The sequence below is a fragment of the Antedon mediterranea genome, chromosome 4 (assembly GCF_964355755.1).
Source record: "Antedon mediterranea chromosome 4, ecAntMedi1.1, whole genome shotgun sequence".
Lineage (NCBI taxonomy): Eukaryota > Metazoa > Echinodermata > Crinoidea > Comatulida > Antedonidae > Antedon > Antedon mediterranea.
The window spans coordinates 17,404,223-17,548,401 of NC_092673.1; the positions used below are offsets into that span (position 1 = coordinate 17,404,223).

A 144,179-nucleotide genomic window follows, 5' to 3' on the forward strand; every position below is an offset into this window, starting at 1 on the left:
TAACAACACAATTTGTTGTGGATAAATCTAAAAGCTGTAGAAATCACTGTATTATAGTACAGGGATTTTAACAACACAATTTGTTGTGAATAAATCCAAAAGCTGTAGGAATCACTGTATTTATAGTACAGGGATTTTAACAACACAATTTGTTGTGAATAAATCCAAAAGCTGTAGGAATCACTGTATTTATAGTACAGGGATTTTAACAACACAATTTGTTGTGGATAAATCTAAAAGCTGTAGGAATCACTGTATTTATAGTACAGGGATTTTAACAACACAATTTGTTGTGGATAAATCTAAAAGCTGTAGGAATCATTGTATTTATAGAACAGGGATTTTAACAACACAATTTGTTGTGGATAAATCTAAAAGCTGTAGGAATCACTGTATTTATAGTACAGGGATTTTAACAACACAATTGTTGTGGATAAATCTAAAAGCTGTAGAAATCACTGTATTATAGTACAGGGATTTTAACAACACAATTTGTTGTGGATAAATCTAAAAGCTGTAGGAATCCCTGTATTTATAGTACAGGGATTTTAACAACACAATTTGTTGTGGATAAATCCAAAAGCTGTAGAAATCACTGTATTTATAGTACAGGGATTTTAACAACACAATTTGTTGTGGATAAATCTAAAAGCTGTAGGAATCCCTGTATTTATAGTACAGGGATTTTAACAACACAATTTGTTGTGGATAAATCTAAAAGCTGTAGGAATCCCTGTATTTGTAGTACAGGGATTTTAACAACACAATTTGTTGTGAATAAATCCAAAAGCTGTAGGAATCACTGTATTTATAGTACAGGGATTTTAACAACACAATTTGTTGTGGATAAATCTAAAAGCTGTAGGAATCACTGTATTTATAGTACAGGGATTTTAACAACACAATTTGTTGTGGATAAATCTAAAAGCTGTAGGAATCACTGTATTTATAGTACAGGGATTTTAACAACACAATTTGTTGTGGATAAATCTAAAAGCTGTAGGAATCACTGTATTTATAGTACAGGAATTTTTACAAAAAATGACCAAATTGATAATGATGTTATTATATTAGTGATGTGCAATTGTCAGTCTGTGTTAACTGTCACCCTTTTTAATTCATATTTTGCAATATCAATGTTGTCATCCTTCATGCTGCTTTTTGGTTTGGCCTACTGATTAATAGACCTACTGTAAATATATAATAAGTCAATTAACATTACTATTTTGTTCTCTCTTGGTTAAAGTTTGGCCTACTGTACTTAATAGGCCTATAATAAATATAATAAGTCAATTAACATTACTATTTTGTTCTCTCTTGGTTAAAGTTTGGCCAACTGTACTTAATAGGCCTAACAATAAATATAATAAGTCAATTCACATTAATATTTTGTTCTCTCTTAGTTAAAGTTTGGCTTACTGTACTTAATAGGCCTAACAATAAATATAATAAGTCAATTCACATTAATATTTTGTTCTCTCTTGGTTAAAGTTTGGCCAACTGTACTTAATAGGCCTATAATAAATATAATAAGTCAATTCACATTAATATTTTGTTCTCTCTTAGTTAAAGTTTGGCCTACTGTACTAAATAGGCCTATAATAAATATAATAAGTCAATTCACATTAATATTTTGTTCTCTCTTAGTTAAAGTTTGGCCAACTGTACTTAATAGGCCTATAATAAATATAATAAGTCAATTCACATTAATATTTTGTTCTCTCTTGGTTAAAGTTTGGCCAACTGTACTTAATAGGCCTATAATAAATATAATAAGTCAATTCACATTACTATTTTGTTCTCTCTTGGTTAAAGTTTGGCCTACTGTACTAAATAGGCCTATAATAAATATAATAAGTCAATTCACATTAATATTTTGTTCTCTCTTGGTTAAAGTTTGGCCTACTGTACTAAATAGGCCTATAATAAATATAATAAGTCAATTCACATTACTATTTTGTTCTCTCTTGGTTAAAGTTTGGCCTACTGTACTAAATAGGCCTATAATAAATATAATAAGTCAATTCACATTAATATTTTGTTCTCTCTTGGTTAAAGTTTGGCCAACTGTACTTAATAGGCCTATAATAAATATAATAAGTCAATTCACATTACTATTTTGTTCTCTCTTGGTTAAAGTTTGGCCAACTGTACTTAATAGGCCTATAATAAATATAATAAGTCAATTCACATTAATATTTTGTTCTCTCTTGGTTAAAGTTTGGCCAACTGTACTTAATAGGCCTATAATAAATATAATAAGTCAATTCACATTACTATTTTGTTCTCTCTTGGTTAAAGTTTGGCCTACTGTACTAAATAGGCCTATAATAAATATAATAAGTCAATTCACATTAATATTTTGTTCTCTCTTAGTTAAAGTTTGGCCTACTGTACTAAATAGGCCTATAATAAATATAATAAGTCAATTCACATTAATATTTTGTTCTCTCTTAGTTAAAGTTTGGCCAACTGTACTTAATAGGCCTAACAATAAATATAATAAGTCAATTCACATTAATATTTTGTTCTCTCTTGGTTAAAGTTTGGCCAACTGTACTTAATAGGCCTAACAATAAATATAATAAGTCAATTCACATTACTATTTTGTTCTCTCTTGGTTAAAGTGTGGCCTACTGTACTTAATAGGCCTATAATAAATATAATAAGTCAATTCACATTACTATTTTGTTCTCTCTTGGTTAAAGTTTGGCCTACTGTACTAAATAGGCCTATAATAAATATAATAAGTCAATTCACATTAATATTTTGTTCTCTCTTATTTAAAGTGTGGCCTACTGTACTTAATAGGCCTAACAATAAATATAATAAGTCAATTCACATTAATATTTTGTTCTCTCTTAATTAAAGTGCGGCCTACTGTACTAGGCCTAACAATAAATAGAATAAGTCAATTAACATTAATATTTTGTTCTTTCTTTTCTAAGTTTGTAAAATTACAAAAACAAAACATGACAAACACATATGTGTTTGTTCTGTTTTTTTGTTGTAATTTTGAACATATTTACATTAATTATAAATAACTAACATGTGCATATTATGCAAATGAGACCAGGTAAACGGAAGTACAGAACGGTGTTTAAATATAATGAATTGAATAAATTGTACATTTTTTTGTACAGAACTGAATTATGTTTTTTATATGAATGAATTTTCTAATACCTATTTGTTGAAAATGAAATGTTTTATATTTTGATATTTTTCACTTTTAATTCAATTTTGTAAATTAAAACTCAATTAAGTATTTATGCTGCTGTGTTTTAATGTTTATATTCATATTTTTATAATAAATACTAATGAATGAAAAGCTTTTTTTTGTTTGTAAGGATTGTGTGTTTGTTTGGAAGGGGGAGATTTTAACATCGAGGTGATCATTATACTGTATCAAAATGTACGTGCTTTGCTATTCATCGTATATTATACAAAATATCCATTCCACCAATCCAGAGAGTAATAAAGTTCTTCGATAATTACACATATAATGTTACGTAGAAAAATAGTGGTTGCGCCCTCTATAAAAAATAAAAGTTTATTCACCCACCAACAAACCACTCACAACATGTCGAAGAATGTCAAACACAAGAAGTAAGTTTTTGTTTCATAATATTATCATATACCATATCATATACGGTATACGGTATATACTGTATCCTAGGCCTGCCTACTTAGTACTATATTATATCAGCCTAGATAGGCCTAGCTAGGCTAGTTCTAAGTAGCTGGGGCAGGCCCTACCTCTAGCTATCAAAAAAGGCTTTTTAGTGGGCCTAGGCCTAGGCTAGAGTAGAAAGCTGAGGGAGTCTCCACAACATGTCGTTAAAGAACATATCAACTGCATTGTGATTGGTCCTAAGACGAACATAACACATGGATGGATGAAGATGTTTTAAAGGGGGATTCTGGGTTTAAAATTGCTTTTAAATATCGTTTTTTATTAAATAAAAAGTATTATAACTAGGGCCTAGGCCTAGGCCCCCGGGGGGTCACTCTTAAATATTTCCATACGGAGGGAGGTGCCGCATTTACGGGTATATTTTCGAGGGCCTGGTAGCACAAATATTGGGAGTTGGTAGCACAAGTGTGGGAAATGACAGGGTGAAATTAGTAGTTTAAGTCCCTGGTCGCCCACCCGTGTCAAAATTTCACGATTTATCGCCAAATTTTGCAGGAATTTTAGCTTACTGGATGCTATAAGCCCGGCTATATAAGCCCATCGAGGAGCCCATCGCTAAATACCTTTTAATAGAGTTTTCCCCGAGAGTTTTTGCATCATCAGTATAACACGAAACATAGCTGGCCTAGGACAAAATCATTCAACTGTGACCACTCTTGATCATCGGTGGTGTGCACTACCGCAAACGCGTCAAAATTTGCCATGAACGGTGGAGGTCTCTTTGGCCATGCGCAGATCATGCTGGGAACCAGTACAAATATTGCGCCATCTTTGGCGTGGCCTTGATTTTGGTAAATGGTAGTTTAAGTCCGTAGTATTTTTCAGTAAAACAGGTAGCGCAAGTGCCTCATGTCTTGAAGTGGCTGCGGCACCCCCTTGTTTGGTTTATATACAAGTGACCCCCCTCCCCCCCCCCCCCGGGGCCTAGGCCTATACTTACTTACTACAGTATATACAAACTAAACTAAACACTACAGTATATACATACATACAACCAGAATTAAAACATGTTAAACTACAATACAACTAAACTAAATACTACAGTACAATCAAAATCAAAACATATTAAAAACTACAGTACAATCGGAATTAAAACATCTTAAATACTACAAACAATACAATTAATTAAATTTAAAATATGTTAAACTACAAAACAACTAAACTAAATATCACAATCGGACGAGCATAATTGAAGATTTATTGACATAATTATATGTTTTTTGTTTGTTTTACTGATCACCTGATACATTTACATTAAATGTTAAGTGTAAATAAATGAAACGAATGTAGATACAGAAACAAAATCATAATGGTAACAGATTCATTGACGTAATTATATGTTTATTTGTTTTACCATAGAGATACTATAATATCTCTATGGTTTTACTGATTACCTGATACATTTACATTTAATGTTAAATGTAAATAAATGAAACGAATATAGATACCGTAGTTAAACAAAATGGTAACAGATTCATTGACGTAATTATGTGTTTAATTGTTTTTTACTGATTACCGGATACAGTTAATGTTAAATGTAAATCTTTTTATAATGGTATAGTCCATACAAGTCGAGGTGGCCGAAAACGGCACCTGATCCTATTGTTTTAATGGCAGGGCTTTCTTAAGAAGGGCCTAGACCTAGACTTTTTTATTTAGCCAAGCTAGGCCTAGCCTACACAGACAGCCAATACGGCGCTAGGCCTACGCCCATAATACTAGTAACTAGGCCTAGCCTACTAGTTAGGTCTAGTAATAGTAATAAGACGATCAGAGAAACTTAAACCAATAGACGATTTTCGTGCTACGGAAGCCATCTTGCAGAATTAAGATAATAAATGTTTGCTGATGTCTTTAATATGACTGTATAGCCCCCTGGACCAGACCAGATTAAATGTGAGATAACAAATTACCTACAGTCTTTAATATGACTGTCTATAGCCCCCTGGACCAGTCCAGATCAAATGTGAGATAACAAATTAGGCCTATTATAAGAGATCTGTGGAGCCCAAAAGTCTTTAGTATGACTTTGAAGCCCCCAAAACGTTTTTTTCTTAGCTTTCACTCAATCACCATACTACTGTTATTGAGATTAAATAGTAAAGTTCATTAATAATGGATACAAAAGAAACATATTGTGGTTTTGGTTTACAAGTTGAAATAATTAATTAGGCCAGACAAAATATATTGTTAAGTTACCACTCTTCCCTGATCTTTTTAGCCTCTTCTCTTTTTCTTTTCTGAGTGACAACAAAATAACTAACAATTACGATAAATCATTACATTTTATTTTACCAACAGGAACAATTTTATTGCATTAAATAGTTTCTTAAAGTTGAAAATATAGTGATTCATTTGTTCGTGTTTGAAGGAATTAGTATCACTTTATTTCAAGATGGTAGCATAAAACAATGTTGATGACCTATTAAAGCATAGTACTTTAGTAAAAGAAAAAAAAACGTCCTTGATGCTTAACAAAGTATTATATTTTTTGACCTTATAAACAGGTATTCTAAAATGTGAAACCTCAATAATATATAGAGTATGATTTAAACACTAGCATTCGTTTCCTTTCTTTTTGAATAATTGAAGTTGTAAATGTTTTAACTTCCTGTTTTTGCAGTTAAATATTTTGCAAGATTGTTTGAGGAAGTCAGTATTGTATTTGGTGAATATTCATTTATTTATGGTCAAACACAGTAAAATATTGTACATGGTTTGAAATTAATTTTGTTAAAAAAAAAATAAAAAAATCAGTTAAAAAGGTTAAAATTTGGTAAATACAGATAAAGCACTCATAAATTCAGATAAAATACATCATTTAAAATACAAAATACAAGTAAGATTGGTGTGTGTAAGGGAATAGCATAAAATGACTACTGTTTCCATGTTTCATTGAATTGCCTCATTGCAGTAGGGAGAAACAAGTTTCTCATCCTGTTGGTTTTCCATCTTGGGTACACTAAACGCCTTGACAATTGCTAAAAAATCACTCACCTGAACCGCATGAGCGCGCAGTAAGCTCTCTATTTGTTAGAGAAAGAAGATAGGGTTTTTAGTCAAAATAACGATTTAGATTTATCTGCCAATTGTGATATCGATGTTTCACAAATAAGTAGTATATTATGCTATTGAAATTAGTAAATTTTAGGTCATAATTTATTATTTCAAGCCCAGCTAGGCCTTCCTCTAGTAAGCCAGCCTTCAATTTGGCGAAAACATGCAGCCTGTCCTCCACCAGGCTACGAACGAGATAGGCTAGTTTGTCTACCCTATATAGGCCTAATATCGTCAAATGGTCATGATTAGAATGTCAAATGTCCACAAAATAATACTATTTATTTAGTATTCTTTCAAATAAATACAACTTGTAATGCAAACTTATGAACTAGAAAAAAAATGTTGTATTTTGTTTGTAATTAGTCTCTGATTTTCTACATATTTAAATAACTGTACAGGAAGTAATATATAAAACATTACATTATTGCTTCAGGTGCTGAAGGGTTAAGGGGGTGATTTATTATTTATTATTTTATTAGCTGCCTTCACTATCCAATCAATGTATATGTCATCTACTATAGTGTAATTAATTGTATAAACAGCCCCTTTAATTTAATGATATATTCAGCTTTCATCATCTATGCCATTTTCATCTATTCTATTTTCATCATCTATTCATCATTGATAGAAATTTCATTGATGCAATTTTCATCATAACCAATAACTTGCGTAAGCGAAGTTTCATAGATTCTGGTATCACCAAAATGTGTTCCGCTTGATGTTAATTAAAGTTTTCAGTTATGACATCGAAGAGAGCTTAGTTGTACAATCTTCATGGTAAATTCAAGCTAATTTACTACTGATGTTTATACTATGTACTGTATGCTGGTTTTGCATAAAATTGCATATAAGCAAGCTGCATCACTTTAATCGTCCCTAGATAATTATACTAATTTATCTAAATAAATGATATTAAAGCTTGTTAATATTTTATTTATTATACCATAGTAAAAATTATTTTCACAGCATAGGTTTATCGTATTACTGTATGTTGACCAGGTTTATAAGATGTTCTATCCACAAATTTTAGAGAATGGCAGGCACTAAATCAACAGAAAAAAAAATAACATTGATAAAAAAAAAAGATTCTTGACAATCACAACAGGTTCAATGCAGATCACTTAACCTTAAAGAAGGCAAGACTGATTGAGGAAGTAATGTAATTCACAGAATAAGGAAATAGGGTGTTGGCCCTTTGTATAACAATAAGCATCTTATAATAGGCAGCTTTATGATCGGACTGTGCAATTTTGAATGTAATGTTGTTTTATCATGTATGTTTCTTTAGATTCAGTGTGTAAATGTGAGTTGTAATAGTATACTTATTTATTTCATTTTATAATTACTGTATTTTTACTTGTTGTAATTGTACAATGATCGTTTAGTATCAAACAGTATTTATACAAATAATTAATGTTTTATATTCTAATGGTACAAACAATGGCATCTAGTGTTAATATGTCAACAAATGACCAAACAATCCTAGGCCTATGCTAAAGCACCTATAGGCCTAGCTAGTAATAGCAATTGGCCTAGCAAGGTAGAAAGGCAGCAATTCTATTACGAAATTTCGACAAGCAACTGAAACTTATCTACTAATTCTAAAAACTAACTAAACAAGATTTCATGTCTTGTAGAGATTAAAAATTAAGAGATTAATTAATCAAAATCATAAAAACAATCTAAAGCTATAAATTGAATTGCTTTTTTTGTCTAATTTAATACATGTATCTCAAACCTGCCAACTTTTTCAGTGGCCAATGCGTGAGAATTAAATTGTATATAGCGCCCTCTATGTTATAATAACTTGAAAAACGCCCTGAGCTGTATGTTAAATTTTTCGCCGAATTGAGTTTGGCTTTCCTGTACTACTGTACCTCAACCATAAAATACAAATAAACATAGGCTTTAATAGGCCGGTCAGTCTAATTACCGAAAACAACCGAAAACAACCAAAACAACTGAAAACAGCCATAAACAACCAAAAACAACCGAAAACAAACCGAAAACAAAATAAAATAATCTAAATACCGAAAACAAACCGAAAACAAAATAAAATAATCTAAATACCGAAAACAAATTTGTATATACATTTTTAATGTCGCCCTCTACTGAGTTAAGACCATGACAGAGAGAAGGTTGAGACCGCGTGCGCAAAAGCCAAGGAAGACCCTACGAAATGGTAGTGTGCACAAAATACAACTAAAAATCGTACAATCAATCAATGATAACATCGCATTTACTTTACATACAGAATCTATGAAAATATTTTAATTTTAGTCATTTCGATTTTTGATCCAGAAACCAACGCATTTACTCCTCACAATAATTGTGAATACGTTAATCCATAGTATAGAAAGTAAATTGACTATGGTTAATCATGATCAATTTAATTATAGATTATCAAAGATAATAATACAAAAATGATATTTTAAGAATATTGATAATATTAGAGACTTAATAAAGTATACTTAAAAAATAAAACAAGCTCACGATAAAGGATTCAATAAAATCTATTCAGTAAAATTACTGTAGTCGAGTAAATAACGTTTTTATCCTTAATCACTTCAGTATAGTGACGAAAAAGCAAAGTTAGGTAAAATCATGCTTTGTTTTTGAAAATCTAAAGACTAAAAACGAAATGTGTTTATAGATTTTGGAAGTAAATATAGTCTATGGTGTATATCATTGAATTTGTACGATTTTTTTAAGTTGTATTTTGTGCACACTACCATTTCGTAGGATCTTCCTTGGCTTTTGCGCGTGTGGTTTTCTCTCTGTACGGTCTTAGCTTTAGAAACACTCATCAATAGAGAGCGACATTAAAAAAAATATTAATTTTTTATTTTGTTTTTGGTTTGTTTTCGATTGTTTTCGGTTGTTTTCGGTTGTTTTCGGTTATTTTCGGTTGTTTTCGGTAATTAGACTGACCCGCTTAGGCTATTTATGCTCAAATTAAATGAAATGTAGTCTTGGACTATTTTCCCTTCAAAATAGGCAAGTTAATTTCAAAATAATGTTTTTCTGAATATTTTTTTTTTGATGCGTAAGAAATAGCTACATATGCGTGAGGCATAACAAAATTGGACCTCATGTGTGAGACTCATGCATTATGCATAAGAGTTGGCAGGTGTACAGTATACCATTTTCATCATCAATGCCATTTTCATCATCTGCAATTTTCACCATCAATACAATTTTTACCATCAATATAATTTTCAGCATCGATACAATTTTCACCGTCAATACATTTTTCACCATCAATACAATTTTCGCCATCAGTACAATTTTCACCATCAATACAATTTTCACCATCAATTTAATTTTCAGCATCGATACAATTTTCACCATCAATACAATTTTCACAATCAATACAATTTTTACCATCAATATAATTTTCACCATCAATACAATTTTCAATACAATTTTCACCATCAAAACAATTTTCACCATCAATACAATTTTCACCATCAGTACAATTTTCACCATCAGTACAATTTTCACCATCAGTACAATTTTCAGCATCAATACAATTTTCACCATCAATACAATTTTCACCATCAATACAATTTTCACCATCAGTACAATTTTCACCATCAGTACAATTTTCACCATCAGTACAATTTTCACCATCAGTACAATTTTCACCATCAATACGATTTTCACCATCAGTACGATTTTCACCATCAGTACGATTTTCACCATCAGTACAATTTTCACCATCAATACAATTTTCACCATCAATACAATTTTCACCATCAATACAATTTTCACCATCAATACAATTTTCACCATCAATACAATTTTCACCATCAATACAATTTTCACCATCAATACAATTTTCATTATCTGTGCCATTTTATTGATGCAATTTTCATCATGATGATGATTAGGTTTAAAAAAGGTGGTAAAAAACGTTTTTTTGGAACCAGAGGCTTCCATTGGTACACCAAAGAGACGTAAAAAAATGAATTCATAAAAAATGCAATATATAATATGTTATGTACCCAATATATCGTTTATTATTGTTCTGAAAAAATACTAAATAATAATGATATACATTCCAAAAATTTATAAATTAACATATTTCTCAAATTTAACTAAAAATATTGGAATCTAATATCAAATAACCAGGCCGTTTATATTGTTAAGTTGGAATAAATTCCAGTTGATAAAGTAATTGTTAACAATAACTAAATATGAATATCAATCAATATGTTATTACAAAATAGACAAAAAAATCATTATAAGAATGAACATTTAAAAATAAATCACTTTGGGAATTGACAATTTAATAATTATCATTGTCAAATTGACCTTATAATATACTAGCAATTTTACCCGCCCGAGGTTTCAAACTTAGTTTAAAGCCTTCTCAGTACATAACACCCGACTCCAGTATCTCCCTATACTCACCAACCCCCACCCCTCTTCAATAACACCCCACACTCTTTTTTTTAAAAAATAAATTCTTCCCCCAACAAATTCAATTCAACTTTAGCTTCAAAATTAGAGGGGTATACATAGCTATGATATGCCTATGGTTTAAGTACGTTGTAAACTGTGAATGAATAGGTGTCATATTGGCTGATAATTAAAATATCTAATTTTGGTATTGTGTCTCCCCCCCCCCCCCCGCCTTCTTTCTTTTTTAGCCATCCCAGCCACAATTAACTAACCTTAACTCTAGCCCAGGACAGTTCAAATGTAGTAACTTCATTACGCCAGTATTTTGGCTCCCCCTCCTCCCTCCTCCCCTCCTCCTTCCCAACACACCCCAGATACTGGGTGATGTGTTTAGACGGTTCCAGTACTAATAATGTTAGCCATCACTCCAACCCATAATCCCTCAGTGGCAGTTTTCAAATGTAGTTTAAAACGTTCCCAGTATAGTTTCAGTCATGGTGATAGGCCTACATCCTCACCCCAAACTCCCAGCCCCTTCCCAGTGATAATTAAAATACTTTAACAATTTCCTACCACAATTCTGGTCAATTTTATAGCCTACCACCCCTACCCTAAGCAAAATCTCAACTATCCCCTGAACCCCAACTCTCACACCCTATCTCCCCACCCACCTCTCCCACTAAATCCCCGGACTTTTTGAAATGTAGTTTAAAACCTTCCCGGTACAATTGCGATCATTTTGATACCCCATATGTATGGTTACATGCAGAAACAGAAATTTTTATAATGAACAAACATCGAAAGTATTTTCACATTTAATTTTTCCTTTTCTCTTCATGTCAAGCAATTTCTGTTATTTTCTTCATCACGTCTGTCTAATGAGTGAGTTCTCTCCTTTCAATTAGTTTAGTATGTAAACTTCAGATATTTGGGTAGTCTACAGGTAGGTTCTAGAATGTGTTTTGACATAATTTTAGTAAAAAGATAAATATATTGCCACATATGGTGTTTCATACATATGCTAATTTATCGATTATCGAAAAAAAAAATTGAAACGCTATCCGGTGGACTAACATAAAAAAGAGAATATTAACTACAGACTTGGGGCAAGTCGTCTAATATTTGGGCAACTAATCTTTGTTATATGGATGATTTTACCAGTGTACAGAAACAATTTATATTGCATTAAATATTTTTTCTTTAGTTTAAAATGTATGTCAGTATAGCGATTCATTTGTTCATGTTTGAAAGAGTTGGTGTCAGTTTATTTCAAAATGGTAGCATAAATCAATGTCGATGACCTATTACAATATAGTACACTCTCCCTCCCCTGAAATTGACACTTAACAAGTATATAACTTTACTTATTCAATTTAATTTTACAATCAATTGTGTCAATAATTAATGCATTTTAAGTTAAAGGCCAAAACTTGAATAGGGAAAGCTGATTTGTTTTGGTCTTTTTTGTCATAATTGTTAATGAAGTTTTTATTTTATATTTTTATATTATGAGAGTGACAAATAAAGTATTTACACAAATATATATATTTTGGCCTTATGTGTACAATATAAATATAAAAAAAGATATTCTAAGTTTAAACACTCTAGTCGCTAGCATTACAACGAATATACAATTTATTTTTAATGAATTGTAAGGCAATTTAAAAAAAAATGTCCTAAATACTGTAGGGTAGTTTTTGCAGTTTAATAAGCATGACAGATTTGCTCCTGTATACTGAAATCCATTAAAGTGCTAGTGCCACACTTTCGACAAATACGACATTTACTATTATCAGTATCAAGAATAATATATGTAGATACTGTGTTAAATTGAGTTTCAATAATAAATTGTTATATATATGAAAAAAAAAGCAATATGTGTGTCGTTATTTGGTCACGAAATGTTACCTTTCGACATTTGTATGTGACGTCACAGCCAGAACACCGACGATCGCGAGGAGGAACTAACCTGCATCTTGCGCCTTATAACACACCCCGCGGCGATCACAACAAGCTTACTGAATATTTGTTATGGATTCCGAAAGCGATTTAGAAAGTGTTTCATCAGATAGACCTAGTAGTAGTAGTTCATCATCAAGTGATGAGGAAAATGGTACTGGCCTTATAATACCATATAATTTCGAACCACGTTTTGAGGAACATGAATTACAAGACATTGATGAAGAAGCCCAAGGTGAAGATGTTGACATGATGGCTGCACGCCTGGATAATTTAGAATGGTAGGTGTTCCCCTTGTGGTTGTTGTAGTGAAGCGTCTGCTTGATTGGGCTAGGCCTAATTAATCAATCGAAGCTAGAGCTACCTCAGTGTTTCTAAATTCTAAATATACAATCGGTTTTTTTTTTTCAAATTTTGTGAGATGCCATACGTTAATATAAAGTCCCCATCGTAATTTGTTTGATGATTATTAGATGGGTCGGATTTGGGACGGTGGTTTAATAATAGGCTACTCCTTGGGCTTGGGTTTGGTTATAATAATAGATGGACTAGGCCTAAAGTATTAATATTAATATTCTGGTCATAGTTCAAATGGGCATTTGAATTTCACTTGCTTGAGTGACTGCTGATATGATCAACTAATTATAATCATAATAATTAGTTTTATAATGACTAAATACATGTTTTCATCTTGTTCAGGTGTTCCTGTGAACATTGCCAAATCATGGGCTCAGGGGAAGAGTGCATCTGCTGCAAGGAGTGCGAAAACACAAGTGCTAAACTTGAAGACAATGTCAATCTGTTCAACAATGATGCTCCATTCTCCTGCATCACAAATCATCCAGGTTTCAAGTCTGTTGCTCTTGACCCTTGGGTGCTGGAAGTAGCATGGCTTTCGTATAAGCAACACTATGATAAGAAAGTTATCTATAACGGACCAAAAAACAAAAAGTACCGTCACATATCGTACAGACAGTATGCCCGATGGATACATGGATATGTCGGAAAAAATATCCGTATAGTGCTTCCGTCTTGTGTTGTCTCTTGCATAAGAGCACATTTCCCACCACCTGGAGATGACCCGGTGTTTACAGGATTTAAATTACCTGACCTAAATTAAAACAGCCATAGCAGCATTTTAATTTTCTTATACTATTTAGTATTAGTTTAGTAATTTTTGGAAATTAAATAAAGTAATAATTTATACAATTTGTAACTCATTTTGATTTTATTGCTTCTCTCATTCATATACATCTCCAATACATTGTTATTGGGGAAAAAATGAAATAGTCTGAAAATACAGTACATTGTGAATATTTCAACAATTTTATTATGTCTACAATAATATGCTGTGTTCAATTCATTTATATGATTAATAAACATGGTGTCAAGTTATTACTGGTTTTTAAACCGGCTTGTATGTTGGGCAACTGCAGCACTTTTTTCAGGTCTTTCAAATGCTGCGCACAATGATGGTGGTATGGTCTCTGTAAATGCATCTAGATTTGGTTCCATAACAATCTCAAGAAGACTCTTGAATAACTCATCAACATAATTATATGTACATTCTGTTAAAAGTTTTTTAACAATGTAACCCCCTTTCTTGTACTTAGGAAATGATATTACGTATTGCTTTTCTCCAGCCTTATTTACCATTTGTTCTCTGGTACTGTTCTCATTATAGTGAAGAGCAGCTATGAAAAGTCGACTCTTCATTCCACTATATGAAAAGTGGAACATTTTAGGAGCGAAATGATTAATAAGGCTATGGTACCCTTCCACTGATGACGTTTGCCCATGAGGTGAAGAATTGCGAATGTCCTTCACCAACATTTTGGTTTCAACAAATTTTTGTAAGGCATCACAAGCTTCAGTATCAGCAGTCAACCACTTTGTTAACCGTTGGTCTGAAGGAGACATTACCGGATGGGCACATTCCGTATATGGTTCAGGATGTCCAGTATGAAGATTTTGTACATGTCTTACCACAGACTTCCACTTTGCTTCAATGATATCTTTTTCATCAATGTTGGTGGACATTACACACCAGTAATAATGGTTAGAAATAGATTTTTGCCAATTACCTAAAAGGTTACACGATTTTTTTGTTGATATGGCCTTGATCTTTTTCTTAATACTTTTTGCAATGTGCCAGCAGTCAAAATAATGCTTAATGTCTGGAAAATTATCCCTTAAATATTTTTGTAGTTGTCTATGTCTATCGGAAACAATTGTACTTATATTTACTTTGAAATCTTTAAAGACATCCAATGTTTTTTGTAGACCCTTAAGTTCCATATGATAAGATGATTTAACATCACTACTCTGAACTAATTCAACATTCAAAATCTTATTTTCGGTCAAGTCAACTGATGTGTATGAACCATATTTTGCACTGTGGCCCATACTGTCACAGCGTCCATCTACTCCAATAGCAGCGTCCATCTACTCCAATAGAAATATCCTTGCCCTGTAATTCAGCAAAGTGCTTATCCCTTTTAGAAAACCAATTATTCCTTACAACTCTGTGTAAGAAATTTTGTTGGTGACGGAAAAAAGTACGTTTACTAATGGCGCTCACATTTATACTTTTTAGCGCTCTTAAAAATTGTGTGGGTGTTGAGCCAGAAAAAAGAATAGCCCCACTTAGTAGAATGTTACCCATTGGGGTACCTCTAGCTTCTGGCTGACTTTTCCACTCGCGGTTAGTGTGGCAACATAAGCATCTTATGTTTGCAATAAGCATGCTTCCCTTGTTACGACAACATACTTGAACTTTACTGGAAAAACAGGAAAGGCATATAGAAAGTAGCATCAGTAGGTGATTGTGAAAAACAATGTATTTTGGCTGTCTATGTGCATCCCCATTAAATCCTTTCATCTCATCATCTTCCATCTCTGTATCCTCACCATCTGAAACCGATACATCCTCTTCCGGTCGATAATCTGAATCGCTATCATCTTCTGTCGACTCATCAAAATCTTCATCATCTTCATCAGACGATTGTTCTTTGTATGTTGGTTTGGCTTTTTTGGGTGCCACGACTTTAGCTTTGCTCATTTTTCTTCGCCGAACACGTTTTCTTTGCTTTCGTGTCTGTGTGCCTCTGGACACCATAAGAGGCTTATCGCATACACTTGCGAGCTCCTGTTCATCCTCTTCCTCATCCTCTGTTCCAGTAATAAGCTCCCTGATCACTCCCGCCTTTTCTCTTTTAACAAATGCTGACCTGTTGGAATGAATATTAATACTATTAATAATAAATATCAGACAAACCTAAACATTTTTTCTTTTATTTATTGAATCTATTACACTAACCTCTGTGCTGTACACTCTTTGGCCACCTGACCACCATCGTCGGATGTCTCCCTCACAACATGTATTGTTGGTACCGCTGTTTTGGCATTCAGTAAAAAAGCCTAAAAGTAGTGAGGAAACCGTTGTCTAATTAATATTAAGGGCAAAATAACGTAAGCAATATAATTATAATATAGTTGTTAGTTCCCACTTACACCGACAGGACATTCTCCTACTGAGCATAACAGTGTAGGCATTGACTAACCTCCATCGTGTTTGTACAGCATTCAGTAGTACTAATTAGGCCTGGCTAGGCTAGCCCTTATCCCATTATTATTAATGTAATAAGCCAAATACATAACAACTAGGTTAGGCCTAGTTGAGTTATCTGTGTGGTGTAGGCAAAACTGTTATTACTATTACTTATTAATTACGTTAAGTTTATTTAAAGATAAACCAACATAAAGTAAATACTATACATATATATCAGGCGGAGCAACTGTACTGTATGTATGTACAGTAGTTTTAATGTTACTGCAAATTATGTGCCGGCCCGCCTAGAAGCTAGGCTTGGCCCAGCGGGCCCAGCAGGCCTAACAATAGCGACGGCGAACGTATTTTATGCAGTTTTTGTTGAAGGTAAAATATTAAAAGTAAATTCATCTAATTAACAAATACTTACTTTGTAGCTAGACCAGCTTTGAATTGACCCATGTTTGTAAATGAATCGTCTGAAAAATGCTTAAAACAGAGCACTGATCGAGCTGTGGGTTTCCACTTATCGCGTTTTGTACGTACAAATCTTGTCCATTGCCTGGCGATGAAACTGTCCTTTGGCCACCGAAACAATAAGTTATTTTCATGATCACAATTCGCAGCAACACAGCGAGAAGGCATATTGATTTATTATAATAGATAAATAAAAAAGTAGCTGACAATAATAATAGTTGAAAATAACAATTAGTACCAGTAGAAAGCAGTATACAGTATATATTATTAGTAGTAAACCAGCGTCTCATGCATGCACGTGTGTTGTTTTAAAAGGCGGAAGTAGAATGTCTTCTGCCTGTGACGTCACGCTTATAAAGTACGAGGGCATATTAACGTTCCTAATTAAGAGGTGATTACGGCCATACCGTTAAAAGTAGGTCAATGCAAATTTCGGTCAAGATTTATAGACATTAAGTCTACCCAAAAAATCATTAACATCTTAATTTAAAGTCTGTGGCACTAGCACTTTAAAGATATATCGTCACCTGGAAAATATATATATATTTTTCTTGAATATGCAATTTTAATGTCATAATAGTTATTCACTTTGACCAAAAATTGGAGCGAAAATAAAATTGTTTACCTGAAAATAATGCAAAAAATAGTCAAATTATCAGACAATGGGTTGAAACTGCAGAATTCCCTATTCAAAGTTTGATTTTATTAATCTTCATTTTTCATGTTTTTGGGGGACAATATATCCAGTACCCTGTGGACCCCTGTTGAATAAATTTGAACCTGGTGAACTTAAGAACAACAATAATTAATGTTTAAATTTAAGCAACAACAAAATAAAGCTTATTGACTGATGATTGACAGTTTGGATTTATTTGTCATTGTCATGATAATAAAACAATTTATAATAAAAAAGTAAACAAAATGTTTTTATTGTTCATGTGGATTGTTATTTTTTGTTTAATTTTGCATAAAGCATGCACACTACTCACAGATAGTGTATCTTAGTTTCATTATGCAAATTACGATTTTGTAGGTTAGATATTCATAATTAGGTGATACATTTGATATAAGGGCACTCTCCATACTAATGGGGAATTTAGGTGTAAGTTTCATTTTGATTGGTTCAGAAATGGTAATGGTAACATGCATAGTGAACAGGCTTGTTGTGGTTTTTGTTTATTATATATAATTTAAATTTATATAAATTAATTAATAATTAAGTTAATATAAATATCAGGATAAGGATAAAACTGGTCAACAATTGTGGACAAATATTTCACTGTAACCTATCACCATCCTCAGTATTCTATTTCCTATGGTGACATCCAGAAGAAGATTAGTTGAAATCGGAATTAGAATGCTGTGAGGGTATCACTGAAATATTCATTAAAAAAATATCATGTTGTTTACAACTAACACATAAGAATAATCATTTGTGAATTTAAATACTTGGTAATATCATGAAGGAAATTACAGGAAAAAGATTACATTATTTTTTCCTCCATGATAGTACACAGTGTGTCTTGCTTTTGTGACGTGTGTACACTCTTTTATTGACTCAACCAACTTGACTGTTAACATGTTCTTTACAAAAGGTTCTTTGTTAATATAAGTATGCAAGACCATGGATTAAAGAATAGAAGGATATGCATCGACGTGAGATCAAGGGTTCCTTGACTCTCGCCGACAGACTGCGGACCGCCCACAATGTTACAGTTTAATTAACCGCATGGTAACAACGAAACGGTCGCGTGCCTAATACTGTGTATTGTTTACTGCACATGTGCAACGACATTTAACCTTGTTGTTGACTGCGCTTCTTTCGCACGTTCTCTGTTGCCCTGTATGTATTCATACATATTTGAACAGTATAATCAGTGCCGTAACGGCTATGTGCGCTCACTGGCTAAATCGAAGCTTGGGGCCCATGAGCAGTGCCCAGAGGAACAGGCATAAAATATGTCGAAAATGCTAAAAACGTCCGAGGCCTCAATCTTTGAAACTTGGAGGGCCACTTAGGTTTCCTAAACAAGTGGCTTCAGGCCTCTGCCTCATGCCACTGAGTATAATGTTTATTGAAAACAGTTATTAAATTACATTGTATGTTATTGTGAAGACCCTAGTGTAGGCCTACTTCATCAATATACCAGATAAAAACAATACTATATTGTTATTGGCTTAGAATTGTAGATGCTATAATTGTATTAGTATAGGTTTCTGCCGCGATTGATCTACGCTAATGTTTTTATGACATTAAAGTAGCATTTTATGACCTGTAGTAGCCCTACATCTGAGACAATAACTATTTATTTGTTGGTATTGTACTACCTTACTTTATGATCCATTTATTAATAGACTAAAACGCACTGCTTCCCCAGGGCTGTTAGTCAGGGTATTTGTGTGGGGTATTGTACTACCTTACTTTATGATCCATTTATTAATAGACTAAAATGCACTGCTTCCCCAGGGCTGTTAGTCAGGGTATTTGTGTGGGGTATTGTACTACCTTACTTTATGATCCATTTATTAATAGCCTAAATGCACTGCTTCCCCAGGGCTGTTAGTCAGGGTATTTGTGTGGGGTATTGTACTACCTTACTTTATGATCCATTTATTAATAGACTAAAATGTACTGCTTCCCCAGGGCTGTTAGTCAGGGTATTTGTGTGTGGTATTGTACTACCTTACTTTATGATCCATTTATTAATAGACTAAAATGTACTGCTTCCCCAGGGCTGTTAGTTAGGGTATTTGTGTGGGGTATTGTTAACCTTACTTTATGATCCATTTATTAATAGACTAAAATGCACTGCTTCCCCAGGGCTGTTAGTCAGGGTATTTGTGTGGGGTATTGTACTACCTTACTTTATGATCCATTTATTAATAGACTAAAATGCACTGCTTCCCCAGGGCTGTTAGTCAGGGTATTTGTGTGGGGTATTGTACTACCTTACTTTATGATCCATTTATTAATAGACTAAAATGCACTGCTTCCCCAGGGCTGTTAGTCAGGGTATTTGTGTGGGGTATTGTACTACCTTACTTTATGATCCATTTATTAATAGACTAAAATGCACTGCTTCCCCAGGGCTGTTAGTCAGGGTATTTGTGTGGGGTATTGTAATACCTTACTTTATGATCCATTTATTAATAGACTAAAACGCACTGCTTCCCCAGGGCTGTTAGTTAGGGTATTTGTGTGGGGTATTGTACTACCTTACTTTATGATCCATTTATTAATAGACTAAAATGCACTGCTTCCCCAGGGCTGTTAGTCAGGGTACTTGTGTGGGGTATGCAGATAGTTTAGTTTAGTTCTGTAGTTATAATGCTTTATATTTCACATGACAGAAGATTGTAAAAATCTGTTGAATCAGTAAGTTTGTCTAACCTGCATAACATAATGCCACACTCATTTTGGTAGAAATACACCAGGAGTAGATCCAGGATTTAGAGGGGACGGCTAATAATAGACTGGGGAAAGAAGCCTAGGCCCCTTGGTTCTAATCAAAATTTTAAAATGTCCTCTTTCGCCATGCTTTTATAAAGTCTCCCACCATTTAATTTTTATGATTTCGGACCTCCACATACTAAAATGGCAGTGCGAAATAACACTTTTGGTTTTTAATAGTAAATTAACAATAAATGATATCATTATTGAATAAAGAATTGTTTATCTCATAATAAATATATTTAATTCAAAATAACGTTCTGTTCTTATTATCCATTTTTTTATCCATAATTGTTATTTTAAAATATTTTGTATAAAACTGGTAGATTGCTCACAATAAAATACAAACAGTAGTTTTTGTTTCATTATGCAAAGTATGATTTTTTTTTAATTAATAATTTATAATTAGGTGATACATTTTAATATAGCTTCTAAGTGCATTCTCCATACCAATTTATGATAAAAAAATAAATAAAATTAATGTGATGTGAAGTAGGATTGGCCTTCCCATGGATATCTTTTTCCCTTCTTGATATACCTTACCAATAATTAACCAGTATATAGGCCAATAAATAATATTATAAATACTATTATCACAACATAAAATGGCATAGTAGGCCTCTATTAACCAAACAGAGTCTCCTAATTACCCTTAGTATAAATTGTTTTTTATAACAATTCCTGGTAATCAAAATACACATACTATTCTGAAGCACAAAATATTATTAAGAAATATATCCACAACACTTTATTATTTTATTTAATCAGCAAAGCATCCATTATGAATTAAAAAAATACATAGTTAAGTGATGTTTTGTTCCAAAATCAATAAATCTTATAATGTACTAGCCCAAGCAAGTACATCTGTACAATTTGCACCTCAATAATTCACCGTCAAATATGCAATTACATTTTTAAAAACATAAGAAAACGTTTAAAGTATTTGTTGCTCCTAATCTATACTATGTGTTAATGGAGATAATTTTGACACAATTTGATCTATATACAGTATCATGCGACTTTAACCCAATGTTGTAACTCTTTACATATGGCTCTGGCTCCGCCCATAATTCGTTCGTTTACATTGGTTGAATAGGAATTATGATATCTTTCTAATATACTATCTTTGTTTATATGAAGTTTGCAAACTGTAGATAGGTAAACAAGACTTATATTTTCTATTATAGGCTAGCACGCAAGACTGATTTAAGGAAGTCATGTGATGCACAGAAGCAGTAACAATTATAAACCCCTTATAGTCAAGTAGCGTGTTTATGTAGAAATTTTCAGTCGAACTGATTTACCAGTGGATTGAGGATTGTTTCCAGGGTAGGGTACCAACAATTCTGTTTTTCAGATTCAGTTGTAGTGTGAGTTTTTATATTATTTTAACAGAATATTTAATTTTGACTTACAGAATTGTGCTTTATTTTATGACAATTACAGGATTAGCAATACTTTGTTTGGAAACGTTGGTTTATGGCAACCAGTTGCATCCATTGAAGTGTTTCTCAACTATTTTATTTTTACAGCAAAAATTGCAATACAATAAAATAACAGATTTTAATTCGAAATTCAGAGGCTTTAAAAGATAATCTTGGTGCACACACTACAAGGGTGATAACTATCTTTTGCTCAAATTCTGCCTATGTTATCACTTACCTTTCAGGCCTTTCGTTTAATAGCACATGAATTGTTCAATAAACTTGAGTTAAAAGGTAATTTCAAACCTACTAAGGTCTGTTACAAAGGTCACAGAAGTTAGGCTGCTGAATATCTTTGAACAAAACATGTCTGACGTGAAAATAAAAAAAAGTATATTAGTCTGATAGTACAGTGATACGCCCGTATTCTTTAAACCAGACTTTAGTCGTAGTTCGAACTTCGACTTCAAAAAGTGCTAGTTCGAGCTACGGGCTCAAGCCCCCCTTGCCAGAGAGACTAGCTTTCCCACCAAATTTTTGTCGGGGAATATAATATACTGCACATTGTTCACGTACACTTCGTAGCTTCAGCACCTAGAAAACCGCGACGTTCAATTGACCGTGAGTACGTCAGAGGGCTATTGTGCACTTTATGCATTCATTATCGCCAGCGATCTAACTACTAAACAAAAGAATGCACTTGTCTGGCCTTTGTACAAATCGTTCGCGTTACTTTGTGTACTGTGTATCGACATACGCTACAGCAAAAACAAGTTATGTTAATTATTCGTATGTTCACCAATTTTTTAATTTACAATTAATCCTCTGTACCGTGGGGCACCTAAAATAAATATTTCATACATTACTAAACAAAAAACATGCTATTTTCGCTTAGCCAACAACATCTTATTATAGTTTAGTTATTAAGTTTTCAATGTCCTGTATGTCATGAACTTCTCACCATACTCAAAGTCCAGATGGTAAGCTTACATACACTTGCGAGGTATACTGATTAGGCCTTACGGTGAAGATGAAAACATTTTTTCTTGTTCCTCATTAAGCATAATAAGTGAACTCTCTTGATTCATATACATAAAAATAAATTAATCACGTATTAAAAAGTTCCACGAAAATTTTCCTGACATTTTAAAGAAATCTTGATTTTAAAAGTATAAAAGAATATATTTTCGCAGTTGCCATTTTGTATCACATGACATCAGTTAAACCAATCATACGCGACGTTTAGGCAGCAGACGTCAAAATCAGCACGATGTAAACACGAAATGGCGTCCGACGAGGAAGGATCTTCTCGCTCAGACAAAGTAAAGTTGAAATGTTTTTTCCAAATTTACAAGCATTCAAATGAAATTATCAGTCCAATTACTGAGATTCGATGGAATAAAGTGTTGCTCTGTTCAAAGAGTTGGATAAAATTAGATGGAGACGGCAAGGAAATCGCCATACATTTGACGGAGCTTGGTATGTCTGATGAAGGTAAATCGTTTGACGATGTCGTACGCGAGCATCCAGGCTTAGGTTTTCATGCTACCTGTTACAGGCGATATACTGATACATCTCGACTAAAAAAGGTAATATTTGGTTTATTATTATCAGAATACTCTAAGAGTTAATAATATAGTTAAATGATACAGTATATAGGGTGCTACTGCACTTACTTATAGATCTATATTGTGCCCTTAGTTTCTGTGCTTGGTTGTTGATTGGGCTTTCTACTAGTACCAGTACTACTACGTAGGCCTAGGCCCTAGGCCTAGGCCATATTATATTATACAGTATATATTATTCAGTAGGCTACAAAATTAATTTTAGTTAAATACCAATATAGGCTCTATATAAGACAAAATAAAATGCTGTATAAATTAATTATACGTTGAAATTGATGTTTAGGCTGAAACAAGAGTTGCCAAAAAGAGATCCCAAGCAGGAGACAGTGAGAGCCCAGATGAGCCACCAGTTAAGAGGGCCAAGCATTTTTTGAGAAGTAGTTCAGCCACAGCAATGGTTCAAAAAGCCACAATTTTGCCAAAGAAATGTATCATTTGTAAATTGCAAGACAAATTAGTGACGATCCAAGGCAAAAGAGGTCATGATAAATTAAGAAAGGCTTTAACAGATGATGCAGGTAATTATTTGAAGAAAAAAAATTCACTTGTTATTGTTGTTTCTCCTATCCTTGAAATTTGTAAACATATGGTTAATTAATCAATCTGCTTTCTAATCCCCATCCTATAATGAGTTTTGCAGGCTCAACTGATGTAATCCAATTAGAAAACCTTCCTACTGTACAGCATAATGAGGTGTTCCAGGACATTTCTTCCATGTGAACCTTTGCTATATAGTGTAATCATGGAGCTATACATTTTATATCTCCATGCTGTAGTTATGCATAACAAAATATCATTTCAATCATTTAGGAATTACACACTATTACTTTTGTTGATTTGATTTATGACAGGAATGTTGCGAAAAGCTGCAGAAATGAGAGAGGACGAAAGTATTTTAAAAGACATTCGAGGCAAAAGCTGTGCTTGTATTGAAGTGCGATATCATGACCAATGTTACAAAAACTACACCAAAATAGTTGTTAATTCACGTAAACGACATGATTCTGGAAAGTGAGTAAAACGTAACTTTCTAAAACTCTGTTGGTTTTTTAAATTTACATTTTAAATTTTTTTTTTATTTGCTTCAGTCTAAATGTTGAATTTTTAAACACCAAAATCTATAAAATATTAAAATATATTTTAATAATACAGTATATATTATTATTTACAGGGAATTGGAAAGTGTTTTTTTAACATATAAGCAAAGCTATAAGGTATTTTGCAGAGATGTAATTGATAAACGGTTACAGTATGGACAGGAGATACTAAGACTCGCAAAACTCCAAAAGCTTTTCATGAAATCAATTGAAAAAACAGAAAAAGTTTACTTGTCAACTATAAGGTAGGCTGTCAATCCCTTCTTAAAAACGATGAAATAATTTTGTAATATTTTTGAGATCCAGTTACTGTAATAATTTCTTCATTTTATCTGTGTTACAATTAATTATAATCAATTAATGTGTTATTTATAGATCAGACGTGTTGAAGAAGAAGCTCAGGATGGATTATCCTAACCTAATTTTTCATTCACCCACAAGAAGGTTAGTTGCTTAGTGTGTTTATATTAAATGATTATTTCACCAGGGATAATTAAAAAAAAAAAAATCTTTTTGTGGATTGGTCAAACTAAATATTTTATTTATTTTTTCTTAATTAGAAATGAATCAGTTCTGGTGTACTTTAGCAATGTATCCCCAGGATTTGTGGCTGATCCATTTTTGTCATCAGGAAAAAGTACAACGGAGACAGATGAATCATCAAAGTATGACATAGATATTCCAACTACTTCTACAACACACGAAATCTCCACTGATGGTGACAATAGAGACAAACTAAGGACTCTATATTTTGCAGGTACGGTTAAAATACAATAACTTGTATATATTGGTTTATTTTTAAATAACAACAATAAATGTTATTGCATAATTAAGGAAATGCTGTGGATCAAAGAGGTGAAAGCTGTATGCACTCAAAAAACAAAACTGTTATGATAGTAAGTGGTGTCGATCATAAATGCTGTACACAATACAGTATATGCTTTATATAAATTTATTATTACTATGTTTCATTCACCCAATGCTATAAAATGTACTTGCAGGTACGATAGTAAATAATGCCATCAAATCAAACAAAGGTATGCAGAGTGAATGGCCTCCAAGAGCAGCGGACATTAATGATGTTGACATATCTGAAATTGTGCCATATGAGTTGTTTAATCTAATCGCAAAGTGTGTTGGTGCTGCAGAAGATACTATACAAACCTCATTTTCAGATGTTACTGAAGAAACTCGAACGAAAATTTTATCGATATGCCAGGACATCCTGTACCTTGCTTGGAAAGGAAGAAGGCAGACTCCAAAGTCACTTGCTCTAGGATTAACTGTTCGAGTGTGAATGAGATGAGTGTGAAAACAGGACAAGAGAAGAAGAAGAAGAAAAAGAAGACACACCAGACTATGGCATTGAAGATGATGAATTAGACTATGGTGAATTAGACTATGAGGAAGATGAATATGAAATGTAGTTTATACGGTTTTGAATGCAACAAAATCATCATAAAAAGTAACTGTAATGTAATAGGCCTACACTATAACCAATGTGAAACACTAACCATGGTTATGCAAACAGAAACTGTGAGCATGTGAATAAAAAAAAAGATTTAAAAAAAATGAAAACAAAATGGAAACCATGAGAATATAAATAAATAATATAACCATGAGAATATAATAATAAAAACTGTAACCATGAGAATATAAATAAATAATGTAACCACGAGAATATAATAATAAAAACTGTAACCATGAGAATATAAATAAATAATTTAACCATGAGAATATAATAATAAAAACTGTAACCATGAGAATATAAAGAAAAATAGTAACTATGAGAATATAAAGAAATTGTGTAACCATTAAAAGAAATTGTGTAACCATGAGAATATAAAGAAAAATATTAACCATGAGAATAAATACAATTACATTGAAACAAAACAAATATTTGATATTTGTATTTTATTTAATAATTTAAATTTACTATTGCATTGGTGTTTATTACTAGGAATATGTGTTCTATATGTTTCACAGTTAAATCATATCAGTCACTCTGTACATCCTACGGTATAAACTTCGCATAATATTGCTGCTGTATTTCTACTGCTATTAATAGCCTACCTGTCGGGAGAAACCATTATACGAACAGTTGAAGCCATTTGTAATTATAAATGTTTTAATGTCGGGGGATAATTATTAACTCTAAATTTTAATTTTAGAGTTAATATAAATTTGTATTCACCAAATTTATTTAAAAAAATAAAGAATAAATCTATTTTGATAATAAATAACTTGCCTATATATTTCTTATAAACCGTGATAATAATAGTACAGTCTAGTTATAGTGCGCCACCAGTTGTTTCAGCCTCGCTATTTCGTAAGAAATCGTTGGCATATTTACCAATTTTAACGGTAATTTTCTACCAAACGCCAGGTATTTTTTTGTGGAACTTTTACTTTTTGTACTATTAGTATTTATTTAGAACAGTATATGTGGTAAAAAAGTATTATGCTTGATGAGGAACGGGATTGCTTTTCCAGGCATCATTTCAGCTTCGCCGTAAGGCCTAGATTTTCGCGACTGAAAATGGTCTACGCTTGCGGACACACACCACCCACCCACCCCAATTAACCACTTTTTTAAGCCTCTAGGCCCGATGTTTTCAAATTATAAGATGCAATTTTTGAAGACCTGCAGGTCTAGTTTTCAAAATTTTCTTAGGTACTTATAAATTTCATTTCATATTTAATTTCATTTCATATTTCGAAGCACAATAAGTGCATTTTCCAGGACCTATAATCAGCTCTAATTTTCAAAAATGTCTTAGCTCAGTTCCTGCCTGTGGGTACGTTTTACGTTTGTGTATATTTTCTATGCTACAATATACTCGATAAATATAGGCATATTTTGAACTTTAAAGGTCACTTCATTTTTAAAATTGAAATGGATTGCCACAGTCATCATTGCGCATCGGTTTTTTGCACGCAGTATTTTATTTATGCATTATGAAAAATGGAAAAAGTGGCTACCCTAAATCTGATTAAAATTGCCTCAAATGACGCTAGAACGCGTTACTTCCGGGGGCTTTGCCCTCTAGACCCCCTGGCGGCCCCCTTGCACCCAGCCTAGAGAGAGATTAACAACATTTTTGACCAAATAACTGATATGTTTTTCTGATACTCACAATTGCCTAGAGGGATGTTTTTGCTGTTTTTTGGGGGTTTAAAGTAAAGTGGGCCAAACTGAATGGCAGCCATTTGTTGTGTATTAATTAAAGAAAAGTCATAATTGCCGTTTGGGAAAATGAATCCACAAAACAATGTTTCCAGTTGTTGATCTGTCAATCAATTATTATGAACAAAATAATTTTTTAAATATTTAAAGATGAGACCATGGCCAGTTTAATATCAACTTGGTGATAAACTTAGATTTTACAATCGCACAATGTACACAATATGCTTTATTTGTTTAATAACAAGTATAACAGTTTAAAAATCTAAAGTATAATATGTTGTAATGCTAGCACAGGAGTCATCTTCATTCAGTAACACCAGCATACAGGTCATCTACATGCAGTAACACCAGCATACAGATCATCTTCATTCAGTAACACCAGCATACAGGTCATCTACATGCAGTAACACCAGCATACAGATCATCTTCATTCAGTAACACCAGCATACAGGTCATCTTCATTCAGTAACGCCAACATACAGGTCATCTTCATTCAGTAACACCAGCATACAGGTCATCTTCATTCATTAACACCAGCATACAGGTCATCTACATTCAGTAACACCAGCATACAGGTCATCTTCATTCAGTAACACCAGCATACAGGTCATCTTCATTCAGTAACACCAGCATACAGGTCATCTTCATTCATTAACACCGGCATACAGGTCATCTTCATTCAGTAACACCGGCATACAGGTCATCTTCATTCAGTAACACCAGCATACAGATCATCTTCATTCAGTAATGCCAGCATACAGGTCATCTTCATTCAGTAATGCCAGCATACAGATCATCTTCATTCAGTAACGCCAGCATACAGGTCATCTTCATTCATTAACACCGGCATACAGGTCATCTTCATTCAGTAACACCGGCATACAGGTCATCTTCATTCAGTAACACCAGCATACAGATCATCTTCATTCAGTAAACACCAGCATACAGATCATCTTCATTCAGTAATGCCAGCATACAGGTTATCTTCATTCAGTAACACCAGCATACAGGTCATCTTCATTCAGTAACACCAGCATACAGATCATCTTCATTCAGTAACACCAGCATACAGGTCATCTTCATTCAGTAACACCAGCATACAGATCATCTTCATTCAGTAATGCCAGCATACAGGTGCAATTGAATTGTCATAGCTTTTTTAATGCAAAGGTTTCTGTCTGATGAAATTATGTTTTACCTTTCATATTTTCAGAACAGAATGTGTAGGCTTACTTTTACACTAGAAGCTATCAGTATTAATAATTGTTAAATGAAGACACTGTATTTTTGAAATGGAAAGGTACGTTTGTTTTTTATTTCAAATCCAACAAAAATAACCAGCTCCAATATGTAAATGTTAAAAACAAATTAAAATGTTTGAATAGTTAGCAATACTTTAAAACTTTCTTAAAAGATTATGAAATTATAAATATTACAAATAAAGGGCTCATTCTCATCAAATATAATGATGATATTGATTATTTCCATCAATCATCATTTTCATAAAATAGTGTAATAAATCATTATTTCTTACATTTTAACAGGAACAAATTAGAAAAAGCTTTGTTGTACAGGGGTGATTTGCAAACAATTAAACAAATTTGTAAGACGCAACCAGATCTTGTGAAATCTATCAATGAGGTATAATATTATCAAAGAAGAAATTTAATTAAAGTTTAAAATTATAGAGATTGTAATTTTCTTTATTATTTATTATAACATTTTTTTATATAATGAATTACAATTATTTTTCAATATCACACTAATGATGTTGGTAAGACCTGCATGCACTGATTAACCACATTAGGCTAAAAATAATAATATAAATACACACTGATGATGGGGATAACCTGCATGTACTGATTAACCACATTAGGCTAAAAATAATAATATAAATACACACTGATGATGGAGGTATAACCTGCATGTACTGATTAACCACATTAGGCTAAAAATAATAATATAAATACACACTGATGATGTTGGTATAACCTGCATGTACTGATTAACCACATTAGGCTATAAATAATAATATAAATACACACTGATGATAGGGGTATAACCTGCATGCACTGATTAACCACATTAGGCTAAAAATAATAATATAAATACACACTGATGATGGAGGTATAACCTGCATGTACTGATTAACCACTTTAGGCTAAAAATAATAATATAAATACACACTGATGATGGGGGTATAACCTGCATGTACTGATTAACAACATTAGGCTAAAAATAATAATATAGATACACACTGATGATGGGGGTATAACCTGCATGTACTGATTAACAACATTAGGCTAAAAATAATAATATAAACACACACTGATGATGGGGGTATAACCTGCATGTACTGATTAACAACATTAGGCTAAAAATAATAATATAAATACACACTGATGATGGAGGTATAACCTGCATATACTGATTAACCACATTAGGCTAAAAATAATAATATAAATACACACTGATGATGGAGGTATAACCTGCATGCACTGATTAACAACATTAGGCTAAAAATAATAATATAAATACACACTGATGATGGGGGTATAACCTGCATGCACTGATTAACCACATTAGGCAAAAATAATAATATAAATACACACTGATGGGTATGGCAAGCCTCAGCTGTCTGGAGTATTCAAAATATTATATTATTATATCAGAGGTCCCAAATTGGGAAAGTCCATTCGCAGGAGATTTTGTCGTGAACCACATTCAATTCGTCGGGGCGTCGAAAGTCAACGCGCAGGGAATCGAAAATCAACACGCGTGTCGTTTACGTCTCTTAATTAATTAACTAAATATGTTACATATACAGTATATACAATATTTACACATAAGTTTGCTTAATTTTTACATAGGTTTATCCATCAGTATTTTTACATTCTTATTTTTTTTATGGACACATCCTCAGTACAAAGAATTAAAAAAATATATACTGTATTTTAACTAAAATTCAGTATATAAAATAATTTAACTTAATTACATAGGCACAGGCCTAGCCTAGGGCTTCTACTAGGCCCTAGCTAGCTACCATTTTAACCCCCCCCCCCCAAAAAAAAAATAATAATAAGAAATAACTATTCCGAATCCGTCTTATGCTACATTACGCGAGTTAACATATTATTTCAGATGAAAAACATTGAGTTTTATATTGTTTTATCCATACGTAATTACACTGGCATTAAAGATATAACATTAAAATGTAGGCCGTTTATGAGCTATTTCGCCGATTTCTTATCGCTGGGAAATTCCCCACCATCGACATCGATCGAGGAGTAGGCCTAGGCTAGAATAGAGGCCTAGCGTGCATGCCGGAACGGGTGGATTATTGCTATATAAATAACAAGTTTGAACAAAAGAGCTTACAACAATCTTAGGTAAATTTTTATTAAACGTAGGCCTACTTGCTTGGCGAATCCATATGCTCGTATTATCGGATCGTACAGTAAAACCAAATAAAACACCGCCTCAACAACCTCGTGCGATGTGCGATCTGTTGTTCTTTGCAGCGGATCAACATTGGTAGAGTCCATTAATTATGAGGGTGTTTAAAAATGTAATAACTATTAAAAACGTGTCTCAATCACTGTGTAATCAAAGCGTTTATTTAGTTAAAACTTGGATCCTCCCAAAATTGATAATCGCGTATTCCGGTGACCACGTGATTGATTCACGGTTGGTTGCACGCTCTTTTTTTTCTACGTCCGGCGTGTAGTAACCGTGCATGTTTATATTATTGTTACGGTTTAACAAAGGCAGTGCATACAAATAAAAATACAATAATAGACCACAGAGACTGCATGAATAGACATTGTTTCAACATCCTGCCTCACTTTTGTCTAGTTATTTATTGATTATTGTTGACCTGGGCTGAGCCTGGGTGTAACCGTAAATCAATTTGGCCAAAAATATGGGGAAATTTGAAAATGCGGTAAAAAAAATCAAAATGCGGTAGAAAACGTTGAGATAGCGGTAGCGCGGTAGATGGGTTCTAAAAGCGGTAGACTACCGCGAGTAGCGGTAGACTTGGGACCCCTGTTTTCACGCTACATCACAAGAGAGGACTCAATCAGATATAAAGCAAGCAGCAATTTTAGGACTATAGTTTATAGGTCCCAGCTGCTGGACCCAAAAAACATCTGGGAAAAGTGTCTATGAGGGTTCACGGTTGAACGATTTTGGATTCTTGCCCTTTGATTGGTTGACTTCAATGCAAATGGTTTAACCTAAATTTGTTATCGTATCTAGTTTAACTTAATTATGATATTAGTTTCATTGGGTGTTAAAAATCAGTACCAAAAGTATGTACCAACTTTCTCTACCATTGAGTAAATATTCTAGAAGTTGCACTTAATTTACTGAAATTTCTCATTACGCAAATTTATATATAAATTCATTAAACTGCTTATTGGCCTCATATTTTTAATATCTGAACATTTGTTTGTACAATTTTATGAAAGTATTTTTTCTCATTACGCAAATTTATATATTAATTAAGTAATAGGCTAACAAATCTCTAGATCTGATCCATGGTAAGATAATCTATTAAACCCAATTTCACATAATGTCTGTTGTCGGTATTATACACCAGCAAATTTGCAAAAGAAGGTAATGTACAGGGATTTGCTAGTGTAATAGGCTAACATTATATAGATATGCTGTGGTAAACCATTCTATTTTGTTCTACTCATTTATTAATAATGATAATTATGATTATTTATCACAATATTTAGTAGCAATTGTTGTTGTTTGTATTGAAAAAAAAAACAAACAATTTTACATAATGTCTGTTGTCAGTATTTATAAACTTTATTATGATTCCTTTCCAGAATGGTGACACTCCATTACATTCATATCTGGGGAGCGGATATAGATCTACCTTAGAAATAGTGACTTGTCTCATTCAGCATGGGACACCAGTAGCATTGCAAAATAAGGTAATGTACAGGGATTTGCTAGTGTAATAGGCTAACATTATATAGATATGCTGTGGTAAACCATTCTATTTTGTTCTACTCATTTATTAATAATGATAATTATGATTATTTACCACAATATTTAGCAGCAATTGTTGTTGTTTGTATTGACAAAAAACAAACAATTTCACATAATGTCTGTTGTCAGTATTTATAAACTTTATTATGATTCCTTTCCAGGATGGTGACACTCCATTACATTCATATCTGTGGAGTAGTATGTATCCACCTACCTTAGAAATAGTGACGTGTCTCATTCAGCATGGGGCACCAGCAACATTGCAAAATAAGGTAATGTACAGGGATTTGCTAGTGTAATAGGCTAACATTATATAGATATGCTGTGGTAAACCATTCTATTTTGTTCTACTCATTTATTAATAATGATAATTATGATTATTTACCACAATATTTAGCAGCAATTGTTGTTGTTTGTATTGAAAAAAAAAACAAACAATTTCACATAATGTCTGTTGTCAGTATTTATAAACTTCATTGTGATTCCTTTCCAGTCTGGTGACACTCCATTACATTCATATCTGAGGAGTGGATGTACTGCACCTACCTTAGAAATAGTGACGTGTCTCATTCAGCATGGGGCACCAGTAGCATTGCAAAATGAGGTAATGTACAGGGATTTGCTAGTGTAGTAGGCTAACATTCTATAGCAGGCCTCGAATTTTACCGCGGCCAGTGCCGTCGGTGCCCTCCCAGTTGGCCTCAATGCCCTCGAAAATTAATAGCACCCACGGCCACTACTGGCCTGCCCTTTTTTTGCGTTGGCCGTGAGTGCCCTTCCCGAGTTTTACCACAATAAAAACCACTAAAGTAGATAGAAAATAATGTCAAGAATATCGGACGAGGCGCAAAACTATCGCCTGTCTTCGTTGCAAGGGGATTTCCCTAAACGCATTTAGAGAAAACATCGAACATATTTATATAACCAAAACAATATCGTCCCGGCCGCCGTGCGTGGTAAATAATGGTATAGATAGTACATTAAAATACAGGGGTGTACACTTTTAATAATAAAGCTAAAAACGTTCCTCGATCGGAGGTCACTGAAAGTATTAAAGTCGCACCACCCCCGCCTCAATAATCGAGCTAGCCGCCTTCGTTGAAAAAAAAATTACACGCACTCCTTGTCCTAGCCAGCCTATCCTCCCGCCGCCGATCCGATCAACAAACACACGCGATTCAATACATTGGGAAAACAATTCCATTTGACGCACACGCACCCTCTGATAAGAAATTTCACACGACGTCGTCGTACGTGTGAGAGTACGAAGGATCGGTCGTTGGAAAAACAATTCCTTTTGACGTACACGCACCCGCTGATATGAAAATACCATGTGCGTTCCTGCATGGTGTAGTCCATTCCATTATACGTGTAAAATTAGGGGTGTCAACTTTTAGTACTAAAGTTAAACCGGTACCTCAACCCGAAGATCGTTGGAAGTATATTGTATTTATATTTTATCGCACCCACCTCAATAATCCAGCCGACAGATCATCGAAAAATCTTGTTTAACGACGTCGTACACTAAATTAACAAACGCGTTTTTACCGAACTCAAGGAAATGGTATAGTCCACAATACACGTGCAGAAGGCTAAACGAGAGAGAGGGGTTGGCGTCCGTCCGTCCGTGTTTTGAATTCTTATGAATATGGATTATACTAACAAAAAAGCTTCAGAAATCGAAACTCGGAAAATAACAATAATTTATATTCTACAACATAATGTCATTGGCTTGATTTTTACCGTGGTTAACACTCTGTGTATGAATAGTTGTAGTTAAGGCCTACAAACAAATTGTTTTTGTAACCTGTGTTCTCCGTCCGCTACGCCTTTAGTGCTGCTAAGTGCTTGCTGTTGTTAGGGTCTTTACCCGTTGGGCCTGGCTTCACATGCCTTTTTTTGATCGCATTGTTTGAAACTAAACGAAACAACTGTGAACGCTAAACATCGTACCTTAATAATTATTATTTATATGGATCGTAAATACACGTAATATTTATATGAAATACAAAAAGATGTAGACAGTCCTCTCCTACTACTACTACGCAATCTGATGAATAGGGGAAATACCCCCAAAAATGTTTGCGGGTAGAATTTTTTTTTTTGAAAAAAATTCCACCCGGGCGCTCAACCGGAAACAAGCTATTTTTAAATTTTGGCCTATTTATTAAAATATTTTTTAATTTTGGCCTTGGTGCCCCTTCGATTTAAAACAAATGGCCTTGGTGCCCTCCCATTTGGCCTTGGTGCCCCTCAAATCAATGAAAACCGGAGGCCAAATGGCCTTGCCCCTAAAATCCCCAAATTCGAGGCCTGCTATAGATATGCTGTGGTAAACCATTCTATTTTGTTCTACTCATTTATTAATAATGATAATTATGATTATTTACCACAATATTTAGCAGCAATTGTTGTTGTTTGTATTGACAAAAAACAAACAATTTCACATAATGTCTGTTGTCAGTATTTATAAACTTTATTGTGATTCCTTTCCAGAATGGTAACACTCCATTACATTCATATCTGGAGAGAAAATATCCACATACCTTAGCAATAGTGACTTGTCTCATTCAGCATGGGGCACCAGCAACATTGCAAAATAAGGTAATGTACAGGGATTTGCTAGTGTAATAGGCTAACATTCTATAGATATGATGTGGTAAACCATTCTATTTTGTTCTACTCATTTATTAATAATGATAATTATGATTATTTACCACAATATTTAGTAGCAATTGTTGTTGTTTGTATTGACAAAAAACAAACAATTTCACATAATGTCTGTTGTCAGTATTTATAAACTTCATTATGATTCCTTTCCAGTATGGTGAAACTCTATTACATATATATCTGTGGGCTGGATATACTGCACCTACCTTAGAAATAGTGACGTGTCTCATTCAGCATGGGACACCATTAGCATTGCAAAATGAGGTAATGTACAGGGATTTGCTAGTGTAATAGGCAACATTCTATAGATATGCTGTGGTAAACCATTCTATTTTGTTCTACTCATTTATTAATAATGATAATTATGATTATTTACCACAATATTTAGTAGCAATTGTTGTTGTTTGTATTGTAAAAAAACAAACAATTTCACATAATGTCTGTTGTCAGTATTTATAAACTTCATTATGATTCCTTTCCAGTCTGGTGACACTCTATTACATTTATATCTGGGGAGTGGATATAGACCTACCTTAGAAATAGTGACTTGTCTCATTCAGCATGGGACACCATTAGCATTGCAAAATAAGGTATTGTACAGGGATTTGCTAGTGTAATAGGCTAACATTGTATAGATATGCCGTGGTAAACCATTCTATTTTGTTCTACTCATTTATTAATAATGATAATTATGATTATTTACCACAATATTTAGCAGCAATTGTTGTTGTTTGTATTGACAAAAAAACAAACAATTTCACATAATGTCTGTTGTCAGTATTTATAAACTTCATTATGATTCCTTTCCAGGATGGTGACACTCCATTACATTCATATCTGAGTAGTGTATATGCACCTACCTTAGAAATAGTGACGTGTCTCATTCAGCATGAGGCACCATTAGCATTGCAAAATAAGGTAATGTACAGGGATTTGCTAGTGTAATAGGCTAACATTGTATAGATATGATGTGGTAAACCATTCTATTTTGTTCTACTCATTTATTAATAATGATAATTATGATTATTTACCACAATATTTAGCAGCAATTGTTGTTGTTTGTATTGACAAAAAACAAACAATTTTACATAATGTCTGTTGTCAGTATTTATAAACTCCATTTTGATTCCTTTCCAGAATGGTGACACTCTATTACATTCATATCTGAGGAGTGGATACCCTACCTTAGAAATAGTGACGTGTCTCATTCAGCATGGGACACCAGTAGCATTGCAAAGTAAGGTAATGTACAGGGATTTGCTAGTGTAATAGGCTAACATTCTATTCTATTTTGTTCTGGTTTACCACATTATTTAGCAGTAATTTTTACTGTATTGTCTCATATTATGGCATATCTGCAGCATTGCAAAATAGGGTAATGTAGGCTTACAAAGAATTGTCAGGACAATTTCACATTTTATTGTTATCAGTATTTATAAACTTCAACTTCAGTATCAATTAGCCTCCATATTAATCAATAGTATTACTACCTCAAAGAGTAGTATTATTTAATCAGACTTACAGATATAGAATTCTCAAGTGTTTGATTTTTTTCACATTTTTCTCTTTTTACACATAGCACATTCTAACAAGTTTGTTTTGATTTAGATATTCATTTATAAGTCAACTATAATTGTAATGTGTTGTTGTTGTTTTAATATTTCATTTGTATCTGGATAGTATCCAAATATTATTTTCTTTGAAAGTTTATAGTAAAACTATTTGTTGTTTTATATTATGGCTCAAACATTTTAACACATCTACCTACTGTTCCAAAGTAAACTTTTATTCAATTTATCTCTCTCTCTCTCTCTCTCCTCCATCTTTCAATGTTGAAGGCGGTAGACTATAAACAGCAGCACTCAAGTTTTGGTTTGGATACAGGAGTTATAGGTGGCGCACTGTACAAGTTGATGTCATTTATTAGCAAATAGTAATTTCTATTCACGTCCTAATTTACAACCAATGTTAAAAAATAGTAAATCTATGTGTTATCACATGATGCTCTTTCATCCAATCTCTAGATGGTAAATGTTTGAGCCATGACATAATACTGTATGTATGTGATGCATAATTAAAGTGTGTTATATTGTATATCAATAATTTCTCAAAACTACTAATAACTAAACCCATTTTTTTAATAGGATGGAAATACACCTGTCTCTCTTTTAGAAAGTAACAGGTGGATAAAGGAGCATAGTAAAACTGAAATTTTAAACTTCTTAGAAGGTAAGTGAAGTTTTAATTATTGAAATTTTAGGATCAACTAGTTTCATTGCAAACGATAACAATTTGACTTCTTGTTCCAAGTGAAGAAGAATGTCCAGATAAAGAAAATTAACATTTATGATATATCATTCACAGGTTTATTATAGATTAAATAATTCAGTGGGATAGTAGTATACATGGAAGTTGTGATATGTTGCAAGATGTAAATTATTTTGCTATTAATACGATAAAAATAACACAAAAACGCAAACTTTAAAATTCCTTTGAAATAAAAATATTAAATAAATCATTTTTCAAATCAAATCAATCTCTTTATTCAATACATCAAAACAGTACACATAACAAAAATAAAGAGATTTTAATGATGATGATGATGATTTTAAGATGAAAGGGACCTTCAATAAACCTCAAGGGGCTTTTGATAGGAGGCTTTACTTTAAACTAGTTACAATAATCGGATGGGGGATATGCATTGTTAAGGAATATTTGAACTTTATTAATTGCACATAAATGTAAAATGTAGATTTTTTTTTTTTAATGTAATCTATTTTATATATAATGTACAATTGGTATTCGCATTCAAGGCAAACAATTTACGATAGGAGAAGATAAATATTGAATATAAAATCTAATTTTCTTGTTAAATCCCAGTTTTTGTTTCCACAATGGATGAATTTCCTTCACACATTTTAAATAATAATTCGTCTTCTTCGAGGAGCTGAATCACCGGATTTTCAGCGTACCAGGTTACTACCGTAAATGATGGCGCTTAATTAAAAGTTCTTAGTAGATATAGCTCTATAAATATTAGCCTTAAAAGTTATCCCCTTAATAGATATAGCTCTATTACCTATTAAGCACCTACTAATAAGTAGATTTTAGGTAGAATTTAGATAGTTCCTAATAGGTTTTACCTCATTAGCATAATTCAAAACCCCCACTAATAGTGTTAGATAGTTTTTTCACTATTTTCAATCTGTGAGTAACACAGTTGTATGCATCTATCTATTGTCTACTATAATAGCAATACCAAGGGCTACCAGCAACCTATTAATAGACATAAACAAACTGATAATAGCCAGTAACTGTTAATAAACTATCTATTTTATACAATAGATAGATATGGACTACCAGATAGCTATTAGAAATCTATGAGTATCATATCTATCTATCTACTGTCTACTTATTATAGCTATACAAGACTACCAATGACCTATCAATAGACTATAAAGAAACTGATAATAGCCAGTTAGATATTAATCAACTATCTATTTTATAGCTGGGAAGTAGTCGTTCCATCGTTGACTCATTCAGTTAAAATCATTAGTAGTCGAGATAAAAAGGTCTACTAAAAAACTACTGAAAATAGAGCTATTTCTACTTAAGTCTACTTAAATTCTACTAATTTTTTTACTATGGGTAAAACCAATAGACAAATTCAAACTCCTCCTTCCCACATTCGCATTCGAGGAAAACAATTTACGATAGGAGGAGATAAATATTGAATATAAAAATAAAACATTTTCTTGTTAATTCCATTTTTTGTTTCCACAATGAATGAATTTTCTTCACACAATTTTAAGCCAGGTTAAGAATACTATTTTTCTGTATGTAAAATTAAGCATCATACATGTGTTATTCTAAACACCAAGTCCCACAAAGCATAACCAAGATCTACCAAGTGTATAAAGAACAGTGCCTTTATTGTAGGCCTTTAAAAATGCAATTCCAGGTCTATATTGGCAAAATTCAGCCCAAACCATGGTGGGCTCAAGTTCAAGTTATCTTTATTGTGTTTTCACACAGGAATAAAAACAAAATTGGTTACTGGTCATAAAACAGAATATAAATAAAAACATTTAAAAAGTTCAAGGCATATTAAAAACTTACGATAGGTGGTCAATAATTCCTACTGCCAAATTCTGAATCATACCAGTTATTCATTTCAGGATTACTTTATTTTCACTTTACACAGTGAAACCATCCTAATCAACCGTATGGTGCTAGAAATGATTTAGATTCAGGATCTCTGTCAAAAAATGTTGCATAACGCCTCTATGTTTGGATGAGTTTGAGTTCACACAATTTTTAGGACATAATTAATAACTGTAGTTGTTAACTGTATACATTTTAGTTTAAAAAAATACATTATTATTATAGTATATCCAGAATGAATGAGGTTTACCATTTTCATGTATAGTCGATTGCTTGTACACAGTCACCCACAAGCTTTTATATAACCTTATACCATTGAAAAATTTTAAAGATACCATATGACAATTCAAGAGTTTTGCCAAGCTGTGACTTTTAATATAGTGTTTTTTTATGAAAATATGTAATATGTAATATTTTTGTTTGGGTATTTTTTTAGATTTACCAAGTACTGTTGATGAGCAATTTCAAACACAATTTCAGAAACCGACAAGTGACGAACAGAAAACAAAACTTCTTAAGCCAGAGAGTGGTGAGTTTAAGAATCATAAGAGCTGCTGTATGTTGTATGATTGTATCTATATATAATTTAACACAATTGTGATTAAAATGGGATTTCAGTAAGGAGAGAATTAGACGCTAATGTTATTTAAAAAAAGCATTATTTCTGAGCGGTACTGTAAAAAGGCGAAAAGTGTGCAACTAATAACAAATGGAGAGATTTTATTTATCATAAATAAAACAAACAGTTGATTGTTTCCATCCAAAATACTGTAATAATGGAATGGAGCTAGTTTGCAGATTTATGTGGCATGCTTGATTGATGATTTTTTTTTTTTTTACTTTATTTACTCCAGATGTTTTAAAAATCTATTAAAATCTTGATTCAATTTTCAGATATTCCATGTGATATTGCTGCTCGTGAATTAGAGTATCAGGAAGCGTACAAGGAAGCTTTGAAAGGAGGATCTGTCGCAGTCAATCTTGGAATGCTTAAGGTGATTGGACAGGGAGGAGTTGGTAAAACATGCCTCATAAATGCATGTCTTGGAAAGATGTAAGTAGTTGGACAGTAAAATTGACATTACAAAATACATGTAGGTACTGCCTAATTATAACAATAATAGATAATAGAATTAAATTTTAACATTGTTTTGTAATTTTAAATGAAAGATCATTTTAATTGTTGACTAAATAACTGATTTAAAATGTGTATTTTATAAATAAAGACTATTGAAATAGTAACTACTGGTATCTATAATTAAAAAGAGAAAATTGAATTTTACGGCACTAAAAATGAATGACATTCATTTTTGGTTTCAAATTATTATATTATTATTATTATATTTATCTCAGATTTGAGGAAGAACATAAAGTTACAGATGGAATAGCAGTGATAAGAACAGCAAGCAAAACATGGAAAGAGGCTGAAGCTGATAGTGGTAAATTTGAATACAAATTAGCATATTACTCTTCCCATCATCATAGTCAATGTAACAATATTTATCTTTGATCTCATTATCATAGACACAAACAGGCCCACAATGAAACTGAGATGTAGAATGGAATTCAATAAATGCATATAACTGTAGTATGATGTCAACAGTCATATTTTCACATACATACAGCAATTACTCCATGATCCTTTAACACGCAACCTATTGTTTGTTGATGTACTGTAATTTTACATTAATTAATCCATCAGTTAAAGTATTGTCACCTATCAATGTATCTGCTGTAATAATATGTGCAAATGTCTTTTTTCTCTACAGGTAATCCTTTAAAACAGTATACAAAAATGGTCAATGACAAATTGAGAGAAAAGAAAACTGTAAACGTTTGTCAATAATAGCGTAATAAAAACATAATATAAATAAAGTAGCACCTACAGGACTATTTCAAACCAGTCACTTAGGCTTTCTTTCTAAATGAATCAATGAGGCATTATGAGCAGCTATTTCATTTTTTTTTCTTTCAAAATAATTTGGGTTTTTTTTTAGAGTAAATAATATTAGTTTTCTCTTATATTAAATTGTAAACAATACTGTATTTAACTTGAATAAACATTTATTTCTTTTTATATCCATTGTTTTTACGTAATGTGTAGATTGACATGAAACCACCTACAGATGATAATGATTACAAAAATTATGGTATGTAAATTTCCATTAAATTCTAATTATTTTTACATTTTTGTAGTAAAAGCACTAATAAATAAGTTGCAATTATCAGTTTGCAATTTCTGTCATATTAAAGATCTATTGTCCCCAAAAACATGAAAAATAAAGATTATTAAAATCAGACTTTGAATAGATTATTTTGTAGTTAATCACTTCTGTAGAAAAAAAAGGAAACAATTAAGGTTTTCACTTATAAAATAACAAAATAAATGGTTAAATTCAACCAAATACCCATTGACTGGCAGTCAATTTGACTTTTTTTTTCAATCCAATTTTTTTTATAGTGGATAACTATTAGGTGACATTAAAATGGCATATTAAAAAAAAAATTGTAACCATTATTTTTTCATGAGGACAATACATCTTTAAATTCATAGTTATATAAAGTTAGATTTTCCAATTTAATGTAACTAAAGAAGTATAAAATTATGTTATCAGATTCATAACTTAGAGGCAACCTATCTGTGTAACAATTATGGTGACCGTAATTTGGAGAAAACAAAGCGTCCTACTCCTAGACATAGTCTACAGACGCTGTACACGCAGGCTTGGTGGGCATGTTGTCTAGTTAGGAAAGTTAAAAAAACACCTAATTAAAAACTTAGAAGAGGCTTACAAAGATGCTTATTTTTTTTATGAATCTAGAAGAATCAAAGTGAATTCACAGTCCTGGTGACCGTCCCGGGGCGAAAGCTCATTATGATGATAATGAAGACAACTATACTCATAGCAACTTTTTAACTGACTGAATACTATGTTGACTTAAAATTTTAAAATAATGATGCTTGTTACGCCGTTTGTGGAATGACCAAAACACTTGTTTTCGCTACAGGTACTGATACAGCTACTCAAGCTATTCCATTTGATACAGATCAACAATTAGATAAGGATGTAATCAAGGAAGTTAAGGAAAATAAGGAGGAGACTTTGGAAGAAACATTCAACATATGGGACCATGGGGGACAATTAATCTACCATGGTCTACATCGGGTAAGTAGGTTTCTGTATAGACTAACATAATTGTATGGCCAAGGTATAGTTTGATTTTTTCTTTTTTTTTTCGCAAACATCTTTCCATGGTACTGCATAGTAATATATATAACAATTTAATAGTAGATTCTTGTCACTTGATTGGAGGATTGTGGGTCACATGATATTCAATAGACATATACTATTAAACATTAAAGTCAGATTACATATTCTTATGTTACACAGTGAGCAACCGAAACATGGGATGCAAGAATAGACTGCGTGTTAAAAAATCAATCTGTATTGTCACGCCATCTATAATTGTTTGCCTTCTGCCTTCTTGAATAGTTTAGGCCTTGGCCTAGCCTCTTGTTGATGTTTATGTATAATACATCTACTTTTAACAAGAGGCTAGGCCATTGAAAAGGCAGAACTCTAATTTTAGAGAGGGAGTAAAACAATTGGCAACATACAGCACACACTACTGGTTAATGAAACGTGATCAGTCAACAACAGCCTCTTGAAGAGTGTGTGGTTAAATGTTCACTGTGTAAAATATGCGGAAAACAAAATTGCAGTACTGGCACACATACCTGTATAATGACATTGCACTCTTGATGACATCATTAGGGGAGTAATATAACATTTATTTATATCATGTGACCCATAATCCTCCAATCAAATAAAAAGAATCTACTTTTGGGTGTTATAATATACAAATAATGAATGTTTATGAGTGCAATGTATTGGAAAATAATTTCATGTGATAACACTAGAACATTTCATCTTTCACTAATGATTTTTTTGTTTCATTGCATGAATATAAAATATTCATTATTCGTATATTATCCATGACTAATGTTAATTTTAAACATTTTCAGTAACTTTTCGCCACATTAATTATCAAAGAATTTGTATATGAAAGTCTTTATTATATATCAAGGTCCACATACAATTTAAAATAATATTTGTTATGTTGTCAGAAGGCCTTAAAGAATATTAATCAGTCAATATCTGAATATTTTTGCAGATGTTCATGACACTACAAGCACTATACATTGTTGTATTTGATCTCAGTAAACCATTGGATGATCTTGCTACTTTCATTGATTCTACTGAAGTAAGTGTTTCTAGATGCAATAAGGCATTGAGATTGAACAAATCTTCTAATTTATAAGAACATGCATTTTATGCATTAAAAACAGTTCCAAATAAGATGTAGTAATGAATGCTTTCAAAAACTAACCATTTCAAGTTTCACTGTGATTAAGTGTTTTCATAATTTTTTTTATACAGGAAACATCTAGACATCATTGGACCAATCTCCAGTTCATATTATCTTACATCCTGTCAGTTTATTCTCATAGTCGTATTGTGGAAGAAGATGAGGAGAATGAAGTTGACAAACCAACTATCTTTATTGTGGGTACACACAAGGGTAAGCTTGGTAAGACTGAAAAACAGCAAAATGATGAGGTTAATACTTCTTTTGTTTCTATATTTTATAAATAGCCACAACCAAAGATACATTGCAGTTGTAAATATTTTTAAATATGTATTACTTAAAATAAATTACAAAATTGACACATTCTTATTATGATATAGGTGTAAACTGTTATTAAAATTATTTACAAACAGGCAGAAAAGGCGTTTAAAATTATTCAAGATGTGCTTAAAACAAAACCATATGGAAATCATGTCTACCACAAATATTTTGCCATTGAAAACAGCCAACCAACAACAGATAAGAGCTTTAGTGATCTCAAACAAGTTATTGATGAACTTATGAAAGCTTTAGAAAAGCCTTTTCCTTTAAAGTGGATGCGTTTTCGATGTGATCTACATGATCTAAGAGGAAAAAAACAGCCCTCTTTTTCTTTGTGTCCTTTAGAAGAGGTAAATGTTATTTGTTTTGTTTTTGTTCTTTTTTTCAGAAAAGAACATTTTGGGAAATATTAAGTCGCAATATATCTATCAAGTATCTAAAAAAAAAAAATTAATGTTTCCAAATATAAGTACCCTTTAATTAAAAAATGTCTATAGATAATTAGATTACTATATCCAAAACCATATTTTCATCTCAGATATTTGCTGCCATTGTTTTATTTATAAATTGTGTGTTTGAAAATAATAAGGTAATTAGCCATTGAAATTCAATATTTAAAACTATTTTTTCATGTATTACCCACATGTTACAAAAACTGAATATGATTTCATATTTTTTTTTTTATTCTGAATAATACTAATTTAATATTATTTCTTTTAGATCAAAATTCTGAAAAGTAAGAATGGTATTGTTGAAAAAGAAAAATACAAATCAGTCCTGCTTAACTTCTTGTACGATCTTGGTGAAATTGTTTACATGCCTGACAACAAATTACTAAGGGATAAAGTCGTGCTAGATCCGTTGAGGCTGGTTGAAATTGTCACCAAATTTGTAACTGTGGTTCCCCCAAAATATCCCGTAAGTAGACTCATGTAATGTCTTGCATTGTAAAAACGTGTTGCCGTAGTATAATTACTCCTGTTCTGTGTAATTTATTATTCCTTAGCAAAGAGTTTGCCTTTAGTAATATTTGATAGAGATGCTTAACATTTTCTATAGATAAAAAAAAGTCATTTGTAATTAATTATTTCACTTTTAATATTCTGCTTTCAATCTATTACAATTGAAGCACTATAAAAGTGAATAGCAAACTAACTTGGAGTAATTTCACAGTTTAACCCTTTCACTGCGTGTATTATCGGGTATAAACATGTCGTTGAACTCCATATAACCATCATTACCGAGTACACTATATTTTTGATAAACTTAAATATATTTGCAATGTTTTAAAACTATTTTCCTGCACTACATGCAACCTCTATATTTTTTAATATCGTCGTATCGTACCATTTTCTTACTCCAAACGGTAGACCAACCTTTTACCCACCTCAAAAATATTTACAAAATTATCTCATTTAGTAGGTTTTTGCAATTTATTAAAAATCACCTGTCTCTCAATGTTATGCACAGTGAAAGGGTTAAACCACAATACTGTATTATACCAACACATGGTTCATCTATATTCTAAATGCTTACTGTATCTATTGCCGTCATCCTCACAACTGTTATAAACACAAAATACGATGCATGGTTGATAGTTGGTGTTTTTTAGTCCGCTAAATTTAGAAGATCTTTTGATAAGCTTGACAAAGGCATACTGGAAGAAGACTTGTTGCGAAAATTATGGAAAGATAGTAAAGTTGATGACGGAAAGAATTTTGAGTTCCTTGTAGCACTTATGATTCAATTAGGTTTCATTTGTGAGAGAAAGACAACAAACAGCCAGGATGTCGCAAGTACATCTACAGTAGGTTTTGTTTCTTTAATCTTTCATTTTATACATGTAAGATGTGGGATAAAAAGTATTATTTTAATAGTTTGGATTTTTAATGTTCAAAGTTTGAATAAACTTTCTAATGAAAATGTCTACATGACAGAGTATCTTTAGTTTGCTTAAAATAATTTAAATGGCATTGTTACAAATTAACAATTTCAGAAATCAGTTGGAAAACGATCCTTTTTTGTGCCACTGCGACTTGCTATCAAGACAAGTCAAGTAAGACAAGTACCTGATGGTTCACGATCTATCAGCAGGCCAATCTATTACGACTTTGAGGGATATCTGCCAGACGTGTTGTTTCCGTATTTAATTATTGAATTCCTTAACAAATTTCAAAAGGAAGGAGTTGACCCAATACTTGCATGTAGTTATGCAGAACTTTACCTCAACGAATATCATCATGTGATTTTGTCTCTTGACAAATTTATTACTAAGAATGATGAGCGAAAGTTCTTGTTAAAGGTAATATATAATCTCAAATGTTCAATAAATATCACTAAATTATGAAAGTTAAATATTGTTGCTTAGTCTTTCCCTGATCTGTCATGTCAGAATCCACTTTAAATGCATATAAAACTAAAACTAAATTCTGATAACAAAACATTACATCTATTTTTACTTTCTAGATGGCTATTAAAAGAACAGATTCTTTTGATGAAACGAGTAAAGAGGAACCTTCAGCTGAAGCATGTAAATTGGTATGTTATGTTACCAGTTATGTTATCTATCTATTTGGTAGTTTATGAAAATACACGTAGAAAGTTTTCTCCTCAATTTTTTGTCAGGTTTGCTTGATGTCTGAAAATGTCTGCATATTTACAATGTATACTGATTTTACAAATCAATTACAAATTATTTTCCAACATTGCAATGTATAGTTTTATAATGAATGTTTATGAGATGAATGGTAAGAATATTTCATGAGTTGAAAAATTGTCTGCACTATTTTTAACGAAGCAGAGAGCCGAGTTGAAAATAGAGCAGTCAATGAACAACATATTCTCTCCATTCAACGAAAACAAAACATTCATTATTTATTTTATAACACACCTATTTTTTATTATATTTATTTATATTTGTTGATATGATATGTCTTAAATTCAATTAATTATGTTACCAGTTATATTATATATCTGTTTGGACCTAGTTTATGAAAATACACATAGAACACTTGATGAGAAATTTACACATGTTTCTTTAAACTATGCTATAAAGTTCTCATCATATTTCTTTGTGAGCTACTGCACCATTGATGCTTTCATATTTGCTGGTGTGTGTCTTAAATTGTTATCAATCGACATTAAATTTATATCTTTAGGTTTTGTCAACAGTTGAGAAGTCATTTGAACAATCTAAAGATGGCGGTAGAAGTGGGATTCCATTCAAGAGATGCATTCCTTGTCAGTGTAGTGATCAATTAGACAAGAAGCATTTTCAAATTCTTAAAGATTTCCAATGCAGGAAGTTAACGTGCACAGAAACTGGCAAGGCTATCACGATGGATGTCACATGTTATAAGCGGCTGTTTGGAGGTAAGAGTAATTAAATTTATTTATTTTTATTAAGTACATTTTCATTAATACACTACTTTCTTCATGAATGACTCTCACTCATCCCTACGGGTGCAGGTCAAGTCGGCCCTAAACCGTCTCGGCCAAAGTCAAGTCGGCCCCACGTTAAGTCGGCCCCAAGTCAACTCGGCCTCACGTCAACTCGGCCAAAAACTAATCGGTCAACTCGGCCACAATAAAGTATGGAACGCAAAAAGTGCTTAATATTATTATGATTCTTATACTATCCACGCTTTAAAAAAAATGAAGAAATAAAAAAAATATAATATAATTAAATAATATCATATAAAAAAATGAACTCATTGCCGATATGAATATAAGTACCCGCGTGTTACAAAAACACGTGCAGGTACCGCCCCGGTACCGCATTTTAGTAAATCGAAGACGGAGGCCTACGTTCCACCATTTGACCATAGAAAAAATGATCGTACATCGTTTTTGTCCATGATTTGCGTTAAAAAAAAAGGGGAATCCCCCGGTCAGTGAAAACACGTAGGTATCGAAAAAGCTGCCAAAGGCGCAGGGAGGCGCAGCTACGAATTGTTTTCAATTGTGTAATTTGAAATTTTATTAAACGCAAATAAAGGAAAGTTGGTGAAATCATTACTATTTTTTTTGCTAAATATATTATTGTCTAAATATTAATATTCATTAAAAGTCAGAATTATTTATAGTTAAAAAATTGTGAAGAAATATTATTTTATCAATCCCCTTCATTTGCACTTTTTGCGTTCCATACTTTAACGGGGCCGAGTTGACCGATTATTTTTTGGCTGAGTTGACGTGAGGCCGAGTTGACTTGAGGCCGAGTTGACTTGAGGCCGAGTTGACTTGAGGCCGAGTTGACTTGAGGCCGAGTTGACTTGAGGCCGAGTTGACTTGGGGCCGACTTGACTTGGGGCCGACTTGACTTGGGGCCGACTTGACTTTGGCCGAGACGGTTTAGGGCCGACTTGGATCGAAATCATCCCTACAGCACAGGAAACTGAAAAACAAAAGGCTATTTCTGTTCTATAAACAATTTGTGACCTATTTGTGCAAAAATTGACATGTTTAAATAATTATAGAATAGAGAAAGAGGATACTTTACCGTATTTGAAAATAGACATATTTGATAATATACTTCCAGTAGTAGTACAACATAATCATTGTTGATAATATATACATTGTTACAACATAATCATTGCTGTGATATCTTCATTCCTCTCAGTAGTAGTACTAGCAGAATCATTATTGATAATCTATACTTTGTTACAACATGCTGCTATTAGCTGTGATATCTTCATTCCTCTTACCAGTAGTAGTACTATCTGAATCATTATTGATAATCTATACATTGTTACAACATGCTGCTATTAGCTGTGATATCTTCATTCTTCTTACCAGTAGTAGTACTATCAGAATCATTATTGATAATCTATACATTGTTACAACATGCTGCTATTAGCTGTGATATCTTCATTCCTCTTACCAGTAGTAGTACTATCAGAACCATTATTGATAATCTATACATTGTTACAACATGCTGCTATTAGCTGTGATATCTTCATTCCTCTTACCAGTAGTAGTACTATCAGAATCATTATTGATAATCTATACATTGTTACAACATGCTGCTATTAGCTATGATATCTTCATTCCTCTTACCAGTAGTAGTACTATCAGAATCATTATTGATAATCTATACATTGTTACAACATGCTGCTATTAGCTGTGATATATTGTTTCGGTATCTTTTATTCATCAAGTATATATGCACAAATTTGATACTGCAACAAAAAATGTGACATGACAACAAAAAATTAGAATTGTTCGTAATTCAATAAAGTTAATCTTATTTTGAATTTACATATCCCAACAAACATAATACAAAACATAAAGATAGTCAAGTATCAACTTCCTGGGAAAATTGAGATCTATGTTACTATGTTGGATGTATTATGTTCGTAACAGTTGTACTGCTGGGGCTTCCTTATCTCATTCTCATTCTTTCTTGGAGATCCAAGAAACATTTATTATATATGGCCTTTGGCCCAAATAATATACAATGTAATACAATATTAAATAAATATCAGTTGAGTGCGTTTAAAAATTCTGTTCTACGTTTAAATGAAAAAAATAAATATTTTCCAAGTTTAACAATAATATCAGTATTTGTAGTAGACATAAGATAAATATATTTTAATTTAGTTGGGTTGTTTGTATAAAAGGAAAACATATATTTAGTTCTAATATCTGAATAAAATGGACAAACTAAAGTGAAATGATATTCATCTTCAATTGATTGTAAAGCACATAATTTGCAATCTTTCATTTCTATTTATACAATTCCATCTTCCTTTTTCAATTTCTAATTCTAAAATTCCTAGTCGTATCTTAGTCATAATTTGTCTATGTTTGTAATTTGTTACTTTTGTTAGATATTCTTCAATTCCAAACTTATATTTAACGTGCTTGTAATATTGGAGCTTAGAGTGTAGCCTAGTATCTTCGTAGAATTTCTGTCGTTCAATGTCTGTAAGCCTTTGTTTAAAATTTGAAATAAAAGTATATATATTATTAACCTGTTGTGAGTACCATAATATGTTACCAAATCCATTTATGCATAGTATTTGTTTTACGTCATTGGCCCAACATTGCTCATTTCTTTGAGCTTTTCTATATTGAAAATCATAACATTGTTTAATAAATTTGTCATTATCCATTTGGATTACTCTAAGCCAATAACGAATTATATTAATGATAATTTGAATTTGGATAGTGAATCTTCCACATTCTCCTCTCACTGCAACACTTGGTGCAGAATTACCTATTCCTAGAATGTATTTACAGAATCTTAGATGAACTTTCTCTAATACTGATATATCATTTAAACCCCATATTTCGCTACCATAAAGTAAGATTGGCATAATCTTAACATCAAATATATGGTTCCATATATTAACTTGGAGGTTACCAAAACGTCTATGGGTCAATCCTTTTAATGCGAACAAAGCCTTATTAGCTTGTTGACAATTGTATTCTTTGGCTTTATTCCAATTACCATTTGAGTTGAAAACAACTCCTAAATATTTAAAGGATTTGACAATGTCAACTGTATTTCCATTGTAATTCCATTTTTCAAATTTGTTAAGATTACCACCATTCTTAAACACCATAATATTACTCTTGTTAACATTGACAGTATCATTAATAAAAACATTAAATAAAAAGGACGAGAGTGGCGAACCCTGTTGTATACCTATTAGACATTTGAAAGAATTACTAATGTTGCCGTCGACCTTAACATGTGCTGATAACTTATTGTACATTGAATTAATAACGTTTAACATTTTTCCTTTTACTCCTGAATTTTTTAGTTTTATGTGAAGATATTGATGTCCTACGGAGTCAAAGGCTCGTTTAAAATCAATGAAAGCAACATATACTTTCCCACGTTTTTTTCCTAGGTATTTATTAATGATTGTGTTAAGAATAAATACATTATCCGATGTTCTGAACCCCTTTCTAAAACCGGCTTGTTCCTGATGTAGAATGTTATTATCTTCTGCCCAAAATTGTAATCTTTTATTGATAATATGTAGGAAAATTTTAGCAAAAACGGGAATAAGTGATATTCCTCTATAATTCTCTGGTTGTTCTTTGTCACCTTTTTTAAATATTGGGACAATAAGGCTGGTTGCCCATTGCTGTGGAAACTGTCCTGTATTATAAATTATATTATATAATTTTGTTATTAGATTGATTACATTTTGAGGTGAGTGTATAAAAAGTTCTGGTAATAATCCATCGATTCCAGGTGATTTACCTGTTTTTTGGGATTTAATGGCATGAATTACCTCATCTACTGTAATGTCATTATTTAGGTTAGGTTCGTTTTCATTTACAGCAGGTTCATCATTAATGATACTTTCTACATTTTGATTATCAACGACCAGCGATGACAGACTAGCGCTCTGCACATGTGGTGTGGGTCAATCTTCCAAATGACGTTCGTAACAGAAATTCACTTTGCTTGGTAGATTAAAACAACAGTATTGCAACAATTTAAAAACGTGCAGTATTATAGCAGATTAAAAATACAAGATAAAAAGTTAAAAATACTGTTAAAAATGTAAAACTATTAAAAATTGCATGCACTAGCTGTGATATCTTCATTCCTTGGATGAAATTGAAACTACTTATTTATGCTATACAGGCCCGTATGCAGCATTTATAATGGGGGGGGGGGGGCTGCGAGCGAAGCGAGCAACAATGGCTGGGAGCCAGGGGGCCGCCAAGGGACCCCGGTCAGGGTCCAGGGGCCGAAGGCTGCGGCAAAATCTGCGTTATTTGACGTTCTAAAGATTGATTTAAGACTCTTTGTTGTGGCTTGGGCTATTTCAACGATGGACACCAGAACTTAACGCTTTCATGATGTTTAAAGGCCAACTCAGACAGCGTCAGACGCTGTCTGAGTTGGCCTTCCTTCTCTTGTTTAGGCGCCGTATTTGATAGTGTCTGTATTTCCAGACACGTCTTTACCACCGCCGGTTAAGTTGTCTGTATTTCGAGCAAACACTTTACCGCGTACCGCGTACATGAAGCGCTAAGCTATTGCTTGTCGTCACATGATCGACTGCGCATGTTTTACATCGAGTTTGTAGTCAGTTCAGATTCCGTAATTTAATTACCGGTATTTTTTCATTTTATATTAACATATTTTTGTTTGTATACCATTGATAATGTAAATTTTGTATATAATGATATTGTCTTTAGTTAAACAAGACAAGAAAAAATACCAACCGAGGAAATAGTGGACCTTTTGGGACTTGGGTGGGGGTGCGTTTGCACCCAACGCACCCCCCCCTGGATACGGACCTGCTATATAAATTTGCAAAGAATAGTTATTTTAGGTGCCGTCCGTCATGTTTGTATAAGAATCTCAAATACAAAGAGCATCTACTACTATATCAATATATGCAGTGGAAGGAACAGTGATGCTACACCAAATGAATAATTATCAATTCAAAAGTCAGATAAAACCATTTGTACTTAAAAGTATTACTAGAACAAACTACAGTAGAACAGCACTCCGAGAGTGCATACCTCCGCCTACTGTAAAATTTTCCTACATAAGATTTCACCAAAAACAAAAATGTTTGTGTCTTAATGCTGCTGTGTGTGATTTCACTACAACCATGTGTATGCGAATTTGGTGTAAAGGTTATGTAACAATTAAGCTTTTCAACTAACAATTGTTTCAGTTGACTAACAATAGAACAGCAACACCAATAATAAACAGATGAATTTGAAAAGAAATAGGTTTTTAAAACTAATCATATCAAAAACCTGTACATTAAATCAAATTGTGTTTTAAAATTACAAATCAAAAATTATAACTCTTGCCTCTTGTGCAAAAATGAAGTTTTTTGGACAAGTCGTTCTCAAGAAAATGCAATTTCTGTTTACTTGTTTACTTTAAGACTGCTCGCCGGCTTTTGACACTAGCAGGTCTGAAAATAATTCTAAAAAGTCGTCCAGAATTAAGATCCTGGTCCAGATTGTCTCCAAAATTTAATGGAGTAGTCCTTGACCACATATCTATCTGTATTTTCATTTTTGTAAACATCTTGCAATAACTGTAACAGACAGACAGACAAACAGACAGACACACAAGATCAACTACATATAGACCAGCAGCCCAGAGACATTTGTGTGTAGGGTGCCACCTCAAGTGAGTCAAAGAAAATGTGAGTCTGTCGGTTACCCCCTGCTGCGTATAGAATTGGGGGACCACAAAAGGTGCTTAAAAAATGGTACCAGATAGACGAGAGAGATACCACCTAATTTCACCACCATGCGATGCCCATTGACATCCTCATACCAAATTCACAAACGACATTTTATCCGCTGCAATAGGCCCTCCAGATATGGAGGACCTAAAACACGGAGATAGCATAGATGAGTGAGATAACACTCACAAATAATGCCAAATGAACAAGTTGAGTAGTGTTATACAATACCAAATGGGTAACGACAGACTAATTGTCCGCTGCACCGCAAGTACCAGACACATTAAAATTTAACTAGAGACCCTCCCTTCCCCCCAAATAGGCTATCTTATATATTGTAGATACCACCAGCAACCAATTTGATTTCATTTAGCGCATTGTAAGGAATACCAAATGACCTATTACAGACCACTTATACACTTGGTCCTGACAGACCCCGCTAAAGTTTGACTAAAGTTCCTGGAGCAGATTCCTTAATAATAGAATTAATGTGCCTTTTTACATCCTCACAGCTAAAAAACTACAAATCATTAAATATTTTAAGTCTCAACTGATTGGATTTATCATTGACAACTGCCTCAGCGCCTCTTCTATGACAGGGGATGCAGAGGTGTTAGAGCAAAATTAGACTCATAGAAGTCAGTTAATTATAGAATAGATATTATATCACTGGGATTAGAATTCCTTTTACCCTTAGCATTATTTTTTTTATATTTTTTATTTCAACAATATTTTACGAGGGTGGTCCATCCAGCCGAAGCTGATCATTAGGGACCCTCACATAATTGCATTCCAGAATTTTCTGGGATTTTTTTCTGTATATAACCTATTCGAAGTGGTGAATTTTTTGTTAGCAACATTATTAACAGACGATCTACAAACGAGTGTAGTGTTTTTTGGCAAGTTTATAACATAAAATTATCTGGCCGGACCTAGGCCTCCCACAGTCTTTCCATATACCAAACCAAAAACATTGTCTGGCATTTGTGCAGTTGCTATTCCACCAGTTTACTGCCTTCCTTGACCTAGTACTATTTTTAGTGGTACTGGTATCTCAAGAATCATGAATACCAGCAGAAATTTGTTTGCATAAGTTGTCAATAGAGGACTTTTTTTTTAATACTTCAAATCCGTAAAGGTCTCATAAGGAATTTGGCCTGTCCTCTTGTTAAAGCAACGGTTGCAAATATATGCAGCCTGTTTCATATCTCAAAAAAGGTTCTCCAATATCTTTCAGCAGTGCCGTTCTGGTGCAAAGAATAGGGCCTTGATGTTGTTGCCATCTTGGTCCCAAAGTGTAACAGTATCCCCATGCTTTAGCGCAACACTCTGTTGACGCATAAACAATCAGCAAGTTACATGTAGTTGTGCTTTGGGTCGAAATTTGGATCATAATTGGATAGGTCATCCTGCATGATGATATGGAAAGTGGCACCGCAATGAATCATGATAGGTTTTAATACTGTTTTATAAACTGAATCATATGCTGTGAACGTGAATGAATGTTCGGCTTGGCTGCTTAGTTTAGCATCAGTGGCCATTTTTATTCGCTTTACACTCTTTGTCATCATGGGTGGCACTATGATAATAATTACGCCATTTGAACAGTTGTGTGTTTTGCTCAGACATGCATTCGCTTTATGTTCACTGTCTCCGCAGGAAAAGTATATTATTTATTAAGTTTGGTTTTGCTCTTGTCAGCATCATAATGTTATCAGACAATACATTTTCCTTACTAAATCTTTTTGTTGCGGTTCTTCAATTCTTCTTCGATTTAGTGTGAATGTCATTTACTCCTGTACTATTCGGTGAGGTTGAATATTTTAAAGCATGAACTTATTCCATACATATGAGCCTACTATGAATTCATTCACAATCATGATGAACTTTATTCATAAAATGATTTTTTTTAAATAAAATATAAAAACCACTTTATAAGACCACGGATTACATTTTCGATTCATCAAAGGAACAAGTATACCAGTAAATCTTATTACAAAACATCTTGGATAAATCTGGATGCTCATAAATAAATTTCTAAATTTGAAAATAGTGTATGTTACAGTTTGCAACAACAACATATCTATTTTCTTTGGATTCCTATACAATACAAGTACAGTAATGATATTTCCTTATACATATTTTTACATTTAGTCCAACAGTTTTGAACATCTTTACAACGTAAAGATATTTTCATACTCATCTTCAATATTACATCTTTCAAAATGGTAATTTTCCATATATGATGATGCCTTCCATGCAATCCCTGTTAGATGATCTGAGTGTTTGGTGTTCATCCAATAATATGATACCCAAACCCTCCAAATGCCATATCTTGGTTGTCAATTTTCTTAAGGACAAGTCGGATGATATTATATCGCCTTCTTTTAGTCTGAGTGGTTCCATTTTACAAGTAGTTGATCACATGACGCTTCTTGGTGTAATCATTCAAAATGACCTGAAATGGGAACTTAACACTAATAATATTGTGTCTAGAGCTTCTAGACGTTTATTTTCCTTGTGCATTTTGAAGAAAGCAGGAATCTTAATTAATGATCTGTTGACTGTTTATATGGCGTATATAAGACCTATTTTAGAATATGCTGCCCCTGTTTGGCATGGCGCTATCACTAAGGACATGTCCAAGTCTATTGAAAAGGTACAAAAGAGAGCATTGCGTATCATGCTAGGTAACAACTATTTGTGCTATGATCATGCATTGTCTGTTACTGGTTTACCTACTCTTGTAGAGAGAAGAAACAAACTTGTGTTGTCTTTCGGGGAAGGCTTATTAAAATCCGAGCTGTTTAGAGAAATACTTCCCCCTCTTCATAAGCCAGCTCGGTCTCTCAGAGTCAACCGCTTTCTAGAAGTACCTCATTGTAAAACCAGCAGACTTAGGTCGTCTCCAGTTCCCACCATGGTGGATATAATTAATAGGCACCACTAGCTCTTTTTTAGATATGTAATAAGTGAATGTTTTAAGGTTTTTTATTCATGTATGTTTTTAATTGTATGGTACGATATCTAATTTTATTAAGATGTTTCTATTTTTATAGCAATTTTAACTAATTTTTAGTCATTTGTAATACATTTCATTTCAGTCCTTGACTGTCGTTTTGTAATATATTTTTATATACCGAATAAATAAAAAAAATAAATACATTTTTTCGTATACAAGAAATTAAATAATGCAGGGAGTTAAAAATAAAATTATATTAGCTAATTTCCAAATTTCATTCCAACTCAATTCATACATATCTTTTCCATTTTTCTTAATTTTTTGATATACATAATTGTTTTCATGATCAGTTCTCAATTAAAATGTTAGACATCAGTACAAATACATTTTGTTATATATCAGAATATCATAGACATTGGTTGTGGTTGAAAATTTTAGATAGGCCGTGAAAACGTAGTAGCCTACAACAACTCTTACTGTAGGCCTAACTAGTTAGTCATAGCCTTTCTAATTTTATTGCAATAATGTCTTGCCTAGAGCATAGTGCATGAGATATTCTACCCAGGCCTTCACCTATTCTTTACTACTCTGAACTTGTGTGTGCATAGCTAGATCAAATGAAACACAATTATGGAAAAGTCCATTAATTATGGTGATTATTTCGTTTTAATTACACTTGATACTGTGGTTTATTAAATCACATCCCTACGTCAACAGTCACATATTTCTGTAATCATATAGGCAATAGTTTAAATACATCAAGAAATTGGTACGACTTAATTTGGACATGACTATCTTCCAACTCCACTCCCTGAGCCTCAAGTTTATCCATCCCGTAATTGGCGAGTTGCTTGCTGTTAGATTCGTATGAAATAAGACCAAACAAAAAAATCATTTATTTTACTTTTTGTTCACTCTCACAAATGTGTTCCTTTAAATATTATTTTGTTATCAGTCGAAAAGGATATTCCATTTGCTATTGCTTTTTATAAGAAAGCGTACAATGAAGCCTCAAAGTGATTTAGTATATATTTAGTATACGTCGTATACAAACGTATATAGTATATGAATGTATATGAATGTATTTTTTCGACCACTAACATGCATAGCGCCATTGATTTTGTACCTCTGTCTTTGAATTGAAGCTTTATAAATTTTTGATATACTGTAATAATAATAATAATAACATAGGTTGGTTTTTTGCAAAGGGTTACCTTGGACAACATACTGTACCAGTATATATCTGTCTATATATAAAGATGTGTCATCACTATCTTGTTTATATTGAAATGGATTCTATGAATAGTATTGGTACAGTATTATAATTTATTGTATATCTTAAATCCTGTTGAACCAAACTTTTAGAACATAATATTGTAATGTTAAATTTAACTGAGGCTAAATAACTATAAAAACAGTACTATGGTCAGATTTAGACTTCCAAGGAGTGAGTGGCTTATATTGATTAATTATCTCCTGTACAGTACCATGTTGGCTGTAAAGTCTTGTGGTGTAAGTGGTCAATTTCACTTTTTCAGACGTGCAATGTGATACAGAGACTACTGCATTTTTCAGTATTCTTAAATAAAGTCTAGCCTAAAATCTGATTAGCAAACACTAGACTTTGTTGTTTTCTTAATCTAGCCATTATCATCAGTCGGATTTTTAAAATTAACAATTCAGTCAGACAGTTATCATTTATTAAAATAATATATTATATCAAATTTTAAAAAAATGGCCACTGAGCATTACTTTTGTAGCCTACTGTTTGTATGGTTATGTTCTGTTTTTTTTAAAGGTGAAATAAATTATATGATTTCTTATCAACTATGTCCTATTATTTTATTTACAGGCAGGACAGATTTCCAAAGTTTTAAAGTTGGTCTCAGTAGATGCTTTGATGATATTATGATGGAAATATACCATTGGCTAAAATTCCTACTATTTGGTCACTTGGGTTTTATTACATATCAAGATTTCAATTACTTGCTCATTGCACTTAAAGACAAAGGTTTTATCTCACCAACCAATGTTTATTTGCTGCTAGAGATTGCACAGCTATCAGAAATCAAAGCTGCTGAAGTACTTGTAATACTGTATATGAAAGACAATGTTCAGGACAGGCCTGATACAAGTTTGTCATCTTACAGAAAGCAACTGTTTAAGGCCCTGAGACTGAGAGAAGAAGACCAAAATACATTACGTGATGTTATTGATTTGTACGAGTTGACAAGTGATGACTTCACCAATATCTGGGATGCAGTTCTTTATCTGGAGATTAAGAAAGAATTAGCAGATGATTCCGTCAAAATACAAAAGTTTGCAAATTGTCTAAGCACAAGAGCAAGAAACACACTACTTGGTATGTTATAGAACTATCCTGAAGTTAATTGTTGATGTTATGTTTATTTTAACAAAAAAAGTTATGTAATGGTAATTTAATTTCAATAAAATAATAACACTAATTTAATTTAAAGTTCAGAATATATTAACTGATTATTTGATTATTTATAGGCAACAGTGAGAAGGACAAGAATGAGACTGCATCTTCAAGTCAACAATTGTTACCAACAGAAGGTAATTTTTCATAAAGTAAATTAGAGAATAGTAGGGATAAAAAAAGATTATGAAAATGTGATTTATGATTTCTTTATTATTTATTTATTTTGATCACTATATTTCAAGAGGGTGTCCCAGCCTGCGTGATTTTATGGGGCCCTCAACAAGACAAAAGGACAAAAACAAAGAATCATAAAAAATTATGATATCAACAAGATGATAATGACAAAGAAGTTGATAATGAGAATGATATTCTAACATTTAGTAATTCACATCATATTTTAATACAAAGAATATATTGTTGATTTTTAAGATAAAAATGAAATAAATTTAAATGGGGGAATAACCTGTGACTTGCAGCCTACTGGGCTGAATTTGGTGTGGGCGGCACATACTTCAACTTCTTCCCTAAGGTTCCCTTCGTGTCGAGTGCTGCTACCAAACGAGACCTGTTCGTCTGTCCACAACAATATTTCTGACCTTGGGCCCACAACTTAGGGCATGTATGTATCTCCATAACTAATGGTCGTAGACACTTGAATTTGGTTTTTTAAACCAATTCAAGTGTTTACGACCATTAGTTACAGAGAATAATTTAAAAATTATTCGAAATATACACGTTGTTATATTTTACACATTTTGACAAATGTTACAAAAGGTCAAGGGTTATATAAACAAACACAAATTGTATCTCAGCAACCACTGGGTTGGTTTTAACAGTGACCATGAAGGAGTTTTTTAAAATTACGTATCTTAAGTTTAAAGATAATATTTAATAATATAATAAGGCTGTATTTATGATTATTCTAAGATCATTAATGTTGTGCCCAAGGCAGGCAAATTAAATGGCAACCTAAAAAACTGTGGATAACCAAAGAATTTATAGGTCTAATATGGAAAAACGCAGATTGTACAAAGCAGATCTCTTATTCTGAACAATTAAAGTGACCTATCTTTCTAATTTTTATCAGGGGGACAATAAATCTTATGTACATGTATGTTTAATAAAGGAACTAACATAGCTTTCAACACTGCCAATGTGTATTATTAAATTCTATCCATACTATCAGGCTTATCTGGTATTTAACTGATTGACAAATTTATTGTTAGATACTGATTATTTGCTCTTGTTCAACCATGTAGCATGTGTGGTCTTCTGGTTTGTTTTGGTAAAAAAAAAGTGGAAATATTTTGTGTCAGGTCAGGTCAATATAACAAATTTTTCTACAGTACCATAACACTACTGTATATTTACAATGATAAATAGTACAAATACTAATTAAAATTAATTAAGTTGGATGGTGAGAATATTTCAGGAGTTGAAAAATTGAATAAAGCAGTTTTTCAACAAATACAAAACATTCATTATTTGTTTTATGATACACCTACTTTTATTTAATTTATCTATCGTAAATCATTGATGAATGCTTGGTCGGGAAGCTAGGCCATTAGAGAAGGCAGTGCTCCAACTTTAAATTCGGAGTACAGTTATAGACGGCACGCACAACAAGTTGATTCTCCAAATTTTTACAAAAAGCTGAGTGTTCATACTGTAATTATCACCATTAGATATATCCCTTTTCCATGAGATAGGGCTAATTTCAAATGACACGTAATGCCTAATTAAATGAATCAAATTGCATGAATACAATCAGGTATATACAATAAATTGGTTTATTTAGTTCTTGTTACATTAGAAAAAATTCTGATAAATTTGTTTTTATAATTACTCGCGAAATGGCGCCTTCGACAGCCTTCCGCAGCCTTCCGCAACCATCGGGATATGTTTGTGTTGTGGGGATAGCTACTCCAGTATTTTATCTGCAATGTTGAATATTCCAATGTATTGGTGGTGAAAAAGAAATATGAAAACAAGTACGAACCTTTTGTTGTAGTTTATTGTACAAATATGAAAACATATACAGTATCTTATAATGTGGCCTAGTAAAATACTGCAATCGAATATGACATATAGGCCTAGGCCTACATAATCCTGGCGCCACCCTTGTACTTACGGCTGCTGCTGATAACAGTACGTATAATCCTTTTGGCGTTAATGTAGTTTCGTACCCAACGCTTAAAATTGCTCAAAATTGTTTCAATTATACTTCATCCAACCTACTCACGGTTGTCTACTTTTTTTAGAAATCCATTTTCAGCTTAGCTTAATGAAAATCATCGCTACGCTACAATAGCGGCCGGATAACATGTAGAGTAGCGTGGGCTTGTTCACCTAGTTGTATTGTGTGTGTTGTTAATTAAAACCACTTTAAAATCGAAATCCAAAAATTTTTATTTACTACTACTGTACATGTAATACATATAACAGTGATATTGATTAGGGCGTCATCCGTTCACCCACTAATGAGTTTTACAATAACAACACAATTTTCCCTTACTCAAATTATAATATATATAACTACTGTTACTCATGATGCTTAATTCTTATTGAGCTTTATTGTTTATTTCAGATCTACACCAACCAAAAAATCTCAGGTAAGTAAAAACTAGGTATTAGTATGCTTTGGAGTAGCCCAAATGACATTTGCTTTTCCTGAGTGAGTGATGCCTTTCATACTATATATAAAGTATGGTTAATTCTGACATAGGCGAGCACAATGGAAAAACTTCGGGACAAATCTCCGACTTTGATACCTACCTTATCTATCTCAGATGTACCGCGAAACGAAGATTTGGTAACATTAGTTTCCAATATTCCGTATTTCTATCTTAGGACGATATTATAAAGCGTTTTGAAACAAAATTTCTGATTTCATCGGTAGATTTTCAACTGTGAACGGTAGAAGTAATTTCCGGGTTCACTGTGAGTCCACAGGTTCACCTTGCAACTTCCTGGTTTCAACTAAGTTGGCCGTTGGTGGTGATAGCCATCTTAAGTTTTTGTTTATTTTCGGACGGTGCGTGTGAAGGTGCAGTAGCAAAATAAAAATTATACTGCAAATTAATAAAGATCAAATTAAATATACGGCATAAAGCATCCGAGTATATTGTGGGGAATAGTATATAAAATTACATAGGGTGAACTGATGATAAGACCTTTTGTTTGAAATCAAGTGAAACCCCGATAACCAAGTTATTGAGTAAGCTGGCAGGAATACAAGCCATCTAAAACGTCCTCCTTCTTAGGCCGAAACGGCCCACTTTTTCGCAGAAGTTAGTTTCAAAAGATGTTTAAACTAAATAATGTATTATAATTATAGCAATTAGAATGGTATTTATTTGAATAAACGCTGAACACCTTCCCAATAAAACATCACTTAGAATAATTATTGCATTTTGTATTATATTTGTAACACAATTATACTATTACTATCTGTTATCTAAAATTTACCAAGCATTTGTTATTCTTTTTTACCACTTTTCATATCTATTAGAGGATTTTATTTGATTATAAATGTTACCATATTATTAAAACTAAAAAAATAAACGTATGCCTTGAATAAGCACCTCCCTCAAATGAACTCCGCCTCCCACCTCCGCCCTACAAGGGCCCTCCAAACAATAAACACTATACTTTAAAATGTTATTAATCATCTAAAGCCCTTTTCACATAGAATTGCGGCAATATCCCAGTAAGCAAGCCGGTATTATTGCCGGTCTAGACCCATTCACACAAAAGGTAATTTTACCGTTTTCTGTGTGAAAGGCCACAGTGAAAAGGTGCAATATTTAAAGATTACTGTCGTCATAAAATAGAGGTCGCACTTTTTTCGAAAAAAAAAATGGCGGGCACCGCCAATGAAACACGCCATGCGCGCACATGTTTGCTGATGTTGTTTTGTGTGTCCATCTTTAATTTTATTGGTTTTTATTTACGATGCATAAAACCTATATTTTTGCCTAACACAACTCCGTGTTAATAACTGCCCGATTCTACAGAAACAAAATCTATTAGGCCTACAAATATTAATTTAATTTAAATTATCAGAAGCTGTTATGAGCTAGCACCAGGCGCGCGCACCGGAGGATGTTCCTGCTAGAACTATGCTAACTAGGGCCTAGGCTTATGTACGTTACAGCAAGTTAAATAACCTTTGGACCAACATCTGTTATATTTTTATTATTATTGGCTGTATTCTTCCATGTATTATTTACACACTAACCTAAACAAATATATATATTGATAAAATCTAATAATTTGGCCTAAAATAATTGTCACAGTCTTCTCATAATAAATGAAAATGTCCCGAATTTATCCTTGCTTCGCTGCGTAAGCAGGCGTTATATCGTGGACTCTTTCACACAAATCAGGCTTACGACCGTGACGGTAATAATATTTATTTATTTATTTATTTATTTGGAATTACACCTTTAGATCGGTGGCACACTTAGCACAAAGGTGCATCCTTCACAATATAAAATATAACAATTAACAGAAAAGTAAAAAAAGGCAAAAGCAACTATCAACCCCTATCCTACCCCCCCCCCCCCCCCAATTTACATCGATACATACAGTAGATCATTACTTTACACAATGAATACAAAACAAGATATAGTAAAAGTGTATAAAATAAAATAAAATCAGCTGATAAACACAGCTTATTACGAAAAACCCCCAACCCACTTTTATTTCAATTTACTTAATGTAGCAATGTAGATAACATAGTTATTGAGTCATGGAATTCAGTGAATCATTTCGAAATTGCCATGCTTGTTTTAGGTATCTTTTACAAAAACTATCCAAAATATTTTCACACTCTTCATCAATTAAATTATCTGAGTATCCCAAAATATATTTAAGTTTGTCATTTTCAGGAGAAGTATAAAAAGTATCAAACATATCTTTGCTGCCATTTCTATACATATCCACATATAAATGAAATAATTCCTGATTACGTATATTATTTAAAGCTGGACAATTAAGGATGAAATGATGGATGTCTTCGTCCGAATTTGTACCGCACAATTTACATTTTTTATTATTATCAATATTCCAATTTGCAGTTCTATCATTCAAAGGTAGAGTATTTGAACGAGCTTTAAATTTTAATGCAGCACCTTCAAAATTATTTTTATCAATTAAGTAATTTTCAAGTCCAGGTTTTGATTTTAATGTTTCATAGATGTGGAGACTTGATTTATTTTGTAATTCAATTCTCCATTCATCTATCATTATATAGTTAAGTTTTCTTAAGATTTCAGAAATTGGAAAGTAGACTTCTTTATAATTTGAGAGAGTGGTGAAAATATTTTTGGATTCACAATTACACTTCAAGAGAATATCGTTTATACAAGATAGAAACTTATACCTTAAGTCTTTAAATTCACAATTAAGTTGTAGCATTCCAATAAACATAATTTTTGGCCATCGATAGTTTTCCATCTTTATAATTCTATGGAAGTATTTCATACGAAGAGCGTTATGAATCTTGTTAATTGGAGACCAACCAAGCTCTCCATATAAGGCGGCACAAGGAGTATTTCGAGGTGCTTTTAAGATATAACGTGCCATTTGGAGCTGGAGACGCTCTAGTTTATCTATATCTATTCTACTTAAAGAGCACCATACTGAACAACCATAGTTGATAGATGGGAGAACTATCGATCTCCACAGAGTATCCCCATAATATACTCTGTTAAAGTTATCAAAGCTACTGATAATTGATTTAACGTACGCTATTAATCTTTGACCTTTTTTTATAACATTCTCAATTTGTATATGGTCATTTAATTTACGAGAAATATGTACACCGAGATATTTATATGATTCAGTTTCAGATATAAAGCCATTACCTAATTTCCATTGTCTTACTTTATCAACACGTTTACCAGTTATCAGTATATTTGACTTTTCAAAATTAAAGCATAATTTCCATTCCTTAGCAAAATTTCCTGCAAGGTCTAACATTCTTTTCATTTCCAGTTCATTGTTAGCTAATAATACAATATCATCAGCCCAAAAAAGGCTACCCATCCATGTATCATTTATTCTAATACCTATATCCTTGGATCTTAACATTTTGGTAAACTCATTTATGTAGATGCTAAATAAAACAGGTGATAAAACGCACCCTTGCTTTACTCCTTGATCAATATCAAAAATATCTGTATCAATTATACCAGAGGAGACTTTACCTTTAACATTAGCATAAAGCTTATCAATCATCCTCCATACCTTTCCTCTTATTCCTGTATTCCAAATTGATTTCATTAAGCCGTCTCTCCATACACTATCAAATGCTTTTCGGAAGTCCAAGAAGGCCATGTATGTATGCTTACCCTGTTGTAAGCGACAAGTTGCTATACTCTTTAAAACAAAGATATGATCTTCGCATCTATACGAAGGTCGAAAGCCTCCCTGGACTTCCGAAAGAATAGCATTGTCTTCAAGATAGAGAGAGATATTTTTGGCAACTATCCTATTAAAAATTTTGGATATACAAGAGGTTAACGATATCCCTCGATAATTATTGAGATCATTGCGATCCCCTTTTTTGTAAATAGGAACAATTACACTAATATTCCACTCGCTTGGTATTTGTTCTAGTTTTAAAATTTGTAAAAATAGGTCTAATATAGATCTGATTAATTTGTCGCCACCATTCTTAATTAATTCATTTGTTATATTATCTAGACCTGGTGACTTATTATTCTTTGCCATTAGTATAGCCTCTTTTACAATATCATAATCTATCTTAACATCATACAAACAATTTTCGTCAACATCTTTATCATATGTACAATTTGTTTTTGTTTGATTTCTAATATTATTAACAAAACGACTTGTAAGGTAAGTACCGCAATCATTAAGATTCATATTGGCTTTGCCAAGATTTTCCCAGTAATCTTTTACAACCTCATTCATTTTCCCTTTTTCAACAATGTTTTCACCAGAGTCTCTTGATTTAATACATTGAATATTTTTACTGTTATTTGTATTGCCTTTTAGCACTTTCCAAAAGTCTTTACAAGATTTACCACCTTTGTTTGCAATTTCAATAGATTTCCTAACACGTTTTTCTGTGATTTTCTGAGCAACAAGTTGCTTAACATGTTTCTGTGCCTCTTTATAATGTTCCCACAGTGTAACGCCATTATCATAATTCATAGTATTATTTGTGTTATTATTATCAGTACAGTTCCTATTAGTAATTTTATTATTTTTAACCCATGTTCTGTGTTCTCGCGACGCAATTTTCCTTTTTTTGATGGCATCGTCTATCTCTTTGTCAAACCACGGTTTGTTTTTATTATTTACACGTCTAATTCCGATACCTTCAGTGGCTGCCTCGATAATTTTTTCCTTCCACAAATCCCATGTAGTATCGATATTCTTTTCGTTACTAACATTCCAGTCATTAAATTTTTCTTCAACTTTTTGTTGATAAAAGGAATAATCTTGGTTATGTTTAATATCCCAAATTGGTTTATTTTGATTACTTGTCTGTTGATTACTTATGTTAAGATTATTTAGTGTTAACCATAACACACAATGGTCACTCCCAAAACTAAATTGTCTATGCTCATCAATAATTAGTTTATTTACATAATTTATTAAGGATTTTGAGCATAACATGTAGTCTATCGTGCTTTGTTGATTATTTCTTTGCCATGTTATTTTACCTTCACAAAAAATAGTACTATTAAGGTTAGTTAAATTAGCGTTTTTAGTAAATTGTATTAGCCTTTCTCCATTTGAGTTTATTACGGGGTCTCCGTTATATATGGAGTCACCAATCCGTGCGTTAAAATCACCTAGAAGTAGAATAAGAGGATTCATTTCCTTCTCTTCAATTCTAATTATTTCAGAGAGCAGTTGGGCGTATAGATCGTCAGTCAAATCATTGTTTACTCCCTGGACCGGGAAATATGCAACACAAATATATAATGGTACCTTATCTACGCTAACTTTTACCCATAATCTTTCAAAATCATCATCTATACAGTTTAAAACATTTTCAGATGTAACCACTATTTTGTCTGATAGGAATAACCCAATACCACCCCCCTTCTTCCCGTTACGTTCTTTCCCAACCCAGTTATAACCTTTAATAGAGATTGCGTTGCTCTCTTTTAAGTGTGTTTCAGCAATACCAAGTATATCAATACTCTTACTATATATAAACTTTTCAATTTCATAAATCCTATGTTTGCTTAAGCAGTTAATATTATTAAAACATATATTTAGGCTATTTTTACCTACAGGTATATTTTTCTTTTTCTTTCTACCTCCTCTTCGGTGTTTTGTTTGTCGCTTTGGAGCTCGAGGATGTATATCGATGTTTAGTTCATTGTTAAGTTCATCAGGTAGGATGCTATAAATGTTCGGTGTTTCGATATTAATATCTACATTGCTGGCGTTGTCCTATGTTGAACGATAATATTACTCCAATTTTACTAGGTCCAGAGGTGGTCTAACGGAAGCCGACATTAGGGGTTTTTACCCTTTCACACATAAGCCGACGTTCGCGAATTACCGCAATATTACCGTCTTACAGCTTTGTGAGAAAGGGGCTTAAGACACTGTGAAACAGAGTAGGTTTAGTTTTACGAATATCAAGCATTTCAATAATGGTAACCAACAGAAAACGTCCAAGCCAGAACGTCCTTCTAAAACCTTTTTACCAAATCATTATCATTCCGAGAATCATCCTCTAAACTTAACTTTGAGAGCACATCTGTATCACATACAGGGTAGTAGTAGGTTTAACATTTATAAATAACAAGGAGTGCTATTTTTTAGAATATGCTCTCATATATATATTTACTGAGAAAGTTGATTAACCATCGTTTCACCTCAATGGTTGCACTAAATACAGATTAAAAGTAACCTTTAGTATCATATGTGTTTTTATTTAATCCTGACTAAAAGGCCCAATTCAGTTTGCTATATACCATAAAAAGTCGTAAGATCCCATGACAAATATAGCATCTTAGCTCATAAACATTGTGCTCCTGCTGAATTATATTAGTATACTATTAATGCACTGTAGTTTTAGTTTTAATTTTTTTTACATTTTTATTTCCAGCCTCAAAGAACGCATACAGACATTTTTCAAAGGTAGTGTAATCATATATTATATTATATTTAAGGGTTAATTGCAATTTCTAAAGCAAAATATTTTTTTCAAATATTAATTATGTTTTTGTGGTCCTACAAAATATTATTTTATTTCATCAAAACCAACAGCAATGAATGTTGCCACTTAATATAACATAATACAAATATTTTAATGTTAGTTTTTATTTATATATCAGTAAACACCAATTATAAATATAAAGATAAACCCCAAATAAAAAATTTAATAATCTTTAAGAGCCATTGTCTGTAAGAATCAAAGAAATATCAAAAAGAGTGGCAGACTCAAAAAAATGGATTTCTTTCAAATTTTGCACATGGCTATATATGTGTTGAAAGAAATCAAATATGAAGTATTTTTTATTTCACACGTATATTTCCATGGCAACGGCCAAATTTGTGTTTTTGACAAATTTTGTCCGTTTTTAAGGTTTTTTAAAATGGATATTGGTACTACTTTGATGAACGATATTTTTGTGTTGTTCATTTAATTATAAAAAATAATTAGTGTATGCATAATAACAATGCATTGTGTACCTGTTTCAAATTTTTTTATTTTTTTTTATTTCATACCTTGGGAGATACCATTTATTTAAAAAGGGGTGTTTTTCACTTTTTTTAAATTGTTCAATGCAACTAAACTTTACTTCACCATAACGCCCAAAGTGGTGTATTTTTTTAGCTGATTTATTACAAATAGGTAGTTCTAATGTTTAATAATTGATTTCTAAAATAAAATACTGGGGTAAATTTAAAATCTACAAGCAGTGTTGCGAGAAACATAGGCATTTTTATAAAAAAAAAAAACATGGTATATTAGTAAAAACATTTTATTTTCTTTGATTATTTGATTTGAAACTCATTGGTCAGAAAAATTCTTAATGTTTTATATAGTTCTAGTTGTGTTGTGAGAAAAAAAAATTAATTTTTAACTATAGATTCTGTAATTCCCAGTTTTAATGTCATTTTATAGGTTATATCCTCTGGAAATTTGAATAAATTATCAGATCGTTGTGAATTTTAATCTTTGCAACAGATTACTCCACTCTTATTTTGAAGCTCCTCTTTCATTTGTTTACTTCTTTTATTTGCTAACCTAAGCAGATCCCACATGCCCATCCACCACCACTTTCGACTACCCCCCCCCCCCCCACCCCGACCAACTATAACCACAAAAAGATAAACTGCAACACTTTGGTCGATCATCCACTATAGAGTGTCAAATGCATGCATTCAAGCACCACCCACACTGCCGCTACTATCGCCCCAATGAATAGACGGATTCAAACTCCTCCATCCCATCCCCTCCCCTATTCTCCAAGCCCCCACCCACCCCAAGTTAAAAATTGCAATGCAAAAGATAGGACATAAAGTTAAGTTTTTAGACCCTCGCCTTCAACCCCCTAACTATTTAAAAGTCCTGGATCCACCACTTTCCCCTCCCCAAAATAGAACCAATCAAAAGTCAAGGTATGTTAATGCTACATAACAAATATTGAAGCCCTGATTTGAAATTTCATTTCATTTAAGGTCAGCATGTAAAATATCACACTTTATTATTAAATATTGGTTTTAAATTCTATATTTTTTTTTACTATGATGGTTGGATTCAGTTATAATTATTAATTAATAATTATCTGATAATTATTTAATTTCCCTTAGTTATGCATAGCAACAGTTACTATGGTAACTAAAAATGAGATATTCTTTAGATTTTGCATATTTATCTCATACAAATTTAAATTTGTAGATAATTAGCAGGCATGCCTTATTTGCATTTTCAAATTACCGTTTCACAAGGTCATATTCGTAAGCACTTTCTTCTGTGATTATTTTTATTCATGAAAATCCCATATTTTATTTACAGCGGCCACCTCCCTTGACGGACGCACTTTGAAAAGCCTGTTTGTTCTTCCTATCTAATTAGTGCATTTGGTGCTTACCGTAAGCAACTGCGGGCACCTTTTTATACTAAAAATGAGATTTTTTGTAAGCGGCCAATCGAAAAATGCGATACTTATTGCATGGACCTATGAATTAGAGGTGCATGTTTATTGTATTTCTTTATATATTAGCTTTATTTTGAAGAGGTTTTAAAAACATTACTGTGAAGAGATGAGAAAACTACACAGATTTTGACCGACCATTTTTCATATAATAACAGTTTTTAAAATTTGTCTGAAAATGCTAAAAAATACTAAACCACCTGATTATAAATAATAATAGGCCTACAATTAGCTGGAAAATTGAGAGTTTTGTTTCGTTAAGAATATCGTATATTGCCATAAGTGATTTTGACCCTTTATCGGCAGAACCTCCCGTAAGGGGTCACCGCCCGTAAGTGGCCACTTTTCCAGGTCCCGAGGGTGGCCACTTACGGGAGGTTCAACTGTATTTAAAAAAACAATTATCCTTAGTTATACATAGAAACAGGTTCTAAGATAACATAAATAATACATTTTGACATAACTTGACCCAACAAATGACCCTTTCACAAGGTCAGACATTTTCTGGGATTCAGTAGATAAGTAAATTTGGGAAAAGGTAGTAAAGCTATGTAATCAATTGTTTGTAGTCATGAAACCCCATATTAAAAATATTGTACTTAGTTACGTATAGAAACAGTTGCTACAATACACTATAGGTAAAATGTTGATGTCATTTGACCTCAATATGTAAACAATTTTTTTTTTCATGAAACTCCATATTTAATTTTTTTTTTAAATATCATTTGTTACGTAAACAGGTTTAAGATAACACTATAAAGGTCATTTTTTTACCTTTATTCAGATTCGTCAAGACTTTCTTTCTGAGATTATTAGGATTCAGTATTTAAAGTAAAATGTTGACCTCAAAATGAATGAATTTACAAGGTCAAGTTTGTCATTAATGGAATGCAGTAGAAGTAAAATTGAGAAAAATTACAAATGCAATCAATTCTTTGTATTTATAAAAACGCCATTTTTTACGTTTAAAAAAAAATTACTTTCCTTAGTTACACATAGAAATGGTTGCTAAGGGAACACTATGGGTAAAATAAGAAAATTGTTGAGAATTGTTATGAACTATCTTGTAAATTTTGATCAAACATTAATAGTTGTAGTAAAGTGGGGACCTGTCCTGTTTTGCATTCTGACCCCTTTTGACCTCAAATGACCTATTTACAAGGTCAGATTTTTTGGGAGGTCTTTCTGTATCTCTTTACACAAAATAGATTTAAAAATTTATAAAAACCATTGACGCAATTATTTCCAAGTTTAACATTATTTTCCATCAACTACATATTTCAATGCAAAATACTGTTTTTCTGGCAATTAATTGAAATAAACCTGGCAACACATTCTCCTATTTTATCTAAAATATTCGTATGACTCTAGTAGCATTATGACAAGCCACATATACATTTTATTATTGGATTAGCCATATTTAAATTGTGTTTCATGTGTTTTGTTTGTTGATATTTTGTTATATTTTTTGTATTTTTCGTATTTTCCTGGCAACACAAAACCTATGTACGAAATTTACCCCAGTGTTTTTTTCGTGATTATTGTTGACAAACCTATTGACTATCAAATTAAAAAACCTCATTGATTTAAAAACACCACTTTGGAAGTTATAGGTACGTTTATGAGGTATACTTTTATAAAAAAAATATTTCTTAAAAACACCCCTTTTTAAAATAATGGTATCAACCAAACTCCATTTTGTAATTTATTTTTTTTCTACATTAAATGGAACTCAATACATGTTGTTTACACTGCTATAAACAAAAACTGTATACTGTAAGTATTTTTGGTTAAAATAAGTATACAAGTTTGTACTTTTTCACTATAGAAAATCTGTGAAAAATGGCAAAAACATCAAAATTTGGATAATTGACCGTTGTCATGGCAACGGAGGCTAAAAATTGAAATGAATGTTGTAGATATGCTTTTTATTGAAATGTCTATTCATGGTAAAAATTTGAGAGAAATCCATTTTTTTACATCTGCCACCAAATCTTTGATTTTTACAGACAATGGCTCTTAAATCTCGATAAAAAGGAATGAGCGGAGAATTTTAATATTAAAAATGCTTTATTTTTCTTTTAATTTCAGAGAACACTTGGTTAATAATTTGTTGTATTTTAGGCTTAGTCTTGATAATCTTGATGGGTAAATATGACGTAATCCTAAAAATGTGTGGTATCTTTGGATTGGCCATAGCTCTATGCAAATTTATCTATGAACTATGGAAGAAAAAAAAGTCTTCACTACCAAAAAATGAACCAACAAATGTCTAAGCTGCAGAGAGTGGTGTTGTTCCAATCAATTGCAAAAAAAAAGACAAAAAATAATGCTTTATTTAAAAACAGTGTTACACTTGAATCATGCAAAGGTGTCTTTCGCTGAGGTCATACAATGTCATAGATAAATAAACCAAGTATTGTACAGACAAATTTATTTCATCTGTTACATTACTGTTTATTTTAATAGATCTGGCATTAGACTACAACCACCAAAAGCCAATCTATGTAGAACTGGGAAGTCCTTTATTGTAAATAGCATTCATCTATATATAAATTATGGTTCATTCTGACAAAGGCGAGCACAATGCAAAAACTTCGGTATAAATCTCCGCCTTGGATACCTACCTTATCCATCTCAGATGTACCCCGAAACGTAGATTTGATAACATTAGTTTTTAGTACTACGCTATTGTTCCATATTTCTATCTTAGGAAGATATTATAAAGAGTTTTTTAACAAAATTTATGATTTCAACAGTAGATTTTCTACTCAATTTCAATTCTTCGCAGTCCAAGTAATTTCCGGGTTCACGATGAGTTCACCTTGCAACAACCTGGTTTCAACTATTTTCTCTCTTTTATACACAAGGGAGCAGTTAAAATAATAGATTTGACCCTAAAGGTGACTGGAAACAGGCACTTTCCATCAATCAATACAGTGTTCCTTTGTAAGTCGGGAAAAAAAAAACCGATAGTAGCCTAGGACTGGAGCTTTGTTTATTTTAGGAATGGACCGCGCGTGTGAAGGTACAGTAATTTAAAAATAAAAATTATACTGCAAATTAATAAAGATCAAATTAAATATATGCCATAAAGAATCGGAATATATTGTGGGGAATAGTACTATGAAATTACATAGGGAGATTTGATGATAAGATAAGACATTTTGTTTAAAATCGAGTGAAATCCCGATAGCCGAGTTTTATTGAGTAAGCTGGCAGAAATAACTGTAGGCTATCTGTGTCCCGTTAGGACCGAGATGTCTGCCCATGTTGCAAGCCGTAATGTCTTCTTTCTTTGGCCGAAACGGCCCACTCTGTCACGGAAGTTAGTTTCAAAAGATGTTTAAATTAAATAATGTATTAATTATTAGGATGGTATTTATTTGAATAAACCGCCTCTCCAATAAAACGTCACTTTGAATAATAATCCCTCCTCCCAACCCAACTATCTAATAAACATCCATCCACATTTATAATAACACAATTATACTATTTGTAGTAGAATTCATCGCACTGTTATCTACAATTTACCAAGCATTTGTTATTCTTTTTTACCACTTTTCATATCTACAGTATTAGAGGATTTCATTTGATTATAAATGTTACCATATAATTAAAACTAAAAAATTTAACATATCCCTCGAATAAGCACCTCCCTCGAATGAACTCAGCCTCCCCACCTCCGCCCTATAAGGGCCCTCCAAACAATAAACACTATACTTTAAAATGTTATTAATCATCTAAGACACTGTGAAACAGAGTAGTTTAGTTTTACGAATGTCAAGCATTTTCAATAATGGTAACCGACAGAAAACGTACAAGGAGAACATTATCATTCCGAGAACCATAGTCTACACTTCCTAGAGGGGGAGCGAGTGAAGCGAGTACAATTTTAACATTTGACGATAACTCTTTACTGTAATTTTTGTTTTGAATTTTTAATCGTTTTAACAGTATTTTACATGGCATATGGCAGTTTTGCAATCTGCATTTTTAATAGTTGTTTTTAACAGTATTTTAACATAGGCCTATAAATTGTATTTTAACATTGCCTTTTGCATTGTGATGTATTTTTCTTTGTTGTTTTATTTTAAAATAAGGATACTGGAATATTTAGAAGTTATTTACAAGCAATCATTGGGATTTGTTTATTTTAATTACTTTCATTTTACATAAAGCATAGAGATATTATAACTATATATATCGTACACTATAATAAATGATAAAGACGCTAGTGAATTACCAAATGAACATTTTATTGCACTACAGGCTGTTTCATGAGTATGAACTCAATCTTCAGGTGCTTGGCTCTGAATGAATATATCTCTATGCATAAAGTGATAAAGCTGTGAGTTTTTGTCAGAGAATTTTAGAGATTCTCTGCTATTTTGTATACATTTGTACATTACAGTGATGAAATATTATAATATAAAATGTGAATAAGATGATTTTTTTTTGTATAAAGAAAATTGTAACAATAAATAATTTATATTTTGATTCATTTTATCAGTCATTGTGTTTTGTGTGTATAGCAATATAAAGGATTATTTGTGTGTGTTACATTGTCTGCTACATTGATTTGTAACTGTAAAATACAGTCAACTCTCCCAACCCAAAACATTCATGAAAACGCTTAACAAGACCATTTTAAAGACCAGAATTCCTTTCTTGCTTTTATAAAATGTTTTAAAGAAATCATACTTTTTAGCTTTGATCAAGTGTGTTTGGCTTCTATAAGGAGAGCTCTATATCTTAATTGATATAATAGGTGTTACATTTGTCTTATTTTCAGCCTTGAAGCTGCTTTTTGTTTTATCTACCATAGAACAAAAATATAAAAGAAATTAATTCAATTTTTCTTTTCTAATAAAATGCGTAAAAAGAATTAAAAAAATCAAATATAAAACTGGATATTATTCTTTATACAAATTTGTAAGGAAGGATTTAATTGGAAGAGGAAGAAGAGAAATGTAGTCCTAATACAACTTATAGCAATATAATATTTTTATCCATTTTACCATGGAGAAATATGATATTAATTATTTACCCGGAGTTTTTATGTTACCGCGATGTGGCCAATCGGGCCAATTACAGTAAATCATGGTAAATGTATTACTTTATTTTTTTTTTAAAGCTCTTGCGTTTTATATAAACATTGATTGCGCCCTCAATAAAGTTTAATTTCAACAACATACCACACCAAAGAATATATATAACAAGAATGAGTATTCCGCGATTTTTGCATGAGAAATTTGTAACAGAGAGCTCCAGAGAGTGATGCCCGCCCTCATAAGGGCGGATGTATACATACTAAATAAGACTTGATTTAATAGATATTGTACATGTCACATTAAATAGAATTATGATAATCTATTTCGCAATTGTAAACTATTTTATAATACATATTTATTAACAAACTAGTGTACATTCACTTTTACAGACAGTTATTTACTAACATGCTAAATTAGTTCACAAAAAAGGCCTAACACAGCAACACCAAAATCAACGAATCGTTACTCAGCACGGCCTATTCTTTACCATTGCCGCGCACTACTCTACGCCCGGTAAATTAAGTATTGTTTTAATGATATAAATTAGTATAAAATACATGTTATTTATAGGATAAAATGTTAAATGTCATTAACATTTATTTGTTTTACCAGAAACAAGTTAAATATAGGAATATTATTAAACTATCCGTGAACACCAACACGCCCGGTCACGCTATCGTAGCGCCCGGTTGATAAAGCGAACTGTTTATACGGCAGTTTTTACTAAATAAATTGCATAAAACGAACAATTAAATATCCAAATAGCATTTAACATGATGTTGGCATGTAGTTGATAATATTTTTATCATGAAAATACTACCGGTGGTCCAGCCTTTGATTAGTGAAACCGTCACAAACAGTTGTATACATCCCAGATACATCCTCACTTATGGCGGCGCCCTACCACATGGACAATATTACTGTTACAGGGAAAATCGCGGATTACTCATTCTTGTTATATATATTCTTTGACCACACACACCATAAACAAACTTTGACAACATGTATCTGAATAAAAAAAAGTAAGTATTTATCTTATTATGGACTTAAAAGCCAACGGAATTCTTTAGAATGGCAGATAATATTCATTGACAGGCATCATTAAACCTATCTTACTCATATTATGTTGGACTAGGCCTAGCCTAGATGATGTATCAATCTTATCTAGGCTAGGCCTAGGCTAGCCCTAGTTAGGGCCAGCCTGCCTGGGCGCGATTTTTTTTTTCGTACATAAGTTGGGGACCCCATAATGAAACGTCACAAAATAAACATGAATAATTCATCAGTTAAATTTTCTTGTTCCGTGTGCACCCAAGCGTATAGCAACAAGAAGTGATTACACAAGTGCGGTACGATTCTAGGCCTATCTCCGCTGATTTCATAATAGAATAGCGGAGTTTTGTGTGGATTGTCGAAATAATCAGCCTTTAGTTTATGGTGTTTTTAATATAGTTTATTACTAAAGAATTACGTGTTAAAATTATAGTTTCTATTGATACTATTAGGCCTAATTACTAGTCTCTAAACCCCTGTATATTCTAGTAGTAGCTGTGTGGGTGTGTGTGACAATTGTGTCTTTGGGCTATGTCCAATTAGCTGTCGATTAGCCTCGACACATTTTGCATAGTGGACGTGTGTGTGAAGAAGAGTGTGCGCGAAGGCAATCACGTGAATTGACCTAGAATCCTAGGCCTATTATTGTAGAAAGAATCGTATCGCAGTTGTTGTTCCGTGTGCACCCAAGCGTTCTTGGACATAGCCCAAAGAAAGCTTAGACCCACAAGAATAAAGAATGTGTATAATTTGTGTACTGTATTTTTTTAATTCTGCTATCAATTATCAAACAATATGCAATGTACTCAAAGGAACTTTAAAAATGCGCGTATATGAACACATGAGATGGGAAGATTTGACCCACGAGAATAAAAAATGTATTTTTGTGTAATGTGTATTGTTTAATTTTGCTGACTTATTACTCGGATTGTGTCATACCAAAGATAGTGTAACTATCTTTGGTCATACCTAACACACACACACGTCACACACATCCACACAGCTACTACTAGAATAGACATGGGTTTAGAGACTAATAATTAGGCCTAATAGTATTAATAGAAACTATAATTTTAACACGTAATTCTTTGGTAATAAATTATATTAAAAACACCATAAACTAAAGGCCGATTATTTCGACAATCCACACAAAACGCCGCTATTCTTCAACAGCGGAGATAGGCCTAGAATCGTACCGCACTTGTGTAATCACTTCTTGTTGCTATACGCTTGGGTGCACACGGAACAAGAAAATTTAACTGATGAATTATTCATGTTTATTTTGTGACGTTTCATGAGGGGGTCCCCAACTTATGTACGAAAAAAAAAATCGCTGCCTGGGCTAGGCCTAGTCCCTATCTCTATAGTACTACAGTAGGCCTATTAGGCTACTCTAGGAGGAGAGGGCATAGCATGTAGAAGTTAGATATGGCTAGGCCTAGTAAGACTACAGATTAGTGGAGACCTAAGGTGTGCTATGGTCTATTATTAGGCTAGAAGGCCTGCTTTACAGGAAGACCAAGCCGGCACTGATCCACAACTGCATTTGAATTTAACAGCGTTGCCAGCGATAAAATTTAAATTATGCCGTATCCTGTCTCAAATAATGCCAGATTGGGAAAAATAATGCCAGATCCCCAAAATGTGGCCCTAAACAGCGCCACCAACGGTTGTATGTCTAATAAACGTTTGTAAAACCCCAACTGACACAAAATAGGGCCTAAAATTGTATCCCATGTCATACAAAATTTATATTTTTAGTTTTGTGAGTAATAACTAATAATTCTAAATATCTGGGGTGCGAAAATGGTAATTGCAAATGACACCAACACCAACCAAAATTTGGAAAAATACAGCTACTCGATGGCCAGAAATGGCACTTAATTTAAAATATGAAATAAAAATATATTTATTAGTGTCTCCATGATCTTAGCCCACCATAGTTCGAAAATGGCAATTATAATTTAAAATAGGAAATCAAAATATATATTAATTGTGTCTCCAGGACCTCAGCCCCAACCATGGTGGGGCTGAGGTAAGAAAATTTGAAAAATATAGAGCTGCTCAATGGCCGGAAATGGCACTTAGGCCTAATTTCAAATATAAAATAAAAATATATTTATTAGTACCTCCAGGATCTTAGCCCATGATAGTTTTGAAAGTGGCAATTATAATTTAAAATAGGAAATAAAAATATATATTAAGTGTTTCCAGGACCTCAGCCCCACCATGGTTGGGGCTGAGGTAAAACAAATTGGAAAAATAGAGCTGCTAGATGGCCGGAAATTGCACTTAATTTTAAATAACAATGTATAAGAGTCCCAAGGACCTCGCCCCATCATGGTCACTGAGAGGTGAAGAAAATTTGGAAATATAGGGTTGCTACGACGATGCAAATAGAACATAATTTGAAATAGGGAAAACAAATTCTCTAGAAGAAATTCTTTTTAAAATTAGTTACGTAATTTCAGCGTAAAAAAACTGTCGGTTTCAAATGTACGTACGGCAGGACTATAAAACATTGTCGTTTACAGAAACAAATAAATAGACACAATGATTTATGTAGTCAACCAAAATTAGCACCTAGAAACTTGTCACAAAATGAGTCGAAATTTGTTATTTAAAAAACCCAATTTTGTTAAATTATTCTTTATATTTCTTTATTATCCAATCATTAACGAAATATTTTTTTATAGGCCTATAAATAATATACCACTAACAGGCCTCGAATTTTACCGCGGCCACCGCGGCCAGTGCCGTCGGTGCCCTCCCAGTTGGCCTCAATGCCCTCGAAAATGAATAGCACCCACGGCCACTACTGGCCTGCCCTTTTTTTTGCGTTGGCCGCGAGTGCCCTTCCCGAGTTTTACCACAATAAAAACCACTGAATTAGATAGAAAATAATGTCAAGAAGATTTGTTTACACGACTCGGACGAGACGCAAAACTATCGCCTGTCTTCGTTGCAAGGGGATTTCCCTAAACGCATTTATTAATACACAAACAGTAAACAAAACATCGAACATTGCAATAGGGTAACCAAAACAATATCATCCCGGCCGCCGTGCGTGGTAAATCATGGTATAGATAGTACATTAAAATACAGGGGTGTAAACTTTTAATAATCAAGCTAAAAACGTTCCTCGATCGGAGGTTACTGAAAGTATTAAAGTCGCACAATAATCGAGCTAGCCGCCTTCGATGAAAAAAATATTACACGCACTCCTAGCTAGCCTAGCCTATCCTCCCGCCGCCGCCGATCCGGTCGATCGAACACACGCAATTCAATGCATTGGGAAAACAATTCTATTTGACGCACACGACGCACCCTCTGATAAGAAATTTCACACACAACCGGCCGCGATTTTTTTTTTCGTACATAAGTTGGGGACCCCATCATGAAACGTCACAAAATAAACATGAATAATTCATCAGTTAAATTTTCTTGTTCCGTGTGCACCCAAGCGTATAGCAACAAGAAGTGATTACACAAGTGCGGTACGATTCTAGGCCTATCTCCGCTGATTTCATAATAGAATAGCGGAGTTTTGTGTGGATTGTCGAAATAATCAGCCTTTAGTTTATGGTGTTTTTAATATAGTTTATTACTAAAGAATTACGTGTTAAAATTATAGTTTCTATTGATACTATTAGGCCTAATTACTAGTCTCTAAACCCCTGTATATTCTAGTAGTAGCTGTGTGGGTGTGTGTGACTTGTGTCTTTGGGCTATGTCCAATTAGCTGTCGATTAGCCTCGACACATTTTGCATAGTGGACGTGTGTGTGAAGAAGAGTGTGCGCGAAGGCAATCACGTGAATTGACCTAGAATCCTAGGCCTATTATTGTAGAAAGAATCGTATCGCAGTTGTTGTTCCGTGTGCACCCAAGCGTTCTTGGACATAGCCCAAAGAAAGCTTAGACCCACAAGAATAAAGAATGTGTATAATTTGTGTACTGTATTTTTTTAATTCTGCTATCAATTATCAAACAATATGCAATGTACTCAAAGGAACTTTAAAAATGCGCGTATATGAACACATGAGATGGGAAGATTTGACCCACGAGAATAAAAAATGTATTTTTGTGTAATGTGTATTGTTTAATTTTGCTGACTTATTACTCGGATTGTGTCATACCAAAGATAGTGTAACTATCTTTGGTCATACCTAACACACACACACGTCACACACATCCACACAGCTACTACTAGAATAGACATGGGTTTAGAGACTAATAATTAGGCCTAATAGTATTAATAGAAACTATAATTTTAACACGTAATTCTTTGGTAATAAATTATATTAAAAACACCATAAACTAAAGGCCGATTATTTCGACAATCCACACAAAACGCCGCTATTCTTCAACAGCGGAGATAGGCCTAGAATCGTACCGCACTTGTGTAATCACTTCTTGTTGCTATACGCTTGGGTGCACACGGAACAAGAAAATTTAACTGATGAATTATTCATGTTTATTTTGTGACGTTTCATGAGGGGGTCCCCAACTTATGTACGAAAAAAAAAATCGCCAACCGGCCACCGGCGGGCCGCGCGAAGGATCGGCGGATCGTTGGAAAAACAATTCCTTTTGACGTACACGCACCCTCTGAGAAGAAAATACCATGTGCGTTCATGCATGGTGTAGTCCATTATACGTGTAAAATTAGGGGTGTTTACCTTTAGCACCAAAGTTAAACCTGCACCTCAACCCGAAGATCGTTTGAAGTATATCATATTTATATTTTATCGCACCCACCTCAATAATCCAGCAGACAGATCATCGAAAAATCTTGTTTAACAACGTCGTACACTAAATTACCAAACGCGTTTTTACCGAATTCAAGGAAATGGTATAGTCCAGAATACACGTGCCGAAGGCTAAACAGAGAGAGAAAGGGGTCGGTGTCCGTCCGTGTTTTGAATTCTTATAAATATGGGTTATACTAACAAAAAAGCTTCAGAAATCGAAACTCGGAAATAACTATAATTTATATTCTACTACATAATGTAATTGGCTTGATTTTTATCGTGGTTAACACTCTGTGTATGAATAGTTGTAGGTAAGGCCTACAAACAAATTGTTTTTGTATCATGTTTTCTCCGTCGGCTGCTAGCTAAGTAAGGCTGAGTAGCTTGCTGTTGTAAGGGTTTTTATACCTGTTCCGGGCCTTACTTGGTTGGCTTCACATGCCTTTTTATCGCATTATTTGAAACTAAATGAAACATTCAACACAGGACGGTAAACTATAAACGCTGAACATCGTACCTATTTATTATTTATATGGATCGTAAATACACGTAATATTTATATGAAATACAAAAAGATGATGTATTGTAGACAGTCTACTACTACTCCGCGATCTGATGAATAGGGGGAAATCCCAAAACATTTTGCGGGTAGAATTTTTTTTTTTTGGAAAAAAATTCCACCCTCAACCGGAAACAGGCTATTTTTAAATTTTGGCCTAGTTATTAAAATATTTTTAAATTTTGGCCTTGGTGCCCCTTTGATTTAAAACAAATGGCCTTGGTGCCCTCCCATTTGGCCTTGGTGCCCCTAAAATCAATGAAAACCGGAGGCCAAATGGCCTTGCCCCTAAAATCCCCAAATTCGAGGCCTGCACTAAATAGAGTAAAACATTTCCGATTTAATACTTTATTAAAACTGTCACTGTCTCATGGTCGATTGAAATGGTAAAGTACATTTAAAGACCACTAATACGTTTATATTTTTGTAATTATTAATTAATACAAACGTTGAGAAACAATTGACAGTAATAAAGTATTATATTATTATGTGTTTATAATCTAAAAGTAGGGACTACCCACATTCACAGTGATAAAGTTTATTAGTATATTTGTTTATATTATATCTAACAGTACCAACACACTTTTGATTCAAATGGCGATCAAAAGTGGTTAATACCTATTTGCAGTATTGTATAGCATTACAATACTATTTCTGTTTATTCTCCAAGGGTCTATAAATTTACCTACTTGTGTTAAACCATGGAGGTATGCAATAATTTGGAATGTTCCATTCATTGAAAATCAATACATTTCTATAAACGTATATTAAATCTATCAAAATAGTATTTTTTAAAGAAAATCGGCCTGTCTTCAACATTATGATGCTGTACTCTAGCTGTTCAACCGGTTTTCAGCTATTAAAAACAATTATCATAGGAGGAGATAGGAAAATGCGAAGCCTCCTCGCATTTTTGTGGCGGGTATTTTTCAAGATGGACATCCATTAGACAGTGTATACCACGATCGGAAAACACCCTATTTGGGGCAAATCGTTGAACCTAAATTCGTTTTAATCGTCAATAACTACTTTTTTTTTTTTCTCTTTTGTGGCGCAAACACCACTTTTATTCACATTCATATTATCTCATATTACATAAAATCGTATTATTTAACTTGTAAATGTCGTTACAGTTCATAAGTAACATTTTTACATATATGAATTCTGTATTACTCCTTTTTTCATTAATTTTCGTATATTTTGTTATACACTTGACAGGATCATCATTGTCATCTATCCCGTTTTAAAATAGGTCACACATTTTCATTTGTTTGTTTTCATTTTACAACCCGGATTATACAATATATTTATATACATGATAAAAAAAACAATAATAACTCAGTACCACCAGTAACCCGTATCACTGTAATTCTTTTTCGGTTAATCGTATCAAATTAGAAATTATATTATCATAATCTTATTTCTTAAAGCTACCCATTTTTCTATACTTGTTTCTTTATTGTTATATGTTTCACATTCAATGTTATATAACATATTGCTTTTAAATGAATTCCATAAAGATTTACCCACTGGCTTATTTAGTGCAGATAACATTTTTATTCTATAAATAGTAAATGCTGCAAAAGTGTAAATATAATCTATTAGCTTATCTCCCGTTCCTAGTATTAATTGTTTAAATGATATATTATTGTGATTTAAACTTACAAAGATACTAAGCATTTTCCTCCAATATTTCTGAATAAATCTACAACTAAAAAACAAATGATTTTCATTTTCAATTTCTCCACATTTGTCACACGTTTGTGTTCCTTAACTTTCCACTGATACAGCCGTTTGTTGGTAGGCAGTATTCTATGTAACATCTTATAATTGAATTGTGCTAGTTTCTTATCTTTCATTTTACATACTTTCCGTAACCAAGAAGTTTTCCAATCAATGTTGTTATCATTGAAGTACTCTTCCCATTTTAGTTGTGACATTGGAATAATGAAATATTCTTTCACAAACCATGAGTATATTAGTTTGGTAGTATTAATCTCATACTTGGTCCCAACTAATTCATCATTATCATCACAATTGAAAATATCTACCTCCTTAATAATACGTTTCCATTGAATTGGTATTGCCTTAATAATGCACAAATACTCATTTAACCAGTTTGTTTTACATTGTAGTTTCACCAGTATTTCGTTTGATGTTAAAAAAGTGTTCTTATTAACAATGTCTTTAATACTGATAATGCCACTGTCAATCCAATGCTTGTAGAAAAGCGATTTTTTTTTAGTTTAACGTAGTGGTTTCCCCACAGTTGCTCATTCATTATATCGTTATAAGTTTCAGGGTTTTTTTTAGAGATTCTGTTATAATTTATGTAGGCTTTTATCATATTTTTGTAAAACAGTGGAATTTTATCAGAATTAACATCAATAATGTTATAACATGACATATTAAGTAAAACATTAACATCACATATTTTTTTAATATAATACATTGGAATATTTTTCCATTTAGCACCATCATCATTCATAATTCTTTTTAACCAGCCACACATGAGTGCGTTAACATGAAGAGTAAAATCAGGCATTTTAATGCCTCCCATCTCAACATCACCAATTAGAGTTTTTCTTTTTATCTTTTCCCTTTTATTGTTCCAAATAAAATTATATATTAGATTTGTAACTTGTGTATATACATATTTTGGAACATCAGTGATATTTGCAGCATATGTTAATTTAGATAGTGCAAGAATTTTCAGGATTATTATTCTACCAAAAATTGAGAGATTTCTAGCATTCCATTGTTTTAAAGTCTTTTCTAGCTCTATTAATTTAACATCCCAGTTTTTTCTGGTACATTCTTCTGTATTATATCCTACATATATGCCTAAAATTTTGATCGGGTGTTTTACCCAATTTAATTCTAAAGGTCTATCTATTCTGTTCTTCCATTTACCAATCCAAAAAGCATTGGTTTTTTTTTTATTTAGAGTCATTCCAGATACTTCACAAAAACGTTCAATTACACTGACTGCTGACTTAATACTTTTGTCATTACCAACATACAAAACAGTATCATCGGCTAATTGGCTTATTCTAGCTTCTATGTTATTTTCATTATTTGGAAGTTTAATACCCTTATAGTCATCTTTGTTTCTTATTCTAGATGCCATTACTTCAACCACTAAAATGAATAACAGAGCAGATAGAGGACAACCTTGTCTAATACCTCTTTCCATTTTAAAATTGTTTGAAACCCAACCATTGTTAACTGTGACACATTCAACGTTATTGTATAATACTTTTACCCAGTTACAAAAGAACATTCCAAAGTTAAACTTTTCTAGAACATTGAACATAAAATCTCTACTAATAGAGTCAAAAGCCTTCTTAAAATCTACGGTAATTATTGCCCCTTCGATATCATTACACTCTGTATAATAAAGCAGGTCTTCTATTAACCGAATGTTTTCACCAGCGAAACGGCCTTTTATATAACCTTTTTGGTCTGAACTTACTATTGATTTAATAACCATTTTAAGTCTGTTACTTAATACATGTGCAAGAATTTTGTAATCGGTGTTTAAGAGGGTAATGGGACGCCAATTATTCAAATTTTCTCTTTCTCCATCCTTGAACAAAAGGGTGATTACACCTCGTTTTTGCGAAAAGGATAATTCTTGAGAATTATAACTTTCATTTAACGCATCGCAAATTAAATGTTTAATATTATTCCAAAAGAACACATAAAATTCAACACTTAGACCATCCGATCCAGGTGTTTTATTTTTTCCCATCATTGAAATGGCCTTTTTACATTCATCAATAGTGACGTAACCTTCACAATTTTCTTTTTCTATTTCTGAAAGCTTGTTTATAGTAGAATTACAAAGGTATTTATTAATTTTTCCAGGGTTTATAACATTTTTTGCGTATAAACCTTCGAAATGTTGTATTTGTTCCTTTAAAATGGATATGAAAGGATTTTAAAATTTCACAAAAAGGACTTTGTATGAATCCTTTTAATGTTAATAAACAGCACACAAAAAATTAGATTCAAATACCTAGTAGAAATTGAGAAACAAACAAATTAAATTTTGGTATAAAACGTCCGCAAAATGGCCGACCAACTGGCACGCCATCTTAATTTTTATGAACGTTCTATACGCACGTACGAGATCGTCAAATTTAGAGTTTGAAACACCCGGGGTTGTAGCCACGGCAGCAGTCGTTTTGTGATTGGTTAATGAATTTTAATACAGTCCAATCACCGCCTTGTCTCGTTCGCGGACTGTGTGGTGTAAACAAAATAAACAAACCCATGCTACACGAGACTCGCGTGTTGCAAGCTCCCTGTTGCTGCAGTCGTAGAAAATATCGATATTTCACAAATCAATAAAAAGTTATGTCTGCAAAGATTGTACGTGAAAAGAAGAAAGTGTGTATTTGTACTTCTCACACTAAACCACTCACGCAGACTACAAATTAGGCTAGGTCTAGTAGACTATAGTTTCTTCTAAATTCGCTAGTAGTAGGCTAGGCCTACACATGGAGTTACTCCATGGCCTACAGTACAAGAGAGTAGCAGTCGCCGGTCCACCGACGAACCTCCAGGAAGTGGACAAGGCGCGGGCGTAGACGTATGTAAAAGGCGACGTAAATAAAAAAGGTAAGCTTGTGTTGAACTTGTTTTTGGCTCTGACTTTTGTTATTGACTAATATAGTAATATAATAATACTAATAATTAAAGTAGAGGAGGTGAGGCCGAGAGGATTATTATAGTTTAGTTAGTAACTGTAGTGTAATTAAATAATATTAATAACCTCTTTCTGTTTGTTACCAAGTCATAAAATATAATACTATAGGGCCTAGAGGTAGGATTGAATAAAAATAATAGTACATTTTCGTCCATTTATTGGTCTTATCTTTGCAGATTTATGGAATCAACAGTACATGAGATGGCTTTGAAGAACTGTAATAGTACTAGTAATAAAATTGTAAACATCAAATTATATGGCAGAAATAGTGTGTGGAATGAATTTTATTGAACAAATGTATCATAATGAGTTTGGAACAAGCAGGATTTTTCAAACAGGACATAAATTACTTTTGAGACCTGAGTGATACATTTTAATTCTATCAACACCAGCCAGCTCCATCATATTCAAGAGATGGATTCTTTCATAAATGTCCATTGTACATAGTATTTGGCTAAATAAATAAAAAAAGAAGTACAGTAGTGGTTTATTTGTTTATATACCCAGACCCATTTAATGGTTAAAAACAAACACTATATGATGCACTGCTACTAGTGTACTGTCTGGTAGTACATTACCATAGTTACAGTATGACTGTAACCCTAGCACTCGCGTCTAAAGAATTCTATTATGCATATTTTACTATTCTTCATAAATATTTAGTTCTGTAATTTTAATTGTCTGCGCTCATTCTATACTTGGTGTCTTAGTATACTGCATAAATGTATCGTGCAAGCATGATCCAAGTAGCATCTATTATAAAGTACTCTGGGTATCTTTCTATTCACCTGAAAAAAGGAAAATGAATAAGCACATGTTTATCTGCCCTCAAAACAAAATAATAATTTAGTATAATGTATTATGTAGGTTTGATCAACAGTTTAAAATAGCAATGCTCAGTATCTGTTACCTTAATATTATAATTTTACTCTAACATTTGCGCTTCCATTCCAATCAATAAATACATTTGCTTATCCCGTCCATCAATTATCATAATTGCACTCCAATTATAGACCTGTAGGTAGGTAAAAATACAAATGAATTGTTTATTTACTGTATACTGTACTGTATATTGTACTGTATATGATACAAGCTGAAATACCCCTAACTAGGCCTGGCCTGTTATAACCTTTATTACTACATTAGAGAAAATCCAACTCTATTCATTTTATTGGGAATCATAATACAGTATTTAGTATTCAGTGTTGCCTAGCCTACTAGCTAGTAGGGCGGCATGTAATAACAAAAAAATATTTTAATAATACGTTAGTCAGGACACTACAGCACACAACAATATTATTAATAAACGTACTTATAAATAATGTGTATATACATAATACAGTAACACAATTGTGCCTACCATTAACACCCTCAACGATACATCAAGGAGCATACGCTCTCAGCTCACCTCTGGCCGGGCGACTAAACACCGTATCCAGCAGTCATCACTACTAAAAAGGCCTAGCCTAGGCCTAGCTAGCTCCAGGCCATGGCATTGTCAAACACCATTTACTCGTCCAACCGTTTCTTCAAAACGATGTTAACACCCGTGTTAACAAGACGATGTGGACGAATTTCCATCAATTTCAGTTAATTACAACGAAATAATAATAAAATGAATGTTTCAATAATACGTGTATAATAAATAGCGAAATAAACATCGCTCGCGAGAGGAGGAGGGTCGAGAGAGAGGCCAAGGTGGTCGACTCTGTGATTCTCACGCATGCGCAAAATAACTCCGTGTACCCAGCAAGATAGGCATTTGGCTATGAATTTCGTAAAAGATGGCCTTGAAAAACGAAATTAAAATCCGTTAAAAAAAAAACTTGGTTGATAATATGAATTAATTTTATTCGATTAGGCTAACATACTTATCCAAGAATAAAAATATCAAAGCAATAAGTAATTACTACCATGCTTTTGCATCAATCAATGATTTACTGCTAAATTCCTATCTCTGTAATACAAAAATAACTTTTAGTGACGTCACAAAAAGTTTTTCACAGGTTTCTCAGGGGCGTTTTGAGGGCGTTGTCGTCCTCCAAAACATTAAGTATGACTATGGCAAGCTTAAAACTGATTGATCTACACGTTGAGCCAATAAAATGATATTGCTAGGAACCCTTTCATATCCATTTTAAGATATCAATTGGGCTCGTTGCTAAGCTCCCATCTTTAGTAATTAAACTTTTTATGTGTTTCTTTTTACTTTTGGATCTTTCTAACCCAAGAAAGTATTTTGTATTCCGCTCGCCTTCCTCTATCCATTTTACTCTGGACCTAATTTGCGCGCCTTTTGCTTCTACATTATAAATGTTTTCAAGCTCTATTTTTTTGTTTTCAATTTTATTTTCAATGGTTATATCACAATTTTGAGTATTCATAATTGTTTCATTTAAGTTTTTTATTTGTTTTTGTAATTTTTCTTTCTTTTTATTCTGGTTTTTATTTTTTTGTTTTCCGTATGCAATTGAAAATTCTTTTATTTTTGTTTTTACAAGCTCCCATAACAAACTTGCACTTACAGGTTCTCTATTATTTTTTAGTATTGAAACATCAATTATTTTAATTACTAATTTTGTAAATGTTTCATCTTTCAGAAAGCTATTGTTGAACATCCATAAACCAGGACCGCGTATTTTTTCATGCAAATCTATTTTAATTGATACCGCCTGGTGATCTGTGAGAATGGCTGGACGAATGTCACAGGCTAAAACATCTCCATTTGAAAAGAGATCTTCTGATATTAACCAGTAATCCAGCCTACGGAAAATGTTGTTAAATCTCTTACGCCACGTAAATTGTCGCTTATTCATGTTTTTGGATCTCCAAATATCATTTAAATTTAAATTTTTCATTAGGTTTTTAATCGTAAAAACAGAGTTATCTGTCAATAACTACTTATCTAACTTAATTTAATTAGTAAACAGGGTTACATTAGGTGGTTAAAATCAGTACCGAAAGTACGAACCAACTTTATATACCATCGAGTAAAAATTCTAGAAGTAAGGCGCAGTTTACCGAATTTTGCCCTTACGCTGGGGATCCAATAACCTGCATGGTCTCTGAAATAGAGCAACATAATTGGCCAATAGCTAGCCTCTTCGGATTTGTTGTGCTGCCTATATCGCAGACACGGTAGTTTTTGAGCAGCCTTCCTATCCGAAGAGTCGATTAAGTCCGAAACGAAAGGATGGAAGAACTATTGTACGGAAAACCCGAACAGATCTGTTTTGTATGATATGATATTGTGTAAGGTGATATGTATTAACAAAATATTTTATTTTTGTTCTGTGGTATATTATTTTTTTGGTTGTTCAAAAAACACAAAATTATGCCAGATTATGCTAAAAACGGCTAAATAATGCCGCGGCATTATGCCAGATGCCGTGGGCCTCCAAATAATGCCAAAAAGCATAATAATGCCAGAAATGGCAACTATGATTTGAAATCGGTTGCGTTTCTAATCAGTTGCATATGGCATGCCAAATGTGCCTTATGTATATTTTCTTTTGCTTATTCCTCCAAGGTCATACCGTATGCAAACCAAAGGCTTCCATTGGTACACTAAGAGACGTAAAAAAATGAATTCATAAAAAATGCAATATATATGTTATGTACCCACTATATCTTTTATTATTGTTCTGAAAAAATGATAAATAATAATGATATACATTTCCATAAATTTATAAATGAACATATTTCACATTTTCTGTAGGAAATTTAACTGAAAATATTGGAATCTAATAACCAGGCCATTTACTTGGGTGTTTATATTGTTAAGTTGTAATAAATTGCAGTTGATAAAGTAATTATTAACAATAACTAGATATCAATATGTTATTACAAAATAGACAAAATATCATTACAAAAATGTACTTAAGATTTAAAAATAAATCACTTTGGGAATTGACAATTTAATAATTATCATCGTCAAATTGACCTATTAATATTTTTTCACATTTTAATTTTTCCTTTTCTCTTCATGTCAAGCAATTTCTGTTTTTTTCTTCATCACGTCTGTTTAATAGTGAGGTCTCTCCTTTCAATTAGTTTAGTATGTCAACTTAGTCTAGGTTCTAGAATGTGTTTTGACATATTAACAATAAATAAATATATTGCCACATATGGCGTTTCATACGTATAATGTTAATTGATAGATCATCGAAAAAAAACACAGTAGTCTCCAAACAAAAATTGAAACGCTATCTGGTGGACTGACATAAAAAAGAGAATATAAACTACAGACTTGGAGCATGGATTAAAGAATAGAAGAATATACATCAGTTTGAGATCAAGGGTTCCATGACTCTAGCCGACAGAGCGCGGACCGCCCACAATGTTACATTGACTATAGTTGCATTTCTGCCGTACTTTGAGAAAAGGCATTATCTACAAAAAGGTACTTTTTTGTTTATTTATAAAAAACATACAAATAATATTCTATTTCTAAATGTATAGTCTTGAGAAGAACATCAAACAAAAATATGCCATGTATGGTCAATTCAGATGTTAAGTTATGCTCTTAAAAATCTCAATTTCGAAAAAAATGTAGATAATACCTTTTCTCAAAGTACGGCAGATTTGTTGAGAACATTTATTGAATTGAAAAGTAGAGAGTTATTGCTAACATTTCCTTTCAAAACCATGATAAATGCATCCAGCCTTTTATTTCTCACCCTGTTATTGTGAGGTTCAAGGGAATTGTTCATTGCAAGCTTTCTTGTTTTGTATTCATCATAAATGTTTGTGTTTCAACAATTTGTATGCATTTCCTTTGTGGTTTAAACCAGGGCAGTTTTTGTATTGTAATTTTCAGGTCAATGATTTGTACCATATAATAGTACAAATTCTGTTTAACTGAGACATTTGAAAGTCAATGTAAAACCTGCGATTGTTATGCATCATTTACATTTGATATTATTGTAGTCAATACGGTAAAATACAGTTTGGAAGGCATATGTAAATTATCAAAATATAAAAAATCAATGACATCATCATCAATGACAGTTAATAATTTTCTGATCATCTTATAGGCAAGTAGAGTGTTTACGACTTGTGAGTTGTATTACTGTGAGGGTGGTGTGAAATTAAAAATATTTTGTTTGAACTTCCTACATTGTGAACTATGTGCTGGTGTAAACATTTTATGGAATAATGATTTTGTTATAAATAGTCTGAAATGTCAATCAACCAAAATTCTGAGCTTTAAAGAGGTACATGTCTGAATTAAATGTCCACTGCCCACAATAGTGGAAAATAACCTTAGTAAATAATATTTTGACAAATACATTTGGTTAAAGAATTCTGCCATTTACAAATCAACTAACATGTTTAATAATTGTTCCTCTTTGGTTATATATGTTACCCAAAAATATGGAAATTAATCTAATGCAATTTATTCTTTACAGATGACAGCGTAAATAAAGTGAAATGGCAGATTCACAAGGTAATGTTCAGATGATTATAAAATTCAAATCAAAATCAATCTAATTCCATTCATAAAATGAATGATATAGAATTCTATTAATGTCGGTTTTATAGTCTTAGTACTAATGAGTATTATAAAATAGTTGACGATTTAATTGTACAATTCAAGTATATTATATACCTGTATATCAATAGGAATGTATTGTTAATTCAAATATATTTGATGATAATTGATAAATAATTTTGTAAATGAAGGAGTAAAAAAATACAAAATTGACTACCAAAGAAATGTCATTCTTAGGTCAATGAATATTAATGATAGCATAATCTTGAAGATCATTGCCATCATTTAGCCTAATTTGGTACATTTTTTATTATTTTAATTAATAAAAGAAAATAAAACAAATCTATTTAAATCAGTGCATATAACCTATAATTCGTCATAGTGACGAACTAAATCTGGTTTTATTTGAGTTACTGAAATGTATACTTTGAAATCTTATTTAATCAGTTGAAAAGGATCCATCTGCTATTACTGCTCATGGTACAGAGGTTAAGAAAGCATACGTTAAGGCATTGGCTGAGGGATCTGTCAAAGTCAACCTTGGAACGCTTAAAGTGATTGGGCAGGAAGGAGTTGGTAAAACTTCCCTTATCAATGCCTTACTTGGAAAGAAGTAAGTACTAGTTAAGTACAGGGAAATGAACATAAGAAGTATGTGAGTCAACTATTAAAGAATACAAACTAGCCATTTTCTTTCATTTATTTCACAGGAGAAGATCTTGAATTTTGTTAATGGAAGAGAGTTAATAACTTCTTTGGCACATATAATATTGATAGTCTGTCTAAAAAAAATAGATATCCAAAAGTTCATAATTTCATCCTAAGGGAAGTGCACTCCTCTAGCCCAACCCCCTCCCACTTGCTTCAGAGCTGTTTCAATAAACCACTTATTAATTATTATCACTTTTTAAGTGTCACAATTTGAATACTGATATAAATGATATTAATTAAATGTCTACAAAAATAGATATCAAAAAGTTCACATTACGTGTACAGCCCCATTAGAGAATGTGTTCATTTTTACCAACAAGCACGAATGTGCAATACTCGGGGTACAGCGAAAGAAGCTGTAATGACGTCATAAGACCAGATATAACGTCACATACACATCAAAAACCGCGCTACCAAATACGGCTATACGATACCATCTTCGAGACGTCATATGGCTGCATCCGGTATGAAATTAAAAAATCCGGCTCTCTATAGCTTTGAGGACATGTCCCTGTAGTATATTCATGCTAAATCCGAGCTCAATACTACAACGAATAGGCCTAAGGGAGGAGTAGTACTTTATAAATTGCACTTTTTGCTCAATAGTGTCCGGATGGAAGAAGAAGAGGAAAAGATGAGAGAGTCCTAGACTCAGGTACCCCGACTAATAAAACGATATATACTCTATATCATTTTACGTATACAGTATATTTCACCATAAAGTTAAAGAAAAATAGGTTTCGCCAGGGCTCGAACCGGGACCTTCTGCGTGTTAAGCAGACTTGACAACCACTACACTACGAATCCTCTTACATTAAAAATGTGGGTTACAGAAAGTTTTTTAATCCATTTAAATTACAAATAAATGGTAATAAGCACAAAGCAAAATAAACATGTGTAAAAGTGATAATTACCGATTACACAAAATAAGTATTTTAAAAAATAATAAAAATAAGATATACTCTGTATAATTATCATATTGCGTATACAGTACTTTTCACCGTAAAGTTTAAAAAAAAAGGTTTAGCCCGGGCTCGAACCAGGTACCTTCTGCGTGTTAAGCAAACGTGATAACCACTACGCCAAGAATCCGCATATAACTACATAACGCTGTGGTGTGTGTCACACATTGTGGCTTCTTAATTAAACAAATTAATTAACAAAAAAGCACGAATGTGCAATACTCGGGGTACAGAGAAAGAAGCTGTATACAGACGTATACAGTTAAAGTTAAAGAAAAATAGGTTTCGCCAGGGCTCTAACCGGGACCTTCTGCGTGTTAAGCAGACTTGACAATCACTACACTACGAAACCCACTTACACTAAAAATGTGGGTTACAGAAAGTTTTTTAATCCATTTAAATTACAAATAAATATGGTAATAAGCACAAAGAAAAATAAACATGTGTAAAAGTGATAATTACCGATTACACAAAATAAGTATTTAAAAAAATAATAAAAATAAGATATACTGTGTATAATTATCATATTGCGTATACAGTACTTTTCACCATAAAGTTTAAAAAAAAAAGGTTTCGTCCGGGCTCGAACCAGGTACCTTCTGGGTGTTAAGCAAACGTGATAACCACTACGCCAAGAAGCCGCATATAACCATATAACTACATAACGCTGTGGTGTGTGTCACACATTGTGGCTTCTTAATTAAACAAATTAATTAACAAAAAATTAAAAATCCGGCTCTATAGCTTTGAGGACATGTCCCTGTAGTATATTCATGCCAAATCCCAGCTCAATACTACAACTAATAATGGAGGAGTAGTACTTTAAAAATCGCACTTTTTACTCAATAGTGTCCAGATGGTGGAGGAGAAAATGAGTAAGTCCTAGGCCCTGTTCAGACCCATGGCGTTAGACCGTTTTAGCGTACAACGTTACTATCAAGGTCACGTTACAAACCGCAGAGAAAAAAACGAGGTGTTCAGACCCATAGCGTACGATTATCGTTACAACGGAAGTACGTCATCCAGGTTGTTTCTAGTTGCATTCATGTACTCTTACCCACGTGTTTTCATCATTATTTCCACTGTATATAGGCCTAGATCTCAGCCCTAAATTATGACAAAATTTGCCGTAAATAAAACATACCTCAGCATTTATTTAAGAAAAATATAGTAAAGCCAAATTTCTGTTTCTATTGTTTTTATTTTGTGGTAAAAAACATTTTCCCCAGGCTCTTGTGTTACGAAAATAAAGCAGTAAAGTAATGATGAAGAAAAAAATGATTGTGATTACTAGTCTATCCAGTCCAGCGTTGCCAGCGATAAAATTTAAATTATGCCGTATCCTGTCTCAAATAATGCCAGATTGGGAAAAATAATGCCAGATCCCCAAAATGTGGTCCTAAACAGCGCCACCAACGGTTGTATGTCTAATAAACGTTTGTAAAACCCCAACTGACACAAAATAGGGCCTAAATTGTATCCCTATGTCGTTCAAAAATTGTATTTTTAGTTTTGTGAGTAATAACTAATAATTCTAAAAATATCTGGGGTGCGAAAATGGTAATTGCAAATGACACAAACACCAACCCACGAACCCTTCTCCCCCCATCCCCCCCCCCAAAAAAAACCTGTTACAGCCATGGAAATTTAGAATTTTTGAGCTGAATATGAGAGCTGCTCGATATTTGCACTTAATTTCAAATATGAAAGGATCTTAGCCCACGTCACCATAATTAGAAAATGGCAATTATAATTTAAAATAGGAAATTAAAATATATATTAAGTGTCTCCAGGACCTCAGCTCCACCATGGCTGGTGCTGAGGTAAGAACATTTGGAAAAATAGAGCTGCTCAATGGGCGGAGATGGCACTTAATTTCAAATATGAAATAAAAATATATTTATTAGTACCTCCAGGATCTTAGCCCATCATAGTTTTGGAAATGGCAATTATAATTTAAAATAGAAAATAAAAATATATATTAAGTGTCTCCATGAGGCTGAGGTAAAAAAAAATGGAAAAATAGAGCTGCTCGATGGGCGGAAATGGCACTTAATTTTAAATAAAAATTACCTCGCCCTCATGGTCACTACTGGGGCTGAGAGGTGAAGAACATTTGAAAAAATAGGGTTGCTACGACGATGCAAATGGATGGAACATAATTTGAAATATGGAAAACAAATTCTCCTAGAAGAAATTCTTTTTAAAATTAGAGCTTCTAATTAGTTACTGGAAATTGCCATTTCAAGGGTTGGGGTAGGGGTGCGGCCACTTATAATTATGAACTGAAACAACAAAACCCCTTTCATAATGTTTTCGTTCAATTGTCTCTATATCTGGGGATCCAATAACCTGCATGGTCTCTGAAATAGAGCAACATAATTGGCCAATAGCTAGCCTCTTCGGATTTGTTGTGCTGCCTATATCGCACACACGGTAGTTTTCGAGCAGCCTTCCTATCCGAAGAATCTATTTAAGTCCGAAACAAAAGGATGGAAGAACTATTGTACGGAAAACCCGAACAGATCTGTTTTGTACGATATGATATTGTGTAAGGTGATAATATGTATTAAATTGCAAGATTAACAAAATATTTTATTTTTGTTCTGTGGTATATTATTTTTTTGGTTGTTCAAAAAACACAAAATTATGCCAGATTATGCTAAAAACGGCTAAATAATGCCGCGGCATTATGCCAGATGCCGTGGGCCTCTAAATAATGCCAAAAAGCATAATAATGCCAGAAATGGCAACTATGATCCAGTCCAGTCAAAGATATATATTCTTTGGTCCAGTCGGTTGAAAATAACCCTTAACTTGCTAATAAAAGGACACAGCTCCCCCTTGTTTGTTTACTGATTTTTTTAGGAGTTAGGGGGTTTTCAGCATTAAACTTGTCCAGTCTAGTCTGCCTTGTATGAATGAGTGACTTGATATCCCACGCTAGTTTTTAGCTTGAATGAAATGCGTGAATGGCTCTAGGCCTAGCTAGGCCTAAAAGCGGATGGGATCGTAGTCACTATGTTTAAATACAAGGTGCATGTATTTATGTCATTTGTTAGAAAATATAATGGTAATCAGTTGATAATAGTTTGTAGCCTTTGTAACAGTTGTATTTGTAGTGTAGTTAGGCCTTATTTATTCTGGCCTTTTTGTTATTGAAATCCATCTCACACATTGACGATACAAGATGTCAGCCTAGGTCAAACCTTGTTTCGCGTCATAACAGGAAACGTTGTGATTGGATACAACGTTGACTTACAGTAGCGTCGTACGCTAAAACGGTACTATCAACCGTTTTCCACTACAACGCTACAACCGTTGTACGCTAATCCCCAACTGTTCAGACACACATTCTTTTAGCGTCGTACGCTAAAACGGTCTAACGCCATGGGTCTGAACAGGGCCCTAGACTCGGGTACCCCGAGTAAAAACTTCGGGTAAATGTCACTTAACCTCCTACTGTGACATGTGTTTATTTAAGTCCAACTTTGATAGGCAGGTCATTAAACTATTTGATCATTGCTGAATTCTGCTAGTTTTTGCCTGACCATTGACCTTGCATACTGAAGAATGTACCTTGTCCTAATCAATCAATTACAAGAGAGCTAATAAAATCACATAGTAGGCCTGTTAAGTGACCCAATCCTTCAAATTGTGATAACATTCTGAAACTTTGCACAGTTATTCATTAGGGTGTCAAAAATATGAAATGGAAGGGTTGCACAAAATTTGGTCAGGGGAAAGCCGCCATTTTGGATTTCAAAATGGCGGACCCAAATTGTTCACTTTTTAGGTATATCTCTGCTAAATAGGCACCTAGAGTTCTGAATTTAGGTGCAAATTATATGGTAATGGGGTCACCAAACATATTGGTATAACTAACATTTTAATTGCATGGCGGCCATTTTGGATTTCAAAATGGCGGACTTCAAATTTTCACTTTTTAGGTATATCTCTGCTAAAGAGGCACCTAGAGTTCTAATTTTAGGTGCAAATTATATGGTAGTGGGGTCACCAAACATACTGGTATAACTAACATTTTGATTCCATGGCAGCCATGTTGGATTTCAAAATGGCGGATTTCAAATTTTCATTTTTCAGGCATATCACTGCTAAAAAGGCACCTAGAGTTCTGATTTTAGGTGCAAATTATATGTTAATGGGGTCACCAAACATATTGGTATAACTAACATTTTGATTGCATGGCGGCCATTTTGGATTTCAAAATGGCGGACTTCAAATTTTCACTTTTCAGGTATCTCTGCTAAAAAGGTACACAGAGTTCTGATTTTAGGTGCCAATTATATGGTAATGGGTCACCAAACATATTGGTATTTAACTGACATTTTTATTGCATGGTGGCCATTTTGAATTTCAAAATGGCGAACTCAAAATGTTTCAGTACGGTACCTACAGTTATAATTTTAGGTACAAAGTATAATATAGTATTGAGGTCAACAAACATATTAGTATAACGTCTTTGATTGCATGGCGGCCATTTTGAATGTAGCTCAACCCGTACTGGCTTTACACTATTTGTTTATGTTCATAATTACATGCATTTAACACGGACACTTATTGTAGGTCACATTTTCCCTGGCAACCACACAGCTCTGTACATCGTAAATCACTCTTTCTGCATTTACAGCATCCAAGATCACAGTCGGTGTGTCCACAGCGAATTAAAACCTTTGTGACATCTGAAAGTTTCGGCAATGACCTCCAAGCTGGACTAAATGTGTTGCCGTCCTTCCTCTATCCCCAGTTCGCTGGGTCCTGTTTAACCCTGAATGCATCTAGACAGTCGTACCACTTCCTGGCTTCCGTTTCACATGTTCTCTTAATGCCGCAGATGTTGGGGGATATTTTCAATCGTCTTTCTCTTGTTGTAAAAAGATATCGTCTTGCATCATTAAATGTTCTGCAGTAGACATAGTTACAACAAACTGTTCTAGATAATCTGTGTCTGTTTCACTAACATGCCCTACAGACAATGACATCCTCTCAAAAACTGGAGTCATACATGGCATCTTTTTCAAGGTCTCGTTAAATGTAGCTTTACCTTTTCCTTAAACAGATGAAGTTCTATCACAACCGCTAATGGTATGAAAGAACAAGTAAGCGGCTGATGCTTGTGATCCAAGAGAAGAAGCAATCTCCTGTATTGGGATGTACTTCAAGTGCTTCCCCACTCCAAACTCGATCCGAAGCTCGTGGATGCCAGGTATTCTGTGGAAAGCTGACAACAACATCACTGTGTACAGTCTTGACAATGCGTGGAAAATTTCAGCGGCAAGTTTAACATGAACAAACATACGTTCATCTGCCTCTTCTATGTTACATGGCATCAGCGATTGTATATTTACTGGTTTGTTACAGCTCGGTCTCCCAAAGACCCTACAAACATTCCGTGATTTGTGCCAATGTTCTCTACTAATTCAGTTACAATAAATAAAAACAACTCTGATTTGTTGTCATCAAATCTAAAAAATGTGGTCCAATTGTTGGGCAAGCTCCCGCTGGCTTTAACGACCCTCCTTACACCAGAGACGCGGTTTGAACGCGTACCAGACTTTAAACTGTCGTTAAAGTATCTATCGAAAAACAAATCTAGTCGTGTCACTGATCGAAGTTGATGGTTGTATGACACTTGATATATACTCAATGAATGTCTTCGAATCATTGGGCCTGAGCATATTGATTATTGCTGGTCCATCTAACACCTTGGCAGCAACTAATGGTGCTTCATTTTGTCGTACAACCATAATATAGACCATCAACTTCGATCAGTGACGTGACCAGATTTGGTTTTTCGATAGATACTTTAACGACGGTTTAAAGTCTAGTACGCGTTCAAACCGCGGCTCTGGTGTAAGGAGGGGCGTCAAAGCCAGTGGGAGCATGCCCAACAATTGGACCACATATTCGAGATATGATGACAACAAATCAGAGTTGTTTCATTAATTGTAACTGAAGTAGTAGAGAACATTGACACAAATCACGGAATGTTTGTAGGGTCTCTGAGAGACAGAGCTGTAACAAACCAGTCTGTAAATATAAAACCGCTGATGCCATGTAACATAGAAGAGGCAGATGAACGTATGTTTGTTCATGTTAAACATGCCGCTAAAATGTGTCCGCGCATTCTTGTCACGACTGTAGACAGTGATGTTGTTGTTATTTCATTGTCAACTTTCCACAGAATACCTGGCATCCATGAGCTTTGGATCAAGTTTGGAGTGGGGAAGCACTTGAAGTATATCTCAATACACAAGATTACTTCTCTTGGATCACAAGCATCAACCGCTTACTTGTTCTTTCATTCCTTTAGCAGTTGTGATACAACTTCATCTGTTCAAGGAAAGGAATTTGAGACGATGTCATTGTGTGTAGGGGATGTTAGTGACACAGATTATCTAGAACAGTTTGTTGTAACTATGTAGAAAGAAGGTAAATGATGCAAGACGATATCTTTTTACTACAGACTATTGAAAATATCCCCCCCAACATCTGCGGCATTAAGAGAACATGTGAAACGGTCTTTTCTACAAGCCAGAAAGTGATACAACTGTCTAGATGCATTCAGAGTTGAACAGGACCCAGCAAACTGGGGATGGAGGAAGGACGGCAACAAATTTAGTCCAGTTTGGCGTTCATTGCCGGAACTTTCAGATGTCACAAATCGCTGTGACACACCGACTGTGATCTTGGACGCTGTAATTGCAGAAAGAGTGATTTATGATGTACAGAGCTGTGTGGTTTGAGCTACATTCAAAATGGCCGCCATGCAATCAAAGACGTTATACCAATATGTTTGTTGACCTAAATACCATATTATACTTTGTACCTAAAATTATAACTGTAGGTACCGTACTGAAACATTTTGAGCTTGCCATTTTGAAATTCAAAATGGCCGCCATGCAATCAAAATGTTAGTTAAATAGCAATATATTTGGTGACCCATTACCATATAATTTGCACCTAAAATCAGAGCACTGTGTACCTTTTTAGCAGAGATATACCTGAAAAGTGATTGGGGTCCACCATTTTGAAATCCAACATGGCCGCCATGCAATCAAAATGTTAGTTATACCAATATGTTTGGTGACCCCATTACCATAATTATAATTTGCACCTAAAATCAGAATTCTAGGTGCCTTTTTAGCAGAGATATACCTGAAAAGTGAAAATTTGAAGTCCGCCATTTTGAAATCCAACATGGCCGCCATGCAATCAAATGTTAATTATACCAATATGTTTGGTGACCCCACTACCATATATTTTGCATGTAAAATCAGAACTCTAGGTGCCTCTTTAGCAGAGATATACCTGACAAGTGAAAATTTGAGGTCCGCCATTTTGAAATCCAAAATGGCGGCTTTCCCCTGACCAAATTTTGTGCAACCCTTCCATTTCATATTTTTGACACCCTAATGAATAACTGTGCAAAGTTTCAAAATGTTATCACAATTTGAAGGATTTGCCTAAAATATGCTCCTTAACATGCCTACTAACAGGGGTATAATAGGATTCAGGTAATTAATCACCTGCTAAGTTGATTTATCTGATAAGGATTTTGACCAAAAAGTTCTAATGGGGATGTACACCTAATGATAATTTCATCCTAAGGGGAAGTGCACTCCTCTAAGCCCCACCCCCTCCCACTTGCTTCAGAGCTGTTTCAATAAACCACTTATTAATTATTACCACTTTTTAAGTGTCACAATTTGAATACTGATATAAATGATATTAATTAAATGTCTACAAAAATAGATATCAAAAAGTTTATAATTTCATCCTAAGGGAAGTGCACTCCTCTAAGCCCCACCCCCTCCCACTTGCTTCAGAGCTGTTTCAATAAACCACTTATTAATTATTATCACTTTTTAAGTGTCACAATTTGAATACTGAAATAAATGATATTAATTAAATGTCTACAAAAATAGATATCAAAAAGTTCATAATTTCATCTTAACTGTTATTGTTAAATGGGGAAGTTCACACCCCTAGTCCCTCCCCCTTGTTTCTGCACCTGTTTCAATAAACCACTTGTATTAACGTGTCACAATTTTAATACTGATTTCAAATAATAATAATAATATTTATTCGGCAAAAGTTCTTAAAAGTACGTTTTACATTTCATCTTGCCAGGATCGAGCAAGTAATAGGCATGAGCCCAAACAGAAAACTGCTGTTACTCCATCAATGATTTTCATTTCAGATTTAACCCCAAACATGATGTTACAGATGGCATAGCAGTGATAAGAACTGTAACCACAATATGGACAGAAGATCATGACGATAGTGGTAAACATACATTAATTTACATTATTATTATCATTGTAAACACTGACAGCATAAGTCTTTTCTCACAGTAAAACAGTATACTACATATTGAAAGATAAATTGAAAATAGTTTGGATATTAATTTGCATATTAGCAATAGAGTAACCTGAATAATGTACATACAGACTGATTGTCAAGCATCTAATTTTTTTAATTTCATTTCTTATGCATACTTTGTTGCACTGATTGGCGAATGAACAAAATTGGTGAAATGTTTTAAATATTATAGATATTTATTAATATTTAACTATTAATAAAACCAATATGATTATATTTTTCTACAGGTAATCCTTCAAAACAGTATACAAAAATGGTCGCTGATAAACTGAGAGGAATGGTAAGTTCATTTAAATAGTGCCTAGATGACAATTCTAATACTGCTAAATTATATAAATCTTAAACCAAACAGCATGGAATGATTAGAATAAAGTAGACAATGCTAATAATATCTTATTTTTTTCTTGTGTCAGGTTGACAAGGAATCTCTAGCAGAAGGTAGGCCTACGGAATTCCTTTAAATGTTGTTTTTTGTCAATAATACTTAAAGATAAAAATATCTAAGAATTTTAATTTATTAACAACTTGTTTTTAACATTTTCAATTCTATGCGATATAAATAAGTTTTCATTTTAGCTGAATTTGAGTGAAATTAAGTTCTCCTTTCAGTTTAGCCTTATAATTCCTGTAATTTACTGTTCTGCTCTAATAGACAATTTTGTTTTGTAATAACAAAACTTTCAGTTTACTATTATAATTTGTATTACTGTATTTTTGTAACTAAAATAATAACAATTATTTACAAAAATTATAATTTTTCTCATAAGTTATTGACAATGCACAAACATTTAGAATAATCTGATTTTTAAAAATGTATTTTCCCAATCAAAAGTAGCTAAAGAAACATACAATCTCCATTGTTGTTATTTAATCTATTAACCAATCTATGACAATGATATTGACTTTAATGATAAAAATATGACAATGATATTGACTTTAATGATAAAAATAAAATATTGATTACTACTACAAAAATGACAATGACAACAATAGTGATGATAATGAATACAACAATGATAATGAGATCAATGAAAATGATTAGAATAATAACTGATGAACAATGATGATAATAATAATTATGATAATATTAATGATGCTATACATAAGTGTTGAGTGTGACCAAAAAAAAAATATTTCACTGCAGGTACTGAAGCTATACCATTTGATATAGAGGAACAGTTAGATAAAGATGTAATTCAGGCTATTGAACAAAATAAGGGGGAAACATATGAAGACACGATCAACATCTGGGATCATGGGGGACAACACATGTACCATGGTATACATCGTGTAAGTTATGATTGTATTTGCTTTGAATAAAGTCCATAGACATATAGTATTCTTCTATTCTTCAATATGATAACATTGATTATTTACACAGTGCTTAAATAAAATTTTGTTTTAAATATTTATTTACTACACTATTTATTTTTAATAGAGAACAATTGCACTTGATAAAAGTGTTTGAGTATTGAAGTTTCAGAAGTTTTTATCTGAGAAACTTCCTTTTATAGTCCAATTACAGAAGGAAATAATATTTGTATTTCTTTTTTCCTAGATGTTCATGACATCGGAAGCCCTTTACATCGTAGTGTTTGATCTCAGTAAACCTCTTAATGATCCTGCCAATACCATTGATTCAAATCGAGTAAGTATTTAAAGACAATGTTAAGGTACAGGTATTTGTGATTAAAGATACCTACCAGATGAGTGAGACGATTAAGAAAAACATCTAATAACTATTTCATTTTATTTTAATCAAATAAAGATATAATAATAATTGTTTTTTTTATAGAAAAAGCGTCATCATCATTGGACCAATCTCCAGTTCATATTATCTTACATCCTGTCAGTTTATTCTCATAGTCGTATTGTGGAAGAAGATGAAGAGAATGAAGTTCACCAACCAACTATCCTTATTGTGGGTACACATAAGGGGAAGCTTGGTGAGACTGAAAAACAGCAAAATGATGAGGTTAATATTTACATTATTAAAAGAGTAACCAGTACACATTTCTGTTCTAAAAGCTAAACTATGACTACTATTAGAGTACTGTATCGAATACATGTATATCATAAGTTCTTGAATGTTTTCGATATTATTTAAAAGAAGAACAGTTTTTATCCCATGTTTTCATTTATTTATATTGTTTACAACCAGGCAGAGAAGGCCTTTAAACAGATTCATGATGCACTTAAACATAAAGTGTATGGAAAGCATGTATATCAATATTTTGCCGTTGAAAACAGCCAAGACACTACAGATAAGAGCTTTAGTGATCTCAAACAAGTTATTGATGCACTTATGACTGCTTTAGAGAAAGAAGTTCCTTTAAAGTGGATGCGTTGTCGATGTGATCTACATGATCTAAAGAGAAAAAAAAATTTTTCTTTGTGTCCAGTTGAAGAGGTAAATTTAATTTGCATCATTCCTCAGTGTTTTGTTTTCAGAATAGAAATATGTTGGAAATAGTAGTATTTAAAAGAGTATAACAAAAGACTCTACCCACTGTTATATATAACTACAGTACTATATAATAATATTGATGATATTTTTGTCATATTTTCATCTTCACTGCTCTAAATCTGAATGGTAAAATAATGTTAATGTAATATAATATAAAATATACAATCCTATCCATGCTATTATGGTTTCCTATCTGAAAACAGTATTTTTTATGGAATATTTGCATTGCAACACTAGCAATGCATTCTGTTAGAAAAATTGCAGTTAGGTTTCCCCCATCCTGAGAGAGACGTTTTCCTTCAGATCCAAAATTATGCAGTACATGTTATCAAGTAAATTTCAAAACATTTCAGGCTGTAAAGGACAAAACTAATTGTTGTAAATGTATAGTTTCATATTTTTGATATTTTATTTGTATTTATCTGAATAGTAAACAATTTTTTCATTAGCTCAAAATTCTGGCAAGTAAGAATGGTATTGCAGATGAAAAACAACAATCCTGTCTTCTTAACTTCCTGTATGATCTTGGTGAAATTGTTTACAGGCCTGACAACAAATTATTGAAAGATAAAGCAGTGTTAGATCCGATGAGACTTGTTGAAATTGTCACTGCATTTGTAACAGTCATTCCATCAAAATTTCCAGTAAGTAGATTCATAAAAATGTTAATGCAGTGTTCCTTGGAGAAATAATAGACACATGTGAATTCCTATAGGCACTAGTACCAAATTCAATATCTGACAGTTACCTTATAGTTTAACATTTAGTGGTATATTGATTATGGGTTGAAACATGTAATTGCATCTCCAATTCTGCTGTTTGATAACTTAATTAACAACAAATTATAATAAATATGGCTAATTGGTCTGTTTTTTTTAGCCGACCATGTATATTGATGCCTTTGATAAGCTTGACAAGGGCATACTGGAGGAAGACTTATTGCGTGAATTATTGAAAGAGCGTAAAGTTGACAATGGAAAGAATTTTGAGTTCCTTGTAGCACTGATGATTCAATTAGGTTTCATTTGTGAGAGGAAGACAACCAGCAGCCAAGATAGGGCAAGTATATCTACAGTAGGTTTTGTCCAGTTATCTTTTCTAACAAGTTTTGTTCATGCATGCAAGCTTATTTGGCTAAGCTAAAATTTTATATAAAATTTCAAATTATTTGTAGGGTTATGACATATTTTGATTAAACTTCTGAAAATATACAGGAAATGGTATTTAGTTTTCTTATTAAAAGAAATCTAAATGGCATTTTTACAAATCAACAATTTCAGGGATCTGTTGGAAAGCGATCATTCTTTGTGCCACTACGCCTTGCTTTCAAGACATCAATTGAAGTGAAACCAGTGCCTGATAGATTGCAAGATATCAGTATCTATTACGACTTTAAGGGATATCTGCCAGATGTATTGTTTCCATACATGATTATTGATTTCATCAACAAATTTCAAAAGAAAGGTGTTGACCCAATACTGTCATATAATCATGCTGAACTTTACTTCGACCAAGATCATTTTGTGACTTTATCTCTTGTCAATGTTGTCACTAATGAAGATGAGCGAAAGTTCTTGTTAAAGGTACTGTGTTGTACAATCTCTTGTGAATTTTCAATAAATATTTAAACCAACTTATTTTGAATTGATAGAAGTTGATTAGTCAAACACAAAACAATGCTGAAACCTGCTGCAAATTATCATTTAGTTTGTAACACTTATTACAATCGCCTGTATTATCCTAATCTTTCTTTTACTTATTTTTGTTGTTAAATATTAAGTCAGAATTTACTCTACATGTGCATAATAATTCAAATGCAGATATAAAAATATCAACTACTGTACTTTCTTTTTTTCCAGGTGACTATTAAAAGAATAAATGCTTTTAATGAAACTAATGAGGAACCTTCATCTGAAGCATGTAGAGAGGTATGTTATCATATTATTTGATAAACCATGAGCACTATCTAAGATTGTTTATAGATAATAATTTTTACTAAATATTTATAATTAAAGTTTTACAATTATTTTGGGGCAGTGTAATCAAAATAGTGGTTAACAATTATTTTCATTATCAGTCAATTTCAATGTATTTGACCTTATAATTCTGTAAATTTGCAATTTCAATAATAGAAAAACACATGATGCTTAGATGGCACAAGTCTCCCCAACATTTCCAACTATCAAAGAAAATATCAAAAAGATATCTTTTCACACATAAAATCGAAGATATTAAAACCATCTTAACTTTTTTTTTAAACTATAATATTGTAAATGTGAGTGAATAAATGTGTGCAGCGGATTCAAAAGGTAATCAAGTTTTTGTTATTGATTGTGTCTTAATTTGGTATTTGTAGTTGGATTTATTTATGTGATTGGAAAACAATATTCAATGTATATTTGTAGGTTTTGTTAACAATCCAGAAGTCATTTGAACCTTCTCAAGATGGTGGTAGAAGAGGGATTAAATTTGAGAGATGCATACTTTGTGGTGTATGTAGTGATACATCAGAAAAGAAGCACATTCAAAATCTTGAAAATTTCCAGGACGAGAAGTTGCCATGCACCAAAACTGGCAAGTCTGTTACAATGGATGTTAAGCGTTACAAGCGGCTATTTGGAGGTAAAAAACATAAACATAAGGATACAAAGTATATCTTTTTAAAGACTAACACTATTTTGTTTATATTTAAATGAATTCTATGAATAGGATTGGTACAGTATTATAGTTTATTACTATTTATCTTAAATCCTGTTGAACCAAACTTTTAGAACATAATATTGTGGCTACTGTAAATCTATATATAAATTTACGTAAGGGCAAAATTCGGTAAATCGCGCGTTACTTCTAGAATGTTTACTCGATGGTATATAAAGTTGGTTCGTACTTTCGGTACTGATTTTAACCACCTGATGTAACCCTGTTTACTAATTAAATTGAGTCAGATAATTAGTTATTGACAATTAAAACGAATTTAGGTTCAACGATTTGCCCCAAATAGGGGTGTTTTCCGATCGTGGTATACACTGTCTAATGCATGTCCATCGTGAAAAATACCCGCATACAATAATACGAGGATGCTTCGCATTTTCCTATTTCCTCCTACGATAATTGTTTTTAATGGCTGAAAACCGGTTTAACAGCTCAAGTACAGCATCATAATGTTGAAGACAGGCCGATTTTCTTTAAAAAATACTATTTTGATAGATTTAATATACGTTTATACAAATGTATTGATTTGCAATGAATGGAACATTCCAAATTATTTGGTTTAACCATACTTGCATACCTCCATGGTTTAACACAAGTAGGTAAATTTATAGACCCTTGGAGAATAAACAGAAATAGTATTGTAATGCTATACAATACTGCAAATAGGTATTAACCACGTTTGATCGCCATTTGAATCAAAAGTGTGTTGGTACTGTTAGATATAATATAAACAAATATACTAATAAACTTTATCACTGTGAGTGTGGGTAGCCCCTACTTTTAGATTATAAACACATAATAATATAATACTTTAATACTGTCAGTTGTTTCTCAACATTTGTATTAATTAATAATTACAAAAATATAAACGTATTAGTGGTCTTTAAAGGTACTTTACTATTTCAATCGACCATGAGACAGTGACAGTTTTAATAAAGTATTAAATCGGAAATGTTTTACTCTATTTAGTGGTATATTATTTATAGGCCTATAAAAAAAATATTTCGTTACTGAGTGGATAATAAAGAAATATAAAGAATAATTTAATATAAAGAATATATTAAAAAAACTTTCCTTTTTGTACCTCCTCATCCCCACCGCTCAACTCTAATGTTAGATACAAAACCCTAAACTCTAATAGATACAAAATTGGGTTTGTTTAAATGAGTCCAAATAACAAATTTGAACTCATTTTGTGACAAGTTTCTAGGTGCTAATTGTGGTTGACTACATAAATCATTGTGTCTATTTGTTTCTGTAAACGACAATGTTTTAAAGTCCTGCCGTACGTACATTTAAAATCGCCATTTTTTTTACGCTGAAATTACTATGTATTCGAGAACCATCTGTGGGCACGAACTAGATGGTACGCGAGCGAAGCGAGCGTACCATCTAGTAACTATAAAAACAGTACTATGGGTAGATTTAGACTTCCAAGGAGTGAGTGGCTTATATTGATTAATTATCTTCTGTACAGTACCATGTTGACTGTATGATAAAAGTCTCGTGGTTAGTGTTCAATTTTACTTTTTCACAGACGTCCAAGATGATAGAGAGTTACTGCAATCTGTCAATATTCTTAAATAAAAGGCTTGACCTATAATCTGATTGGCAAACACTAGACTTTATTGTTTTCATAATCTAGCAATCATTATTATTCAGATTTAAAAAATTAACAATTCAGTTATCATATTAAAATAATATATTGTTATCAACTAAAAAAATAGCCACTGATCCCATAGTTTTACAACTCGTTTTGCAATGCAGATCTGTTTATTTCTTGAAATGTTGTGTAGAATATCGGTTATATTTTGTTTTAAAAACCTAGTACTTTTGGATTATTGTACCTTACTTTCTTCCACCTTCTTAGACTGTACACAAGGCCGTGATTATGAAAATGAAATTATTTGTACCATTCCACGAATATAAAACATTCATTATTGGTTTTATATAACATCTAAGTAGACATGCATTTCATCTTAATAGGAGTGTCCACTGAGTAGGGGTTGGCCGTAGTGGTAAAACATATATTGCCTCTGTTGTGCAGGAAAGTGTCTGCTTACCAAAAGAGGGGCTCTGCTGTATTATACATTAAATGAATTCTTGCTGGATTAATTGCCATTTGAAGTCATTGCATTAATTGATTTAAACAAATTTTAATTTATAGATAATTATTTATCACAAAAGAAAACAGTTATTGATTTTTTATTTCTTAGCCTTATATGGTTTTTATATAATAAAATTATATTTTATCAGATGAGAATATTCCATCTGCTATTACTGCTCATGGTGCAGATGTTCAGGAAGTGTACACTAAGGCATTGACTGAGGGATCTGTCAAAATCAATCTTGGAATGCTTAAAGTGATTGGGCCGGAAGGAGTAGGTAAAACATGCCTCATAAATGCTTGTCTTGGAAAGAAGTAAGTACTAGTTAAAGGACAGTGAAATTAACTATGAAATATGCAAGTTAACTATTAAAAAAATATGATTCATTTTAAAAACCAATTCCCTAATATCGCAGCCTTAAAAGTAACTCAAGTTCACTAATGGTTTCAAATAATTTTCACTTCAAATTTAACTCCAAGCATAATGTTTACAGCACTTAAAAGTGACCCAAGTTCATTATTGGTTTCAACTGATTTTCACTTCAGATTTAACCCCAAACATGATGTTACAGATGGAATAGCAGTGATAAGAACTGTAAGCACAACATGGACAGAAGATCATGAGGATAGTGGTAAACATAAATACATTTACATTATTATTATCATTGTAAACACTGACAGCATAAGTCTTTTCTCACAGTAAAACAGTATACTACATATTGAAAGATAAATTAAAAATAGTTTGGATATTAATTTGCATATTAGCATTAGAGTAACCTGAAAAATGTACATACAGACTGATTGTCAAGCATCTAATTTTTTTTATTTAATTTCTTATGCATACTTTATTACACTGATTGGCGAATGAACAAAATTGGTGAAATGTTTTAAATATTATAGATATTTATTAATATTTAACTATTAATAAAACCAATATGATTATATTTTTCTACAGGTAATCCTTCAAAACAGTATACAAAAATGGTCGCTTATAAACTGAGAGGAATGGTAAGTTCATTTAAATAGTGCCTAGATGACAATTCTAATACTGCTAAATTATATAAATCTTAAACCAAACAGCATGGAATGATTAGAATAAAGTAGACAATGCTAATAATATCTTATTTTTTTCTTGTGTCAGGTTGACAAGGAATCTCTAGCAGAAGGTAGGCCTACGGAATTCCTTTAAATGTTGTTTTTTGTCAATAATACTTAAAGATAAAAATATCTAAGAATTTTAATTTATTAATGTTGAACAACTTGTTTTTAACATTTTCAATTCTATGCGATATAAATAAAGTTTTCATTTTAGCTGAATTTGAGTGAAATTAAGTTCTCCTTTCAGTTTAGCCTTATAATTCCTGTAATTTACTGTTCTGCTCTAATAGACAATTTTGTTTTGTAATAACTATTACTACTACTACTATTATAATTTGTATTACTGTATTTTTGTAACTAAAATAATAACAATTATTTACAAAAATTATAATTTTTCTCATAAGTTATTGACAATGCACAAACATTTAGAATAATCTGATTTTTAAAAATGTATTTTCCCAATCAAAAGTAGCTAAAGAAACATACAATCTCCATTGTTGTTATTTAATCTATTAACCAATCTATGACAATGATATTGACTTTAATGATAAAAATATGACAATGATATTGACTTTAATGATAAAAATAAAATATTGATTACTACTACAAAAATGACAATGACAACAATAGTGATGATAATTGTAGTGAATTTCTCTTTTAGTTGGTTCCGAGCTTTCTCAGGCGTATATCCACTCGACGTACACAGCTGTCGTTCCGAGCTTTCTCAGGCGTATATATTTCCACGCGACGTACACAGCTGTCACTGAATGATAACTCATACAAAAAGTATATTTAACTCAACTAGAACTTTTATTCCTTGTAATTCGATTAATACATCTTTCTACCACTACCAGTCAAGCCTTATTATATTCTTTATCATCTTTCCGTTTATCTACTCTGATCTTATTCTCTCTTCTCCTTTTACTAACTATTACATTCTACTTTTATACAAGTTATGCAAATTTTAGGCTTCAGAGGAGGATAACATTTTCCCTCCGAAATTTACACGATTTTGATTGGCTAATAATAAGGCGGACGTGGACTAAAGCATCCTTCTCTAATCACAGAGAATCACAACATCAATAATATGACATTCCCCTGTTTGGGAAAAAGATTGTGTCAATCTTTCCAAAAATTTAACATTTAAAACCATTTTACTTTAAACTATCTACTAATAACACCTCTATAATATTATTTATGCACGACTTAATCCATCTGCATTTCCATTTAATGATCCTTTCTTGTAAATAACTTTAAATTTATATCCTTGTTAAAACAGAGCCCATCTCATAAGTCTAACATTGGCACCCTTCATTGAGTCCATCCATCTCAATGCCTGGTGGTCAGTATGAACTTGAAATTCACAACCATACAGATAATACTTAAGTTTATTGATAGCCCAAACAATAGAGAGGCACTCTTTTTCTGGCACAGAATATCTCTGCTCATGTACAGATAACTTTCTACTTAAGTACACAATGGGATAATCATTACCCTCACCATCTATTTGGCTCAGCACTGCACCTATGCCATAATTTGAGGCATCGGTTTGCAATATAAACATCTTATCAAAATTTGGGGCTTTTAATACATTATCATCAGTAAGTCGTTTCTTTAAAGTTACAAAGGCATTTTCACATTGTTCATTCCACTTAACGGTATTACTTTTACTCTTTAAAGTTAAATCAATCAATGGCTTAGCAATATCGGCATAGTTCTGTACAAATTTTCTGTAATAGCCAGTTAATCCGAGAAATGATCGGACTTGTTTCTTAGACAAAGGTCTGGGGAACTTTTCCACAGCCTCAACCTTATCAATCATGGGTCTAATTTCTCCATTACCAATCTTATGCCCCAGAAATTCTACCTGAGCATAGGCAATTTTACATTTCAAAGGCTTTGCTGTCAATCCAGCACTACTTAATCTTTCTAATACATCATTCAAATGAAAAATATGATCTTTCCAAGTTTGACTATAAATACATATGTCATCTATATATGCCTTAGCATATCCCTCAGTACCTTGTAATACCTTATCCATTAATCTTTGGAAAGTACTAGAGCTATTTTGCATACCAAATGGAAGTACATTGTAACAATACTGTCCAAATTGTGTAATAAATGCTGATTTGTCTTTGGTCTTAGGATCCAGAGGCACCTGGTAAAATCCTTTAGTTAGATCTAACGTAGTTATGTATATTGCGGATGATACCTCATCCAACATTTCGTCTATGCGAGGCATAACATAAGGGTCAAATTGTGTAGTCTTATTTAGTGATCTAAAATCTGTCACCATTCTAATTTGATTCTGGCCTTTCTTCAGGGCAATAATAGGTGCAGCATAGGCACTAACAGTAGGTTCTATTATACCCATAGCCAACATACTATCTAATTCTTCTTTCAATTTACCCTTTAATGCTTGGGGCGTTCTATATGCCCTATGCCTTATAGGCATTTCACCATTAGTCTTAATTTCATGTGTCACTAAGTGAGTTCTACCTGGTACATCCGAGAATACATTCTGTTGGTACTTTAACAATTCTGTTAATTGTTTAGTTATCCTCCTCTGAAGCCTAAAATTTGCATGTCCAGTATAAAAGTGGAATGTAATAGATATTAGAGAAGAAGAGAGAATAAGATCAGAGTAGATAAACGGAAAGATGATAAAGAGAATATTAAGGCTTGACTGGTAGTGGTAGAAAGATGTATTAATCGAATTTCAAGGAATAAATGTTCTAGTTGAGTTAAATATACTTTTTGTATGAGTTATCATTCAGTGACAGCTGTGTACGTCGCGTGGGAATATATACGCCTGAGAAAGCTCGGAACCAACTAAAATAAATTCACTACATGGTGGCAGCGGTGAAAATTTTTTTTACATGATTTAAGTATCAAGAAGAAGAAGAAGAAGAAGTGACAGTGCCTACTCTACGGGCCTGTTAAATCAGTAACCAAAAAGTTAAATGGTTACGAAGATCTGGATTCCTGACAGTTTTTATACCGTGCGTTGTTTGGATATTACAACGAAGAAGAAGTACTGTTGAGCTCAAGACTGCTGGATATTCATCGGAGATACTGTATATATTCACCGAGGTCTGAAAGAAGAAGACTGAAGTAACAGAAGGAAGCCCAGTAAATTTTGAGAAGATTTGCAAAGCTGACTTTGTAAACTAATTTTTATTTCGAAAGTGAATTTTTGTACGGAGCGAACTTGGAACGTTGTTTGTGACTTTGAAGTAAATTAATGTCTTATATTGTATTGCATTTAAGAATTTATGTGGATTTCATATTAATCAAGGTAATACAAATACTTTTATAACATATTTTGTATACATAAATTTACATATTTCATTAGTAAAATTGTTATTAGCATGACAACTTTAAGATCGGGTAAAAATATAGATAAGACTATGTCAGAAAAAGATACTAGGGAAGAGATGGTTGACCAAGAAGAGGTTGACCAAGTCAATGAAATGTATGATAACATGGCTAGGGATATTGATTTGCCCGAAATACCCGGCGGTATGCCTAAAGATATGATGCTCGAATATTTTCGAATGAAGTTCGAGGCCGAGGCCGAAAACAAAAAGTTAGAATTACAATACCAACAAGACCAATTAAGATTAAAAGCAGATATAGAGCAAAAGAAAATAGATATAGAGCAAAGAAAAATTGAATCACAAGAAAGAGTGAAAATGATGGAATTAGAAAATAGGTCTAGCTACAGTAATGCTAGGAATATAGTAGATGAAATGAAGGTAAAGGTTCCTACTTTGAAGGAATCAGATGATATTGATATATATTTTAGAACATTTGAACACTTGGCAGAAGCCACAGGTTGGGATAAGAATACGTGGTCCGCTAGGTTAGCACCTGAACTGTCTGGTAAAGCTAGGACAGCATATGCATCCTTAACCGTAAAAGAATGTGTAGATTATGATACCTTAAAGAAGGCAATCTTAGAAAAGTATGATGTGTCCGCAGAGACCTACAGATTTAAATTTAGAAATTCGAACAGAGTTAAAGATATGTCCATCAGGGAATGGCTGAATGAGCTCTCCCATTATTTAAAATGTTGGATGAAATGTGCTAATGTAAAAGAAGATGATGCTGCAGGCATTATTGAAATGATTATAATGGAACAGGCACTTGATAAAATGCCTGAAGATCTGAGGCTTTATCTTAGAGATAAACAAGTAAATAAGAGCTATGATATGGCTGTGATAGCCGATGATTATATAGCTAATAGAGGTGGCCGTGGCTATTGGAATGCCGTAAATTCTGAAAATAAGCCTACGTATTATAAGGGCCAAGAAAATAGTAAACCTAAGAATAGTTTTTTATTTTATTTTATTTATTCGGTATATAAAAATATATTACAAAACGACAGTCAAGGACTGAAATGAAATGTATTACAAATGACTAAAAATTAGTTAAAATTGCTATAAAAATAGAAACATCTTAATAAAATTAGATATCGTACCATACAATTAAAAACATACATGAATAAAAAACCTTAAAACATTCACTTATTACATATCTAAAAAAGAGCTAGTGGTGCCTATTAATTATATCCACCATGGTGGGCACTGGAGACGACCTAAGTCTGCTGGTTTTACAATGAGGTACTTCTAGAAAGCGGTTGACTCTGAGAGACCGAGCTGGCTTATGAAGAGGGGGAAGTATTTCTCTAAACAGCTCGGATTTTAATAAGCCTTCCCCGAAAGACAACACAAGTTTGTTTCTTCTCTCTACAAGAGTAGGTAAACCAGTAACAGACAATGCATGATCATAGCACAAATAGTTGTTACCTAGCATGATACGCAATGCTCTCTTTTGTACCTTTTCAATAGACTTGGACATGTCCTTAGTGATAGCGCCATGCCAAACAGGGGCAGCATATTCTAAAATAGGTCTTATATACGCCATATAAACAGTCAACAGATCATTAATTAAGATTCCTGCTTTCTTCAAAATGCACAAGGAAAATAAACGTCTAGAAGCTCTAGACACAATATTATTAGTGTTAAGTTCCCATTTCAGGTCATTTTGAATGATTACACCAAGAAGCGTCATGTGATCAACTACTTGTAAAATGGAACCACTCAGACTAAAAGAAGGCGATATAATATCATCCGACTTATCCTTAAGAAAATTGACAACCAAGATATGGCATTTGGAGGGTTTGGGTATCATATTATTGGATGAACACCAAACACTCAGATCATCTAACAGGGATTGCATGGAAGGCAAATCACCTTTGCGAACGACCTCCCCAAGGGTGAGGTCATCCACATATTTCCATCGTCTGCAGCAATCAACACAAGCATCGTTAATAAGTACTAGGAAAAGTACAGGGCCAAGCAATGTCCCCTGTGGGACACCACAAGTCAGTGACTTTGAAGATGACAAAATCCCAGCAAACTTGGTGTTGAGAGAACGGGAAGTGAGAAAGCTGCAGACGATGGGAATTATGGACGACCTCACACCCAGTTCAATCAACTTAATAATAATAACATTATGATCAACACGATCAAAAGCTTTAGTAAAGTCAGTGGCACATAGGTTAACATAACATTTACCCTTCTCAACATCTTTGACTCAGAATAACCCTGGAGCTAGGCAGCAAGGATACAATAGGTATCGCGGAAGGGGAGGCAAATTCCATAACTATGGTAGAAATTTCCAACAGAGAGAACCTTCAAATGAATGGATTAATGGCCTATGCTTCAATTGTAAGGAGAAGGGACATAAAATAGGGGATTGTCCTAAGATGGTAGCAAAAGGAAAGACTAGTGACACTAAGAAGGGCCCGAATGTGAAAGATGGCTTAAGATGTGAAGAAATAAAATCAGATAGACCCCAAGTAGTTATGGATAGTGTAGAAAATAAAATGGAGAAGTGTATAATACCAGGAAAATTAGAAGGACAGGATATAACTATGCTTAGAGATTCGGGATGTACCCAGTCAGCTGTTAAGGAAAGTCTAGTGCCTAACAAATGTTACTTGCCAGGAAAATGGGTTACGTTAAGAGGTATAGGAGGCGATATTACCGTCCCCTTAGCTGAGGTAGCTATAGAAAGTAAGATAGTGACAGGAAAAGTAATTGTAGCCGTAATCGAAGGATTACAGAGGGACATGTTATTGGGTCATGATTTGGACCAGAATTGTGGGGAAACAATGGCTAAAGAAATGTTCGTCCTAACTAGGGAGCAAGCCAGAATAGAAAATGATGTTAGAATACAAGACGAAATGATATTGTTAGGGAAAGATAGTAACTTTAAGCCGATAGAAGAGCCGCCTAAAGAAACTAATGTACAATTGTTGAAAACAGTAGTAAATGACAACAAAGTAAATAAAACTAAGTGTTTAGATGATATGAATGGAACAGAAATGAATAATTTGTTTGACGAAAATGAGGATAAAGCTAAAGATAAAACAGTCAAACATAAAACTTATGAACAACAGCACAAGCTGAACCTAACTAAACAAGAACTGATCAAATTGCAAACTAAGGATGACTCACTCAAAGGAGTGTTTGACAGGGTAGTCCCTATAGAAGAAATAGGTCAGCATAGGGTATGTTTCTTTATGAGACAAGGTATATTGATGAGAAATTGGAGTAGTATTAAAGATAAGAATAACCAAGTGGAACAGATTGTATTACCCACTCAGTGTAGACAGGGTGTATTACACTTAGGTCATAATGTGCCATTTGCAGGTCACATGGGTGTTGAGAAAACTAAAAGTAGGATCCTGAACCAATTCTATTGGCCAGGTATATTTAAAGATGTGGTAGTCTATTGTAAAGTCTGTAAGGAATGCCAAAAGGTAGATAAGGGTAAAAGTAAAAGGAAACATACTTTGATACCATTACCGATTATAAGTACACCATTTAAACGTATAGCGATAGATATTGTTGGACCCTTATCTAGAACAAGCAGTAATAACAAATATATGCTTACTATAATTGACTATGCTACGAGATATCCGGATGCTATCCCGTTACCCAATGTTAGAGCTGAAACAGTAGCCAGGGCTCTAATAGAAGTCTTTACTAGAGTAGGATTACCCGAAGAGATTGTACATGATCAAGGAACTAATTTCATGTCTTCAATTATGCAATCTATATGTAGTATGTTGGGGATTATTCAATTAAAGACTACAGTGTACCACCCCCAAAGCAATGGGCTTGTTGAAAGATTTCACGGTACATTGAAAAATATGATAAGGACACTTACAGTTAAGCAAAGAAAAAATTGGGATAACTACATACCCCCCTTTCTGTTTGCATACAGAGAAGTTCCTAGTAAAGCGACGGGCCATTCACCTTTTAAATTGCTTTATGGTAGAGAGGTGAGGGGACCTTTGAGTTTACTCAAAAGTAATTGGGTAGAAGATGAAGAAACATCTACTGATGTTATCAAATACATGTTAGACATAAGAGAAAAAATGGAGGAATTAATGAAAGATGCTAATGTAAACAAACTTGAACAACAAGAAATTATGTCCCACAATTATAACAAGAATGCTATTGATAGAGAATTTGTAGAAGGGGACAAAGTGTTGATATTCATTCCAGTAGGAAATAGTAAGTTAGACAGTAAATGGCAAGGCCCCTTCACTGTTACAAAAAAGGTCAATGATGTAAATTATGAAATATACATAGGAGGTAGAAGAAAAGAAAAACAAATTCTACATGTTAATATGTTAAAGAGATGGTATGATAAAGTAGAAATAAGTAAAGATGGTTATTATGTAGTAACAAATGTTCAGTCGATAGAAGAAGTAGACTTAAATGAAACAGTCCATGACAATGAGTTAGATAGTGAAATAGACATAGGATTGTCTTATCATCAATCACAAACATGGAGAGATGTTAACGTTAGTAGTAATTTAAATGATACACAAACTAAACAATTAACAGAATTGTTAAAGTACCAACAGAATGTATTCTCGGATGTACCAGGTAGAACTCACTTAGTGACACATGAAATTAAGACTAATGGTGAAATGCCTATAAGGCATAGGGCATATAGAACGCCCCAAGCATTAAAGGGTAAATTGAAAGAAGAATTAGATAGTATGTTGGCTATGGGTATAATAGAACCTACAGTTAGTGCCTATGCTGCACCTATTATTGCCCTGAAGAAAGGCCAGAATCAAATTAGAATGGTGACAGATTTTAGATCACTAAATAAGACTACACAATTTGACCCTTATGTTATGCCTCGCATAGACGAAATGTTGGATGAGGTATCATCCGCAATATACATAACTACGTTAGATCTAACTAAAGGATTTTACCAGGTGCCTCTGGATCCTAAGACCAAAGACAAATCAGCATTTATTACACAATTTGGACAGTATTGTTACAATGTACTTCCATTTGGTATGCAAAATAGCTCTAGTACTTTCCAAAGATTAATGGATAAAGTATTACAAGGTACTGAGGGATATGCTAAGGCATATATAGATGACATATGTATTTATAGTCAAACTTGGAAAGATCATATTTTTCATTTGAATGATGTATTAGAAAGATTAAGTAGTGCTGGATTGACAGCAAAGCCTTTGAAATGTAAAATTGCCTATGCACAGGTAGAATTTCTGGGGCATAAGATTGGTAATGGAGAAATTAGACCCATGATTGATAAGGTTGAGGCTGTGGAAAAGTTCCCCAGACCTTTGTCTAAGAAACAAGTCCGATCATTTCTCGGATTAACTGGCTATTACAGAAAATTTGTACAGAACTATGCCGATATTGCTAAACCATTGATTGATTTAACTTTAAAGAGTAAAAGTAATACCGTTAAGTGGAATGAACAATGTGAAAATGCCTTTGTATCTTTAAAGAAACGACTTACTGATGATAATGTATTAAAAGCCCCAAATTTTGATAAGATGTTTATATTGCAAACCGATGCCTCAAATTATGGCATAGGTGCAGTGCTGAGCCAAATAGATGGTGAGGGTAATGATTATCCCATTGTGTACTTAAGTAGAAAGTTATCTGTACATGAGCAGAGATATTCTGTGCCAGAAAAAGAGTGCCTCTCTATTGTTTGGGCTATCAATAAACTTAAGTATTATCTGTATGGTTGTGAATTTCAAGTTCATACTGACCACCAGGCATTGAGATGGATGGACTCAATGAAGGGTGCCAATGTTAGACTTATGAGATGGGCTCTGTTTTTACAAGGATATAAATTTAAAGTTATTTACAAGAAAGGATCATTAAATGAAAATGCAGATGGACTAAGCCGTGCATAAATAAAATGATAGAGGTGTTATTAGTAGATAGTTTAAAGTAAAATGGTTTTAAATGTTAAATTTTTGGAAAGATTGACACAATCTTTTTCCCAAAAAGGGGAATGTCATATTAAATGTTGTGATTCTCTGTGTTTAGAGAAGGATGCTTTAGACCAGGTCCGCCTTATTATTAGCCAATCAAAATCGTATAATTTTTGGAGGGAAAATGTTATCCTCCTCTGAAGCCTAAAATTTGCATGTCCAGTATAAAAGTGGAATGTAATAGATATTAGAGAAGAAGAGAGAATAAGATCAGAGTAGATAAACGGAAAGATGATAAAGAGAATATTAAGGCTTGACTGGTAGTGGTAGAAAGATGTATTAATCGAATTTCAAGGAATAAATGTTCTAGTTGAGTTAAATATACTTTTTGTATGAGTTATCATTCAGTGACAGCTGTGTACGTCGCGTGGAAATATATACGCCTGAGAAAGCTCGGAACCAACTAAAATAAATTCACTACAGTGAATTATTGAAAGAGCGTAAAGTTGACAATGAAAAGAATTTTGAGTTCCTTGTAGCACTGATGATTCAATTAGGTTTCATTTGTGAGAGGAAGACAACCAGCAGCCAAGATAGGGCAAGTATATTTACAGTAGGTTTTGTCCAGTTATCTTTTCTAACAAGTTTTGTTCATGCATGCAAGCTTATTTGGCTAAGCTAAAATTTTATATAAAATTTCAAATTATTTGTAGGGTTATGACATATTTTGATTAAACTTCTAGTCCAGTCAATCTAGCAAATATAAGGGGGTGACCCACCACTAATTGCAAAAGAATTTATTTCACTGCAGTGCATTTCAGCATGGCTCCCTAATCAACATACTAAAAGTCCCCAAAAATCTAAGCACGGGAAATTTGCTAATTTGCATAATATGCAAATTAGCTTCCGCCATTAGAAAAAAATCAAAATATTGCCATAACTTTGGATTGGACTGTCCAATTGAAACAAATTAAGTGTTCAAAGGTATGTTGTCATGGTCAGTGAACAAGATAAACATACTTTTAAATTAATTATTTGATTCTAATTTGCATAATATGCAAATTAGTTATTGAAATTGTGTAAAACAGATCAGAATTATGCTAAAACTTTAGTTTGGATGGTCTGATTTAAACAATTAAATGTTCAGAAGTATTAATGACCAATTACCATGATAGCCATACTTTTATTTCAATTCAGTATAATGCATATAATTTACATAATATGCAAATTAGCTCATAAATAGAAGTACCTTTATTCTGGGTATAAACATTAGACTGGAAGCACCTAACTAAATAAGCAAGTACCGGTAAGGTTTTGGCAGAAAATATAAATGAACTAGAAGTCATATATCAGAAAGTCAGCAAAAGTATTCATAATATATAAACAAGACAGTCATACCCTTAATCAAATTACAGTTTATGAATATTTACAAAATATGCAAATTACCAATAGACTGGATACACAAATACACAACAAACAAGTGGGGTTTTCCTGAATACATGAACCATATAAAAAAGTCATCACATCTATGTGTGAATATTGTACATCATGAATTTCAGGTTTTACCATACACTGCATCCAGATTGTTAGGAATCAGTTATATAAATCATTTTGGAACATTTCATAGAATGATGGGACTCATTGCCACTTTTACACCAGAAAAATGTCTACATAAACCTGTACCTAGAATGTCAGTTACAACATCATCAAAGTAGGCAGGATTAACATCAACACTTTCAAATCCCAGCACACAGGACTTCAATCAATGGAAGTGTATGATTCAACGTATCATGTTGATCTTCTGTGGGACGTGGTATTTGCTCTTCGCCCCAAAATGCCTGGGTGGTCAGGTCTAATGCAGGCCGTAAATCATGGTAATTATCCTGGAAAATCATTGATGCGATTCCTGCTCATGATAGATTTAAATCCATCTGACATGTCATGTATCTTCTCCACACTCTCGTATGTTTGTGAACAAGCTAAGGCATACAATGTCACACTCGTTATTACATTTGATCAACCACTTTGGTGGAAAGCCATGATGATCATCGAATCAGAGCCAGATTGCAGTTATCTGAAGTCTATTGTCCTGAGACTAGAGGGCTTACATATGGAAATGAGCTTCTTGGGCTGCATTGGTTATATTATGGCAGGAAGTGGTCTACAAGTGATCCTTGAAGTAGCATATGCAGGAAATGCCGTCAAGCATATGCTGAGTGGAAAAGCAATCTCCAGAGCAGTCCGAGGACATCTCTTGGTTGATGCTGCCTTACATACCATATTACTAGCTAATGCATATAATCTTCCTATATCCCCTTTTCAACCTGATCAACTACAACACAATCGAGACACGGAAACAACCTGTGAGAACGATCAAACAACAGAACATTCAGAAGAAATGGAAATAGAAGTTGATGCTGACATTATTCCAAACACACGGCCAGATCAAGATTTGCTCGAAGCCAGTAAGATTTTGGATAATCTAATAAATGATCCCGACGCTCATATTGACCTTTCCTCTTCAGATGTCCTTACAAGAATTACTCATAGATTGAAAGACGAGCGGAACTTACTTAGTGATAAAAGGACTGCCCAACTCTGGTTGCAATATTTGGACATGGTTGCTGTTTTTAAAAAATTCATAAAAGCTGAACGTGGGAATTGGACTTTACATCTTTCAGCAGTAAAGGATATGTTACCTTTTTCTGCTGCGGCTGGGCATAACCTGTACACAAAATCTGCGTATCTGTACTTGCAAAAAATGTACCAACTCGAAAAGACTCACCCCAATGTCTACACCAACTTCATAAATGGTTTTCATGTGATTAGAAGAAGTGATCGGTACTGGGCAGGACTATCTACCGATCTTATTATTGAGCAAGTCCTAATGAGAAGTGTCAAAACAAGTGGTGGGTTAACGAGAGGTAGAGGCATGACAGAAGTTCATCGGTTGACCTGGGTACTGGGAATGCCTTCTTGTGCCGAGGTAAACTTTGCAATGCAAGAGCTCACCAGTGTTAACTACAACACTAGGGAGCAACACAAAGACACATCACAATCTCGTCAAAAAAGAGACACAGAAGATACTTAAAACTAATCGAAGCATTCAAGGAGTGGGATCCATTTGGTAGTGAGTCATCACTGCGTAGCATAGTAAGTGGTGTTGCTGCTACTGACAATGTAAATGTTGACCAGGCAAGGTATGTGGGCCAGCGTATACTTGAATCGATGGTTGGAAAGAACATTGATGAGTTCTCTTTCCAAAGAAAAAAAACAAGCAGTCACACTTGGATCCAAAACAGCTGTTGTCATTTGCGGAGATCCAGTCCAAGTTGATCCACAATTACTCTTTCAGCGATTAAGTGTTATCGCAACACGTGAAGAGGTGGGAGATCCCGCAAATTTATTTAAATATGAATTTTGCAGTCATCCAACTGCATTATTCGATAATGTTGGGCTTCCAAGGGAGGCAAATAAGGCGACACTAGCCGATGCCCTTTGGGAGATTGTAAAGCAGGATCAGACAGACTCCCCCCCCCCCCCCCTTAATGATCCACATTATGTGCTTGATTGTGGTGCCCTCTTGCAACGTTTATCATGGTCAAGAGGTCAAACATTTGACACTATTTGTCATAAATATGTATCATATGTGACAAGTCGGTATGGAATTCCAACTATTGTATTTGATGGTTATGAAGATGGACCTGCAATCAAAGATGCTACACACTGCAGACGTACAGGCAGTTCCAAGGGACCAAATTTTTTGTTTACAGGAGAGACTTTGCTAATTAAGAAGAAAAATGAATTTCTGACCAACAAAGTAAACAAGCAACGATTTCTTCATTTGCTGAGTTTACATCTTGAAAAGGCAGGTTATACAACAATTCATGCCAAAGGAGATGCAGATATCCTAATTGTCAAGACAGCAGTTGAGTCAGCAAGGAAGTTCTTGTTGGTGACGATCTGATTTGCTAATCCTGCTTTGCTATTATGGAGATACAATTGAGAAGGACCTCTTTTATACCAGAAATAAAGACCAACACCAAAAAGCACAAGGTATGGAACATACAGAAAACAGTGATGATCTTGGGGAATAAATTATGTTCCAGACTTTTCTTTGTGCATGCTTTACTTGGATGCGACACAACGTCGAGAGTATTTGGTATAGATCGGAAATGTAGCACTGAAGCAAGTCCAGAACAGTGTTGATTTCCAGCAATTTTCTGACCTGGTTACTAAAGAGGGTGCGACAAAGAAAGATATAATTGCAGCAGGAGAAGACTCTCTGATTCATCTCTATAAGGGCAAGTATGGTGAAAGTATATACGTTCTACGGTACAAGCGATTCTGTGAGAAGGTGGCAAAGAGTAGCACATGTGTTGAACCACAGACATTGCCTTTGTAATCTGCAGCTACACAATACCATAGTCTGCGAGTATTTTTTCAGATACAAACATGGAAAGAAACTGCTGCACAAATGAAAGCAGAAGAATTGAGATGGAAGGTAACTAATGGACAACTGCTGCCACACACATCTCCCGGCTGCACCTGAAAAGTTGATCAAGATAAATCAGATGTAACTGCAAAACTGGTTGCAGTACTAGCAGATGCACTTGTAAACTATATTCAATTAGTTGTACATGGATATGTGGGGTGTGCAAAGGTTCCAGTTGCACAAACTCTTCTTCAGTAGATATAGATGATCTCAGTGATTGATATGCTTTACAACATTTGAAATTCCAGAATCATAAAGTGCTTTATTTATTCCCGATTATTTTTAAACAGGTAAAATCAAGAACAATATTACAGTTTAGATGATCCGAATTTGCCTAAATTATATGCAAATTTGATTTAAATTTTAAAATCAAGGTGGTTCTTTAGACATTGTTTTATTGAATCCAAATTTAAGATCCTCGTTGCGTGATTACTGTATGAAGGAGCTAATTACAAATTATACATAATCCTATTAATGTTATTAATATGCATATTTTCATTTCGAAAATTCACTATTAAAACAAAAATACGACATTTGGAATGTTAATTTTGAATAATATGCAAATTTATTCTAATTTATTCCTAACGCGTGTTTAATCTTTCTATTGACCATGAAAATGTGAGTTTTACTGCTTAGTTTGATTGAATTGCAGCATTTTATGCACATTTATAAAGAAAATAGATTAATTCATCATGAAAAAAGGCTAATTTGCATATTATGCAAATTAGACAAATTTCCCATGTTGGGATTTTGGGGGACTTTTAGTATAGTGTTTAGGGGACCATACTAAAATGTATTGTAGTAAAAAAAATTCTTTTGCAATTAGTGGTGGGTGAAGGTACTATTTTGACTGGACTATTCTGAAAATGTACAGGAAATGGTATTTAGTTTTCTTATTAAAAGAAATCTAAATGGCATTTTTACAAATCAACAATTTCAGGGATCTGTTGGAAAGCGATCATTCTTTGTGCCACTACGCCTTGCTTTCAAGACATCAATTGAAGTGAAACCAGTGCCTGATAGATTGCAAGATATCAGTATCTATTACGACTTTAAGGGATATCTGCCAGATGTATTGTTTCCATACATGATTATTGATTTCATCAACAAATTTCAAAAGAAAGGTGTTGACCCAATACTGTCATATAATCATGCTGAACTTTACTTCGACCAAGATCATTTTGTGACTTTATCTCTTGTCAATGTTGTCACTAATGAAGATGAGCGAAAGTTCTTGTTAAAGGTACTGTGTTGTACAATCTCTTGTGAATTTTCAATAAATATTTAAACCAACTTATTTTGAATCGATAGAAGTTGATTAGTCAAACACAAAACAATGCTGAAACCTTCTGCAAATTATCATTTAGTTTGTAACACTTATTACAATCGCCTGTATTATCCTAATCTTTCTTTTACTTATTTTTGTTGTTAAATATTAAGTCAGAATTTACTCTACATGTGCATAATAATTCAAATGCAGATATAAAAATATCAACTACTGTACTTTCTTTTTTTCCAGGTGACTATTAAAAGAATAAATGCTTTTAATGAAACTAATGAGGAACCTTCATCTGAAGCATGTAGAGAGGTATGTTATCATATTATTTGATAAACCATGAGCACTATCTAAGATTGTTTATAGATAATAATTTTTACTAAATATTTATAATTAAAGTTTTACAATTTTTTTGGGGCAGTGTAATCAAAATAGTGGTTAACAATTATTTTCATTATCAGTCAATTTCAATGTATTTGACCTTATAATTCTGTAAATTTGCAATTTCAATAATAGAAAAACACATGATGCTTAGATGGCACAAGTCTCCCCAACATTTCCAACTATCAAAGAAAATATCAAAAAGATATCTTTTCACACATAAAATCGAAGATATTAAAACCATCTTAACTTTTTTTTAAAACTATAATATTGTAAATGTGAGTGAATAAATGTGTGCAGCGGATTCAAAAGGTAATCAAGTTTTTGTTATTGATTGTGTCTTAATTTGGTATTTGTAGTTGGATTTATTTATGTGATTGGAAAACAATATTCAATGTATATTTTTAGGTTTTGTTAACAATCCAGAAGTCATTTGAACCTTCTCAAGATGGTGGTAGAAGAGGGATTAAATTTGAGAGATGCATACTTTGTGGTGTATGTAGTGATACATCAGAAAAGAAGCACATTCAAAATCTTGAAAATTTCCAGGACGAGAAGTTGCCATGCACCAAAACTGGCAAGTCTGTTACAATGGATGTTAAGCGTTACAAGCGGCTATTTGGAGGTAAAAAACATAAACATAAGGATACAAAGTATATCTTTTTAAAGACTAACACTATTTTGTTTATATTTAAATGAATTCTATGAATAGGATTGGTACAGTATTATAGTTTATTACTATTTATCTTAAATCCTGTTGAACCAAACTTTTAGAACATAATATTGTGGCTACTGTAAATAACTATAAAAACAGTACTATGGGTAGATTTAGACTTCCAAGGAGTGAGTGGCTTATATTGATTAATTATCTTCTGTACAGTACCATGTTGACTGTATGATAAAAGTCTCGTGGTTAGTGTTCAATTTTACTTTTTCACAGACGTCCAAGATGATAGAGAGTTACTGCAATCTGTCAATATTCTTAAATAAAAGGCTTGACCTATAATCTGATTGGCAAACACTAGACTTTATTGTTTTCATAATCTAGCAATCATTATTATTCAGATTTAAAAAATTAACAATTCAGTTATCATATTAAAATAATATATTGTTATCAACTAAAAAAATAGCCACTGATCCCATAGTTTTACAACTCGTTTTGCAATGCAGATCTGTTTATTTCTTGAAATGTTGTGTAGAATATCGGTTATATTTTGTTTTAAAAACCTAGTACTTTTGGATTATTGTACCTTACTTTCTTCCACCTTCTTAGACTGTACACAAGGCCGTGATTATGAAAATGAAATTATTTGTACCATTCCACGAATATAAAACATTCATTATTGGTTTTATATAACATCTAAGTAGACATGCATTTCATCTTAATAGGAGTGTCCACTGAGTAGGGGTTGGCCGTAGTGGTAAAACATATATTGCCTCTGTTGTGCAGGAAAGTGTCTGCTTACCAAAAGAGGGGCTCTGCTGTATTATACATTAAATGAATTCTTGCTGGATTAATTGCCATTTGAAGTCATTGCATTAATTGATTTAAACAAATTTTAATTTATAGATAATTATTTATCACAAAAGAAAACAGTTATTGATTTTTTATTTCTTAGCCTTATATGGTTTTTATATAATAAAATTATATTTTATCAGATGAGAATATTCCATCTGCTATTACTGCTCATGGTGCAGATGTTCAGGAAGTGTACACTAAGGCATTGACTGAGGGATCTGTCAAAATCAATCTTGGAATGCTTAAAGTGATTGGGCCGGAAGGAGTAGGTAAAACATGCCTCATAAATGCTTGTCTTGGAAAGAAGTAAGTACTAGTTAAAGGACAGTGAAATTAACTATGAAATATGCAAGTTAACTATTAAAAAAATATGATTCATTTTAAAAACCAATTCCCTAATATCGCAGCCTTAAAAGTAACTCAAGTTCACTAATGGTTTCAAATAATTTTCACTTCAAATTTAACTCCAAGCATAATGTTTACAGCACTTAAAAGTGACCCAAGTTCATTATTGGTTTCAACTGATTTTCACTTCAGATTTAACCCCAAACATGATGTTACAGATGGAATAGCAGTGATAAGAACTGTAAGCACAACATGGACAGAAGATCATGAGGATAGTGGTAAACATAAATACATTTAGCTTTTCATCCCTCTTGCTGTGAATTATGATAAACTATTGAAAGATAAATTGGAGATCAATATACTACTGACACACAGTAGTATATTGTTGGATTCTATGTTAATGTTGATATGAACAGTCGTGTAACTGGCTGATTTCTGCATGATTTTTTTTTTACATATTAAATATTGTTACTCCTGATCTTTTCTGATGCAAAACATTTGATGGTTTGCTTCTTTCAGGATTGTATTTCATGCAATTTACATTACAAGTAGTTTGAAAGTGGTAACCTAATAATCAAATATTATTCACTTAAATCAACCCAAGGACCTACAGAAATAAATAACTTTGTTTTGTTATTTTCAGGTAATCCCTCAAAACAGTATACGAAATTTGTCGCTGACAAAATGAGAACAATGAAAACTGAAAACGTATGTCAACAACATTTTATTAAAAACATTAAAATAATACAAAAGGCATTTATACTTCTTTTATTTTTGGAAAGATATCAATCTAGTCCACTGGACTTACTTACTAACGTAAGTTCAGTGAACTAGATTGATATCCTTCCAAATAAAAATTACACTACCTGAATGAATGAGAATATTATTCATATCCGCATTTATACTATTATTACTAGCCTAAACTGAGGGGTTTGTTTTCTTAATGTAAATCAATGATTCTTTAACAAGCAAATGAAAAATAATGTGCTTTGGAAAGTAAATGTATTTTCTATTTAGGTAAATATAAAAATATTTAAATCAATATAGCTCATCGGCGATGAGCTATGCTCGACGCGATTATGAGATCATGTTCCGAATATGAGCACTGTTTCAATAATTTAACAGTATGATTTATAAAGAATATTTAACTATTTAGGTTTGTTTTCATTATACGAGTTAGGTTGTCCAGAAAGATGATGATGAGTCTGAAAATATTGAGGGCCATGATGATGATATTAATGACAACCACACCAGTAGGGAAGACAACCACAGCAAAAATGATGGTCATGACAACCACAGCAAAGATGATGATCATGACAGCCACAGCAAAGATGATGATCATGGCAACCACAGCAAAGATGATGATCATGACAGCCACAGCAAAGATGATGATCATGGCAACCACAGCAAAGACGATGATCATGAAAACCACAGCAAAGATGATGATCATGGCAACCACAGCAAAGATGATGATCATGGCAACCACAGCAAAGATGATGATCATGGCAACCAGAGCAAAGATGATGATCATGGCAACCACAGCAAACAGAGCAGTGATAATGATCATGACAAACAGAGCAGTCATGGTAATGATTATTTTTTGTAACTTTTAAAATTCTGTTTTTTTAAACAATAGTATTGAGAATTATGTAACATTAATGATGAACCTTTTTAATGACTGTAACATAACATGTGCAATCCTGAGATTTGATCCCATTCACAATATAGTGGAGTTTATACTGTACCGTGATCGTACCATTTTACAACAATTAAATTGGAAGGTAATACTGTATCTGCTGTATTAATTAATTATTTGCAGTTATAAATTAATTGTTGTTTTTCTAATAGAAATATTTTCCAACTTTACTAAAGAACTTTTAGACATTTTATTGTATATTTATATGATTAAATGTGAGTAAAATAATTTAAAAACTACTATACAATTTATAAAGATATGACTAAAACAATGACAAAACTCAAACGTTGACTAAAATGATTATGTATACAAAAACAATGATGAGAATGATTGTTATGAGTATATATATTGTTGACAATTACAATGATGATGATGACAATGATTATGACAAAAACTACAACATTCATGATAATGAAGATGACAACTACAACATTGATTATAATAACAAACAATAACAACAACAACAATGATGAATTTTTAATGACTATATAATGATGATAGTGATGACAACTATGATAAATGAGATTACTACAATGGAGCTTTTTGCATGTGGAGTATTACAAACAAAATCTGTTTTACCTTCAGGTACTGACATTCCATTTGATACAGAACAGCAGTTAGATAAAAATGTGATCAAACAAGTTAAGGAAAATAAGAAAGAGACATTGAAAGAAACATTCAACATCTATGATCATGGTGGACAATTGATATACCATGGTATTCATCGTGTAAGTTCTTTTAAGTGATGTTTTATTGGGGAGGTGTTGGGCGTTTATTCAAATAAATACCATCCTAATTGGTATAATTAATACATTATTTTAGTTTAAACATCTTTTGAAACTACTTCCGTGACACAGTGGGCCGTTTTAGCCTAAGACGGAAGAAGTTTTAGACGGCTTGCAACATGGGAAGAAGTATATCCTATGGTCCTAATGAGACACAGGTAGGGAAAAGTTATACAGACCTGCCAGCTTATTAAACAACTCGGCTATTGGGATTCACTTGATTTTAAACAAAAGGTCTTATCATCAGTTCTCCTGATTTAATTTTATATACTATTCCCCACAATATACTCCAATGCTTTATGAATATATTTAAGTTGCAGTATGTATAATTCTTGTTTTGCTAACTACTATACTTTCACACCCGCGGTCCGAAAATAAAAAAAAACTAAAATGGGTAACGGCCAACTTAGTTACAAGATGTTGACTCACCTTGAACCCGGAACTAACTTTATCGCCGACACTTAAAAATCTACCGATGCAACCAAACATTTCGTTTTAAAACCCTCCATGATATCTTCCTAAGAGAGAAATATGGAGCAATATCGTATAGGCCTGCTAAAATGTTGTAGAATATACCTATCGCAGTACACATATATTGATTGCTTAGAGGTTAAATATAAGATTTGACATCCCCGAGGGAATGATATTATGTTCGAGGGAATATATATTTCCCGAAGCGCAAGCTGAGGGAAATATATAATTCTCGAGAACTTAATATCATTCCCGAGGGGATGTCTAATCTTATATTTTACCGATATAAAAGGCGATATCTGTTATATTACATAGCCAACAACAAGTAGAATATCTGCTGGGTCGGGTAGCTAGGCTAGGCCTCCTTTTTGTATTGTATGTAAACAGGCTGCCCATTCACCTTACATTTCGAAGAATAATATACAGATAATTACTAATTAATGATTCCTTGGCAACAAAATATTCACTAGCCTAAGTCGTTTAAATAATAATAGAAGAATTTCCATCAATAAGCCTACATTAATAATAATAATATTAATATCAGGTAGGCCGAATAATTTGTCTTCTTCGATCGAGCCGAATCACCGGCCAGATGTTCAGTGCGTCGCGCGCATACCGGTTACTACTGTGAGTATTAACCAATCACAAACAGTATTTCATCACATCTAGGGAGGACTAATAACAAATGAGGGCGCTATGTATGCATAGTTTAAAGGGATTACGGTCGAAGCGGCCGCCAACCAAAGCGGCCGCTAGTTCAATAACGGTAATTTGTATGGAACGCCGTGTGCGCTTTGATTGTCGTTGTTTTGTCATTTTTGATTGTCATTGTTTCGATCGTCAAGTTTTCTTTTCCTCGGACGTAAATAACAACTTATTATTAATATTATGTAATATATTCTCTTTTTTGACAGATTGAATGTGATACCTTCTTTTAAACGAAATGGCGAATCGATGATTACTTACTTTAACTGTTCTAAATGATATATATGTTTAATAAAGTCAATAAAAAACATTGTGGTGTTTTTATTGTATAATATATAATATGCCAATTATTAAGAATAATATATATATTTTTTCAATTTCTTCCCTGCAATTTTGGACGTTTTTTGGAAAATAATACATATATATCACTTTAAAAACATTAAACCATGTCATTCCTTGTCTTAAATGTACGTTTTATGGTAAATTATGATAAAAAGTGAGAAACAATGCACTACCTAAGTAGCTCGCGGCGATCGACCTCTCGTGGACGGTCTTAGTGTTGTAGGCCTAGCTGGTAAACATCGATAACGTACGAACATCGTACGCTAGCTATATACCGAGCCTGACGTTGTATAGTTGCTGCATTAGTTGTATTTCTATTTTTGCCAGACTCCGTTGATACAAATTGGGGAAAACCCGGTATTTTCGCTGAAAAGTTAGGAGTCTTCCATTTGTTTTGGCTTCACGATCAATCGAAAAGTGGGCGAATTACAGGTGAAAAACAAAAATATCAATCCGCGCGCAATGCATTTTGGGATTTATAGCGGGCCGCTATAATTATTAGAATCGATTTATTTTTCACATTTTTAACCGTTTAAAGACGAAAAAAGTTATCGCAATAGGACCATATAGTATTATTTTTACATTAAATATAGTTTGTGATCTTAAATTAGATCTAAAAAACGTAGGGAATGGGGCTTTAAATAGTTTAGTTGATTAATTTCTTCCAGCAAGTTCCGTGGCGCAGCGCAAGAAGCGATGTCTTGTGATGGAGGGACAATTTCATCGCGAGTTCAAGATCCAGTAGATGACTTTTATTTATTTACGAAAATTACACAGTCAATATCATCGTACTCGAGAATTTATATGATTAATGACAGGGACAGGACAATTACGCGAAAATTACTCAGTCAATATCATCGTTCTTGAGTAATATACGATTTACGATCCTCGCAGCGTTAGTCATGTGATGCAGTTTCAACCAATCACGTTTGCGTATTTACATAGGCTATGTAATATATAATAATAGTCTTTATTTATGTTAGGGACCACTACCGAATAAATGGTACTTGTTCATAGGCCTTTAAGAATATTAATAAAATATTTGAATAACAAGCACATTATTTTTTCCAGATCTTCGTAACATCAGAAGCACTTTACATCGTAGTGTTTGATCTCAGTGTGAACCTTAAAGATCGTGCTATCGTCATTGATCCTAATGGCGTAAGTATTGTAAGACTAATTAAGCTATTGTAGTTGTTGTGCTGGAACAAGTCTTCTTGATAAGAAAAAAAAAGCATTTACTTTTTTTTAAATCAAAAAGGTAATTTTGTTCTGTTTTTGTTTTTTTTTTAGAAAAGGCATCAACATCATTGGACCAACCTCCAGTTCATATTATCTTACATCCTGTCAGTTTATTCTCATAGTCGTATTGTGGGAAAAAACGAAGCAAAGGGAGTTCACAAACCAACTATCCTTATTGTGGGTACACATAAGGGGAAGCTTGGTAAGACTGAAAAACAACAAGATGATGAGGTAATACTCAACTACTAAGAATACAAAGTCTATAAGCAAATGTAAAGAAACTTAGTCCTGGAGTAGTGTATCAAGTAATTTTATTACTTAAGTCTAACCTGTGATTACTATAGTAGTAAGTAGTAGTACCGAGTCTATCGTAACAAAGTTTTTGAATATTAATCTATATATAAATTTACGTACGGGCAAAATTCGGTAAATCGCGCGTTACTTCTAGAATGTTTATTCGATGGTATATAAAGTTGGTTCGTACGTTCGGTACTGATTTTAACCACCTGATGTAACCCTGTTTACTAATTAAATTGAGTCAGATAATTAGTTATTGACGATTAAAACAAATTTAGGTTCAACGATTTAGGGGTGTTTTCCGATCGTGGTATACACTGTCTAATACATGTCCATCGTGAAAAATACCCGCATACAATAATACGAGGATGCTTCGCATTTTCCTATCTCCTCCTTCGATAACTGTTTTTAATGGCTGAAAACCGGTTGAACAGCTCGAGTACAGCATCATAATGTTGAAGACAGGCCGATTTTTTTAAACAAATACTATTTTGATAGATTTAATATACGTTTATAGAAATGTATTGATTTGCAATGAATGGAACATTCCAAATTATTGCATACCTCCATGGTTTAACACAAGTAGGTAAATTTATAGACCCTTGGAGAATTAACAGAAATAGTATTGTAATGCTATACAATACTGCAAATAGGTATTAACCACTTTTGATCGCCATTTAAGTGTGTTGGTACTGTTAGATATAATATAAACAAATATACTAATAAACGTTATCACTGTGAGTGTGGGTAGCTCCTACTTTTAGATTATAAACACATAATAATATAATACGTTATTACTGTCAGTTGTTTCTCAACGTATGTATTAATTAATAATTACAAAAATATAAACGTATTAGTGGTCTTTAAATGTACTTTACCATTTCAATCGACCATGAGACAGTGACAGTTTTAATAAAGTATTAAATCGGAAATGTTTTACTCTATGTAGTGGTATATTATTTATAGGCCTATAAACAAAATATTTCGTTACTGATTGGATAATAAAGAAATAATATAAAGAATAATTTAACAAATTGGGTTTGTTTAAATGAGTTCAAATAAAAAATTTCGTCTCATTTTGTGACAAGTTTCTAGGTGCTAATTTTGGTTGACTACATAAATCATTGTGTCTATTTATTTGTTTCTGTAAACGACAATGTTTTATAGTCCTGCCGTACGTACATTTGAAATCGCCAGTTTTTTTACGCTGAAATTACTATGTATTCGAGAACCATCTGTGGGCACGAACTAGATGGTACGCGAGCGAAGCGAGCGTACCATCTAGTTAGAATAAATTACAGTAATTTACCCATGTTATTATATGAATATATTTTTTTTAGGCAAATAAGGTATTTGAAAAGCTTCGAGGTGCACTTGGAGAAAAACTGAAAGTACATGTGTATAACCATTATTTTGCCATCGAAAACAGTGAAGAAACAACAGATGAGAGCTTTAGTGAACTAAAAAAGGTTATTGATGAGTTTATGTCAGATTTAGAAAGGCCTGTTCCTTTGAAGTGGATGCGTTTTCGGTGTGGCATATATAATCTAAGGAGAGAAAAACACTTTTCTTTGTGTCCTGTTGAAGAGGTAAATTTAATTTAATGTTTTGTTTGTATTTTTTTAATATGTTTTTTTAAATATTTAGGCAAATTGCCAAAGATAACCATAAGCGAATTCATTCACTATTCTTCTTAAAGGTGGCAATCATGTTCACAAGATAAACATATACTTTTTAGTAGTAATTAATAGTATCTAAAAAAGCATAAACAAAAGATTTTTCCCACTATTAAAAAGCAAATAATATTAGTAAATGTGAGCCAGACCTAGTAATATTACATGAAATATTCATTGCTATGTTGCCATTCAGTGAGAACAATTTCTGTATATATCCCCCATGGCTGTGTGAGAATGACGTTTTCCTTCAGATCCAACATTATGCAGTAAATCAAGTAAATGACAAAAAGTGACAGTATTTTGCGCAAAACTGTTTTATATTGGTAATTGTACCTAAAGCATTTTGTGTTGTAAAGCGATGTTTCGCAAACTATGGGCTGCCAGTTTACAACAAACAGTGTAAATTTGATGTTATGCAGGTTTTGAGTTTGTGGTTTGATATTCCAAAAATGTTTGTAACATACCAAATGCAATTGATACAGGTATGTGCGACTAAAGTTTCAATCGCGAATTATGTGAGAACTGTGACATGACAGAGTGATATGTCCTGTGTGCATTATAAAGGCAAAACCCTGATGCTGCTGATTTTTTCGGTGTTTTTTACCCTAAAAAAAATATCACAACGCAATTTCCAGGGAGCTAGAGCTCCATATTCCTAATTACCTCACCCTCAACCATGTGGGACTGAGGTGGTGGGTTCTTTTATTTATATGTGTAGTTGAAGTTTCGACCACGATGTAAGATGTAATGTAACGCAATACATTGACATGTCTAGTGTCTGCTATAAAGGAGAAATCAAACCGGGCTGCGCTGAATTTAAACAATTTTTTCGTGGATCATCATCAGTGCAATTTCTATCCTCCAAAAAAAAAAATTACAAAACAATTCAAGGGACCTAGAGGTCCATATTCCAAAAATGTTCTGGGTGTCTAGAAAACTCAGATCTCAGATATATCTGAGTTTTCAAGATCTAGAAAACTCAGATATTTGAGTTTTCTAGATCTAGAAAACTCAGATATCAAGATCTGAGTTTTCTAGTTCCAGAATGGAACTAGAAAACCCAGATCATCAAATGGATCGTTCCATTATTAATCAAAGGGTAGCAGCCTACTGTACAACTTTAATCATAAAGAAATTCAGTATACACCTTTTAAATTTAGGTTTAGCACTTAAGCCTAGCCTAGCTAAGCAAACTCAATTCAAGGCTCAACGTGTGGGCGCTATCGCGATGTATCGCGAAGAGTAGGCTTGGCCCTACTAGGCTAGAAGTGGTCAACTCGTACCCAAAATAACTCGTACCTATTCCCAACTTGGCTAACTCGTACCTCAACCAACTCGTACCCACACCAACTCATAATACCTAATTTTTAAGCCTACATTTTAACGGTAATGTGCACTGTATTTTCTTTATGATTTAAGCCGTAGGACGCTTCTACATGTTACAATATTAGTAAGAAAACATACACAGTAATCAGTTTTAATAATACTCTAGTATTTCAAATGACCTACCTTCTGATTAATAATGGAATGATCCAAATGACCTACCAACCAATCATTTGATGATCTGAGTTTTCTAGTTTCATTCTGGAACTAGAAAACTCAGATATTGATATCTGAGTTTTCTAGATCTAGAAAACTCAGATATTGATATCTGAGTTTTCTAGATCCTACCTATGATTTCATTTTTTTTCTTCAGCTCAAAGAGCTGGCAAGTGAGAATGGTATTGCAGATGAAAAACAATCAATCCTTCTTAACTTCCTGTATGATGTTGGTGAAATTATTTACATGCCTGACAACAAATTATTGAAAGATAAAGCAGTGTTAGATCCGATGCAGCTTGTTGAAATTGTTACTACATTTGTAACAGTCAATCGACCAAAATATCCAGTAAGTAGGTTAAAAAAATTGCTAATTCAGTGTTCCTTGGGGAAATAATAGAGGTACATGTGAATTTCTATATCATTCATGTATCAAATGCAATATCTGACAGTTACCTTATAGTTTAACATTGAGTGATTGTATAAGGGTTTAAACATGTAATTGCATCTATAATTCTGCTGTTTGATAACTTAATAAACACAAATTTTTAATAAATGTGGCTAATTGGTGTGTTTTTTTAGCCGGCCATGTATATCGATGCCTTTAAAAAGCTTGACAAGGGCATACTGGAGGAAGACTTGTTGCGTAAATTATGGAAAGAGCGTGAAGTTGACAAAGGAAAGAATTTTAAGTTCCTTGTAGCACTGATGATTCAATTAGGTTTCATTTGTGAGAGGAAGACAACCAGCAGCCAAGATTTGGCAAGTACATCTACAGTAGGTTTTGTTCAGTTATCTTTTCTAACATGTTTTGCATGCAAGTTTAAGTATACAACAATTATTTTTGATATAATACATATTATAATGTATATTTGTGAATTTTTACCTAAAAGTTTGAAATATTTGTAGGATGAAAGATGCTTTTACCATGTACAGGAAATGATCTTTAGTTTTCTTATTAAAAGAAATCTAAATGGCATTTTACAAATTTCAGGAATCGGTTGTGAAGCGGTCATTTTTTGTGCCATTACGCCTTGCTTTCAAGACGTCAAAGAAAGTGAAACCAGTGCCTGATAAATTTCCAGCTATCAGTATATATTACGACTTTAAGGGATATCTGCCAGATGTATTGTTTCCATATATGATTATTGATTTCCTCAACAAATTTCAAAAAGGCGATGACCCAGTACTGTCATATAATCATGCTGAACTTTACTTGGACCAAGATCATGTTGTTACTTTATCTCTTGTCAAATTTGTAACTAATGAAGATGAGCGAAAATTCTTGTTAAAGGTACTTAAAGGTGTCATACAATTTTTTTTTTTCTTTTTCAATAAATATTACCTACTTGCTTTGAGTTGATTAGTAAAAAGCAAAATAATTTTGTAAACATTTTTGTGTTAAATGTTAACTTAGAATTTACTCTATGTACAAAAGATTTCAAATTCAAATATATGCTTCCTTTTTTTCCTCCAGGTGAGTATTAAAAGAACACCTACTCGTAAGAAAACAAGTACCGATGAACCTTTATCTGAAGCATGTAAAGAGGTATGTTATGATCAAGGATATTTATTATTTTTTGCGATAGCCTATTGTTATTGTCAAAAATTTCATTTTTTCTGCTCATTTTTGTGTCTCGCAGATCTCTAAAACGGCGGAAGCAGTTCAGCCAGTAGGTGCACCTGACTTTGGTTTAATGAAAATATGGTCGCGTAAGCGTAGGCCTACCTATGCGCAATTTTCTGAAATTCTTAAATTGACTATAAATTCAAAACTAACAGCCTTTTTTAAATGAAACTTGGACACATGTATATGCTTCATGTCAATAAGGGGGCGGATAGTGACATTTTCCCCATAGGACTATTTTGAGTACAATCGTCACAACAGGGCGTTTCGCGCAAGTCAGCATTTGCACATGGCGGAAAAAGGTGCTTGTTGTTGATAAATTTCATGATAAATGGCACCTCTAATTTGCAGGAAAAGACACTCTCATATGTAGCATGCTACCAATGAGCAAAACGATCATACTTTTCCCCTCCAATAAACACATGTGACTAATTGAAGGACAATATAACATTTTGTTGCCGATTTCATTCACTCAGTATTTAGTTTTGATTGCGTTGCGTTCAAGTTCAATGCGAACGTACATCTAGGGGAAGCCCCTGAAAAAAGCGGAAAATTTAATGCTTATTATAGCTCAATATTTGTTGAGGAAATTAAATATATAAATATAAATATAAATAGGTATTGATACAGTTGGGTGGGTGGCCTAGAAAAAAAATCTGTTGCTATAATGTATACTACATCGCACAGTTACCACAGTTAGTGTACTATATTATTATTAACATATCCTCTATGATGATGATACACTATACTATAGCCACACATACTGTAGTAGGTAAACATGGCGTTCCATTTTTTACGTATATACACTAGAAACAATAGGTAGGCCTACGTGGTTGTATGGTGGTGTCCTTTGTACGAATCGTTCGAGCCCAGCTCGCTGTATGGGTACGATACACGCGTCAATATCATGTTACATCCAGGGACCAAAATGCGTTTATTTTTAATGTGAAAATAGGCAATTCATTTCGCAACTATTAGAAATTTACAGACAGCAACGGCAATGGTAACCTCTAATAAAAAGTAAATTAGCACTGTGCTGAAACAAAGTGTTTTAATCAAAAGTGAAAGTACTTTATTCTTTTGGTTTTTTTTCCAAATTTTTTTTCCTTATGGTAGGATAATTTTTTTTTCTAAAGATTTATAGGGGCGGGCGTGCAGAGGGTACGCCCCCCTCTCTGGATCCGCCACTGTCAAGGGTCATCTTCCTGTATCATCAGCACAATTTTCAGAACATTTTAAGCATTTCGTATATGTGTGCAGCGGACTCAAAACCTTATAAAAAATTTTGTTGTTATTGTAGTTGGCTTTATGTTTTGGAAATCAATATCCAATGTATTTTTTTAGGTTTTGTTTACAATCCAAAAGTCATTTGACATTTCAATCAGTATATTTGATCATCCTCAGGAGTGAAAATTCAGAAAGTCCTCAATCGTGAGGTATTCAAACGAAATGTCAAAAAACTCAACAGTTCTTTATCAAACAAAATATATGTACCGCAAACTTTATATCAACATATTAAAAAAAAAACATATTGATTTCGCCATGCAAACCTTCAAACAATATACTGTGTCTTAAATTGTCACTTGGCTTTATGTTGGAAATCAATATTCAATGTATATTTTTAGGCATTGTTAACGATCCAGAAGTCATTTGAACCTTCTAAAGATGGTGGTAGAAGAGGGATTCAATTTGAGAGATGCATACTTTGTGAATGTAGTGAAAAATCAAAAAAGAAGCACATTCAAAATCTTGAAAATTTCCAGTATGAGAAGTTGACATGCACTAAAACTGGCAGGTCTGTTACGATGGATGTTAAACGTTACAAGCGGCTATTTGGAGGTGAGTAACAAAAGAGACAATGGCATTTTTATTCATTTTTTTTACCCCTAACTATAGTAAACAGTGTGAAACAATTAGACAGTCAGTCAGAAACTGCTAAACAATATGAGGATAAATTAAGGTTCAAATGTATAATACTATACACATAATGAATGTTTATGAGTTGAATGGTCAGAATATTTCATGAATAGAAAGATTGAAGGCTCTATTTTTAATGAGGCAGAGCCGAAATACAAAACATTCATTTTATTCAATTTATTGATCGTTAATCATTGACAAATGCTAGGCCATGAAGCTAGGCCATTCAAAAAGACAGTGCTCCAAATTTGAACACGGAGTAGAACATTTATAGACGGTGCTCAGAACAAGTTGATTTTCAAACCCAATCAGCCAACAATGAATCCATTCAGCAAATAGAAAACATATTTAATTTTAAGAAAAATGTTAAATCACATTTCTGTTCAACCAAATAACTATATAAGTCAATCATAGTCTTTTAATTTAACTTGTTTTATTATATTATTGTTTTTGTTATATTTACGTGTTTAATGCAATACTTAGTAATTTTTATATTTTTTATTGATTGTAAAAGGATGCCAATGGAAATAAGCTAATAAGCTTTTTGGGCTATCCTGGAAAATCTTTTATAAATGTATAATTTGTAATGTCCGTAATTTATGTTATCACTTTGTATATGTATTTGTTATGATGATTTTCCTAATAAATTCAAATCAAATGTCGCGTTGCAAAAATTCTCAAATTGTTTGCAAAAAACTGAAAGTGCGTTAAAGTATCATTTGGAATTAGCCCCAACTAACTTGTTTATAAAATAAATTGTTGCATTCATGACTATGTTTGAATGTGATATGAATTTGAGTATCTATTGAATATATTGTTATATTTTTCAGTAAATACAGATGTTGCTGGAACATCAAGTTCAAACCAAGGTATGTTATGTCTTTTATTATTATTATAATGAAGTAAGTCAATTAAGACAGAAAAGGATTTTGTGTTATAACCAATTGCATAATATATGGCCATGATGTATGTAGCATGTTTAAATACATGCTTATAAAATAAAGGAAGAGCATATCTTTTTGAAATAGACGTCATCTCATATTGATCATTCTAAACAGTGGTAAAGAAGCCAAACAATACTTTCTCTAAAATTATTTAAACACAAAAACATGATATTGATAATTAAGATAATGTAATGAGTGTAAGTAGTTTTACTGTAGTTTTTTAATTAATATATTAATTACATATACAGTAAATATAAAATTATTATAGTGTTTCATTTATTTATATTCTTAAAACAATGATTATGATTTTACCAATAATTCAATAATAATTATACTATTGGCTAGAGCTATCTATCTGACGTTTTCAAGACTGATTTAGGGATTGTTCTTTTTTTTTGATGACCACCAGAATCTCGCACACAAAAACAGCAGCTTCAGTTAATGCAGCTATAAACATTTTTTTATAGCAATTATATAACAAAACTGCTTATAATTATTGACTGCTTTTTCATCGTTCAGTATATTTATATCTCTCGCCTCACGATCCAAACGGAAGCCACATGGCCCAGTGCTGAATATGTAATTGAAAAGTTTCGTTGTATTCAAACGTTGAGAGCGCTACTCCATGTTGATCACACAATGTTCATTATTCACTTGACCGTTTATTAAAATAGTATTTTTTGCAACTTTACTAAACTAGGCCTGGGCCTAAATGATAAAAGATCGGTCGAGTTGCAGAAAAATAGTTTACATGGCTGTTAAGTTTTAGTGAGGGTGGGGGCTAAAGCCCGTCTAAATTTAAATATAAGAGAGAGTGATAAATGATACACGATGATGAAACTGACTGGAAATCATTCTTATGGTTTAACCATCACATTTAATCAATTCAATTCAAGAAACCTTTATTGACCAAAAATATTATATCATAACAATGGCATATAATATATATAGTCGAGAGACTACAAAAGGCCCGATGGGCCTGTCGCTGTAGTCACTCTTTACATTATACAAATAATAATAATACAACACTTAATCTTACACAGGTGTGCCTTCTGGTACAGATACAGGTGCAGATTCAGGAGATACCATTCTACAAGGTAAAAACATACAAAACTGGTATTATTGAAATTTAGATGTTTAAATAAAATTTTAAAATAAATTATGTCATAAATTTTTAAAGAAATTCAATAACAGCATTACTATACCTGAAAATAAAGTAAAATAAAAAACTGAATTAGATTAATCAAGTTTGGAAAACTTAAATTGAGTTATTGTCATTGTTGACTTTATGGAGTCAAAGCAGGCCTTCGTTCTAAGCTGAATAACTATAAAAACGCTCTGCGGTATGATTTAGGTAAAAAGCAGAGTTAGTGAAACTTTTCTTTTATTACCTTTTTCATTTTTAAACGTTCAAAAGGAGGAGAGGCCAAAACCAGATAATTAACTTTTAAAATGACATAAAGTTACTGGCAATATATTATATATTTTCTTGTTTATCAGTGGCTATGTAGTGTTTAGTATTTTTTGTACATTTATTATAATATATTCTATATAAAGTCTGATCAAGTGGCATTAATTTAAGTAGGCTAATGTCATAATTTCATTTATTCATTTATTGCAAAAAAACAAGGATGACATTACAATAGGAGATTTAAAAAATAGATTGCTCTAGTCTTTTTTAACCCCCTTTAAAGAAAAAAAAAACACATTTGTTCTTTATATTCGTTGGTTTAAATTTTAAAATTAAATAACTAAATGTTTATGTTGTTTACAATATTTAATTCTAATTCATTATTATTTCAGAGCAGCCAGAAAATCAAAGGTAAGTGTTTATTGAGTTTACACCAACATTTTTTTTTAAATGTATAACTTTTTGTTTTAACAATTAATTTACAGCAATACTTAACTACTTTGTACTTTTAACCAAACTAATTATTTGTATATCCTAGGAGGATAGTAAAAAAGGGCTTGATATTGACTTCACTCAGTGTATATATTTTTCATACTGTTTAATTCAGTAAACAAACAAACAACTGGCTGGTGGTTTAGTATGTTCTATACCATAATCAATAAATCAGTAAATAGATGAAAGCACTCAGAAACTGAGTGAAGTACTTGGCAAAATATATCCACTGACTCGGAGCATGTTGAAAAATACATTTTTTTTGCTTTAGGTATTAGCTTTTCAAATCCTGCTGGGGTTTATAATTTGTTTAAATAATTTTTAATGCAAACTTCGGTATTGCAATAATGACGTTTCTGAAAATCAAGATTGACCAGAACGATGGTTGAGGAGTGTCTTGAAGGCATGCTGATTTGCGGCACCCCTGCCTTTACCAATGGAATAAGCTTAATCGCTCGGCCATATATATATTTTGGTTCATGTCAAAGAATATGCCATGTTACAAGAATACAGAAGGCGTGCTATTTAATTTATATCATATTGAAGATAAGCTTTCGTGATATGGAATATATGCTGGTAATGACACATATGCTGGTACTAACATTTTAATTATCAACGCTAACAATAGTTTCAGTTGACTAGAACAGCAACGCCAAAAGCAAGCGGGTGAATTTGAAAAGAAATATGTTTTTTATAACTACTCGTTTTAAAAAACCTAAACCTTAAATCAAATTATGTTTTAAAATTACAAATCACAAATAACTCTTACCTCTTGTACAAAAATGAAAAAAAAATTTTGCCCGTACAGTTTGTTACTTTAAGACTGCTCGCCGGCTTTTTAACACTAGCTGGTCTAAAAATATTATAATTTATGTTATCTGTGAAATTATTAATTTTCCGTAATTTTAAGTAAGCATGGTCTCAAAGTATATACCTATCTACACCGAAAATGAATGATAACTTGAAAATTGTAGGCGCTATCGTGCTAACAAACATCCATACATGCATATGTATAGATGTTTGTATGTACATACGTATGAATGAATGAAAGGGCCTAACTTTCATCAATAATTGTTAGTTTTTTAGAGTTTGACTAATAATTTGTGTATATTTTTATTTCCAGACTGAGTCAAAGGAGACGTTTTTGGAAGTTTTTAAAAGGTATTTAACTATTCTATTTTTTAAGTTCAGAGTCTCATTTTTTTTTTATAGATTACAACCTTGTTTTTTTATTGTAACCTACTGTAGTTGCAATTTCTAAGAACTATATTTTTCTACCTTTTACATATAAATGCATTTTCAAACAAAAAATATAAAATATATAGATAGAAATTGTGTAATTCTTAGAAATGTTAAGAAAAACTCTTAATGGAAGAATCTTGAAAGCTCTCAAGAATATTTCTAGAAAGATAAGCATA

General features: G+C 32.8%; 4 protein-coding genes and 4 long non-coding RNA genes across 8 annotated transcripts; 6 read left to right on the plus strand and 2 right to left on the minus strand.

The window, feature by feature from the left end:
• Positions 1 to 12,927: 12,927 nt before the first annotated feature.
• On the plus strand, positions 12,928 to 14,289 carry LOC140046791 (uncharacterized). The gene is made up of 2 exons (XM_072091523.1): positions 12,928 to 13,401; positions 13,820 to 14,289. Exons 1-2 carry the CDS (start codon positions 13,193 to 13,195, stop codon positions 14,238 to 14,240), a joined length of 630 nt encoding a protein of 209 aa, XP_071947624.1. The 5' UTR covers positions 12,928 to 13,192; the 3' UTR covers positions 14,241 to 14,289.
• Positions 14,290 to 14,303: 14 nt separating this feature from the next.
• On the minus strand, positions 14,304 to 19,006 carry LOC140046601 (uncharacterized). The gene is made up of 4 exons (XM_072091294.1): positions 18,948 to 19,006; positions 17,101 to 17,149; positions 16,440 to 16,540; positions 14,304 to 16,350 (listed from the first exon to the last, which is right to left on the minus strand). Exons 1-4 carry the CDS (start codon positions 19,004 to 19,006, stop codon positions 15,531 to 15,533), a joined length of 1,029 nt encoding a protein of 342 aa, XP_071947395.1. The 3' UTR covers positions 14,304 to 15,530.
• Positions 19,007 to 23,045: 4,039 nt separating this feature from the next.
• On the plus strand, positions 23,046 to 26,631 carry LOC140046792 (uncharacterized). Its single transcript, XM_072091524.1, has 7 exons — positions 23,046 to 23,611; positions 23,931 to 24,165; positions 24,499 to 24,658; positions 24,819 to 24,989; positions 25,120 to 25,188; positions 25,305 to 25,501; positions 25,746 to 26,631. Exons 1-7 carry the CDS (start codon positions 23,306 to 23,308, stop codon positions 26,039 to 26,041), a joined length of 1,434 nt encoding a protein of 477 aa, XP_071947625.1. The 5' UTR covers positions 23,046 to 23,305; the 3' UTR covers positions 26,042 to 26,631.
• Positions 26,632 to 27,059: 428 nt separating this feature from the next.
• On the plus strand, positions 27,060 to 32,808 carry LOC140046794 (uncharacterized). Its single transcript, XR_011844843.1, has 3 exons — positions 27,060 to 27,130; positions 29,145 to 29,231; positions 32,773 to 32,808. It is a non-coding gene; the product is annotated as an uncharacterized lncRNA (long non-coding RNA).
• Positions 32,809 to 37,793: 4,985 nt separating this feature from the next.
• LOC140046602 (uncharacterized) lies at positions 37,794 to 92,401 on the plus strand. The gene is made up of 20 exons (XM_072091296.1): positions 37,794 to 37,837; positions 40,209 to 40,301; positions 40,667 to 40,826; positions 41,126 to 41,606; positions 41,877 to 41,922; positions 42,782 to 42,939; positions 43,949 to 44,038; positions 44,215 to 44,394; positions 44,557 to 44,814; positions 45,185 to 45,382; positions 46,077 to 46,271; positions 46,461 to 46,766; positions 46,931 to 47,002; positions 47,623 to 47,836; positions 58,464 to 58,973; positions 59,126 to 59,188; positions 61,642 to 61,666; positions 68,161 to 68,192; positions 91,761 to 91,798; positions 92,291 to 92,401. Exons 4-20 carry the CDS (start codon positions 41,523 to 41,525, stop codon positions 92,399 to 92,401), a joined length of 2,580 nt encoding a protein of 859 aa, XP_071947397.1. The 5' UTR covers positions 37,794 to 37,837; positions 40,209 to 40,301; positions 40,667 to 40,826; positions 41,126 to 41,522.
• On the plus strand, positions 85,567 to 86,828 carry LOC140046796 (uncharacterized). Its single transcript, XR_011844845.1, has 2 exons — positions 85,567 to 86,261; positions 86,526 to 86,828. It is a non-coding gene; the product is annotated as an uncharacterized lncRNA (long non-coding RNA).
• Positions 86,616 to 88,485, minus strand: LOC140046795 (uncharacterized). The gene is made up of 3 exons (XR_011844844.1): positions 87,710 to 88,485; positions 87,260 to 87,364; positions 86,616 to 87,137 (listed from the first exon to the last, which is right to left on the minus strand). It is a non-coding gene; the product is annotated as an uncharacterized lncRNA (long non-coding RNA).
• Positions 92,402 to 101,740: 9,339 nt separating the features above from the next.
• On the plus strand, positions 101,741 to 103,185 carry LOC140046710 (uncharacterized). The gene is made up of 4 exons (XR_011844826.1): positions 101,741 to 101,826; positions 102,150 to 102,202; positions 102,336 to 102,360; positions 103,067 to 103,185. It is a non-coding gene; the product is annotated as an uncharacterized lncRNA (long non-coding RNA).
• The last annotated feature ends 40,994 nt before the right edge of the window (positions 103,186 to 144,179 follow it).

Bases quoted from the DNA above. Each gene is read 5' to 3' on its own strand.
- LOC140046791 (XM_072091523.1), top strand. From the start codon at position 13,193: ATGGATTCCGAAAGCGATTTAGAAAGTGTTTCATCAGATAGACCTAGT. The intron at 13,402-13,819 runs GTAGGTGTTCCC...CATCTTGTTCAG, and splicing joins CGCCTGGATAATTTAGAATG to GTGTTCCTGTGAACATTGCC.
- LOC140046601 (XM_072091294.1), bottom strand. From the start codon at position 19,006: ATGTATGAATACATACAGGGCAACAGAGAACGTGCGAAAGAAGCGCAG. The intron at 17,150-18,947 runs GTTAAATGTCGT...AGCATTTTTCAG, and splicing joins GAAGCGCAGTCAACAACAAG to ACGATTCATTTACAAACATG. The intron at 16,541-17,100 runs GTAAGTATTTGT...CACTACTTTTAG, and splicing joins AAAGCTGGTCTAGCTACAAA to GCTTTTTTACTGAATGCCAA.
- LOC140046792 (XM_072091524.1), top strand. From the start codon at position 23,306: ATGGCGTCCGACGAGGAAGGATCTTCTCGCTCAGACAAAGTAAAGTTG. The intron at 24,166-24,498 runs GTAATTATTTGA...GATTTATGACAG, and splicing joins GGCTTTAACAGATGATGCAG to GAATGTTGCGAAAAGCTGCA. The intron at 25,189-25,304 runs GTTAGTTGCTTA...TTTCTTAATTAG, and splicing joins TTTCATTCACCCACAAGAAG to AAATGAATCAGTTCTGGTGT.
- LOC140046602 (XM_072091296.1), top strand. From the start codon at position 41,523: ATGTCTTTTTTCTCTACAGGTAATCCTTTAAAACAGTATACAAAAATG. The intron at 42,940-43,948 runs GTAAGTAGGTTT...ATATTTTTGCAG, and splicing joins TCTACCATGGTCTACATCGG to ATGTTCATGACACTACAAGC. The intron at 58,974-59,125 runs GTATGTTATAGA...GATTATTTATAG, and splicing joins AGCAAGAAACACACTACTTG to GCAACAGTGAGAAGGACAAG.